We start from the raw sequence: 144,179 nt of genomic DNA, 5'->3' as shown, positions 1-144,179 counted from the left end.
ACAGAGAAGGCTGGAGTCAAGGGTATGTGTAGAGCCTTGAGAGCCTCCAGGAGCTGCTGCCGGTGAAGAATGGTCACTCCCTTCTCCGAGATGTGTCCATCAAAAAGCCTGGACAGTGAATTCAGAAGCTGATGGTGTCCTCTGACATGAAGATCAATAACAGAGTCAAAGACTGGCAGGTATACCAACCCCAGTTCCTTCCCTCCAGTTCCTTCATAGTGTGTAATAGTGGCCCAAGTTGCCCACTCGTAAGTGGCAATGACATATATTGACTCCTAGGATATGATAAATATTAAAAAAAGATAAGCTATCCAAATCATGAAAAATCACAGCTTTTGGGACTTGGGGTCTCCCATCCTTTTGCCCATTTCTACCACAATGAATTGTGGTCTGAAGAGCTGTGCTGGCTTATCTGCCATCCCAGAGTCTGCACATTCCTCAGTCTGAGCTTGAGGGACTTAGCGACACTCCACCAATATAGGTCTGGAGGAAAAAGGGAATGAATGTGGAATTAAAGATCACCACTGTAGGAACATTAATTGTATACTCATTAAGAGTTAAATTCAATATTCAGAAAAAAAAATCCAAGCCCGAATCTTGGCTGTCCCTTTCTTACTGGCTTGAACTGTGTGAAGTTGTTATTTGGGTAGGTCCAAAAATAGTTGAATAGTTGGCAAGATCATATGGTTCCGCCTCACAGCTTTGAGGATTTAGCTCAATCATCTGACTTTAGGTCCAGGGCTTTTGTGTGCTTAATAGAAATTGTGGTGCCACCTCTTCAGGTGGCCATGGAAACCTGGAATACAATGGGTGCCTCCTGCTTGATCCTGAGCCTTCACAGTGATCCTTGGGTGCTGGCTTGACTCTGGAGAAGGAGTTTCCTTCCAAGGGGCAGAATGCGTAGGAGGAACTAGACCAGCTCGCATGCTGATACCAGGCTTGGGCTGAAGTTTAAAATAAAATATCTGCAGAGATACCTCCCTAGTGACAGCCTCTGGCATATTGTTCTTTTGTGCCCCTTCTGAGGCACTGGAGTTGAAGATTGGCTTGGCTTTTCCTTCCTCTTCTCTGATCTAGATGTACATTGAGAAGCCCTGGGTTCTGAACGTCAGAAGGAAGGTACACGTGAGTGAGCATGTGTCCCCAAAGGGACTCTCTCCGTGGTCACATCTGCTTGTGTACCCCACCTGCGCTGCATACAGAGCTGAACCACATGAATGCTCACTGTGGGGACTCACTGAGGGGTTCTGTGTGTTTGTAAAGTGGCATGCACATGTGACCTGTGTATGCCATGTGGATGGTGTTGGTGTGGGGTCTGAAGTGTGTGTGGTGTCTGTAGAGTGTGTGTGTATGTATGTGTGTGTGTGGTCTGTCTGTGTTATGTGGGTGGTTTGGTATGTACACACATATTATATCTTGCTTTGTAGTCAGACAGTTAGCTAGCTCCTAGGAACTTGCTGTCAGCTAGCCTTTGTCCTGTGCTGCCGGCAGAGAAGACTGTCAAGTGGGCGGGTGTTAACAGCTGCTGTTAGATCCAGTCCTGGAACCTGGCGTCTGCTGCTCCTAAGCACTGTCATCTTTTACAGACCAGCCCCTGCTGCCGCCTCTGGGGCATTTTGTACCTTCACAGAGCCATTCTGTCAGGACCTTTGTCCTGTATCCTGCTCCCAGGATTGGTATTGTGTAGAATCCTGCTTACTGGGTCAGCGTGCAGTGTCCAACATGTTCCACAACAGCCCTCAGCTCATCAAGCCATTTCACAAACCATAGGCGACATTATTAAAACTCCTTACCAGCAGGTGTGGGCTCCCTCTTGCCTCTTCCTTGGATACAATTCTCGAATTGGGTTGAATTTACTCAATTGCCCATTTTTCTTCCTCTGTGTGCAGGAAATGTTTGTTCATCTGATGGGTGATTTTACTTGTCCTGAAATTATTTACCCTGGTGTTAGAACATTCTAGAGTTTAATGAACAGTTAGTTGAGTGTTTCTTTTATTTTCCCACATTTTACGACAATACTCAAACCCACTTCATGCAGTGTTTGACAAATGTACAAGTCAGTTATTATCCAAAGTGCTTTAATTATAGAGGCAGTTACCTGTTGCCTCGTGGTCTGGGCAGGCAGGGGGGCCTGCTTGCTTCTCCCCACCTTCTTCTCTCCGCTTTTCTGTTCCTCACTCTTTTGTTTCCTTCCCCCCACCCCCGAGACTGCCTATCTGCCGTGTCTTGATTTGTTTGTTTGTTTGGTGGTGTTTTTCTGGGTGGAGACTGTGCAGCTGTAGTTCCCCTGCTTGACACCTGAGAGAAAATAACTGTTTGAGCTCTTAGCTGGGCTGAATGGTCTGCAGTGTGCAAGGCTGGTCACTGACCCTCCCTGGTCATAGGCTCCATTCAGCACTTGGATAGCTTGGTTACTGGATGGAGTTCTTCCTGTCCCAGAATTTAGTAAGCAGCAATGTGGGGTAAGAATCTAGCTCCTAGGATGAGGCACACACCTTATTCCTTCTTCCTTATGGTGAGAAGCTGAGGGGAAGGGCCCTGCTACATGGGGCCAGGTTTGGGCCATACTGATTCTCTTGTGATCAGGACCAGGATTCCTGTCCTGGAACAGGGACAGTCTGGAGAGCCAGGTCAACATCCAGAACAGTCTTTCCTGAGTAGGAAAACTCAGGGAAGTCAGGAGAGCCTACCAACACTCACCTAAGACAAGAACAGCCCATGTGGAGACAGAGCTGGCAGTCAGAATGACCCAGTGCTGGCTGAGGAAGAAGTGTGTGGGGCGGAAGGGTCTAGTGAGGGTGGAGGTGAGGGATCTGGGAGAGGACCCCTGTGCTGACAAGATGGCCCAGAAGGTGTCCTCTCTTGTCTTTTATGGACAGAGCTCTGCAAGTCCATCCTCCTATAAGCTCTGTACCTCCTTCAGTCCCTACTCTTCTGGCCCACCCCAGGAGTTCATATAGTAAAAGCCAAAGGTAACTTCTCTCCAGATCTGCCATCCTCAGCCTTGAAAGGTTCTGGGTAAGAATGAGTTGGTGCAAAGGGCTCTTCTATAAAGCCCTATATTAAATGTCAAAATGTTAACTCCATTCCAGTGGTGTAGACCACAACTTGCTTGAATGTCCACCTCCTCCATCTCCCACCTGGCAGGGCTCTGGGGGTGGCACATACCTGGGTGTGAGCTGAGGAACACATGGGTACTGCAAGCCACTCTTGACGGTGGTCTGGCTACTCAGGAGGCAGCTCTGGCTGCAGCCTTGGGAGGCACTGGGAAGTACAAAGCCCACAGCTTAGAGAACCAAAAGGGGAGCTTGCCAGTCTGTCTGGCTCAGTGAGAGGGCGTGGTCGGAACCTGACAACAGCTCCATCTGGGTCTGGGTAGAGTATCCTTACTGGTACTGGTAGCATCTCACAATCAACCCTTACTTGAAAACTCCTTGTCCAGCATTAGAAAGAGATGGGTAATGACCAGCTGAGCTGAGCCTTGTCAGGCCAGTGTCTCCCACTTCCAGGCTAAGAAGCTATCCTGCCTGCCCTCCTAGAGTGCAGCGTATGGGTCTCTACTGATCCTCAGCTTTCTTGCCTGGAATATGAAGGCTACCACTATAATGTTCTCATCTCAGCGGGCCATCACACCTGACACCTTTCCACAATGTCCACTACAGCTTGTGTCAACTGAACCTCTTCTCTGTCAATGAGCAACGGGCGATGAGGAGGTCAAGGTGATAGGCAGAGAGAAGAGCTCACCTACATGAGATCAAACCCAAAGCACTCAGCCACTCAAGACCGTCTGGAAGCTTATTGAAGCCCTCACTCTGGGTGGCCTCCAGCTGTCCCTGAGACTGCTTGGCAAGAGATTCCATCCCCTGCCAAGCTCTCACAAAAATGCAATCTACTCCTTGGGGCTGCAGGTAGTTGGAAATCCCCTGGACTGCCACCAAAAGCATCCACTCCATTGCTGATTGGCTGCTCAGCTGAGAAGTGCTGGAGTGTCCAGCTGGGGACTCATTGCTGGACTCTCTGGGAGCAAGCCAAGGGACTCAGGCATACAGATTGGAGTTGACCAGCCTTAGAATGCTTAGCAGGTTTCTTCCTCCACATCTTGCTGGTCTGCTAAGTCACTGAGCCAGCCCTCGGAGAGGTGTATTCCATGTGGCTACCACTGGGCTTCACTGATGCCCTGTGAAGGGCTGTTACTCTGTCCTCATCGCCCTATTTAACTCTGCTCACCCCTTCCTCCCTACCACAAGACCAACATTTCTGTTGGTCCTTCACATGCCCTCAACACAAATCCCCTGCCCCTGCATACAACACTGACTCAATATGGAGAGGCAAAATCAAAGCATAAAACCTGGATGCAAGCATGCCTTCTACATTGCTGGGTAGAAAACAGTTCCCAGGCTCCGGACAAGATATGTGCAAGGTGCAGGGTGATTCTGCTGTGTCAGGCAGCTCAATGTCCATTAATGTACAGTCCCATCACTGAAACTACAAACAGGCAGCAAGGGCTCCATTCTTGGAGACGGAGATGGGGGAGCATGGTCACTTGTCCCAGGTATCCTGAGTGGCAGGTGCCAGTGCAAGAGGGGACTTTTTGAAATTAATCATAGAATTAGCAGTAGGCTACTTCTGCCATAATGACAAAGGCAAGCCACTCATCCGAGCAGTAATTAGGGCTGGCTGTTCTGCTACTCGCTAATAATATCTTATTCTTATAAATATAACTGGAAAGTAGGAGCGCCCTATGAGAGCCAAGCACACTCCGAAGTGACTGGGGCCTCCCAGGACTCCCCCAGGAAGTTGCAAGACGCAAATCCAAGCATCCCAGTGGCCAATGCAGAAATACACGGTGTGGATGTAACTGTAGGATTATTCTGAGCTGCTTCCTTGCATGTCACCGGCAGTCATGCCAGCCTATTGGCTGGCACGGGCTCCCCCATGGCAGATGGTAGGTGGCTGTCCCCGAACATTAACTCAGCGCATTCACCCTCATAAAGCACACTAGATCTTCAAAAATGTGCTTTACCAAATCATTTTTGAGATGCCTTTTTGGATTCTGAAAACTCCATACATCCCGGATTGGTTGTTTGCCAAGAACTATGCCAATGGGATACGCTGTCTGTTAGCGACAGCTCATCATATTCTGAGAGGAATGTCAGAAGAGCAGGTTTTTTTTTTTTTTTGAAGGGAACTATGTTGTGAATTAATTCCCAGCACCAGCCTAATGCTAATGAGGGTTTCTTCTCCCTTTATTGGGGTTGAAACCTGGATCTTTTGTTTTTAACCTTGACCTCAGCAGGTCTCTGCTCCTTCAAAGTCCCTATGTTATCATCTGTAGGCAGGAGGGCACCATCTGCCCTGAAGGGCTGTTGAATGATTGGATGGGATTACAGATGGGCAGGGCCTGATGCCCTGGGCACCCTCACAAGTGTGAGGTTCACAAGTACAAGAGCCAAAGCATCCTTCTGAGCTTTCAGAGGCTTCTCTGAGACGACAAGGGCAGGCTCAGATGCTGGCTCACTGCCAGTGTTCTTGTCCTGAAGTAGCTCATTTCCATAGAAGGAGGCAGAACCTCGTGTAGAATAGAGGGCTGCAGGCATTATGTTTAATTTAAGCCTGGGAGGAGGCAATTGAACCATGTAACTTAAATCATCCTGCGATGCCACCCAGCCCCATGCATGGGAACTGCCTCATGGAGGGAAGATGACTGTTGTTGTCGTGGTAACTATATCTTCCAGGTGTTGGGACGTGTATAATCTCAGTATGTCCCCCAGATCTCTGCATGGGGGTTTTCCCATGTAGCACATGTCACTATCGATGCCATAATAAAAAAATGGCTGTCACTTGGAGCTGAGGAACTGACAGAAGATAGTGCTACTCCACGGGTGAGGCTCAGGATCCCCTTCAGCAGGTGCTTTACAACCAAGGGTTACCCCAATACCTCTAGAATTAGAAGAAGTAATCCCATCTCCAACTGTTCCCGGCTGGCTTTCTTTCTGCTCGAAAGCTGTGTCCATAGTCAGAGCATAGGCATAAGACCCTAATATGTGGCTTGTGCCTGTTACCTTGTTCTTTCCAAAGCATCACCAACCAGATCAATTGAGCAACCATGATCTAGACACAAAACACCTAGGTTTCTCATTAAGGAATATTGAGGTCATGAACCTTACCCATGACCCATTGCCACCCAATGTTCAGGAAAACAAAAGCTGGACAGGATCTCCCAGTCCCCAGTCCAAGGCTTTGACTTTCAGGAGCCCTTTGGTCCCTGCGATTCTAGGAGATGCCAGAGGGGGCAGCACTTGGAGGATGGACAGATTTACATTTGGAGCTGCTCCCCACTGATGTGGAAATCACTCTATGTCCCAACTAAAGATTCAAAATAAGAGCTCCCTTCAACTATTTCCAGACAGAAAAGATAATTTTAAGGCTTTGTGATAGGACCACAAAGTAGTCAGCCCCTGATGTACAAAAATACACCCCCAAATTCAAAGTCTTCAGAATTATTTGTTCACATCTTTCTGTGATTAACCCATTGGGATTGCAGTCAGCAAGGAGGAGGTAGTTCTCTGAGGCTTGGCTACCAAATGCATGTCACAGTATCTGCAGACATTTGTTAGCCCGATTCAGGTAACTGGAGACTTGTGGTTGGAGGACAGATGTCCTATGCAACCGTTTTCATCCTGGGGCTGGCTGATGTCTGCTGAAGTGTCTATGATCTTATGAGAGCTGGGTCAGGATCCACACATTGTTTCTGCTTTAGATATTGGCCAAAACATGTCCTAACCTGGCCCCAAGTTCAGAGATACAGACAAGGATAGAAGGGTTAGTTTTCTGGGCTCCCAAATATCAGCTGAAAAGAAAACTCAGTTTTTCATGCTGAGCTCAGGAACCTTGCTTAAAAGTCTACCCAAACCAGTTCTTTCCCCCAAACAGGTCTTGGTACCTAAACTAGGGAACCTCTGAACACCAAAGACAAACTGAGCTACACTTAATATTGAAGGAAGTACCCCAGCTCAGCCTCGCTCCCCGGCACATTCTTTAACTTGCCCAGAGTTTATTCATTTCTTGCTCTTTAGATTCAAACACCACTTCAACGCCAATTTAATCTAATCTCTATATTTAAATCTGAAAGCTCCTGCCAGCTGAATTGCATGTTTTTTTGCAGAATTAAGCTTAAAACCAAGGAGTGGTGGTGGGGGCAGGGTGGAGGAGTGTCTCCAGGGCAACAGCATACAACATCTCAAAGGCAACTCAGCTGGGCTCCAGCTTGACTTTAGAATAGAGGGTATTGATGGCACTGGGAGAACCCTAGTCACCAACAGACACCCATCTGGGTTACTCCATGTTTAATGTCATCATGTTTTAAAGACTCCCATGTACTGTAAGAGAAAAGTGCCAGTGGTAGGTGCTATGGGTAATTATCTCCTCCAGGTCAGATCAGACTCTGAACAGGACTGCATGGGACAAGGGTACTGTGAAGACGCCCCTCCCATAAGACTTATATTTTAAAGGATTTGATGTAGAGTCCCGGACAGAACTGGAAGCCCAGTAGGGATGCTCGCTGCCAGTCAGGACCCTTCTTAACACCTGTCTGCCTTGACCATGCATCATCTCCTTGCATTATGGTTGTAATGCATCCTGCCAATGCATCTTTGATTCCAGTGTCCCTTTCCTTAGACATGTTTGTTTTTGCCCCAAAGAGTTCACCTGGCCAGCCAAGTGGTCTCTTGGGTCGGAAGCATGCACAAGTGTAGAACACAGTCTTGGTTGCTGGGTTCTCAGATCTGACCCAGAACTGGGTGAGGAGCCAATGTGCCTTATTAAGTCTTCTCTTCAACTGGGGAAACTCTGGGTCCTGGCTGGCCTGAGGACTGAGGGCTTCTCCCAGGATGTCCCTTGAATATTTGCCACAGGAGCATGGGGCTTCTCTACTGGGTGGGGCAAGTATCTTTACCTTCATTCCCCAAAATACAATTGTCTGGGAAGTTCAAGGTCCCAAGTACTTGTCAAGGCATTTTTAACTTGTCTTCACACATCTGGTTCAAGTGCAACCCCTTATATACAGCACGGGTCTGCGGTGCTTTAGCTAGTTGGAGAAAGACTCCTGAATTTTGATAGAGTTCCTATCTTTCTGATTCCAACTGCAAAGTTGTTCCTGCTGGGAGGAATTGGGGAAGGCCAAAGCCTCACTGGTCAGAGGTGCTGTCTCTCTTTAGGTTAGAGGGGATCTGGGGCAAGAGAGAAGCCACTGAAATAAGCACCTACTTTGACAGATGCGTGTCATGTCCTTGGGGGCATTTGTCTCTGGGATCCCAGCTATCAGCTACTGTCTGAAGGCAAAGAAGAGAAACACTAGAGAGATCAGGCCTGTGTCACACAAACACTGTACAGGGCCAGGAGGAAACAGCTCTCCATTTTATTATCCCAATGGCAACAGCATGCATCTACGCACCTCTGGCAAGATACTAAAGCTTTGCAGGCAGACTGGAAATCCTGCAGGTCTGTGCAGTTCAATCCCTGGCAAAGCTTGTTTGTAAATTCACCTTGATTGTTTACTTGGAATGTCTTGCCTTCAGCAAATTGGCCTGCAAAGACTGTCAATGGGAAGCATTGATGGTGGTGCAAAGCATGATGGGAGTGCAAAGCATCAGAGCCAAATCAAATCCCAGCACCCTCTGATCCTTGTTCTGTGTGTTACGATGGTGGTGATACAGGCTGGCAGAAGTTGGTGGGTTGTCCCTGGGTGAACAGCAGGGGTACCCTGCTATGATAGTTTCACAGCTCCCCAGTCACAGGTCTAGCAACTGAATACGCATGTGTAGAGCGTGTTGGGATGCTTCCCATGGGATCTTCTCCAACAGATGCTGGCTCTTCCTAAGCTCTACTAACTTGACATAATAACCATCTGTGTTCAGTCAAGCTACCCCTGCTACTGCCACAGACCAGAGGGCCACACCATTGTATCATAAAAAAAAAAAAAAAACAGATGCCCTGGACAACTCTGGGAGGTGGGAACTACTCAATAAGATTATGTAGCTGTATCTATATCTGCATCTATATATTTATCATCTCTCTCTTTCTCTATCTCTCTATTATCCTTATCATCTCTATCTCTACTCTATCCATATCTCTATCTTTATGTCTATCTCTGTACCATCTGTATTTATATCTAGATATCTAGTTATAGTTAGATGATAGATGTAGGTATATATAGACATTAATACATATAGATATATAGATAGATGTAGATATAGATATTTATGTATGTGTGTATATATATATGTACACATATTTACATATCTACCTCCTATTTATTTTGCTATTTTTAAAACTGAATATGACCTTGTATACACTCATCTACTGTCATATAGGATTTATTCTTCTCTTGGTCTTCCCAGGATGGACTCACCACATTCCTCTGAGTGAGACGGTCCCTTGGGAACTGTGTTGGGGCACCATATCTCAGGATATGACCAGATGCTCTTTCAGTTCCTGGCCCAAGCTAAGTGAGTCCTGACTTGATCCATGAGTCTGATGGTTCTGAGACTTGTCCCTGGTTCATCATGTGATTTGCACTGGAGACTTTAAGGTAGAATTAAATTACATCAACTCACAGCACCATGGCTATTGAACAATATTACTTTGAGGCAGTGCTCGGAAATCACAAGGCACCAGCTGAGAGTGTCAACCTATTTCCCAAAGGGACAAAAGTTGACAAATGCCAAAATGTAATTATTATATGAAACACCCACCTAGGTTGTTCTTTTTCTAGTTAATTCATCTCATAGACATGTGTGCATGCATAGGTATGTGATTGTATACATGTGTACATGTGTGAATCTGTACATGAGTGATAAAATGTGTGTACACACATGGGAGTATGTGCATATGTGTGTGTGTGTGGATATGTGTGCATGTTAATATGTGTGAATATGTGAGTATGTACACATGTGTGACTGTCAAGATATGCATGGATGTGAGTATGGGTGTGTAAGTGCTCATGTATGTGCCCACATATGTGTGATCAGGATCCCATTGGAACAGAAGGCTCCTGGGACCTTCAGTAATCCTCTCCTTTGTATAACCCTTCCTGGGTAAGGGCCTTCCACTTAGTGCTACAGACTGAGAAGGAGCTCCCCTGATATGGCAGGTTCCTGGGGAGGTGCCCTGGGCTGGCTGTGCAAACAGGACTTCTCCTCCACATCACTGAGTGTACTCCAGTGCAGGGTATCATTCATGGAGTAAGAGTGAGGAGTGAAGTGAGGCCAGGGCTGACACCACTGGAGACTTCTACTCAAGGAAAAAGGAAGAAATGGAAGAAAGAAGGAGGGAATGGAGGGAAGAAGGAAAGAACTAAGAGATGAAAGAAAGGAAGAACAAAGGTAGAATAGAAGGGATGAGGAAGAAGGCTAGGAAAAGAGGAAAGAGAAAATAGAAGGTAGGAAGGAGGTAATGGAGGAAGGGAGGAAGGAGACCAGAAGGAGAGGCGAAGGAAGATGAATAGTTGGCTCGTCAAGTTTGGAAATCCCTGCACATAGGTGGTACTTCTGGCCACAGAAACTGAGCTCAGTGGTTCAGGGTGAATATGTCTGGTTTCTTGTTCTACATCTTGGGAATCAATCAACCACAGGTCCAAATAATTCAACAGAGTGTCCTTCTGTGCTAAGCATGAGAAGACTTTGTTTTCTCCCCCTTGTTATCTCCAGAACAATGCAGGTCCTGCTAACAGGGCAGTGATATCACACAGGGTAGATGAAGATTCTATGAGAACACTGTTTCTTTCATTGTCAAGATAACAGCATCTTTGGATCTTGGTATCTGATGTGTCGTGGAACAGGATGGATTGGAATGTTCCTGGATACCATGGGGATATGAGGATTCAACTGTAAGATGGAGATGAGGAGAGACCTGAGCCTTGGGCTATTTTCTGAGCTGGGAATGACTAGGTGAGGCATGGAAGGAGAAAGGAATGGTGAAGAAGAATGGACCATGTAAGGAGAGAGGAAAGTGTTATGGGCAGTGATTCACTGGGTATTGGCTGTGACAGGAAACCAGGAGCAGCCTAGGAGGAGCCAACCTGTTACTCTCTGTGTAGTCTGAAGAACTGCCCAGATCTCTTTCTGGAGACCCTAGGGCACAGGCTCAGCCTCTCTCCGTCTCTTCAGTGCTAAGATGGCAACCAAGCAAGCTGCCAAGAGTGGGTGGAGCTGGAAGCCTTTGTCAGAATCAGGGACATGGTTAGAGGCCGACAGTTTGGAGAGGGATCCTGTGAATTCTGCAGGTGTCCACTGAAAGGGCTGGAGGCAGGGAGAGCCCCATTCCACCCCCTCCTCCATCTTATTCACTCTTCTTGGGCTGGAAATGTTCCTGACTAGGAGAGCATGAAATGGTGAAGGTGCTGACTACATAGAGATCATGGTGACACAGCCCACACTCCATCACGCCACTGCCCTGGGTCTTCCAAGACCTCTTTATTGGGGTTAGACACCTGCACTAAGTGTGATAAAGGAGTTTTCTCAGGCTGAGTCAAAGGCTGGCTCCATCCATTGAACCCACCCACCACATGCATGTAAGGCTCCTCCCAGAACTTCCTTCAGCTGCAGAAGGACACAGAGTTTCTTACCCCTCTATGGCTGCTTCCATAGCTATAGGCACAGAAGCTTCCCTTTGTGGGCTTCATGCCTTTGGGGGATCACTTGCTTTCATCTAATCAGTAAGGATGGATGGAGACAAGATAAGGAAGAGTGGTAGGAAGTGGGACCTTTTTCCCATCAAAAGAGAAGGCTGCAGACCCTGGGGGAGGGGCCACAGACAGTTCAGCTCTTCCCTGCCAGGGGAGGGCAAGCGAAGGAAGCCACCGTGGAATTGAGAATTTTTGCTTTAGGCATTTTTCTCTCTCTGAAAACTATTCTAAGAAGCAGGACTGTGCCGAGTGACTTCCAAGTCTAAATCCAGAGAGGAATTTGCAAACGCAAACTGAAATCCATTTGCTTAAGTCGGAAGGAAGCTTCAGAGTCACGCTTGTTCCGATGGTTTTACTCCATTTGAGACTCTGCAGACAGAGGCACAGTTCCTGGAGAAGCTCATGTTGTGGAAGGAAAGCCAAAGTCTCAGGAAATCCCAGTCCTGCCTCTTGCCCAGAAGGTTTACCTCAAGCCCTGCCTGAAACACTAGCTGCTTCCTGGGAAAGTGCTCCCCCCACCAACCCCCGGGATGGGCTTCCTACTTTCCGTATGCTGGGTGTAAAGAAATGACAGTCACTGAACTCCAGAACACGACGACAGGATTTCACAGCTTGGCTCCCTCATATGCCCAACCTTGTGTGGCATATTGGTCCTGAATGAGAAATGGGCTCAGAGAATTAAAAGATTCTGCCTGAGAAACGCTGAGCCTGCATCGCAAGCATGAGGTCTGTATGTATTGTTTCTCTATTCTACTGTGTGACTTCCCTGTGAGGAAACTGAAGTTAAAAGAAAGGAAGAAGAGAAGGAGGAAGGAAGAAGGTGGAGATGGGAGTGGAGAGGAGGAGGAAGTAGGAGGAGTAAAAGGAAGAGAAGGAAAAGGAAGAGGAGGAGGAGAGGAGGAGGTCACAGTCCACAACTGAGGGAAGTCATAGCAGAATCTCAAGGCAGGAACCTTGAGCAGAAACCACAGAAGTCTGCTTACTGGGTTGCTCTTTGGCTCATGCTTAGCTAAGTTTCTTAAGAGTCCAGGGCCACAAGCCCTGGGATGATGATGCCTTCCACGTCAACGTCAGCCAAGACAGTCTCTCACAGACATGGCCACAGGTCAAACTAGTAAAGACAACACTTCAACTGAAGCTTCTCTCAGATGACACTAGGCTAGGCTGTGTCAAAAACTGAGAGTTAAAAATAACCAGGGTGTCTCCAACATCGTACAGATAGGCCTGTGGGGCTAGATCCACACCATCTCTCTGGGTCTCAGCATGAGGTAAGTCTTGCCTTTTTAGAAGCTGGCCCATCTGGAATACAGCCTTCAGGGAGTCACCTCCAGGAGAAGCTTAGAGAATGCTATGAAAATAGATGGAACTGGAAGATATCCAGCAAGATGACCCAAGTTTAGGAAGCATCCCGTGTTGTTTCTAACATGCAGAACCTTGAATTCTAATTTGTATGTTTGTGTGGGGTGCGTGTGTGTTGGTCAGGAACCCAGAAAGCAGCCAGTGAAGGAGAGCAAAAGGAGGTTGGAAGGGAGGGGAGAAGGATAGCAGAATATGTGCTACGTACAGCTATGTAAGTGAGGAAAGGGGACCCCTGCGTTAGACCAGACTGAATGGGGAGGGGAAGAAGAGAGAGTGGGGGAATACCACAAAGGGAGCCTGCTACTGCTACTTTGAAACTCAATTAACAATGAATAAATAAATATAAATAAATATAAATAAATGAATAAAAAATAAAATTATTAGCCAGGAAAATAAATAAAAGCTATGTCTCCTTCTGCCAGAAGCAATCTCATCTGTCAGGGTAACTCACAGCAGGGACTGGGAAGTCTTTCTTCCTTGGCCTGGTGAGGAAGGAAGGTGTGCACACTGGTGGGAGCCGGTTGTGCTAACCAGGCTGACTGACGAGATGTCACACAAATCCTACTCAGAGTCACTGGGTTCTAGAATCCCCTACTGGACAGACACCAGGATCACCTGGGAGCTCCAGATGTCATGCAGAGCTCAGCAGTGTGAGCCATAGGTCCAGAGACCTTGGGTCCAGAAGAGACTTCTCTCCACAGAAAGGCTTTGGCAAACATTCACTGTTACCCAAGACCACGGCTTCCTCGCTCCCAGAGTTGACACGGAACAGGACTGTAATAACAAAAACATGAGCTGTAATGACCATTCTGGGAAGAAACTGTCAGCGATATTTTGTAAGGTTTGCATGTGTTCTTCTCCAGCGTAGAAATGTAAACACCCTGCAGGGAAATTTCTTCCTCGTTTTTTTTTAAATAGAAAAATAAAAACATTTCTCTTATTATTCTTCACCTGAAAATGTCATGCTAAACTTATGAGCAGTCTCCAGGCTTTCTGCCATCTGGGGAGTAGAATTTGCCCCACACAGAGCCTTGGGGAGTGGGTCTTGTTTACTTTGAATTGCTGAACTATTTAATGAAATTGTGTCTGCACTTGGTGAGTCCCTCCAACTCCAGCATAGGTGTGAACTGGCCCTGGCTCCCGTGGTCTTTATGGCCCCCGGCTCCCATGTGTAATTACCTAGCCACTGCTGAGATGGAGTGGAGACACAAAGGTCACATTAGTTGTGAAGGTGTGAAGTCCGCAGACAAATCTTGCCCAAGCTCCTGCACCATCGGGAATAAAATGATTTCTTTCTCTTGGTTGATTACAACAGTGTCCAGGTCTCATGGAGGATTCTGGGGCTTCACAATGACCTGAAGTTCCCAGAAAGCAGGTAGACCATTACCCAAGATGGCTCAGTGCCAGTTTAAATGGCAGGAGCCAGGAGCAGAGCACCCTTGAAAGTTGAAGTTCCTGGAAAGGCTTGATCTAGCATTGTAGGGGAGTAACAGGACAGAGAAAAAGAAGGAAGGTGATTGGAGAATGGGTGGAGAGAAGAAGGCTTATGGGACATATGGGGAGGGGGGGACTGGGAAAGGGTAAATCATTTGGAATGTAAACAAAGAATATAAAAAATTATATATATATAAAGTTAAAGTTTCTCCTGGTGTGGCCTCCCTCACAAGACCACTTGTTTTCTGGGGCTTTCCTCCATCTCTCCTTGTATTCTCTCTGGGGAACCTTTGTAAAAGTAATTTTTATTCTCGTCTAATAATAGCTCAGATACTTACTGCCTGTCGGATAGCCTAGGCCTAGACTTGGGAGCTTCTAGACTCCATACAGTCTTATCTAGGCCTTGGATGTTTTCAGCCTCTGAGACTTACTGCTGAGCAAGCTCACTCCTTCCTAGTTCTTTCTGATCTCTGGCTGGCTGGTCAAACCTGCTGTTCCGGCTCAACCACCTTTACAAGCTGACTAATTCACTCTGGCTTCTATGGGCTTCTCCTGAATTACTCTGCTTGGCCTCGTACTAACTTTGGCAATAGGTTCTAATCTTCTGTCTCTTTCTCATTCTCTGGCTCCTTCAGTCTTCTGTGTCTAGCTTGTTCTCTCTCTGCAACCTGTCTCTGTACAACCGCCCCTCTCTTCACTCTACACTGCTTCCTCAAGTGGTTTCCCTTTCCTCTCTCTTCTCACAAGAGTTGGGCGTATCCTGTTCTGGCCATTCTTTCTCTGATTTGTCACTTTGTCTGCCACTCAATTAGACATCAGTTTCAAATATGGGTGCTTCCTTCTACAAAGTAACCTTACCATCATTGTTTGGGATTCAAGGTGTATGTTAAGGGCTGAGCCACAATACACCTAGAAACAGGTCTCTCAGTAAATAGCACAATCTGTTTTCACAGTGTGATCCAATGTGCTGTAACAAACCTTCTCTACTGAGTTCTCATCACTAGATCACAACTGAGGCAAAGATGGAAACTTGCTAGTTTATATGGAAGAAGAGAAATGTGGGGGTGGGGAGGGGTGGGGAACACACACTAAGTAGGAGAAACAGTGTAAAGATCATCGCTGGGAAACTGCGTGGTCTGAGACAGGTCAGGAGACTGAAAGTCAGAAGCACACAGGATGGTATATTAAAAAAAAAAAATCAACACAATGGAGCTGGTGAGATGGCTTGGTAGCCAAAGGCAACTGAGCCCCAGCTTGAAGATCTGAGTTTGCGCCCCAGGTTCCACATAGTGGAAGGAAGGAATTGACTGCTGCAAGTTTTCCTCTGATTTCTCCATGTGTGAAGGGGCATGAGTGCTTAAGCTTGTGTACACGCATGCACACATACACACACTTTCATGTGTACATACAGATAAATGTGCAAAAGAATAATTTTTAAAAAAAGAAGGCTGAAGAGATGGCTCAGCAATTAAGAGTACACACTAGTTTTGCAGAGAACCAAAGTTTGATCTCCAGCACCAACATGGAGTGATTTACAACCACTTGTAAGTCCAGCTTCAAAGAGTCTGATGTCCTCTTCTGTGCTCTTCAGATAACTGCACACATGTAACACACACACACACACATACATGCACGTGCGCACACACACACACACATACACACACACACCAATGGAGAGAAATAGTGCAAAGACTGGCCCCAGGCAACTATGGGGTCTCAGGCAAGTCTGAAGTTCAGAATGAGGCCAAGGGGAACACTCTACAGTGGAAACTGAGCTTCTGGGCACTCGTGATTGGATATGCGCACTCAGAGAGGCCAGATGAGGTAAGCTGTAATGAGCTTTGATTTTTGTCTCCTACATATTTCTGGCTATATGATCTTTGCTGCTCAAGAGTACAGTTTTGGAAATGTAGGATGCAGCTGTCCCTACTGTGATGCTCACAGCCACATGATGGTACCAGTTCATGGCAACTGCTGATTGTCTACCACGTGGACTCTCAGAGACTCCACATCCAAGATGCCTGACATCTTTGCTATGATTGGTCCAGTATCTGAATGTAGCCTATGGCCTCTTTACACAGTCTCCAAGTCACCTTCAGGTAACGTAGACTATCCAACACAGGGGCCTAGAAAGATGGCTCAGCAGTTAAGAATGCTTACTGCCCTTTCAGAATATCCTGGTTTAGTTTCCAGCACCCACATGGTGATTCACAACTTTAGTTCCAGGGGATCCAATACATTCTTCTCTCATGAAAGATCTTGCATACATGTGATATGCATATAATTACACAGGTACACACATACACAAAAATTATAGAAAAGCATACTTTCAACCAGAGATTGGTTAAATGTTTAAATAGGAAGACTAGAGTCAGAGAGGTCTATTGCACATAATCAGGAAAACAGCCAGGTCTCCATAACTGTTGACCAGTGTAAGGCTTCTCTTGGAGTTCAGGATGAGCTAAGAGTCCTATGCACTTGGGTTCTACTTTGTCTTCATGGTATCTACGTGCCTTGTGTTCTGAAAATCAACAGATGTGGTGGGTAACACTGGTTTTCAATGCTGGTCCTGTAGAATGGTCCTCCAGGACCCTCGGGAAGATGCCATTTGCATCCTCGTCATGCTGATCGATCCCTGGGCATCAACTGGCCTGACATAGGAGAAAAACAAGGAGCTGGTCTCAGGGCTGAAGGGCTAACACTTGGGTGATAGAGATTAACTGACCTGCAGAGGCCTTAGGGGTAATTGGGGACTACATTCATCTAGATGGCCCAGCGGCCAGTGGAGATTTCTCCTCTTAAAATCCTTCTCCATTGATTCTCACAGAGAGTGAAGTTTTTACAAATAATAAGGTTCCTGCCATGGAGAGGTCATCTGTTGTTCAGTGCTGCTCCCAGGGGGAGGGTCTGATTTTCTGCAACCTTAGAATCTAGCCACATCTCTGTCCCCAGGAGGAGCCTTTTTCCCAATACAAATGGACTACACTCAAATGCTCTGGGCTGACTGGGTTATGAGTCCCCATTAAGCTGCTGTACACATCGGTCAGTGAGGCTGAGAATATAGAACATAAAGGAGTAAGGCCCAGCATGGAGGGAGCCTGGCCCGGTAGGAGGGTTCTTACTTGCTCTCTGAGTTGCGGCCATGTCCTAAGAAACATGACAATGTGTGACCCACCCTTTCATGCTTTCAGCTTCTCCTCTTGCACATGGATCCTCTCACCCTTGACCTCACCCTCCATCCAACACCAAGGGCACTTTACAGCCAGCTTCCCTTACCTGTCAGAGAAGAAATGGCTGTCACCTTAGCTGTTCTACCTGGGGCATACGAGGTAGCATTATGTCTGCTATGGTGAGGCATAGCAGATAACTTTAACCTTCTGGGGTCACCACCAGCTTGATGGGTATTAATGGCAACTTCTGATGGCAGATCCTGAAGTCTACATCAAAGGTAACTGAGTCCATACTCCGTGTTTCTGCCCTTTGGGCTTGCCGGTGATCGATTGTGTTCTCCAATGTTCTCTTCTAGGGGCACCTGTGGGTTGACTCTGCTGGGCGCTATGTCCATCAGTGGGGTGAGGCATCCAAACAGTAAGACCTGGTGTGCATGCTGACCATGGACTGAGGGAGGATCTCCTGTCCAATGGAGAGTTGTTTTCCTAAGCAAATACTTGTGTCCTGTACAGAGGAAAACACTGCTAAGCTCTCCTCTCTTGCAAAGCGCTGCACTACCAACCAGCTCCCCAGACTGACCTGTGGAGGTCAAATGTTCTGGAGAAGGGTGCACATGATTCAGCTGTCCAGTGGCTTTAGGTCTTGGGGGTCTCCGCTGCTTGGCTGTCCACTTAGCCCAAGGAGTCTCTGAGCAGAGCATCCAGATTCCAAGCAGGACAGGAAGGAAGATGCTGCCTGCCTTCGTAGGAACTCTCAATTATGAACTATTATTGCAGAAACATAAGCTCAGCCCCTCTGAGCATATATCCCACAATGCATGAAAAGCTACTGCTCTTTATCAGGCAGCCCTGCAGGGTCTGCTTCTGCGATTAGATAAGGATCTTTTGTAATAGTTCCTGTCAGTCTTTGTTCTACAAGAGGATTGTGTGGCTGCTTCTCCCCCCTCAAACCACTCTCCCTCGGTTCTTCCCGAGGTCCGCTCCCTGGGTACAGCACCAGGCCAGGCACCTCTCCCTTGCACAGTGTGGGAGTTGAGTGTTTTCAATTAATGCGATGCAGAAGTATGACTTATTTACCCTCAAGGCCCTCGTCTAGATTCCAGACGGGCACCACTGCACATGTCTCTGCAGTTGCTGAACTGCAAATATGGCCCAAGGGCCGAAAGAATATTCCAGTTCCAAGAACCGATTGGAGCTGACCAGCCATAGGATTTGGGCAAGGCAGAAAAAGAAGAAAGCCAAGTTTCAAGTGTTGTGATGTAGGGACTAGGGGACAGAGACACCCCTCTCCCTGCACAGGAGAAATGTGAGGGGAAGAAACCACGGATGGTGTGTGTTTCCTGAGAGCTTTTGGTAGGTACACCAGGTTTCTAGACTCTTTTGGGGTCCTCACACTGAGACTAGCACAATGCCTTCCTTCCCAGCATGACCAGAACCACTGGGTATGGAAAGACTTTGACACATTCAGGCTTCGTCCTTTAGGCCCCGCTGTTGTTGAATATTCCCACCATCTTTCTCACCCCTCTCCCATTAGGTAAGGCTTTGCCATTGCTGTTCCTAATGAAGGAAGCAGAACCCTATAGGAAACGCTATCAGCGGTCCCGAGTAACATTCAAAAGAGAAAGTGGGACACCAGGTCGAAACAGCCAGACCCTTGGAACAGGCCTATGGAAACCCTGCCGGCCTGGCTAGAGTCCAGCGATCCACGCTGGGCCGTGCTCCACAGCACCAACAGCAAAAATGCAGAGGTCCCTTGGGAAGCCCATTTCGCACTGCGGGCACGGAAGAGCTGAGCGGGAGAAGAGAGGAACACTTCGCCATTACCCAGGGGCAGCCTAGGAAAGAAAAGTTCCGGGCAGCAGCCTGTGTACGCCACAACTGCCGTCCTAAGAGGAAAGAGGTGCTGACAGAAGTCTGGAAGACACGCCACCAGGCAGAGCTGTACTCCGCACACACCCCGTGCTCGCCCAGAGTTCTGGGTGTCGGAATCAGGCCTTCACACTTCGAGCTAAGTGCATCAGTGACTCCCTAGGCCTGCGATCTGCTCCGTTATGGACCTGAAACTGCATACCCACGGGTCTTGCCTTGGGTTGAAGGGGCAAGAATTTGACAGTGACAGATCAAACTAGCACATAGTCCACAGGGCTGACAGCCATCCATGCCCACGTCCCAGAGGGGCACATCCACTGTGTAAACACTGACCAGGTAAAGCGAGTCCTTACCACGCTCGCTGGAATTTCCTTGTCCTACCAGAATGGTTGTCCTACCAGAATGCATTTACTCCATCCACTAACAGCCCCATGGACTCTGGACAATGTCTGCCTTCTGACATTTTATCTGTCTGGTAAATATAAACCGGACATTTTAATTTGTATTCCCCAGTGAACAATGGATTTTACCATCACTGTAAGTGTGTATTACTATTCATACTTCCTGTTTTCTACCTGTGTTTTCAGATGCCTGTTCCATATCTCATTGATTGGCTTGCCAGTTTCTGGTCATTTAGAGGCACTTTTGCCCCTTGCACTTCTTTCTAGGACAGGTTAGCTTACAAATTTTATAGCTTCTCTTCTTCCTTTAATGGAATCCTTTTATAACAAAGGGTTTTTCTCCTGAAGTGTTTTATGGCTACTACTGTCCTGTCTTTAAGCAGTCTGAGGGTTTCCACAATGTTTTATTTTAAAATACAGCATACTTGCTGCTCTTCCAGAAGAACCAACACCAGTACCTAGCATCTATAGCCACACCAGGCAGCTCACAGATGTATCTCTAGTTTCGGGGGATCTGTCGCCCTCTGCTGGCCGCCACAGGTACTGCATGCACATACACTCCCACAGACACACGCAGACATAAAAATGAAAATATTTAAAATAAAATAAAAACTATGCCTCTTTTTGTTCTTCAGCAAGCTAAAAAAAGGCTGTTTTCTGAATCATGAAGCAGGGTTTGGTCCTCCTATCTGTTGCATTGTCCATGGCTAAGCAATTATCCTGATCCACACAGTGATGGCTAGCTTCCTTGAGGGCCTGTCTCTCCTGAGCTAGGTTTTACCCCACTCCTGTATTTTGCTGTTCTCTCTGTTCTGTTCCATCCACCCTTTTCCTATCTTCATGACAGTATCAAAACCTGTTTGACATTGTCTTCAGGAACCTGATGACCCTCTTCCTTATTATCAATGTCAGACTCAATGGCACCCATTCCCAGAGCCGGGATCTCCAATGACTGAGCTCCTTGCTTTGAAATCATGGAAGCCGAAGTTGCTTTTGCCATCAATGTGCACTTCTGAAGGAGCCCTGCTTTGCAGCAACAATTTCTGAGTCTCTCTACACATGCACTTAGATTTCCTCCTAGCTTTGTAAATACCTTTAAAGGATAGATTTTGAGTATTGCTTATTTATAGAGAAAGAACTAGGCATGCTTTTATGTTTATTGTGCTAATATCCAGTGCCTTTCTAAGTGCATACTAATTTTAATAATGGCTTCTAAAGTGTTCCATGGACTGTTTAGACAACAGCAGCATATCTCCCAATAATGACAACACTTTTTCCAATGTTCTTAAGATTTTCACCTTATTCTACCAGACTGTCTAAACATAGTACATAAAAACTATGGCTTCCTCCTCATGACTATAAAGAAAATGTTTACAGCAACCTCATAGGCTTCAGGTAGATTCCCAAACTGAGTTTTACCCCTCTCTCCCATGAACCCACAGCTCTTCACTCTGCTATTAGTGGTTGGGGTTGAGTATCTGTACACTGACTTTTCTAGACTTCCTTGATAGCTGGCTTCAAATTAGGTTCTGATCCTGGGGAAATATGGAGGAGAGACAGAAGGCACATGGAGTCGGGTCAGACTGCCTTCCCTATCCATCTCTGTCCAGAATCCCACCAGCTGCACAGAAAAGCTGGACGCAGACCTCAGAGGCATTTTCAGAACTTCCAGTCCAGCTAGACTGCTCCCAGAGTTGCAGGCATCAGTTGACATCAGATACATGGCTGCTACATGCAGGGAGATCCCATTCCTTAGAGTGTACATGTACCTGTGTATACATGCGAGTAGCGTGTACATGTTTCTGTGTTTGCATGGGAGTATACATGTTCCTGGGTATATATGGAAGTGTACATGTTCCTGTGTATACATGGAAGTGTATATGTTCCTGTGTATATATGGAAGTGTGCATGTTCCTGTGTATATATGGAAGTGTGCATGTTCCTGTGTATATATGGGGGTGTACATGTTCTTGTGTATATATGGGAATGTATATGTTCCTGTGTATACATGGAAGTGTACATGTACCTGTGTATATATGGGAGTGTACATGTTCTTGTGTACATATGGGAGTGTATATGTACTGTGTATACATGGGAGTGTACATATTCCTGTGCATATATGGGAGTGTACATGTTCCTGTGTATACATGGGAGTGTACATGTTCCTGTGTATATATGGGAGTGTTCATTTTCCCGTACATATATGGGAGTGTACATGTTCCTCTGTATACATGGAAGTGTACATGTACCTGTGTATATATGGGGGTGTACATGTTCTTGTGTACATATGGGAGTGTATATGTACCTCTGTATACATGGGAGTGTACATGTTCTTGTGTATATATGGGAGTGTATATGTTCCTTTGTATATATGGGAGTGTACATGTTCTTGTGTATATATGGGAGTGTATATGTTCCTGTGTATACATTGAAGTATACACATGCACCTGTGTATATATGGTGGTGTACATGTTCCTGTGTATACACGACTATGGATACATGGATGTGTATAAGTGTGTATGCATGTGTCTGAGGTTCTCATAACCTCACCCTTTCCCCTTTGCACCTCCAGGTCTGATTTAATCTCTGCTCCCTTAATATTCAGCCTATTTCAACCCTAGTTGGCTTAACGACTATTGGCTTTCTAATTAAATTATGTATTGGGTAGGTGTGTCTGCATGTGGACTGCCACTCACGTGGAAGGAATCAGTTTCCTCCTTCCATCATGTGGGTCTTGGGGATTGAACTCAGATCACCAGCCTGGGCAGCAGATGTCTTTAGCTGCTGGGACATATCCCTCCCACCTTTATTGACTTGTACTAGGCATGCACTATTTCATTTAAAAGAAAATAAAAGCATTGCCTTGTACTTGCCTGCTACTGATATGCCTTGCAAAGTTTCCACTTCCCACCTGCACTGCAACCGACAGAACAATGGTTCAGATTTCTGTTGGAGTGTTGGGAATGTGGTTCAATGGAAGATCACTTGCCTACCAACTGCCAAACATCAGGTTTGATCCCCCAAAAGTTGCCTTTCGATGTCACATTTGTTGGGGAGTGATATCAGACTGTTTCAATTTAGATGAATTTGTGTATGCAGGTTTGCGGTTTTTCTACTATGTCTTGATGTGGTAAATTGTATTAACATTTAAAATGTCAGCAGTTATTGCCTTCAAGTGTATGTGGTCTCAGAAAGTAGGGGAAGAGATTGACGATAAGGGGAGGGGGAAGAAGGGTGGAGATGATGGAAGGAGAGGAGAAAGGCAGGGCAGGGAAGGGGGCGGGCTAACATTGTCAGGGATCTCTCTCCTTTATATGCATGCATGTGGTTTGTCTTGCATCTCTGTCTGTGTGTGTCATTTCTGGGTCGCATATCATCACAACACTAGTCTTGTCAGGTGACCTGGAGGGAACTGAGGGTTTCTTTTTCCACAAGGTCATAGGCATCTTTTCTTTGGAAAGTTGCAAGTTTATCTCCTTAAAAGCCCAGACCTTTCCTTAGTCTGCCTGTGACAGTGGGTTACACTTTACTCATATACTTGCCGGTGATCTGAAGAGAAGAAGCAGATAGGAACCATGCTCCCAACATCCAGCAGAGAAGCCAGCTCAAGATCCTGCTGAGGGCTCCGACTCCATTGTGTCCAGAACCACGGCCCTACAGGATGAACACTGTCACTGTTTCATTGCTTGCAGGGAGGCTTGCCTCTGTGAATATTGAGTGTGTTTGATGGTCAGATGCTTCCCTAGAGGTTAATGTGGGCTTGAGAAGCACATCACCATGGGGCTATCAGCTGGCTTGACTTTTCTCCATCTTGACTCTGTGTCTACTGACCTCTTACAACCCTATGAAGCAATGATAGAGTCCCTTCCTCCTGTCAGCTTTTACAAACCAGAGGCTCTTCCATAGGGTGCAGACAGTTGATGACTCTGTTCATAGTTTTCCTTAGCTGTTTGTTTAGTTGGGACCTGTCCCAGCTTCCTTTCAGCACATAATGGGCACCAGACCTATCTATCCATTCATCTATCTATCTATCATCTATCTATCCATCTGCCTACCCATTTATCTATCTATCTATCTATCTATCTATCTATCTATCTATCTATCTAGATGTAGATGTAGATACAGATATATAGATAGAGATAGAGATAGAGATAGAGATAGAGATAGAGATAGAGATAGAGATAGAGATAGATACCTATCTATCTAATCTTTTACTTCTCTAGCAGGAATCACATAAAACTGTTTCTAGCCTCAGGTGATTTGCTAAAGCAACAGAAGACAGAACACTTTAGCGACAGCTTTCAGTACTGTTTCTTCAATCCAGAACGGTCCCAGAAGCAGATGGATGTCATGATTATGCCCATCATCAGAAGTGTGAATGTCACCTTACCACCTCATGCCTGAAAGAATGCATCTCCTCCATATGTCTTACTTGGGTCCAACTCTGACCAATAACAGGGGTCAAGAATGGTCTTGTGGCTCCTTCTCCTGACCCCCAAATTGTCATTAGCCTCCAAAACCTGGGTCCCATGTTGATTAGTCATCTAGATCAGTGCCAACTCTCCTTCTGGAACATTCTTTGTTTACAGACTCTCTGTAGGGAAACATTAAAAATTACTCATCTTGTAACTCACCCCAAGTCAGGGTGGTGTGCAGGGAAGTCCCTGTAGCAAGCAACTGCTTCTCATCTTTACTTTGCTGATGCCCGGGCAGCACAGACTCAGAGAGTCTTATGAACTGCTCTGGTGTAACAGCTCAGTGACCTCCTGTGATAATGATGGGACCTTAGCCTGGCCTTCAACTTCTCTCTTCAGCTTCATCTTAGGATGATAATGGTAATGAACACTTTGGAAGAAGACTAGTAAAAGGGCTAATTGAGAAAATGCGTGCACCCAGATTTTCTTGGAAGGAGCAGTGGCAGAGTGGCTCAGGTGTCAGCGCTACCACTGAGCATCTACCTGCAACTCTCCCTCCCCATCCTAGACTAGGTCAACATTTCCACTGTGGACATGTGATCTTTACCCCTACTGTGCTGCTTCTCACCATTCTTCCTAGCCAGATTCAGCACTATATGTCTCTAAGAGCCTTCCCTTACAATAGGAAAGTGCATCACCAGATTCTTCTAGAAATACACACAGGTAAGGAAGGTCCTTGCGACCCTGCTGATAGTCATCGTGTTTCCAAGGGTCCATGTTGAACACCGTGACCAGTAGTCATCGCCTCAGTGTCTGCTAGTGCACCTGAAGATGAAGGTCATGTACTTAGAGGATATGCCTACCACCCCTGGCTCTCACTCTTCACCCACTTCCCTTAATCCCACCCCATGGGACCTTCTAGTTGAAATCCACTACCCAGTGCCGCTGTCCCCTCTGACTACCCATCTGACATCTGTCCACATAGGCATTCCAGAGAGCCTGGACTTCCACTCCCTTCCTACTCTTCAAAAAAGACCCAATGACCAAGTTCAAGTTCAATAAATCATGTGGACTCCTGTCAGGAAGGAAAACCCATCATCCTCTGCTGACTTTATTGAAAGTCTTTAGTGCGAGTTGTATTAATGTGGAACTTAGAGGAGATCAGAGGATGCTGGGTAGCAATGTTGAAGTAATAATTGCCTTAATTTATTTTTCAGGAACCAAAATTAGAGACAAATTTGTCCCCAGTCTCCTTTCTACAAGTGAAGTCTCCTCCGACCAGCTATATTTAATGCAGATAAAAACCTATTATAGCCACGGTCCTTCGAGGTTAACTCTCATGCTGGAAGCCCGTATTACTTTGATTTATATCTCCTTGAAATTTATTTGGAACCATAACTACCTTGTTTTTAAGGCTTATTTCCTCATATCAGTGTGTTCATATCACTCGATCAAAGCTCGGCAGGGTGCATGCAGGCTATGGGTGACCATGGCAGTAGCAGTGACATGAGTCCAGGGTTCCAGGGAGAGAAAGCATAGTGGGTGGCCCTGAGACCCCTTACTTGTGATGCACTTTCCTATTGTGAGGGAAGGCTGTTAGAGACATTTAGTGCTGAATCTGGCTAGGAAGAATGGCGAGAAGCAGCACAGTGGGGTAAAGATCACATGTCCACAGTGGAAATGTTGACCTAGTCTAGGTCCACCACCCTTACTTGTGGTGGCCGGCATACTCAGGGCTGCTGTGAGAACACAGCTGTAGATGGGAGTAGTAATGTGGACTTCTTTGAGGAAATGCTATTGGCAGTAGCCCAGGAAGATGAACATGAAGAGGCCTGTGAACGTTCCAGTGGACAAGACAACCAGGCAGAGGGGACGATATGAAAAGGGCACAGTGACACTGCACAATGTTAGATGCAGAGAGGTACTCTAAGCCAGACAATGGCATGAGACCCACACTCCAGCAGCAGCTGCTCAGACCCTTGTATAGAGCAATTCCTCGGCATGGGACATGTGCAACTTTGGCATTGGGTGTGGCCTTCACGCAGATACCCTCTAGTGGGGACCTGGACTGAGTTAGAGCCAAAGACTCTGCATTACCTTCAATCAGATGTGAGGAGCACCTGAGGCTAACCACCCAGAGGCTTCAGTTCCAAGTAGGGATGCAGAAGGTCTATAAACATCACATCCTATTTAAAAACATCTGTTTGTTAAATGTGTATGTTTATGAGACTGGGTTTATGTGCATGTGACATGTGCCTGCCCTGCCTGTGGAGGATAGAGGAGAAATCAGATCCCCTGGGAATGCAGTCACAAGTTACTGTGAGTCATCATAAGGGTGTTGGGAACAGAATTTGGGTCCTCCAGGAGAGCAGTAAGTACCTTGAACCCCATCTCTCCCACCGTATTCTTGTCTCCTTCCCTGTGTCTACTGATTTTGTGTCTACTGATCGTCTCCTCGAACTTCCAGGTGTAGAACGGGCTCATGGCTTACAGTATCAGTGGCCATGTGGCTGGAAGCAGGCATGGCAGAGGTAGGGATGAGCAGGGTGTCCTGTTGGAAGGACAGGGGTGCTAAGAGCCTCTGATTCTGGCTTCTCTGGGCCTAGCGTGAAGCACCCTCCCCAACGCTTCACTCAGAAGATCATCTGTCTTTGCTTTCTCTCCAGTTTAGTTACTAATCAATAGTGTGGAGACAGAGTGAGCCACTGGGGCCACTGTGTGAATGCCCCAAGAGCAAGTCACCCCGGACCACTCCTCCATCTCCATTTTCAGATTCTCAATGACACGATGCACAGAATCCCAGGAGATACTTCTTCCTATGATGTAGGTCACAATCTGGTCCAGACATGTCGGCCCCTAGGGCTCACATATTCTAAATCTTGTTGATATAAAGGATTGGGGCACACAAGCAACAAGGATGGGAACAACCCCATGGTCCTTGCTGTGAATCGCAGCTAACACTCATGGGATGGTCTACTTGGCTCTTTCTGATCTTACTTCATGCAGAGAAGCCATCACTAGAGCCTGGGAATGAGTCTCCCACCTACCCCAGCAAATAAACAATAAATAACAAAAGTTGGTTTTCAGATATAACTCAGCAGAAGAACACATGCTTATAGTGAGGCCTAGGGCTCTATCCTTAGCACTGTATGAGTAAAAGAGTGGAATAAAATATAAATGGCCCTTCAAAAAATTACACACATGTGTACACCACATATACATGGTATGATTTATATGTATCGAGGTCCCTGTTAGAGATGTGCTGAAATCCTCTGATAGGCATGACCCACACAGAGCTTTCTGAATCGGGGACAGCATCAAGGTCCTAAAAGAAGGTATTAGTCCTTTTTCTTTTCTTTTTAATTTTCAGTGCATTTCTTCCTAATATCAAGGATGATCGATGTAACAGTTCTGATTATGACAGGGTCTACATTTGACCTCCGTGCTGATGACTGCTGCTGTGCATTGGTGACACAGTCTGAGCAAAGCAACCAGGGAAGATAGTGTTCCCCTCAGGTACCCAGAGGAGCCACCCCTGCACTCACGTGGAACACTGCCATTACTAGAGTTGGACTTCATGGTGGTTTGACCCCTGCTCCCTCTTTAAATCTACCAGAAGAGCCCAGGTATTGATCAACACATGAAGCGGTGGAGCAGGGCCTTGAGCCAGCACTCAAGATCTGCCATGGTTTAACTCAAGGCCTTAGAGGCAGCTTAGCTACCCCTCTTGATTTATCCTTTGATTTTTTTTTCCCAGAGAAATTGCTCACAACATCGCTAATGCTTAAGAAAGCCACCGATGAGAAAGAAAAGTGTTTTAAAACACAGCAGTTTTATTTCCCACTAGATGAGAAAGAGTCGGGGGAGAAACCATTAATGTCCAGCTATTTTTACATGTGAGTAGATTTAAGATCCATCTCTTTCCGGACAGTATGTACCGTCTCAGAGTATTTAAGCCTCACAGGGATAACACAAGGCAGTGTCCTCAGGAACACTTCCAGTACTGCCAGACACATCAAGGCAGATTTTAGCTACTTCGCTCTGCTTTTCTTGTCAGCTAAAGGTAAGCATGGGGACTGGGCTTTTCAGGTATTGGGTTGGTGGGTAAGAATTCTTCTCTGCAGAATTCTCCTGAGCCCTGCCTCCTTCCTCTGGTCTAACGCATGTCTCCTTGTGTTAGTGCCACCTAGGCCTATGGTTCAAGTCAATGGAGAGGAAGGCAGCCTAGGACTTTCCAGAACTAGCAGTGAACTGAAAGATATACTAGAAAGAGGAAGGGAAGGGATGGTTGAGGACCCAGGAAGTAATGGAATGAAAACCGGGCAGAGAGGTGTAGAATGCCCATAGCAACATCTATGCTTCAATACAATGATGATGAAGTCCAGATCATGACACTCATGTCAGCATGGGAAACGATTCCTGTCCCATTGAACTGCACAAGAAACTGAAACACAGAGTATGAGTACGTAGTGAGCCCAGGGTCACGCTGACCCTAACTATGCAGAGTGGACCATGAGTGAAGGACCTGGCGGCTAGCTTCAGAACCTACACATCTTTCTGGAGCTGCCTGGTGGGAGGGAGCAGCGGGAGGACTGTGGAGTGCAGTCAAGGGGGACAGGCAAGCTCGGCCCAGCTGATGTGGCTCTACAGAGATTCTACCAGCTTCCAGATACAAAATCCAAACCTCCCTGGGATTTCCTCTTCCTGCTGGCCCTCCATTCCCAACTCTGCTCACCAATCCTCCTCTAAACCCAGACAGAGCTCTGGTACTAGGAGCCTTGTGACTACCAACGTCTCTCATGAAGACAATGTGAGCGAGTCCTCTGTAGAGCTGTCTTACAAGTATGCATTGCTGGGACTTAGACTGTGGCCGTAGGTTTCTCAGCCTCCTTAGCAATGAGTGGGCCATGCCAGGCAAAATGGGCTGATGAACTAAGGACAGAGTGGTACATGCTAGCTTTAAGCTGGACCCCAGAAAATTCTGCTGGGATCTCAGACTTCTTTCCCTAGGCAAGTGAAGAGAATGTAACTGGGATCCCCAATGTATCAGGGTCCTAGGTCACCAGAAGTGCCCTGGAGCTGTAAGTCTTACTATAGAGAGCTTTCTACACTACTACCATACAGGATCAAGGGTAAGATGATGGCATGCCTGCCTCCCCACATCGAGCACAGTTTCACCCATACGGATGATGCTAACATCATTCTCATCAGATGCCTTACAATTTAAATCCGAGTACTTTGTCTTTAATCAGAAAATGTAGTGCATTGTAATTAAGTGCTACAGTTTTGTGAAAGGTTGCATTTTGCTTTGAGACACTCTGCGAAAATTTGTTAATGTACTAGGGGAAAATAGTTATGATCCTACCTTTCAATAAACATCAGAATTAATCCCAGATATGCTAGCATTAATTAGCAAAATGAATGTTTAAAATAGCGCCTTTGCCCCAAGCCTTCCCCCATATCAGGCTTGGAATCTATTTCTGGTTTTTGCTCTGCTCCCTTGGTCTATGATCTCCACTAGAGGCTGCCTCAAGTAGTCTTGCTTATGGCAAAGTGATCATAATTTTTGAAATAATGGAAGGATAGACACTCCAAAATTGTTTCTTCTCAAAGTAGTATCAGCTATACAGATGACTTCTCTAGTTTGCTTTCTGTTGCTACAATGAGGCAGTCAGACCAAAATGTAGCTAATGAAACCTTCATGAAAATGAGCTCAGGAAGGAAAGTGTTTTGTTTTAGCTTAGGGTTCCAGGCCCCAGTCCATCATTCAGGGAAGTCAGAGCCGGAACTCAGGGTAAGAACCTTAAGACAGGACTGTTTGCTGTTCCACTGAACATTAACCGTAGCAGGAATAACAGAGGATGCTGCTGCTAAATGGCTAGATCACTGGCTTGCTCACTGACTTGATCACCAGCTCAAGATTAGCTAGTTTCCTTGTCTGGGGCCAGGACTGCCTATGGAATGGTGCTGCCCACAGTGGACTGGGCACTGTTATATCAATTGATAATCAAGTCACCCCCCACCCCAGGCCAATCTCATCTAGCCAAACCTCGAATTGTGACTTTTCTTCTCAAATGACTCTGGGCATGTTAAGTTGATGATCAAGGCTAACCAGGAAAAGGCCTTAACTCTGTATGAGTTTTTGTTCCAACCTGTCAATTTCACTTAACAAAGCTGAGATTCTGATTGAGATTGCTTTCAATATATAATCAATTGGGGAGATTTGTTGGCTCAACAATATCCACTAACTTTTTTGGTTGCTTAATCATGGCTGATTTTACTATAATTCAGTTTCATCAGAGGAGCACCATGTGATTTGAATCTGTTGAGATTTGAGTCATTTTCAGCTGCTGAGTTGGGAAGTACATTGAGAGCGAGTTCTGTGTGGTTAAGTTTGACTGTTTACTTCATTATATTAGTAAATGTCCTAGAAGACTGGACATGTTGATCAGTTGTAGAGTGCTTGCCCACTAGACACAAAAGACTGAATTTCATCCTTAGCACCCCAGAAAACTGATGTGATGGTTGTAACACACTTAGGATGTGAGGACAGGATGGTTAAAGTTCTTCTCATATATTTAGTAAGCTCAAGGTAACCTCAGATACATGCCACCATGGTTAAAAGTCAATCAATCAGTTAATCAAACAATCAAACAATCAGTATTATTAAGAGAGCACATGCATTTCCAGAGACCATTGGATGCCACCAATGCTAATTTACTGAGTGTATTCATCCTTTGATGGATGTTATGAATGCATATTGAGAGGTGGGGGACATGTTTCTTTATAGGAAGTAGACCAGTGATAGGCATATTCTTGAAGCTCTGTCTTGTCCTTCCTTTCCTGTATCACTTTCTGCATTTCTTCCCTCTGCTTCTTGGCCGCCATGATGTGAATCTCTCTCCTCTATTAGACACTCTCCACTGTGAACTAGACTCTTCAATTACGAGCGAAATAAATCTTTCTCCCCTTAGGTTGTTTCTGTCAAGAATGCTGTCATAGTGACACCAGAACAACGAACATCCGTTGCAGTTATTGGTGTGAGTTCTAGCAATGCCACTTAGGTCATAGTGGCTGATCCTGGCGTGAAGTCCAGAATGTCTTCATCTCCACTGAGTGTTTGTCCTTTGCCTTGTGTGTTTAGTAAGTGATGAAACAGGGGCCTTCTTCTTCCCAGCCATCATGAGGGTGTTACTTCACTGTCTTGCATCCTGTCAGATCTTGGCTGATTTTCACACACATTGCATGAAGCTCTATGTGTGCCCATCTTGATTTGGGGTTTTAGTTCTCCAAGTGTTCCTGGATTTTCCGTGTGAAATGGGTCTCTTCGCTTTGGGGATGGCCCACCCACTCTCTGGAGCACACAGGGTGAGCACAGCCTTGTTCTGTGCTGGCATGCAGCTTCAGCTTCTACCTCCTTGATTTCATCCTATCTGTGTTGCCCATGTGATGAAATGCTCCTCTCATAGGCAGCTAGTGGCAGTATCTTTGGTTTTGATCTCGTCTGGCAAGTGTTGATTTATATTAGTGCATTTGCTCCATTTATATTTGCTGTAGTTATGGATGTATTATATTTAGTTCTGCTATCTCTCTATTTTCTCTTTGGTTTCACTATAGATATTTCTCAAATCCCATTCTATGCTTTCATTGTCTTTCCAGTATTCCTGTTTCTTCTCTTCTTTTCTGAAGAGATTTCAGTAAGCATCCTTGGGTTATCACACCCACATTGAATGAACAACCTGCCTTTCACAGTCCTTGCCTGTCAGTTACGCTTAATTGTCGATTTGACAGCATTTGGAATTACCTTAGAGGCACACACATCTGGTCATGTCTATAAAGCAGTTTCCAGAGAGTTTTAACCTGAATGTGGGTGCCTTCACTCCCTGGGTTCAGGTCCTGGATGGCATAAAAAGGAAATTAAGGAGAAAATGAGCTGTGTACCAACATCCATCTCTCAGGTCCCTGACTGTGGATGCAGTGTGTTCAGTCATTATTGCTGTTGTTGCTACTAGATCATAAAGAAGGACTGTATCTACCCAAACTGAAAGCCAAAACCTCCTTCCTTCCTCAGTTACTTCAGTCAGGTCTATGGTTGAAGCAATGAGAGAAGTAGCCAGCTCACTAGGTGGCCCTGAGACTGCCTGGCTCACTCTGTATTCCTTTGTCCACATCCATGCTTGCTTCACATCATGTCACATTCACTTTAAGGATTTATAAAATGATAGAAAGATATTGTATTTTCACCACATACATGTTGAATATGGAAATCGTGCTGGCACTCTGTGTCACAAGGACACCTTGAGTCACAGTGTTTTCTCTTCCTGTCCAGTGTGATATCTGCCCTATAATGTTGGTTAATTTCACACTTATTAGCATAGGTCAAGAACTCAGTGTTCAAGGGTCTTCAGAGAGCTGTCTGCTTCACAGCTGACCTGGAGTTTATGGTTCCATTGATGGGGAAGTCCAGCCCAAGCTTTGCCATATCCCAGAAGCCCTGTCATATCACCCATTACTTCTATAGTATGAATAGCCTTTAGATAGCTGTATGCATAACACACAAATTTTAATTTCTATGTGCTTTTACATTTCTGCTTTTGAGAGGCATATGATCCAACTTGGATGATCTACTTCTATCTTAGAGAAAGATGTTATTTTTATTTTATGTGTGTAAGTGTTTTTCCTGTGTGCCTGTAAGTATATTGTGTGCACATGCATTGACTGAGGAAGCCAGAAGAGGCATCAATACCCTGAAACTAGAGTTCTGGATAGTTTAGATCTGCTACATGAGTGCTGAGAACTGAAGCCAGGTCCTTTCCAAGAGCAGAAAGTGATCTATCTTCACCTCTGACACATCTATCCAGCACCCTTCCCAGTGACACTTGTAATAGGTTTATTGAAATTCAAATCACAGTCGTATAGTTATCCATTGACTATGTACAGCCCAGTAGAGTTTAATCTTCACAACCCTGTAAATTAATTTCCCACATTCTAACCTAAAATCATTTTCCAAACAGTAATAAAGAAATCCTAAACCCGTTAACAGTCACCAATTTAGCTCTTAACATCCAGCCCCTGGCCACCACTCACCCATTTTTCTAATCCTGTAGGCTTTGTAGAGGGGCATTCCACACAAAGTAAAGCTTTGCTTTACTCACTCACCTCTGCAGCCCTAGGTCTGGAGAGCCAGAACCTCAGTGTGTGCTGAGTGTGTGCTCTCCTACTAATCACCATCCCCAGCCTGAGGGCCAAGCCTTTTCAATCTAGCTCCTGTTATCAGGTATCACTGCTCCAAGAGACAACCCTCCTGATGACAAGGGTTGAAAGAACGCCATGCAGATTTTATTTTGTGGGTGTACCACAGTACGTCCAGCACCATGCCAGCAAACCATTGAAACCAGCCCCCCCCCCCAGTACTGTCATGTGTCCCAGATGTCTAATCCATGAAGCTTGCAAACTGGGCTCACAATTTGATTGGAAAGAAATGAGTCCTTTCCAATGTGAAGGAATTGTGCAAAAGAAGAACAAAGGTGGAGCCTGAGAAGAGCTGTACAGTTTCAGTTCAGTTGTTTGTGATTTTTCTACACAGTTCCTTTTCCCCCTGTTTTAAATGGAAGTGAATTTTGAGGACTTAACTATGAAAAGAGAAGATTAAAGGTACATTAAGAAATAGCTTATTTACTTGTGTTAATTTAAAAATTCTGTTCATGGTTAAACAGCCCCCCTGAAGGATGAGCACAGCAGACAGAGTTCCTGAACTGGACGTGGTCAATTTGTTCTGCAGAATATTACTGGTGTGCTTCCATAGAGAAAATCAAGGCTGATAGTGTGCTGATGTGCTGGGAGTCTGGGTGCTGTGCCCTCCATCAAATCAGGTGTCACTAGGCAGAGACCATTTGATGCTCACCAACACTGTCTACAAAAGGAAATGACATCAATTAGTAGAGCTGCCGATATTTTTCTCCATTCAGAAGGAAGAGAGTTGCATTAATCATAAGTAAAAAAATCTCACGATTCTCAAAGAAGCTCCCTGGACACATCACCTATCTCTCCTATGAAGAGGAACAGGGCAGAAAAGAATGAGACATGTCCTATGTGTATGTGACAGGAGGTCGACCAGCTGTGGCCAACCACAGAGACCCTGTGCAGAGCTCTGGGCCCCCCTGTGGGCCAAAAGGAAGTGGTAGACCAGATGGACAGGCTAAGAAGTACTGAGTTGTCCTGGCTCCTGCTAGTAGGGTGAATCTTCTAGATCTTTGATCTTCTGGGGAGGAAAGGACCCCAGTCACCAGGGCCCTGCATCCTGCATCCTGCATCCTGCATCCTGCATCCTTTCCCACATCTTGACATCAGTTCCTACCCCATCAACATAGCAGGTAGATGGGCTTGCTTCTCTGTTCTTTCTCCCTGTACTTCCTTCCCTCCCTCCTTCCCTCTATTTCTCTTTCCCACCTCTCAGCCTTCCTCCTTTCCTCTCTCTCTCTTTTTTTCTCTCTTTGAAAATTAGCTCTGTTGTGATCATTGTCTGTTTGCTGGTGAAAAATTATTTGAAATTAACTTATAAATGTATCCGAGTGAATACATATAGTTTTAATTTTGTCCCAAGAAGCATCTTCTTCCCATTTTAATTTATTTTTGTGTGTCATGTGGCATGGGGTTTAGCTTTGTTTCCTTTTGTCTGAGCACTAAACCACTGTCTTCACAGTAGATTAAAGGAGCTCCCTGACTTTATATTAAATTCCCCAGTATATTGAGTTCTGGTTTTGAGCCTCTTCTAGTCAACTCATCTCTCTGTGAGTCTATTTTTAAACCATTTCAGATTTTAATAATGGCAATGGTTTTGTGGAAAGTGTCTGGAATATTGAGTGCTTTCTCATTTTTGTAATAAATAATTTTAGCAATTTTTGGACATTTGTCGTAACATATATCTTCATGACTATTCTTTCACAATTTTTTTTGGTAAAAGTTTACAGAGAAAAATCCATTTATTTCATTTTTCCTTTCAACACTTATTCAGCAATGTAGTTTTCTCTGGATTTCAGGCACTGCCAAGAAAAATCGAGATGAGGATGGAATATAAGGATAAGGAGTATAGGGATAAAGGAGTATAATCAGGATAAGTCCTGATTATAGGGACTTATCCTGTGGAAGAGGAACTAGTGGGTCAGAGGGTGAGATCTGAGGACCTTAAAAACTGATGCACCTGAGAGATGTGCAGAATAAAAATCATGGGTTTTCCATTCCTATGGGGTCCAATCTGTATGCCAGTCTAAAGGCACGTGGAATCAGAGCATTTCAGGTAGGGATGACAGATATCCACTGTCTACCCAACATCAACAGGATGTGGTTGGGTTCTTATTAGGTTGACTTGTTTGCTGAGGCAGCTGAAGAACAAATTGCTTGGAATTCCGATTGCCTGGAAACAACCTAAATATAGGATGCCAATTCTGCAGGCTGGGATTCTGACTCAAATATGTAGGGTCACTCTGCTTCTGGGACCTAAGGGGCAGCAACTGCTTCACCTTCTGGCCTTGGAGTGTCTATGAGAATCACCCCATTCTTCAGCATGTAGATGCACTGTTCTGGCCCTACCTTTGCATGGATTCTATCCTCCTTAGAGTTATTTTTGTTGTGATAAAAACACCATCACCAAAGCAACTTGGAAATGAAAAGTTTTTGTTTGCCTTATGCTTTCACAGTGCTGGCCATCACTGAAGGAAGTCGGGAAAGGACCTTGAGTTCCAGGGCAGGGGCCTGGAAACAGGAGCTGATACAGGGGAATGTAATGCTATTTACTGGATTTTTCTTCATGGTTTGCTGTAGAATGTGGGCAGAACTACCAGTCTAGAGTAATGCCATCCATAAAGGGCTACTCACCCCACATCAATCAATGCTCTACAAGTTTGTCTATAATCCAGTCTTATGAAGGCATTTTCTCAGTTGGGACTCCCTATCTGATGACTCAAGCTGGTGTCAAGTTGACATAAAACCAACCAGCACAGATACCTTTCCCACTTTCATGTCTGTCCTGTCACCCAATTTCACTTTTATATTTTTACTCTTTTTGAGACAGGATCTCATGCATTCCCACAATGGCCTTGGATGTACTATGTAGTTGAGGATGACTTTGAACTCCTGACTTTCTTGCCTTTGCCACCCAAGAGCTGGGATTATAGGCATGTCTTGCTATGCCTGGCTTATGTGATGCTATGGAAAGAACCCTGAAACTCATGCATCTAGGCAAGCTCTCTACCAACTGAATCATGTCATATCTCAGCTAAGCCAGTTTTAACTTTTTTTTAAAAGGTTGGGTGGGGGGGGTATTTTAAGATGGTATTTTAACTTGATTTCCTTTCTAAACAATTGTATTTCCAAATAAAGTTTCAATCTGTGAGTTGAGACTTTGACACAGTTCTGGTCGGGGAGAACCAAAATTGACCCTTTTATAGTAGTTAGGACCTGTGAACTCAGCTTTTTCAAGTCCAAAGCCTGCTGCAATAATCCAGAGTCAGGCAGTTTCTTTCCTAAAATCCTGAGGGTTGGCATAGGCCAAGACATGCTGGCCAGTGAGTCTGCAGAGTTTGCAATCCGAGGCTCCTGCTCTGCTCACCACAACTGTGCCCAGCACCACCTCAACCCACATCCACTTATTTATTAAAATCATCTTTCCTCCTACTTTCTTCGACTTTATCTTGTTCCTTTTCTAATTTTTCTGAGTAGGACATTCAGTTATTAATTTTATCATTTTTCCCTTGTCAAACGCAGTCACTCTGAGGGTATAAATTTTCTTCCAAGTACCACTTTAACCGCATCGCATGCGTTCTGATAAGTAGCGTTTTCATTACTTTTTCAGTTTCAAATATGTTCTCTTTGCCATCCGCATATCTCCGCTTGCCCACAAATCATTTAGAAATGAATTTTTATTGAATTGCAGTCAGAGAACATGATGTGTATGATATCGAATTTTTTTTTTAGTAGTCTTAAGACTTCATGGGGACTTGGAACATGGTCAAGGTTCAGGCCTGCTCGTCTCTTCCCTTGAGGAGGGGCTCTTTACCTAGTGGTAGAGCTGGTTTGTGATTCTACTTAGGGCACTCTGAGGAAGCTCCCTCCTGACAGATCTCCAGCCTTAGTCTATGTGGGGTTTGGCTGACTCCTGAAAAGTGTCTGAGGGCAAATTCTTTAGTTTTCAGGTCATAGGGCCTCTGTAAGGACAAGTCCATTCTTCATTGCCCTGGACAATGAACAAATAAACCAGCAACTATTGCTCTGTAACAGGAAACTTTGATTTTTAAAAAAGTGCTTCTTATTTTTATTCCTGCTCTGTGACATGAGAACTTCCACTCATCTTGGCTTGTCCATTTCTGAGTGACACATGAAAGACAATCCATCTCCATCTCCAACCCCCACCACACACACCCCACACCATCTCCTCCCTATTATGGATGTGAGTTTAGCTGATTTCAAATACCTGGGAGCCCTGATGTGATGTCTTAAATTGCCCAGTATTATGAAGTATGTGACAACTCAGTGTTGATGCCTGGTCCTGAGTCAGCCATCTGGTTGTTCTAAGCAGGCTCTCCTTCCTTCTGATGCTGCCCAGGTAGAGATGATTCCCCCTCCTCCACAAACTTTGAGATGTTCCATCCCAGAAATGTGTACATGCTTCCCAAAGAGTGGTTTGCACATGCCAGTAGAGATGAGCTTGCTTTATTCATTTATATTTAGGTGCATGTATGGTGTGTGTGTGTGTGTGTGTGTGTGTGTGTGTGTGTGTGTGTGTTGAGGTCAGAGGTCAACCTCAGCTGTTGTTTCTCAGGCATGTCTTTTTTGTGAAACAAGGTCTCTTATTGGTGTATAGCCTAGAGTTTGCCAATTTATATAGGATGGCTGACCAGTGACCCTTAGGGTCTCACCTATCTCTTCCTCCCCAGCACTGGGATCACAAATTTCAAGCTCAGCTTGTGTGTGAGTGTATGGGGTTTGGGGAAATGTGTGTGAGTACCTTCATACAGAAAGATCTATGTGGTAGCTTGAGATTGGAGATAGAGTATCTTCCTCAAGTTGATCTCCAAACTTGTCTACAAGGTTGGAGAACCCGCAGCACATCATTGCTTCTTCAGCCTCAAGCCATCGGGTCATACAACCTTCCCAAGAAACTTTGCTGAAGTCCTATGGAGTTGATGGTTATGTGCACTCTGGAGATCTACGGACAGCAAGGGGAAAGTGCATTTGCTTCAGTGTGCTCTAGGCATCCCAGAGCTGTGCTCCTCAGGAGGGGGCACGAGGAGAGTGATCTGTTTGCTTTTGGCCCAGGCAACCCTTACATTTGGTTTCCTAATTAGGTGAGAAAGGAAACTGTGCTGTGACTCTTTCTATTTGAACTCACAGGAGCCCTGGTGAGCCGGGAACTTTGATGTCTGGGATGAAATGCATTATAGAAAGTCAAACCTGAGGAGATGCTGTGATTCCTCAGCATGCTTGGTCTCCTACAGCCATGCACCTGGGGGGAATCACATTCTTCCTAGGTGTGACCCCTCAGCCCTGCCACTTCTGGGGTGCTGGGATGGTACTTGCTAGGTGAACTCTCTAGCCAGTGAGCTAACTCTCAGACATGGGGGTGGTGAAGAGGGCTATTCACACAGCCAGTTCCCTGTTCCTCAGTCTTTCCTGTGGTGACAGTGTCCCCTATGTTCTACTATTTGGCACTTACTGTTCTCTCACTCCCTCTGTCATATGCACGTGTGTGTGTGTGTGTGTGTGTGTGTACACACACATATATATACATATATGTGTGGTGGAGGTAGACATTTGGAGTCCCTTATTTATTGAGACATAATCTCTCAGCTCAATCCAGAATTCATAGACAGGTAGTTGCATGAGCCAGCTTACTCTGAAACTCCCATTTCTGCCTTCAAAGGCTAAAATTGTAGGCAGAACTGCCACACTCACCTGGCCTTAATGTGTGTCCTAGGAATTTGAACCCTGGTCCCTATGCTTTTGTGACAAGTGTGTGTGTACTGTATGTCCCCAGCCAATCTCTCTCTCTCTTGACATACCTTAATCAAAGGACAGGGGTAGTAGTAATATGTTCTCCCACAACCACCATTTAAGATTCCTGCACATGGAGAAATAGGTTCAGATGCTGCCCTTTGTATACCATCCTCTTCTACTTGGACAGGATGAATCCATGCACCGTCTCAGCCATGTGCTCACATCTGCAATCAGCCTGGCCCCACCAGTCTGCAACCTTTGCCTTATTAGGTTTGACCCTAGGAAGGAAGGGTCAGGAAGGAAGTGGATCAAACCATACCCGTGTCAACTGGTGACAGATCATCTATTCAAGCTCTACTAGCCATGTGTTTAGGGGCTATGCTGAAATCTGAAAGAAATCACCCACTTGGTGGGCCAGAGCTGACACGGCAGAGCCCTGCTTCCACATCTGGATCTTTGGACAGTTTTGTCTCTGTTTGAGAAGGCCACTTATCTAAGTTTGGGGTTCTCTCACAGGGAGGGAAGAGGCTTTAAGGAGTGGAGGAAACCTGAAGCAGGGATGGCATCCAGGGCATACTGGCTTTGCAGGTGATTTGCACTATCCATGTTCCCTACCCAGATATGTTCACCTGCAGGAAGAGTGAGAGAATTCTGGAGAGACTGGCCAGAGCAGCCACCATGCCTGGTAATGCTTGGAGCCCAGAGCTTAGGTTAGGAGCTGTGGCAGAGAAATGCTGCAAGACTACGAGCATCTTAGGAAAACTTGCAAGACCTACTGTAGATTACAGAACCCCCACACATATAAGGACTGCAAACCCACTCATCAGAGACAGAAGCACATCATATAAGCCATGACCCAAAGGTTCTTAGTGGCAACCTTCACAAGCACATAGAAAAATCTAGAAACAACAAACTCTTGTGGGCAATGGGATGTATAACTATGGTGCTGCCGTGAGCAGGCAGTGGTTTGCAGTGACACATGATGAGTAGTCACACAGATGATTCCTACACACAGCTCAACAGCTCCAAGTAAAGACAGGCTAAGACAATACAGCCTGGTGAAGACACCTGTACAAAGCCCCAACTAGAAAATGCAGAGTCAGAGTCGGGGACACTGTGTGAAGAAGGCCACCAGGTGTCCATAGGAGCATCCCAAATGATATGAGTATTATTGCCCACAGGTGATATCCATGTGTGAGCAGTGGGGCAGTGTGTGTGTAGAGGGTGTGTGTGGGGGGGGGTGGACTTGTGCTAACAGGCATCTGTGTAGATGCAACACACCAATCTAAAGTCACAACAAGATGAGTAGCATGTGGAGCTGGAGGGCAGGTACAGCGTCCAATGTAGGCAGTTTCCTGGGCTGCGTGTCTAGACTGATATCTGGGATTATACTAAAGCCTTGATGACCCACATGTGTGGAAAAGCCTAGTGAGGCTGGCCAGCTATGGCCATTATATTTGGAAATGGCAATAAGCCAGTGGCCTGGGAGTTCCCTCAAGGTTTCACAGAAGTCCAAGAGGCTCCATAGTCTGGTATAATAAATAGACCCCTCCCCTTCAGAATAAGACAGAGCCCCATGACTTTGGGAGACAGAGACTCTTCACTTTTGGAAGGCAGGGCCCCATGACCTTGGGAGGTAGGACTGATACCCAGGGTCACACCTCTACTGACTCCTGGCTTCCTCCTGGTACCAAAAGGAGGTCAGGGAAGAACCAAAAACAACTAGATGTTCCAATCATATGTCTTTTTATTTTATTTTTTATTTTTTTATTTTTTTGCAGACGCTTAATTTGCAAAGTGGCTGAACTTGGACCTGGGAGGAAGCTATCATTTGGGACTGAGTTATAGGGCGCAGCTGTGCATGGGGACAGTGTTACTGTCTTTCAATAAGTCACAGTGCTGGAGAGGGGGCCCTGCCAGTGACTGTGTGGAGGAGTCGGAAGTGAACGGGCACTTTTGGGAACACAGAGATTAATCATGACTCACATATCATAAAGGGCCAGGGAGGCCAGGCTCACAAATCAACCACAAAGACCAAACTGGGTGCTCAACTTTTAATTTAATCTCGTATTTATCTGGCTTTATAGCAGAACATGGTACTTTCTCATGGATATGGCTATTTCTGCCACTACATGGCAGCCTCGGGGATAATATGTTGGGGGATTGGAGTCAGGGTTTAGGGAGGCCCAGTGATGGAGTGTGGGCTGACGCTTGCCTGGCTCAGGTCTGCCCAGACTTCACCAGAAATCTAGAGAGGTCTGGGTTACTCCGCAGAAATGTATATCCTCCACAGTCAGCTGCAGATGGGTCAGCTGGGAACAGTGGTGATGTATACATCCTATCTGTGTTTTACCATATGGATTGCTGTCCTTGCATTTAATTTGATCTCTTGCTTTTAAAAGGGAAAGGCGTGGACAGGGTTTGTTGTATTTGTTTCTAGTGACAAAGCAGTCAATGATAATGATAAAATATTGCAAGAAGAGCATTGGGTTCAGAACTCTTCTACATCAGAACACAATGATGGCAGGGTCGAGTGGGGATCACATACAAGGGATGTGGTCCCGTGGACATGCAGGAGCATTGTGATAGATGCAAGTATCCTCTCCTGCTGCAATGCCAAGGTGTGTTGTGCACCTTGCAATGTAATGTCCATCTGTGTTTTAGACATAGGTTGCTCGTTGATTCAGATGGGGATGGACCACACTCTGCTGTGTGTCTTATGCACACTCTCTCCTTCCATGGCCAGAGTCATCATCCCAGACTTTATCTCCAGGAGCACTCCAGAAGGCCAGAGCTCTGATCTCTGGATATGATGGCCCGGCCTGCACTGGAACACCTCTCTGCAAAATAAGGACCTGACATAAGTGCCAGTTTCTTCTCTTGTCCTTCACTTGGGCTTTCTTTCTTTACTCATGCTATCGCTGACCTGTGGAATTCCTCATAATCCTTTGTTTTGTTTTCCCCCTCACAATCTTTTCTTATCTGTCCAAACCTACCTGAAACTTTCCCTGGCCCCAGTGGTCAGAGGTGCCTGTCTTTTCTCTCTCACTGGGTACAAGTGTTTACAGGTCACTCTTGGGTGGCAGCAGAGCTTCTAGCAAGCTGGAATGTGCTTTTCTAAGCAGCTCCTTCTAGCCTGCCCAGCTCTGTCTACAGCAGATGAGAACAGGAGTGTGGCTGAGTTCTGATTTCCTTTTGTAGCCCAAGACTTTCATTTCTTCAAAAGACTCTATGACTTCATGTGTTCCTCAGTGAGCCCACTATACTTTGTGCATGAAAGAGGGATGGGACAAGTGGTACAGCATGCTTACAAAGACAGCAAGGAACTTGGACCTGGGGTCAACAGAAATTGTAAAATAAAGGGTTGAGGGAAGGAAGTCATTCCTGGGAAGTCTGGGGATGCGAGGGAGGGTATGGGTTTCTAACCTAAAGTGAACCGAACTGAGCTTACATACCCATGAAAGGAAAGGCTCATTAAGAGAAAGGGAATGAGCAACAGACTCTGAAGTCGTGAGTGGAGTGAGAGGAACCAAGCGCATGAGGCAGCTAAGAAGGAAAGCACCAATTATGGAATCATTAACCATAGAGTTGAAGGAAAAAAATACTGATTAACAAATTGGAACAACTAGCACATGCAACTCTGATGACCATGCCACCCTCTGTGGCAGAGGGGACAGTTTGAGAAGGACTCAAGTTCCAAGTGTGCAGGGAATCATGAGGATTTCATCTCAAGTGGACACTTAAAACCGACTCCAGATATCCAGTGCCAGGATGAAGGGTGATCCTGTTGGATGGTGACTAGTTTGTAAAAATCTGACTCAGTCTAGATTCTGGGTAGAGATTGGGATTGTACTAAGCCATCATTTCTTCTCTGTCTGGTATATATTGTTCATCATTGGTATATCCATCTATTATCTATCTATCTCTGTCACCTACACACACACACACACACACACACACACACACACACACATTATGTATATATATATATATACAGATGGGTCAGCTGGGAACATACATATTGTGTGTGTGTGTGTGTGTAAACGTATATATCTTCATCTGTCTGTCTATCATTTATCTATCAATATATCACCTATCTATCACATATCAATTTATGATCTATCAATCTAACTACCTACCTATCCACCTACCTATCTACCATCTCTCATCTTTATCAGCTGTCAACTTGTCATCTATCTGCCATCTTTCTTTTATTATCAACCTTATTCTGCCATCTATCTATAACCCACATCTACCCATCTATTTATCTGTCTTTTTGTCTTTACAAATGTTCACCTACCCTTTTAGATCTCATCTGACTTCCACTGGCCTCACATTTTAAGGGAACAGTGACCTAGTTATATGTGACACTGACAGGCCTGCTATAAGACAACCAGTGACTCACAGTTGGCACAGGGGACAAGTAAAGAGTTCACAACTCTTAGAACACAGAAATCGTGACAGAGAAGGCCTTGAGAAGGTTACTCTGGGTGTATATACTTATATACTCAGAGGTAGCAGAAATCAGACAAACTGCATTCAGACCTAACTAAATTTTTATGAAAGAGCTCCACAGGGCTTTACTTGGAGAATCAAAGCAGAGAGGAGGCCAAGGGAACTTTCCTGGATTGGACCGTGACACCGGACCCCAGCTCACCACTCACCAACTGTAACTCCTCAGCCCAGCAGGCGAATCTACCCAGGCGCACTTTCTAAGTCCCTAAGCAGACTCATCAACAACATAGACTCTTCATGCTTGTGGAGATAGAAGAGAGAGGTTCCCAGGATACCCCAGTTAGTGCCAGGGAGGAGCAGGCAGTGGGCATGTTAATGAGCTGAAGGAAGGGAGGCGTCATGGGTGAAAGGAAGGTACCTCTAATAAAGCTTTCTTCCAGAGAGTCACTAGTTTAAGCTGTATACATATTTAGTGTTAAATGGTTCTGAAATGCATGGAAATGTTGGGTTATTGAGGGTTTTATGACAATTCCGTCGAGACGTAATTGGTATCCTATAAAATCACTCACTTAAAACCTACAACCCGGAGGTTTTAGTGGAGTCACAAAACACTGGCGCCATCAGGGCAACCCAATTCCGGATTATTCTCTTCACTTTGAAATAAATCCTTTTCCCACCATTTCTCCAGTTCCTCTAACTCCCAGCCCTGGTCACAATTCTACTTTCTGTGTATATGTCTCTCTAAACTCTGAGACTTTCCAGTGAATGGAATAAGACCACAGGTCATCCTTTGTGACTGACCTCTACAAGCAGAACCTTCTGGTTCTCACAAGTAGCTTCTCTCAGTCCAGTTCCTTCCAGTGGTGCAATAGGATTTCATGTCCTGGATAAACCACATTCCATTTATCTATATATCAGATAACCTTCTCATAGTGCTCATGTTTGGCTTCTGTGATTGACTCTGTCTATATGCTTTGGATGGGTGTGTATCTGTGGTCCTCTTGGCTTGGGAGATGCTGGACATTTGGTTTAATCCTCTGAGGAACAGTCAATGTGTCTTCCAAAGAGTGCTATTGACTTCTGTTTATTCTTCCCTATAGTGTGTAAAGCATCTAATTTCTCCACATTCACAAAAATTCTCCTTTCTGTCCTTCTGAGAGCAGCTATCTTGGTAGGGTTAGTCACTGAGATGGCTGGCTTGCATTTCTCTGAAGTTTAACTATGTCGTCTAATGTTTATTGTATCTGATAACTTTTTTGGAGAAGGTTTGTCAAACCTATGATAACAACTGTTTTTTGGAGGTCTGTCAAACCCACTGATCATTTTCAAATAGTTACTTTTAAAAACTGTCAGCATCCTACTTCTTCATGTCTTCATGTAATTCCAGCCTGTCCTCCGGCAGCTTGTACATCTCCTTCTCCAGTGGGCCTTTCTCTTCCTTAATGTTGCCCTCTGAAGCACAAAAGAGTAACATTTTTATTTCGATCGGGCTCAGTTTCTTTTTCTTTCCTTGCTTGCTCTTTGGAGTCCTGCTTAGAGAGCCACTGCCAAAGTGCAGACCACCGAGGCTCATTCCTGTAGCTTCCTCAAGGAATTCTATAGGTATCAGTCTTTCATTTCAATCTAAGACCCACAGGGTTATTCCTTATGGAGCCACGTCAGACTTCAGCTTCTTCCCTTTGCATAGATAGTACTAGAACAACTTTAGGAAAGCAGCCCCTTGGTATTCTTGCTGAAAATACTCAACTGTGTGTGCACTTTCTGTAGATATTTGTGACGAGCAGTAACTAAGTCTCTCTACAAAGTGGAATGCGTTGATGACTGTGATGACTTCTCCTGACTATTAACTCGACCAGATGTAGACTCACCCTGGAAACAAGGCTCTGGACATGTCTGTGTAAAATTTTGTAGATTGAGCCAACTGAGGTGGGGGACTCGCTGCAACTCTGGGCAGCGCCATTCATAGGCTGGAGCCTTAGACTGCATATAAGGGAGAATGTGAACTGAATGTTCTCATTCTTCTCTTGATGGTCTGTGGCTATGAATGCAACATGGCCAGCAGCCTCAAGCACCTCGTCATGATGGACTGTACTCTTAAACTGTGAGCTCAAAACAATCCTTCCACCTGGAAGTTGCTTTTGGCAGGTACTGTGTTATTGGTGGTTTGTTTTTCCCCAACAATAAGTTGAGTAAAACTCCAGCTGTCCATTTCTCCTCAGCTTCTGTTTGTGTTTGGTTTACACTGGTGGCTGGGTCTCCTGTTTGGGATCCCAGCATCCCACTACGTGTGTTGTCATGTAAATCCAGCCTTTGATAGCTTCACTCTTCATGTCAAGTTCTTTGGCTCCGGTGGATCCATTTCCTATTTATTTGGGTTTTTCTTTGTTATATTCTCTTGTCTTTCTGTGGCAGAAAATGTGGTTTTCAAGAAGGGCTTAGGGTGCCATTATCCCCGTATCTCCTTATAAAGGAAAATTCTCCTTCCTTTACAGATATTGCCCTAGGATGTTTGGGTGACTTTTCTCTCAACTGTGGCTATGGAAAAATATGAGACCAACCTCAGTTCCCCTCCCCCTACCTCCTTTGAAAACGCTCCTGGAACTTTCCTGGCTGCTGTATCTCCATGGAAGAAGGCATTTTCCCAGTGGGCTGGGATGCAGTTTTGATTTTCAGATTCAAATAATCCCTCACCCCAGGAAAGCCTCCTTCTATGCAGTTGAGCATTGTCTTGTTTGTTTCTTTGAAAACCTCAGTTAAGCTTTCTAGCTCCTTTGTCTTTAACCCCCATGATGGAACTCTCCTTCCTTTCACTGCCCTGGGCCCTCCCCATCCTTGAATTTTGCTGTTTCTAATGAAGCTTTTATTTCTGAAAGGCTGTATTTGTTTTCCATTGTTTTCTCTTGTTGTCTCACAAGGTGTCTTTGGGAGTTTTGTTTCACCGCTTGCATTTTTTAAAGGAGAAATGGGTCACCCTTGATGTCTTTGCTACATACCACTGTTTTCATTGTATTGGAGAATCTCCTTTATTCCTCTGAGGATGTTTTCCAGGGAGGCATGCCCTCCCTGTGTCTTTTACCTATCCCTTGCCTGTTTCCTTCCTCCACAGCGCACAGACTGTAATAGAAAAAGACATTTCCAGATGTCAGTGTCTCCTCTGGAAAGCACTAGAATGCTCTACAGTCCCAAGCTCTCCTTGCTAGATGCCACAGAGCCAGCCTTATATAGCACAGCCTGAGTCATAGAATCAGGTTACTGGGAAAGGTGAGGGGCCTTGGGCAGTAAGCAGAGGACACCCTTGCCTGCTGCAAGAACCCATTTTATCATCTGGTTTCCATGGCAACCACAGATTAAGTTCCATACACCTCATTTTTGTTTTTGCAAAATCATATTTTTCAAAGTTAGCTTTTAAAAACTGTTTCTACATTCCTCTCTTTTAAAATTAGCACATTAAGTAACAGATTTCTTGTGTGTGTGTGTGTGTGTGTGTGTGTGTGTGTACATGTACATGTGTGACTGCAGGTGCACATCCAGGTGTAGATGTAAGTGGAGCACAGAGCCGGTGTCTGCCTTCATCAATCCACACCTTGTTTTGTGAGACTGAGTCTCTAGCTTTTACCTAGGGGCCACAGTTCTGCTGGGCTGCCTAGACATCCAGCTCCAGGGACTGACCTGTACCTGTTTCTCTGACTCTGGGATCTCAAGCATGTGCTACCATACCAAAGCTTTCACATGCATGGGTTCTAGGAACCAAACTCAGGTCCCCACACTTTCATGCAAACACTCACTGGACTAAGCCATCTTCCCTGTACTCTAGCATTTGACACATACACACTCTTTTTTTTTTTTGAATTAGATATTTGCTTTATTTACATTTCAAATGTTATCCCCTTTCCTCAATGCCCCTCCAAAAACCCCCATCCCATCCTCCCTCCTCCTGCTTACCAACCTCCCCTCCCACTTTCCTGACCTGGCATTCCCCTACACTGGGGCATCGAGCCTTCACAGGACCACTGGCCTCTCCTTTCATCAATGTCTGAAAAGGTCATTCTCTGTTACATATGTAGCTGGTGCCATGGGTCCCTCCGTGTGTACTCTTTGGTTGGTGGTTTAGTCCCTGGGAGCTCTGGGGGTACTGATTGGTACATATTTTTGTTCCTCCTATGGGGCTGCAAACCTCTTCAGCTCCTTGGGTCCTTCCTCTAGCTCCTCCATTGGGGACCCTATGCTCAGCCCATTGGTTGGTTGTGAGCCATGGATATTTTGGTACACCTTCTAAGAAGGACCAAAGAATCCACACTTTGGTCTTCCTTTTTCTTGAGCTTCATGTGGTCTGTGAATTGTATCTTGGGTATTCCAAGCTTTTGGGCTAATATCCACTTACTATGCATACCATGTGTGTTCTTTTGTGATTGGGTTACCTCATTCAGGATGATATTTCTGAGATATAGCTGGGTCTACTCTTCACAGCTCAGTCTACCCAGTTAACCCATGTCCTCAGTGGACTACTGTTCTGGCATTCTTCTTGTCTTGAAGCATTTGTTAATGGAAATCTTTATCAACTCTAACTTTACTTAATTAACCCTTCTTCTATGATGACTTTTTTTTCTGCAGAACTTAGTTGTTTATAGAAACAGAAGTCTCATTCTGGCTTTTTTTTTTTCTGCCCCAGAGAATACTCTGGAAACACAGAATAGACACACAGGTCTTGAATGTCATGCTTCGAGCAAGTGAAAAGCTAATTTTAAAATTAAAGGAATGTATCCAGGGTCTCAGAAGTCTCATACCCTGAATGCATGGAAACTCATCTCCATACCTGTGTATGTGAGTGGCTGCTGCGAAGGGTGGATGGAAATCAGTCCCTTTCCAGGTAGAGTCTGGTCCCTGATGTGGGGCCTTGAGAAAGATCCCAGGAGTGAAAGTCATAGGAAAGTAGAACAGTGAGAAAATCCCCAGGGTGGAGTCCAAGAGACATAGCTGTTGCCTCATCTTCTAGGTGAGGTCTACATGAAGCGAGCAAAGGTCAGGGTCTCAGGAATATGCTCATGGCTGCATATGTAAACTCTGGCTGGCTGGCTGGAGTACAGGCCAAGGTGATCTGGCTCCTATAAATCCCCAAGGCATAAGGTAGCATGTCATTATTTCTTTTGGGGAAAAAAGGGAAAGGAATGAAGAGTCCATTCTGGTGTCAGGACAGGACAGTAGGATGACTATCAGCTGCTGAGCTGGAGGACAGCTACTAGCTATGAGTAACTTTCATGAAGGGGAAGGGGCAACTAACTGACCTTCACTCATGAATGTCAGCAGGGAAAGAAGGCAACTGGGGCTAGGGTCACCATCTCCACCCACCCAACTAGTCTATCAATGAGTGTCTGTTTCTCTGAATGGAAAGTCTGCTACTTTTTTGAAAGTGGTATCTCCTATTGAAATTATCTGGAAATACTAATTTGACAGAGATACATGAAATTGGAAAGATGATGGTATCTATTCATGTGGTAAGGATTCAGTCTAGAACAATGTGGATGTTAAGCTAATTCAAGGTAAGGTATGGCAGTTGTGCTGTGCCCAATTATGCCACAGCTGGTAAGAATGTAATGAGCAGGAACCTGGGACCTGGGGACACTGCAGTGATCAGTGTGGGCTCGATACATACAAGAATGAAAGGACTCACACACATTATCCAATACCTCCCTCCTGTTTAGTATGTGCTGACAAATTAGAATTTCTGGTTACCACCTTTGTAAACATCACCCTCTCACACCTAGAAATATCAGTTCCAGAACTACACTGCACTTGTCATGTGTGAAAACTTGTCTGCTGGATGCCTGGGTCACAGATGACCTGGTAGGAGCCATCGGGATTTGACAAGGCTTGTCCTAGAACCCATGCAGTACAAGCCAACCTGAGAATACACCAATTTCACTTTCTGGGCTCAAGATACTACACTCTCTGCAAGAGTTGCTGGTACTACAGAGAGAAGTCTCAAACCCACAGGAAGTTTGCAGGGGACAGAGCCACTGTGAGTAATCTGCCCCAGAGTTCTGCTTTCAGACCTTGCATCTGTCTTCATGTTTACGTGCTGGGTGTCATCCCTTGTCCCAGAGTCACCCATTTCCAGAGACATGGAATTCCCCAAGTGGTTGGTGGGACAAACCCAGCGAAGGGGTATCTGAGTGTCTGATAATGTTCTCTTAGAGTCAGAATTCTTGTGAATTGACTTAGTGTAAAAGGAAATAACAAGAGATTGTTTTAGACCAGTGGTTCTCATGTTTCCTAATGCTGCAACCCCTTAATACAGTTCCTCACCTTGTGGTGATCCCCAGCCATAAATTTGTTTTTGTTGCTACCTTCTAACTGTAATTTTGCTACTGTCATGAGTCCTGTAAATATCTGATATACAGGATATATAGGATATCTGATCTGTGACCCCTGTGAAAGGATCCTTTCAACCCCAAATGGGTCATGACATACAAGTTGAGAATCATTGTTCTAGACAATGTCATCATCCAACTGTCTTGACCTATCAGCTCCGAATAATAACATGGAGGGATTTTTTTATTATTTATGAATACTTAGCCTTATAGCTTAGGCCTTTTTTCAACTAGCTCATATAACTTAATGACTCTCTATACTAATATACTCTTGCCACATGGCCACATACCTCCCATTCAGCTCCCAGAGGTTTGACTTCCTCTGTATCTGGCTGGTTATTCTTCCTGCCTTGAATTATTTCCCAGAGTTCCTATTCTTGCCCAGTAGTCCTGCCTTTTCTTTCCTGCCTGGTTATAGTTCAAGGTTGTCTGCTCTTTATTAAATTCAAACAGAGACTGCCTTAGGCAGGTGAGAAAGGACAGAGACACACCTTCACACAGTACACAAAAAGATGACCCCAATACAATATTACTGCAGAAATCTTAGTCCACTCTATTGGTTCTTTCACATTAAAAAGAATTTAGAATTGGTCTCAGAAAGCAATTCAAGAGCAGTTTTATCAGAATTGAAGAGAAAAACAGGAAGTCAGGAAGCTGCAAATCTTAGATGTACCCCAAAAGATGAGGCTGGAGAGTCACATCTTTGAGAATGCAGGCTGGTTCAGTACTGTTCAGGAAGGTCCATTGTCTTGCAGAGAGGATAATTATTCCTCCCTTCTTCTCAGCACAACTTTGGGTGAATCAGTTGTCAGAAGGGATTCGGGTATTTTGGTCAGATGATTGACTGACCTGGTCAGGTGATTGGCTGACCTGGTCAGGTGATTGACTGACCTGGTCAGGTGATTGGCTGACCTGGTCAGGTGATTGACTGACCTGCTCAGGTGATCGACTGTCCTGGTCAGGTGATTGACTGGCCTAGTAAGGTGATTGACTGACCTGGTCAGGTGATTGACTGGCTTGCTCAGGTGATTGACTGACCTGGCAGGATCAGCTCTTAAAAGGAAACAGCAGCATGTAGTGGTCAAATCTTTGGAGCAGATAAAAAAAATGTCATGTTTTCACCCAGCATTGGAGGTAGACTCCTTAGCTTAGACCAGGAGGCAATCTTTCCCTCAAAGGGTCACAGCACAGTCCTATGCCCTTCCTCAGTTACCTCCAAGGCTATTTTAACAATTTAGTTTCAAATTCATGTATTTCTGGGATGGGAGAGTGAACATAAACTTCAGAGTTTAGCTCTGGGGGTAAAATGGTTTAGTTTGTGGATTTCTTAACACTATACACCAGTGGCTAAAAGAAACTAATATTTCTCAGTTCATCCCCGTATTTCTTTCAGTTGCTCAGAACCTTGGCAGACGTGGATGAAGCTTTGGATTCAGTGTGTGTGTGTGTGTGTGTGTGTGTGTGTGTGTGTGTGTGTGCACAAGTTCAAATACTATGTACATTATCACAGTGGAATGGCACAAAACAGAAACAAACTTGCTAGCTCCAGATCCAGGTACAATGGAGTGAATACACCTCTCCCTTCTTTGGGAGGCCAGTGTGTGAGAAGAATACATCAAGCAGCTATTTGGGAATCTAGAAATGAACACAGTAGGCAGACTGGAGTAGAGAGGTTGATGTAAGATCTACTGACAGACAATGGTAGCCATTGCTTGGTTTTCATCAGTCTGCACTCTATGCTACGTGGAATCAGGCTCCAGGAGAAGCTTGCCTGAGACAAATAAAAATGGCCCAAGAAAAACTCTTGACAGGCACAACGGTTGCCCACTGCTGTTCAGAGCATGGTAGACTTGCCTCATTTACCACTCAATCCTTTTTTGGGCCTCAAGTTCAAACCATTGAAATCTCCGAGAGGTAACTCAGTAGGTTCTGTGGGAGTCCACACAGACTTAAATTGTCACCATCTTTAATTGAGGGCAGCTGTAACCTTCCTTTCTCAGTGGAGGAGGGGCAGCTTCCTGACTATGGAAGATCACCGTGCTCTGGTCCCAGGTGTGTATTTCTCACACTTGTCTTCATGGATTTTCACAGAACTGCACGGCAGAGATGCAACAAGCCAGGAACAAAAGTGGAAATAGGACTAAGCTTGGGATGGTGACCTCAAAGAGCTGAAGAGCCCTGTGATTGATCACCCTGGGATTCACCCCAAAACTGTGATCTCTGGCCTTAGACAGTATACTAAGATTAAGAACTGATATACACAATGATCTGCAGAATGCTTCAATTATGGGGAGTCATCTCAAGAGCTAGGAATTTGACCCAAAGTCTTGTGCCTGCTTGGCAGGTGTTCTGCTGCTGAGCTCCAGTTCCAGCCTAGGAACTGATTCTAGAGCCACACTCAATGAGGAACTGTTTGGAACTGCAGGAGTAAGCTCAGATGGCCAACCCATTACAGTAACAAGCAACCCAATATTCTTTGAAGGGTTGAAGCAAGAGTCAGGCCGTCACAAAGAAATATGCAAGAACCTGATCTGATACACAAAGAACAAAGTTCACCAAGGATTGATAGCAATACAATATGAGAATGGTCATTTACATGAGAACAGCGACCAGTGACATGCAGGAAGCTCACATAGTAACAGGCAAGACAGTGAAGTGGCTGCTGTAAACATACCCCACCAAGCAAGGGCAAACAGTCTTGAAACAAGTGGGAAGATGAATGACCTGAGCAAGCAACTGTAAGACTTAAAAAAGAGCCACTGAAGAATTTTATGGCTTAAACTGTGGTCATCCAAATTTGACAGCTACCCCATAGGCTTAGAGGTAGAATAACCATGGCCTTGGAACTAGTAGTAGAAGCCACCCAATGTGAACAAAAGGACTGAAAATATTTCCTAAAGCTAAGAAGTATGTGAGCTCATGCATCTCAACAGCATGGCTGAAGTGTGAGAAAGAGCCCAAGCTTTCAGAGAAAGAGGACCAACATCAGCATCACCCAGAGCATCCCAGGGTCTTCCTTCAGACTTCTCACCAGTTCTGTATGCCTAGGTGCAGGAAGGCAACATCAAACTGCAGAAATAAGGAAAGAAAGAAAGAAAGAAAGAAAGAAAGAAAGAAAGAAAGAAAGAAAGAAAGAAAGAAAGAAAGAAAGAAAGAAAGAAAGAAAAGAATGAAAAAAGAAAAGAATGAAAAAAAGAAAAGAAAGAAAGAAAGAAAGAAAGAAAGAAAGAAAGAAAAGAAGAAAGAAAAGAAGAAAGAAAAGAACGAAAGAAGTAAGTTAGTTTCAGGACCTAAATTTAAATACAGTGAAGTAAAATACAATTATTCTATGATGATGGAAAGCTAGGACATCATTCTAGCAGATCTGGTCCAAAATAATACGTGGGGAGTTCCTTCAGACAGAAGAGAACTGAGAGAAGAAAGAGGAGTACACAGGTAAGTGATGCAGATGGAGTAAGTGGGTGTCCTATTGAGCAAAAAGAGGCTTGACAATGGGAAACAAAATGGCAGCACCACCCACTGGGCTCTCAGTGTAAGCATTGAGATAATGAGAAGATCACAATGCAAAGGGGACATACTAGAGGACCAGAGGGAGGGTTTTATTGCTGGTTTAGTAGCACACACATCAGACTTTACTATAAAATGGAGGACATAACTTGGGGATCCAAGGTCAACTCAACAGGAAGCTGTGGCACAGATAAAGATGTACCTGGCAGGAGTGAATGAGCTTCAGGAGAAGCTGAAGACTCAGACAGACTCACACCTTCAGCTGGAGGTGGCCACAGGTGGTCACACTCCTAGAATAGTTGGGAAACACAGTAAGCTAATGTTTGGGAGAACAGAAAAGCACAGCAGACAATGGAATGTTGTGAAACTCTGCAGAAGGCAGGGCACCAAGCAGTGTGGTGCGATGGTTCTCCAGGTGGTGAAGCAAAGCAAATTTAAACTAATCACCATGCCATACAATGTGTTTTGTCACCGTAACAGATCTAGTCTAGAAGAAAAAGGCCACAGAGCCACACAGAAGTCGTGGTCATAAGGACCAAGGGCAATCGGAAACACAGAGTGAGAATGGAAGCGAGGTGAAGTCTGTGGGGAGCTGCCACAGCCATGCTCAGAGTGAACATCCTAGCCTCAGAGTCCATGCTAGAAAAAAGGCAAGGGCTGAACTCTGTCATTACACTCTCACCAGCATTAACAGGGAAACCAGCAAATAGCACTCCAGCCAAGAAGAGGCAGTCACAAGGATGGGCAGAAAAGAATGCTACCCAAACCACAAAACCACAGATAAAACCAGCCGAGCAGCCTTTGTTATTTGAAAAGGATAATGAGGGCGGCGGCGGCGGCGGCGGCGGCGGTAGCAGTGGCTGCTCCAGCTGAAGGGCCATCAGCAGTGGAACCAAGGCGACACAGGGTCCAGTTAGGCCCTGCGCCCACGACCACTGACCTTCGCTGACCAGCCGGGCGGCAAGCAACTGCGGTTCTGCGGAGCCTTTCGCTGCACGGAAGCCACTTCAGAACTCGGCTGCCCGCCAGTCAGGAGAGACTCACCGCCATCTTGATCCCGGGCTCCAGAGATCCGTCAGACTGAGGTACACAAACATAATCCTAGGCCCAACACCGCAGGGGTCGGAGCCAGACGGGCGTTGGCCTGCACCCAGGCCCTGGGCTGTTCGAGTGGCCATCGGGGCGCCAACCCAGCCAGGAGTTTTTTTTTTTGCCCCGGCCGGTGCACGCGCCGCCATTTTGCCTACAGGAGCCAGAGTGCTCGGGAGGGCAGAGACTGCTAACAAGCGTAGCCTGAGGCTAACAAAACGGGGGTCTAGGCCCCAAAAGGCACAGGACTGACCCCAAGAACTGGGCGGCTTGGTGGGCCATCTGTGTGTCAACCAGCCCAGGAGGTTATTAGCACAACAGACTCTCCCGGTGCTTTCGCGGAGCGCGGACGCGCACGCCCGCCATCCGGGTCACCTGGCGGACCCAAATAACAGACATAGCCCTAGGGGAACTTTGCTCGGACCTTGGCCTCCCAGGCGTTTGCCTGGACTCAGGGCCCAGGCGACAAGGCTAACCTAGTGTGCGCCAGCCCGGTTGGGGAAATCGGCTGCCCAGCGGAGTGAGCGGAGCACAGGGGAGGTCACAGCAACATTCACCTTCGGAGCTCCCTGGGGGTGCACACGGGTTCCACCTGGTCCACAGACACAATCTGGGGCAAGGCCTCAGGCAGAAGCCCCCAGCTCAACTCTCTCCGCTTCAGATCAGCCTGGGTGGCCGCCACATCTCCAGGTCCCTCAAGAGGCTAGTGGGGGCTTCCGGGCGGCCAGCTGGGAGAAGTCGGTGTGCTCCAATAAATCCTGCGGGCCCCAGCGGGAGCCTTCAGGTGCCTGCTTCGGGATCTGAACAGCCTGGACAACAGCACCCTGTCTATAGGCAGTGCAGAGTGTAAGCTGTGCACCAGAGGCCAACGGGGAAGGGGCAGCTTGCACTGGTGAGTCCAGCACTGACAAGACCAAGTAACACCAGTGAGAGCTAGATGGCAAAAGGCAAACGCAGAAACGTCACTAACAGAAATCAAGGCAATATGGCAACATCTGAACCAAATTCTCCTCTACCAGCAAGTCCTGGATACCCCATCACACCAGTAAAACAAGATTTGGATTTAAAATCACTGGTCATGATGCTGGTACAGGAACACATGAAGGGCATTGAGGAGAAAATGGATCAAAAGTTAGAAGCCCTTGCAAGGGAAACACAAAAATCATTGAAAGAAATCCAGGAGAATACAAAAGCCAACAAGGAGGAAATGCAAAAAACACTTAAAGAAATACAGGAGAACTTTGCTCAACAGGCTGAGGTCATGAAAGACGAAACACAAAAATCTCTTAAAGAAATACAGGAGAAATTTGGTCAACAGGCTGAGCTCATGAAAGAGGAAACACAAAAATCTCTTAAAGAATTACAGGAAAACACAAACATGCAAGGGAAGGAGCTAAGCAAAACCATCCAGGATCTAAAATCAGAAGTAGAAACAACTAAGAAAACTCAAAGGGAGACAACTTTGGAGATAGAAAGCCTTGGGAAGAAATCAGGGGACAGAGATGCAAATATCAACAACAGAATACAAGAGATAGAAGAAAGAATCTCAGATGCTGAAGATTCCATAGAAACCATGGACTCAACAGTTAAAGAAAATGCAAAGTGCAAAAAGCTTGTAACCCAAAATATCCAGGAAATCCAGGACACAATGAGAAGACCAAACCTAAGGATTATAGGCATAGATGAGAGTGAAGATTTACAACTTAAAGGGCCAGCAAATATCTTCAATAAAATTATGGAAGAAAACTTCCCTAACCTAAAGAGAGAGATGCCCATGAATATACAAGAAGCCTACAGAACTCCAAACAGACTGGACCAGAACAGAAATACTTCCCGTCACATAATAATCAAAACACCAAATGTTCTAAACAAAGAAAGAATACTAAAGGCAGTAAGAGAAAAAGGCCAAGTAACATATAAAGGAAGACCTATCAGAATCACAGCAGACTTTTCACCTGAGACTATGAAGGCTAGAAGGTCCTGGGCAGATCTCATGCAGACTCTAAGAGAACACAAATGCCAACCAAAACTACTATATCCAGCAAAACTCTCAATCACCATAGATGGAGAAACTAAGATATTTCACGACAAAACCAAGTTCACCCAATATCTATCCACAAACCCAGCCCTAAAAAGGATAATAGGAGGACAACACCAATACAAGGAGGGAAACTCCACCCTGAAAAAAGCAAGATAGTAACCTTTCATCAAACCCAAAAGAAGTTAAGCAATCAAATTTAAAAAATAACGTCAAAAATGATAGGAAGTAACAATCACTATTCCTTAATATCTCTTAACATCAATGGACTCAATGCCCCAATAAAAAGACACAGACTAACTGACTGGATACGTAAACAGGACCCTACATTTTGCTGCTTACAGGAAACACACCTCAGGGTCAAAGACAAACACTACCTTAGAGTAAAAGGCTGGAAGACAATTTTACAAGCAAATGGTCTCAGGAAACAAGCTGGAGTAGCCATTTTAATATCAGATAAAATTGACTTTCAACCCAAAGTCATCAAAAGAGACTCTGAGGGACACTTCTTGCTGGTCAAAGGAAAAATACAAAAAGAAGAACTCTCAATCCTGAACATCTATGCTCCAAATGCAAGGGCACCCTCTTTCATAAAAGAAACTCTATTAAAACTCAAAGCACACATTACACCTAACACAATAATTGTGGGTGACTTCAACACTGCACTTTCCTCAATGGACCGATCAGGAAAACAGAAACTAAACAAGGACACAATGAAACTAATTGAAGCTTTGGACCAATTAGACTTAACTGATATATATAGAACATTCTATCCTAAAACAAAAGAATATACCTTTTTTTCAGCACCTCATGGTACCTTCTCCAAAATCGACCATATAATTGGTCACAAGACAGACCTCAACAAATATAAAAAGATAGAACTAATCCCATGCCTCCTATCTGATCACTATGGAATAAAAGTGGTCTTCAATAGCAACAGAAACAACAGAAAACCCACATACACGTGGAAATTGAACAATACTCTACTCAATGACACCTTGGTCAAGGAAGAAATAAAGAAAGAAATTAAAGACTTTTTAGAACACAATGAAAATGAAAACACAACATACCCAAATCTATGGGACACAATGAAAGCAGTGCTAAGAGGAAAACTCATAGCCCTGAGTGCCTCCAAAAAGAAAATGGAGAGAGCATACATTACCAACTTAATGACACACCTGAAAGCCCTAGAACAAAAAGAAGCTATTTCACCCAGGAGGAGTAGAAGGCAGGAAATCATCAAACTCAGGGCCGAAATCAATCAAGTAGAAACAAAGAGAACCATACAAAAAATCAACAAAACTAGGAGCTGGTTCTTTGAGAAAATCAACAAGATAGATAAACCCTTAGCCAGACTGACCAAAGGGCACAGAGAAAGTATCCAAATTAACAAACTTAGAAATGAAAAGGGAGACATAACAACGGAAACTGAGGAAATCCAAAAAATCATCAGATCCTACTACAAGAGCCTGTACTCAACACAACTGGAGAATCTGGAGGAAATGGACAATTTCCTTGACAGATACCAAATACCAAAATTAAATCAGGACCAACTAGACCATCTAAACAGTCCCATAAAGCCTAAAGAAATAGAAGGAGTCATAGAAAGTCTTCCAACCAAAAAAAGCACAGGACCAGATGGTTTCAGTGCAGAATTCTACCAGACCTTCAAAGAAGAGTTAACACCAATACTCTTCAAACTATTCCACAAAATAGAAACAGAAGGAACACTACCCAATTCCTTCTACGAAGCCACAATTACGCTGATACCAAAGCCACACAAAGATCCAACAAAGAAAGAGAACTTCAGACCAATTTCCCTTATGAACATCGATGCAAAAATACTCAACAAAATTCTTGCCAACCGAATCCAAGAACACATCAAAACGATCATCCACCATGATCAAGTAGGCTTTATCCCGGGAATGCAGGGTTGGTTCAATATACGGAAATCCATCAATACAATCCACTACATAAACAAACTCAAAGAACAAAACCACATGGTCATTTCATTGGATGCTGAAAAAGCATTTGACAAAATTCAGCATCCTTTCATGCTTAAAGTCTTGGAGAGAACAGGAATTCAAGGCCCATACCTAAACATAGTAAAAGCAATATACAGCAAACCGGTAGCCAGCATCAAACTAAACGGAGAGAAACTTGAAGCAATCCCACTGAAATCAGGGACCAGACAAGGCTGCCCCCTTTCTCCTTATCTTTTCAATATTGTACTTGAGGTACTAGCTCGGGCAATTCGACAACATAAGGAGGTCAAAGGGATACAAATTGGAAAGGAGGAAGTCAAACTATCATTATTTGCAGACGACATGATCGTCTACCTAAGTGACCCAAAGAACTCCACTAGAGAGCTCCTACAGCTGATAAACAACTTCAGCAAAGTGGCAGGTTACAAAATCAACTCAAGCAAATCAGTGGCCTTCCTATACTCAAAGGATAAACAGGCTGAGAAAGAAATTAGGGAAATGACCCCCTTCACAATAGCCACAAACAGTATAAAGTATCTTGGGGTGACTCTTACCAAACATGCGAAAGATCTGTATGGCAAGAACTTCAAGACTCTGAAGAAGGAAATGGAAGAAGACCTCAAAAAATGGGAAAACCTCCCATGCTCATGGATCGGTAGAATCAATATAGTTAAAATGGCCATTTTGCCTAAAGCACTATACAGATTCAATGCAATACCCATCAAAATCCCAACTCAATTCTTCACAGAGTTAGAAAGAGCAATTATCAAATTCATCTGGAACAACAAAAAACCCAGGATAGCTAAAACTATTCTCAGCAACAAAAGAAAATCTGGGGGAATCAGTATCCCTGACCTCAAGCAATACTACAGAGCAATAGTGTTAAAAACTGCATGGTATTGGTACAGTGACAGGCAGGAGGATCAATGGAACAGGATTGAAGATCCAGAAATGAACCCACACACCTATGGCCACTTGATCCTCGACAAAGAGGCTGAAAACATCCAATGGAAAAAAGATAGCCTTTTCAACAAATGGTGCTGGTTCAACTGGAGGTCAGCATGCAGAAGAATGCGAATTGATCCATCCTTGTCTCCTTGTACTAAGCTCAAATCCAAATGGATCAAGGACCTCCACATAAAGCCAGACACTCTGAAGCTAATAGAAAAGAAACTGGGGAAGACCCTTGAGGACATCGGTACAGGGAGAAAGTTTCTGAACAGAACACCAATAGCGTATGCTCTAAGAGCAAGAATTGACAAATGGGACCTCATAAGGTTACAGAGTTTCTGTAAGGCAAAGGACACCATCAAGAGGACAGATCGGCAACCAACAAATTGGGAAAAGATCTTCACCAATCCTACATCAGATAGAGGGCTAATATCCAATATATATAAAGAACTCAAGAAGTTAGACTCCAGAAAACCGAACAACCCTATTAAAAAATGGGGTACAGAGTTAAACAAAGAATTCTCACCTGAAGAACTTCGGATGGCGGAGAAGCATCTTAAAAAATGCTCCACTTCATTAGTCATTAGGGAAATGCAAATCAAAACAACCCTAAGATTTCATCTTACACCAGTCAGAATGGCTAAGATTAAAAATTCAGGAGACAGCAGGTGTTGGAGAGGGTGCGGAGAAAGAGGAACACTCCTCCACTGCTGGTGGGGTTGCAAATTGGTACAACCACTCTGGAAAGCAGTCTGGCGGTTCCTCCGAAAACTGGGCACCTCACTTCCAGAAGATCCTGCTATACCACTCCTGGGCATATACCCAGAGGATTCCCCACCATGTAATAAGGATACATGCTCTACTATGTTCATAGCAGCCCTATTTATAATTGCCAGATGCTGGAAAGAACCCAGGTATCCCTCAACAGAAGAGTGGATACAAAAAATGTGGTATATCTACACAATGGAGTACTATTCAGCCATTAGAAACAATGAATTCATGAAATTCTTAGGCAAATGGATGGAGCTAGAGAACATCATACTAAGTGAGGTAACCCAGACTCAAAAGGTGAATCATGGTATGCACTCACTAATAAGTGGTTATTAACCTAGAAAACTGGAATACCCAAAACATAATCCACACATCAAATGAGATACAAGAAGAAAGCAGGAGTGGTCCCTGGTTCTGGAAAGACTCAGTGAAACAGTATTTGGCAAAACCAGAACGGGGAATTGGGAAGGGGTGGGAGGGAGGACAGGGGAAGAGAAGGGGGCTTACGGGACTTTCGGGGAGTGGGGGGGGGCTAGAAAAGGGGAAATCATTTGAAATGTAAATAAATTATATCAAATAAAAAAAAAAAAAAAAAAAAAAAAAAAAAAAAAAAAGAAGGACCAGCGGATCCATAAAAAAAAAAAAAAAAAAAAAAAAAAAAGAAAAGGATAATGAAATTGATAACCCTAAACCTAGACAGGAAAATAAATAAGAAATGGGATATGAGGTATAAAATCTCGAAGGAAGCACAGCTAGCAGAGGGCTTTGCACACACACACATATACCATGCACACATACATATGCACATACAAACTTATATGCACACATATACATATGTATATACACTCGCACAAACATGTATGTACAAGCATGAATATTATACACACCCCATGCACACATACATATACACGCACATACAAACTTACATACACACATATAGACATCAATACACACATGCTTGAATATATATAAACATGCATATTACATATACATATACATACACTTATCTATACACATACCTACACACATGCCATGCACACATACATATGCTTATACATATGTATAGACAGATACACAAACATATATACAAACATGCATATAACACACATACTCATTCACACATACACACACACACACCAAACACAGACATATATACACAGAGGGCTCATAAACAAGCTAACCATCCCTGAAATGCTATAAACTTCCAAAACATGCTCATTTTGAAACAAAGAAGCTAGAGCCATTACTTCTCCAGCAACTTCGCTCTTAGCTAAGCTCTGTTGGAAAACAGGCATCTATGATAAAGTGATAACATGCAGCTTTTCAGCCCAAGAGCTTCTGGATGGATGTAGACTTTCCTAGTCAATGCAGACCTTTCCACTCCTATGTGAGGTTCAGCTGCATAGGAAATTCAAGAACTATGGGCAAAGGAGCTGTAAAGGAGAACAGGACCCCTGTGACTCAAAGCCCAAGGATTTGATACCTGAAGCCCTGTGATTATTTGAATGAAAATAGCACTCGGTAGGCTCATATATTTGAATGCTAGGCCCCCAGTTGGCAGAACTGTTTGGGAAGGATTAGGAGGTGTGTCCTAATTGGAGGCATGTCACTGGGGATCAGCTTTGAAATTTCAAAAGCCCATGCCATTTTCAATTAATTTTCTCTCTATCTGCCTTGTGATTTTTTTTCTCTAGATGTGAGCTCCCCGTTACTCTCCAGCACCATGCCTTCCTGCCTGCCTGCTGCCATGCTCGCTACCATGATGGTCATGGACTCTAACTCCATGGAACCATGGCCCTGATTTTCTTTAATGCATTGCCTTTGTCATGGCATTTTATCACAGCAATAAAGAAGTTACTAAAACACACCTCACATGAGCTACATCAGGCTAGGACTGCAACAGACAGATGTCTCATGGATAACCATAGCAACCAAAGACACAGAGGCTTTTTAGATCTTACCTGATCAGCCTCATTTCTGACCTTATTTGTATACCTATATCCAGCCGACCAGGATCCAAATTACACCCCATAAATTCAACCATTTCAGGGTTGTAAGAATGGAAGATAGGATAAGAATTCCATGGAGAATCAAAGTGACCACTACAGTCAGTCTTAGTGACTTCCTGCTTTCTCCTCTGCCAGGACATTCCCAGGAGACATATGCCCCAAAAGTTGCTCTCCTCTGAAGTCTCTGCTCCAGGCACATAACTCCAGGGAACAACCAAACAAGGATGCTCATTCCTACCATAGCTACCTGCAACTGCAGCCTCTGAGACATGCTGGAGACTAGAGACCTGCAGGCTTGTTCTACATGGGAAAGCTAGCACCCCAAAGTCCTCTGAGAGCTTTCAAGCTGTAACACTTAACAATCCCTTTCTTGTTCCTCAAAGCCTGCCAAGAGCATAGGGTTATAACACCTGCAACCTCTTGGCTAGACACTTGGAAGCCTGCTGATGGCAGAGCTGGGATACTATCCAGCTCTCTTGGTTGGCATCTTGTTGCTTCCAATGGCCTCAAGTTCTTTCTTTCCTGTTCAAATTGTTATTTCCATTTGGAAAATAAAGTTACTCTTGCTTCATCCATACACTCTATTTGTAGAAAGAGATCTGTACAAGATCTTCATTGAAAATAGGGAGTGGGCTCAGCCCACCTACCCATTCATCCACATGAAAGGGTATCAGTGGAGAAGATTCTCTGTAATAATGCATATGTATTTTAGGATTGGACTTGGAGGCTCTGGGAAGTTCCCACAGCTGTCACCTTCCACAGGTTCTCAATCCTCTCTGAAACGCTTGACAGAAAATGTGGGACCTTTTCTGGGAAATAGAAAAGAGAGTCTCATGGTCACTAAGATCTATGTTCCTGGGACATCTGAGCCTCCTGGTGTCAGTACAAAATGAGGCTGTCACTCCTTATAAACAGAGAGCCATCAGCATAGCAATATTTCACAGAGCAAACCAGACTCATCTGTGTGCATCTGTGCACATGTGTGTATTGAAATTAATTTAATATTGGTCCAGTTCATCTTAACATCTTTCCTTGTGCTTTTGTCATTGAGTCTAAAATGTCCTTATGAAGCACTACAGTACAGTAGTTTCCCCTCATGTATTTTTCTGAAAGTTTTGTACTAGAAAGCTCTACATTGAATAGGTCACAAAAGATGGTTTGTGTTGTGATCCTGCTCTGTAGAGGACACAAGGCTGTAATGTTCCAGTTCTTGCAGTGGTAATTTCATTCACACCAGTGGGAGCAGAAAACACAAAAATTGGCAGGAGGCCCCTGGAAGAGTTCTGCTGTGGGGCCTCCTCTGGTCCTGAAAGCACTCATCATCTTTATAAGATACTAAAGCAAGCCCATGGCCATACATGGACCCAGGCAGAGGCAGCTATGTTACTGAGAGCAGGGCCCTTGAGTGAGCCCACAGAAGAGCCACAAAAGAGATGCAGAGGGGCCAGGAAACACTCGATGGCCATTTTCAACTGCTGGGATTAAAATGGCATCGACCTGAGGCTGGGTGTCTGTAGACTAGATGGAGAAGATGAAGCCAAAGTCATATAACCCTGCAGAGTAGGACCTTCAGCAGCATCCTCTCCTGCTCTTCTTGTCAAAGTCTAGCGTATCACAGACAATAATTTGACAGAGGCTACTCCTAGCATGAGTGCAGCATCCCATAAATACCATGAAGACTGTGCAATTGATGTGACACTTCCCAAAGTCTGAGATTGGGGGACCATAATGGATGCATCGCCCCTTATTAGAAACCCTCCATGGCTCTTAAACATAAGTATCTGGTGGGTAATCACATCTTTGGTTTGTGAAACACTCATACACTGCAAGGTTTGGAGGCTGTCACTTGTATCTTACTCCAAAGAGAGGTGGAACAGCCCTGGGTACATGATTGTTTGAGTAAGAAAGTACGTAGGAATCACTTGGTATGCAATGAGGTAGAAGACTCCTAATACAAAAACTGAAACTCTGAAACATCCTCAAATCTGAGACATGGCACATATTCACCAGTAGATAATTCTACACCACAGAATCTCATTTGCACTTGAAATTATTTTTAAAAATAATACAAAATAATCACCTCACTATGAATGTGGGGGTGTATTTGAAATCCTTAAGTTTCCTTGCCAACAAGATCAGGTACATGCAAATTTCTCAGAATCTGATGCAAAGTCTAAAATATGAAATTCTTCTAGACCCAAGCATTAAGTGGGAGCAACACCAGATTCTGAAGCCTAGAATGGGAATGTAAATCTCTGAAAGTGCTTTGTCCACTGCCTGGAGGCTGGGAAGGTGGGTTTCTGGAGCTTGGAGGATTCTGCTCCCAAGAGGCAACATTGATGTCTGAGCCTAGAACGTCTCTCTACCCTTTACAGTGGAGACCTCCATCACTGGCCTCATACTGACTGCAATTACCATTATTGCAAACACATCCCCCTAATAATGAGGGGCCTTCCTGGAAACTACCCGCTCTGAGTTGTAGCCAAGGTCCATGAGGGTTTTAATTTGCAGACTTATAAATACATTAAAAGCCCCATGAGCTTCAATTAAAAGATGTTTACTTGTGTAAAATGAAAGGTGAGATGGGAGAGCAGGGCTCCTGGTTAGCAAGAACTTGAAAGAAGATAAGATGAGCAGGTCCAGCTGTGATCATAAGTGCAAGAGAGGCAGCTCACACCAGCTCAGCAACTCTTCAAAGCCAGAAAGGCAGATTTAATCCTTTTGTGAGTCAGAAGGTGGGGAAAGCACTCAGGTACAGTTCTAGTTTTATTCCTGTGGCTGTGATTAAACACCCTGACATCAGGCAACTTGGAAGGAGAAAAGGTTTAATGTAGCTTACCATTCTGGGTTATAGCCCATCATTGTGGTGGAAGTCAAGGCAGGGACATTTTACAGCTTGTCACACCACATCCAGAGTCACAATCGGAGAGAAATGCATACATGCTCACCTGCTTGTTTGTGTTTAGCTCAGTTTCCCCACTCATTCAGTACAGGACCTCCTGTATAGGGAATGGTGCTGCCCACAGTAGGCTGGGTATTGCCATATAAGTTAACTAAGACATCCCTCCCCAGACATAACCACAGGTAAACATGGGTAATGCCTCAATGAGACTCTATTCCCAGGTGCTTCTGGGTTGTGTTAAATTGACAAAACTATCACAGGTATCTATACCAACTTTCCACTTGAATCGTCACTTTCTTCCATTTGATAATCCAAATGTCTTGTAGTCTGTTTGGCCATGCCATGCCCAAGCACAGGTTCTAGCGACTGTAGGCAGAGATGGGTCTCTTTTTGGTGGGAAGGAGAACATTTTTCCCTCTTGCCTCCCTTCCCTACATATCATCTCCTTTTAGCTGGTTCAGTGTTTATGCTTAGCTGGATTGTTCCAAAATTCTGGGTTTTCCCTACTCTGCAGTCTGAACAAGGACAATGCAGAACTCAGAATGTGAGCCCAGGATCTGCCCTGAACTTTGTCTCAAGCCTCCACAGTGCTTCATCAGATCCTTAATAGTTATATACATCCCCAGCCTCATCTTAATGCACTTAAAACAGTGGTTCTCATCTTTCCTAATGCTGTGACCTCATAATATAGTCCCTCATGTTGTGGTGACCCCCCAAACATAAAACTATTTTCATTGCTACTTCATAGTGCTTATTTTGCTGTCTTAAGTAATAATATAAATATCTGATATGTGGCCCCTGTGAAAGGGTAGTTCAACTCCTAAATGGATTACAATCTACAGGCTGAGAATTGTCTTAAAAGGATGTATTTTCCTAAGAAACCCACCACCCTTCACTAGTAACATCGATGCTGCAGGCAGGATCTGTCTCCAGTTTGTTCTTTCTCCATTCTGTTATTTTTCCTAAGTTGTCACAAATGAGAGGCCATCATGCCAAATGCCTTCTTCTTGTCATAATATCAGCCTTGAGGTCAGGAGCCTCTCTGATCAAGTCTGACTTCATCTTAACTCAACTCAACTCAACGATATCACTAAAGATGTTGCCCAATAAGGTTGCATTCACAGTCTCTGTGCATATAGACTTGAGCATGCTATTTCATGGGAGACACAGCCTTACCCATTCCACTTTCTGAGGTGGTGAATCTTAATCCAAGTCGATCATCCAGATTGACAGCAGTATGAGAAGACTGGTCCAACTGACATCAAGGTGGGAGCTAGTGACCTGAGGAGCCAAGAAGGTCTTGAATGTAGGAAGGAGAAAATAGGACCTGTTTACACTGAATGAGTATTTTCAGATTTCGATTGCTGTGTTTAAAACACCTTAAAAGGTAACTTGGGGAGAAAATGATTATTTCATCTTACAACTCCCAGGTCACATTGTAACACTGAGGAAAGTCAAGGTGGGAACTTGAAATAGGAACCTAGAGGCAAGACCTGAGGCAGAAGCAATGGAGGAATGCTTGTTCCTCATGGCTTGTTCCTCAGGGCTTGTTCAGTTTGCTTTCTTATACAACTCAGCCCCACTTGCCCAGGGATGATACCATCCACAGTGAGTTGGACCATGCAGTATCAATCACTAATCAAAAAAAAAAAAAAAAAAAAGTTCCCAAAGTCTTATCTATCATGTGATCTGGATGGAGGCATTTTCTCAACTGAGGTTTTCTTCTCAGAAGACTCTGACTAAAAACAACTAGCACCGTTGTTTGGCCATGTCATAAGGATCAATTCCCTGGCTTGGAATGGCCTCCCTGCCCAGTGCTGACCAGACCTGTAGGAACAGTCTCCTGTGCCATATTCAGATTATCTAGAGACAATATTGAGTACAGAGGAATTTACAGCAAGGACCCACAGACAGATATGCTTGTCAGAGTCTGTGTGGCCAAGCCTCAAATACAGTGGGTTTTCCAAACCGAGATGGTAATGGCCACTTACAGCCACTGCTCATTACTGGCATCATGAGCCAGCTCACCCATAAGTCAAGCCATGATCCCCAGATGGGACCAGATGGCCCAATATGCATCTTTTATTTTAAAGCCTATAGATCCCATTAAAACCTGTAGATATAAAACCAGAGCATGAAGCCTAGTCTGGGCAAGCCCTAGTGTGTATGGAAAGTGGAGAGGTAAGACCTGACATGGGCTTCTGTCTCCCAGGAACTCATAGGGTCTGGTGAAGTTGTACATGGATCAAGAAACATGTCCACAGGACACAAGCAGATGTTTGGAGTTAGGGAGTATTCTGGGAAAATCACTGAAGAACTGCAGGTGAGGACAAAGTCAAGTTTGTATGATTGAACTCCATTGCAAAAGGATAGAAGTAACAGGGTGCCCAGAAGAGGCTTCTACAATGGCCAAGGTTCTGCAGGTCAGGTTGGGCATTAGGTGGAAGGAGGAGGAGCAGCTGAGGGGAGGGGTGCTTCCTAATGGCTTGCAGAGGATCTGGAGGTTGGCCCTGTGCTGGTTGTGGAGGAGGCCAGGCAGGCATGGCTGTAAGCCCTCTGCCTGCCTCTGTGTGTACTGGTTCAGCTTTTATCTCTCCATAAGCTCATCACAAGAAAGAGCTCTCGTAACTTCCCGCGCAGCTCTTTTCTTCTCTAAAGGCAGCGCAGGCTCATCCTGGCCAGAAATGATGATGGATAATAGATTCCGAGAGCTGCTTTAGACGTTGAGGAGTGAAGAAGTAGATGTCACAATCAGAAGCACACCGGCAATTCAGACCGGAAAATACACCCCAGGAGATTACTGTGGGAGGTACTTCAGACCCACGCAGCGCATCAAGAGTCTCTGTCTGGGAGTGCTAGCCTTGTTACCTCTAGCCTATCCCCACATGCTGACCATCAGCTGAACTCAAGCCCAGGGAAGAGGGCAGTGAGCTGAACTGCTCAGGAATTTTATCCTGTGGTTATTGTCTTCCTCAACCCAAGGAGCAATTCCATGAGCAGAAATTGTGGAGTACTTGGGATTGTCATTTGGGTGGCCTGGGGAGTGTAGAAGCATAAAGGAACAATGTGTGTGTGTGTGTGTGTGTGTGTGTGTGTGTGTGTATTTGTATCTGTGTGTGCTCATGTGTGTTTAAATGTACATATATGAACTCTTAAAATTATTTATTTATATACATTTCATGCAGTTATGTGTATACCTGGATGTAGATATATGTACTGTGTGGGCAGTGCCAGAAGAGGCCTTGGATTCCCTGGAATTGGAGTTTCAGATTGTTGTGAGCCACTATATGGGTGCTGGGAACTGAATTTGGCTTCTCTGAAAGAGCAGAAAGTGGTCTTTAACCATGAGCCATCACTCCAGGCCCCAAGCAACGGGTTTTTTTTGTTGTTGGTTTGTTGTTGTTGTTGTTGTTGTTGTTCTGTTTTGGTTTTGCTTTTTTTTGTAATAGAGAAGGAAACTGAGAGAACAGATTGTGTATTTTGTTTCTGAGGATGCTGACTGAGTAATACACACACCTATGGTTGAAGGGAGTCATTTGAGGATATTCCTTTTTAAAAAATCCATCTCTCAGACTCATAAACTCAGAGCCTCTGTGATGGACCAGTGTGGGAGTGGGGGTCAGATATTGACCCTATGGAGATTAGCACTGTCTTGTGTATGTGGGGCTCCCTGAATACCCAGTTTATCGACTCCAGGAAGCAACTGGCTTCCTATCCAGGGATGAGCCTTGTAACCTATCCCTTCTTCTCAGACCAGATCCACATGTGGCTCTGCTCAGTTGCCCATCAAATGCTGTTGCTCCATTTCTCCTGCTTGGGTCTTGAATCTCTCAGCCCTATCTGATTAAAGATACATGTTGACAGCTGTGTCTTGCCCCAATACCAGCCCTTCTCATATCAGTTTGTGGGAAGTGTGTGGGCTTCTTCCCCATTTGTGATGTTTTTGAACTCTTGGACAACAAGCTCGCTTCCCACCTTAACGCTGTGTCTGTCCTCTTATTTTTGTTAGGTTAGCTGTATCAGCAGGTCATGCACATTCCCTGTGAGGGAAGGGGAGGCTTGTGTCCATATGGAAATGGCCACAATGATGGAACATGTCTTCACCTCAGCTCTAGTGACTGGGAGGTGGTTGAGTCTACTGAAATGGAAATCATACCTATCCAACACAGTCACATGTCATGTATATCCCCACTATTTGGACACTCCACTCCAGGGGCTCTATCGCTGAAGCTGAAGTCTTTTCTGTTGGAGGGGACGCAGAGTCCAGCACAGCTGTTCCCTGTTCACTGTGTGATGCTGAGCAGTGATCAAATAGCCAGAGTCTCTTCAATGTGTGTGTGTGTGTGTGTGTGTGTGTGTGTGTGTGTGTGTGTGTGTGTGTGTTTCTTTCCTTGGGAATGTTTCTGGAAGGTTTGGTTTTAGTCTTGTTTGTAATGTATGTTTGGAAGATGGTAAGATTGTTACTGTTTTCCTGTTACAACAAAATAGCAAAATACCTGAAAAATAAAAGGACTTAGGCAAGCTTTGATTGAGGCTTATAGTTTGGGGGTAGAACTATAAGTCTCATCTTCAGTTTGGAATGATGGAGGGGGGGTGTCTTCTCCTTTTACGTCTTTCATTTAGTCTGGGACCATGATGCTTCACAATGAGGATGCTCTCTTCGGTTAATCAATCCTCTAAAGACATCCTCTCAAAGATACATCTGAAAGTGTGTCTTCTTGGTGATTTCAAGTCCAGGCAATTTAACAATGTAACTTGTGGTCCCTTTGCCAAGTGGACATACAGATACATTACCTCCAATCACAACATCCGGAAACACTGCATCCTCAAAGGCTCCTGGCTATCTCATAATACAAGAAAGTTTAGTTTATCTCTTGAGAGTCTCCATGATCTAATCAGTTGTATTATCATTCGGAAGTCCAAAATCTAAAGTTTCTTCTGAGACTCAAGGCGATCCTATAACTGTGTGACTCTGCCAAATCAAAAGATAAGTCACAATCTTCTATTCCAAAAGGGACAAGATGAGTCATGGAAAGGAGAGCCTGTGCTAAAGCAAGACCAAAGACCATGGCCCAGCCTGGATGTAATTCTCCTTTGAAATCTTCTTCTGATGAACAACTTAATTTAGCCTTACTCAAACATGCAGGATGTGGTAAGAAATCAGGCCACTCCTTCACAGAATGCAACATAAATGACTTCAAGCCCACAGTGTCAGGTCTATCCCTGTCTTACCTCATTCCCTTGATCTCTCATTGAATCTGGACCTAGCCTGCTGCTGGCCCCATGCCCTCCCCCAACACTGCGGTTTCAAGTGTATAGGAACACACATGGTGGCTTTTTCTGGGGGTTCTAGGTATTTGAATTAAGGTTAGGTCCTTCTGCTTGTATATCAAGTGACATTACCTACTGAGCCACACCCCTTATTCCCCCAGGCCATGGGGCCAACTTTTGGGATAAGTTGTTTTTCTTATACTTGGCAAAAGTAACTTAAAGAAAGGTTTATTCTAGGTTATAGTATGAAGGTACAGTTCATCATGGTGGGAAAGACGTGTCACAAGAGCAGCTCTGGCTAAATTGGCAGGAACATGAGTCAACTGATTGTATGCTCTCTACAGTGAGGAAGCAGGAAGGGATGAATGCTGGTAGTGAGCTGGTTTCTTCTTCTTCTTCTTCTTCTTCTTCTTCTTCTTCTTCTTCTTCTTCTTCTTCTTCTTCTTCTTCTTCTTCTTCTTCTTCTTTCCTTCTCCTTCTCCTTCTCCTTCTCCTTCTCCTTCTCCTTCTCCTTCTCCTTCTCCTTCTCCTTCTCCTTCTCCTTCTCCTTCTCCTTCTCCTTCTCCTTCTCCTTCTCCTTCTCCTTCTCCTCCTCCTCCTCCTCCTCCTCCTCCTCCTCCTCCTCCTCCTCCTCCTCCTCCTCCTCCTCCTCCTCCTCCTCCTCCTCCTCCTCTTCCTCCTCATTTTATTTAACTTGGAATCCTAGTCCATGGGTCAGTGTCACCCATATTCATGATCAGTTTGTCCTTCGTAGTTATGATTCCCTAGAAACATCTTCACAGACACACACAGAGATGTGTCTCCTAGAAGATTCCAAATCCAATCAAGTTGACATAGGGGAAGTGAACCTTGAAGTGTGTGTGTGTGTGTGTGTGTGTGTGTGTGTGCCCACACACGTGCTGGCTAAGTTAATATTTTTGGCTGAGGCAGAAGCTCAGTGGTAGAGTGAATGCTCAGCATGCAGGAGACACTGGGTTTGATACCCAGAGCTTCAAGTTCACATCCTCAAAACCTGTACAAATACTACCCACTCTCTGGTGGATGCCTCACTGCTCTGAACACCAGTCAAAATGCTGCTCCAGGCCACATTGTTGCCTCTATGTAAAAGAGGGGAAGCCTGACCTATCCTTGCCTCCCAGCAGTGCTTGGCCAGAGGAGCTGCTTGCTTTCCCACATCCCCTTTTGTGATTGCTCAAGGGCACCTGTTTCAGTGAGCAGTGGGTTTTGTTTTATCGTGACTGAGTAGAACTGGAAAACTGCTAGGTGAGAGGTCTCCATTTACTGTTTGCAGTTTGGAAACTGCCTCTTAACCTACTAGGATGTGTTCTCTCATGTCCCCAGGGAGGAGGACAATGGCCTTGCTTATGAATAGCAGTGTACCATCTTGTGCTAGATGGAGTTGGCTGAGCTTGCTGAGTCTGCAGGTGCTCTGGCCACTGGCTTTGTATTTAAATCTTTGCACAAACCCAGTGTGTGACCTTAGACAAGTCTGAAAGTCTCCAAACCTCAGAAATCTCCTGAAACGAGAGAAAAATGAGTATCTGTGCTTCACAGGGATGCCACGTACACCGTGAAGCTCTAACACACAGGATATGTCTCTGAAACCATGTGGAACCTTCATCAAGACAGATCACAGGTTCAAAGGGTTAAAAGAAGTGAACCACCATCCAAGTATCAAGCAGAGAGATGTCTCTGTTCACAAATGCCATTCTGATACAGGCCTAGATAGGTTATTTGGCATAGGGAAGGGGCACTCTGTAGAGAACCAGTCAAATCTGTGGAGGTAAGGGATGATGACTAAAATACCTGAAAGTCACAGTTGAGGAGGGTGGGAACTACTGGAGGAAACAGCCATGTGGAAGCAGAGGGGAAGCCCCTTGTCCCAGGACTAAGTAGTGGAAGACTTTCCCTAATAATGACACAGACCCACATAGTAGTCCTAGAATGAGAGGCTAGACACTCACTGAGTAGTTGGAGGAGTTATCACTGAAAGGACTGGACAATGTTGATGAATTGAAGTAAGGATACCTAAGTATGGAAAAAATAAAGAGAGTTCAGGCCACATCCAGAGAATGATAGCCTGCTGCCATCATTTCCAGAATCCTTGGTTGGGTCCAGCAAGTCCGCTATTCAGTGATGGGTATAGGATGGACTTAACAGAGCTCACATGCAACTACTTCTCACAAACCAACCCCAGTAGGTGCTGCCAGGTGGACACATGTCTGATTCCTTGGGTAGGAGGTAATTCTCAGAAGAAGGTTTCAGAGATGTGCAGTTCAGCAGAAAATCTGATGTGCTAGACTGGCAATGTGGCTCAGCAGGTAAAGATGTTTGATGCCAAGTCCAATGACTTGAGTTCAATCTCAGGAACTCACATGATAGGAGAAAACTGGCATTGGCAAATCATTCTCTGGCCTCCACTCATGTGCCCTGGAACATGAAAATATGCATACAAGTAAATAAACAAACAAATGAAGGAAGGAAGGAAGGAAGAAATGAACAAACAAATGTAAAAAGAAAATCAAATCTTTAAAAGCATTAGCAAGCAATTGTTTTGAAGGACCCAAAGAGTTTTCTAAGGAGAGTAGGATTCCCATGAAGCAAAAATCAGAGGTGAGTGCAAGCTGATCAGAGTAGAGACAAGCATCTGTAGATTTCTAGCAGCCCAATAGTAATGGTGGGCATTTGGCGCAGGACCCAATGGCATGCGGCTAGCATGTGGCTTGTGTATAGATGATGGAAACAAGATTTGGAGGAATGTGATTTTAGACTTTAAAGAGCCTTTGTCAGGCTGTGATGTGGGAGAGGGAGCTGGTTCAGTCTGCATGGCCACAGATATAACAGGGGCAGTGTTGACAGAGCCATGGGAATGCTTATTAGAGCTATCCAACTGTTGGGATGTGCAATTTGTTGCACATCCAAACTGTGTGTGCAATTTGTTGAGGAATAAATGCTGTGCCAAGCTGTGGATGGCACTAAATATAAGTAAATATATTCACCTGGTCTTTCAAACACATCCCCAGGGAAGATGACTTTGATCCTGGGTAGAATACAAAAGCTCCAAACACCAGATACTTGCCTCAGGTCTTCTGGAAGTGGCCAACTCAGAAATCTTGGTGATTTCCTCTGAAGTGTTGACCTGGTATCCAGGGCAATGTGTGGTCCCTTAAGGAGAACACCTGTACTAAGAAAGACTATGTCCAGAAGAGGTAGGATTAAATCCTCTGGGTCTCCACACTCCAACCCACTGGTCTAAGCAATCCCTAGATTTTAGACTCTCCTATGAGATCATACATTCCAGTACTCATAATTGTTGATGAGAATCATCAGATAAATTCTTACAATAGACTGAGTCAAACTTTGAAAACAGGATGTGCTGTGAACCAGAACTGCCCAGTCACTGGGATGGATAGAGTTAGCCTTTTGCAAATGGTAAAACTAGATCAACTCTAGTACTCTTGGGTTCTGAGCATGTGGAATAGATTTATTTTTAGGTGTTCATTGATGATGAAAATGATTTTTTCTTAGTCCCTAAATTGCAGTAGGCCCTAATTATCTGCAAGGAAGCATGGGAAGAATAGATGAGCTCTAGTCTGCTTGACAAAGATGTTCAATTTTGCCATCAGGCAAGAGACAATGGGACAATGACAGTGTTAAGGTGGGCCATTACCAAGGGAAGTAGTGGATGACATGAGGAATGAGAGAGCGCGTATGATATGAGAGGTGTATTTGCAGCTTGGAAGTAGAAGAGATGCCAACGCCCATTAAAAATGGTATTAGGGACAACTTCACTCTCCAATTCTTCTCACAAGTTCCAAGTTCCTGGATTCTTGGAAGAGCTCCTGAACATGTATCTAATTTGTTCTCTCTTTTCCTTTTGGCCTTCAAACTCTAAGAAATGACAGAGTAACCCCTCTACTTCATCCTCTTGCTTATCTAATTTACATGTGCATCAGAGATTAACACAAAGGATGCTGCCTTATCTCCTTTTCTTGTTCCAATTCCTATTTTACTCATACAAGCCCCTGCTTGGGTGCCATCTGAGCCTCAGATGCATTTCTTACTGCACCCAACAGAGGCCAGGCAATATCCACTGCTGCTCACTTACACTCTCTATCCTTGTGTGCTAGTGTCAAAGACTATAAAGCTTCTTATACATATTTTGACTGTGTTCAGAGCATCTCCATATTCATGGTATACTCCACTTATCAAGGAGGCATGCCACTCCATAATACATAGAAGAATACTAAAATTCTGGGATTCCTCACATAGACACTCCTAAAAAGATGGATTAGTCTCAGTTGTGTGTCTCACTATGTATAACAAGAACAATGGAACTACTGCTATGGCATAAAGACACACTAATATATACTATATGGGACAGGACAACTGTGTTAGAATTTCCCCTACAGATATTCCCCCCCCCCTTCATGTTGTTCAACCATGGTTGAATGGCTTGCAACGCATAGCCAAGACCATGCAGCCATTCCTCCCCAACTCATCCTCCTTTATGTTCCTATTTGATTACCAATTACACTGTGTGACACCATTTCTGGGGAGATGTGAACAAATGTCTACTCATCCCATATAAGGAACCAGTGACAAGGCAAATTAGCCAATTCCAACTTGGTGAAGAATGAAATCTATTAGGGTTGCTTACAGGAATATGGGCAAGAGGTTACCTACAGGAGTAAACATTACTTAAAGTCAACTGTATCACAAAAGCCTAGGTGATAACTCACAAAATGTGGAAACCTAGAGCCCATTAAACAGCCTTCATGCAGCTCAAGAGGAGTTTCTGTTCCTGGTGGCTCACTTGGTGTGAGCCCAGACAGCTCAGTTTATCTGTGCTTCTTCCGGGCAGCTGAGCTTGTCTGAGAGTTACTCTCATAGGACTTTTCTGTACTCTCAGAGAAGGTGGGATGATGTAGTGCATCTGGTCAGTTTCAGGGAGTTCCTGGAGCTATTTTTCATTATTTATTTCATGTATTAATAAATGAATAATAAGCACTCCTAAAAGGCAGAGTGTTTCAATCTTGCCAGAAACTCTACTATACAGAAGTTGAGTGAAATTGAGATCCAAAGTGTTCAGGAGGAAACTACAGATTTCTCAAGTAGAAATAAGTAGCTGAGGTGCAATGATGTCAAGGGGACATTTCAGAACTTTCCTTTGGATGTGCAGAGTTGAGTTCAAATGGGTCTTGGGGGAGACTCAATAACTATCAGGTGAATATGCAGAACTCAGACCAAGAAGAGTCTTGGGGGAGACTCTAGATTACTCATGCAAACCTAAGGTCCTCTGGGGCCCTGAAGCAATCACAGGGATAACATCCAGATAGATCTGAGGAGACTTTAGACTACTTGACCAAAATCTTGTTTCACTTTGTTCTACCCTAACCTCTGATTATCCTTTAGTCCATTTTGCTAGGATTGTGCTTTTTGTAAGACTGCCCACTTTCAAACTTCCCCCAAACCATACTGTGTTGCCATGGTTTCTCTCTTCCTCTGAATCTTGGGGTGATCTTGATGTCCTTCACAGTGTCCCACCTTAGGCTAACCAATTCTCCATTTTTAAAAATGAATATTTCTGAGTGTCACTGACTTTCTTGTTTTCTCATTCACATGAAGAAGAGAGTCCAGAAGTCAGAAGAACGTTGATTTGAATAGAAGTTGAAGAAAGGAACTAGGGTGAATACCTGCCTGGACACAATGTATACCACTAGCTCATTTGACCACGTGTTCCAGCATGTATCCCAGTTCCTGTCCTGAGATGTCACAGCACCCCAAAGAGGAGCAGCATCACTTCCTGAATCCCCAGAAGGGGCTCCATCCTCAGTCCCTGGAGTAAATCCCATTGTGAGCAGTCTCTTGGCAAAGGAGGGTATCTGCTCTCTGTGCTTCAACACCCTTTTACACATGCACCACTGTGGCTCTCTGTCAGGCTGTCAGTGGCTCAAGGCTGCTAGAGCTCCATGGTGACTCATGGACTTATGACATCATAAGGCACTCAACTTTCCCAGTGGCAGAGTGGATCCTCAAAAAGCATACTGACTCCAGTGTTTGTCAGTTCCCACTGCTGTGACCAGATACTCAAGATAACTGATAAGCATGAATTATTTATTTTGGTTTATGGTAGCGTAGGCTGTGATTGGTTAGCTCTGTTGTTTAGGTGCCTATAGCAAAGCAGACATGGAGAGTGCACAAGGAACCAATGTACTTTCCTTATGGAAGTTGGGAAAAAGACTAGAAGCAACTGGAGTCCCAGGATCTCCTCCAAGGACTTGACCCCAATGAATGCCTTCTTTTAAGTAAGTGCCACCTCTTAAAGGTTTCACCAATTCTAGATTGCATCACCCACTGGACTAAACCTTCCACCCCTGGGCCTTTGTAGGAGACTTAGTATCCAAAGATTCACAGTTTGGGCCTTAATGCTTCAAATGATTCTTGGGAGTAGCTTCATGTTGGATGCCCTCCCCCTTGGAACAAAAAAAAATCACACAGATCACAGAATAGTCTCAAGTCTTTGCTAGAGGTGTCATTCCTGGATCAACCACAAATAAACTCTGTGTGTACTCTGGTCTCCAGAACTGAGAGCTGGTGTGGAGGGCAGCTGTGTATGCTACAAAGAAGGATCTGTCTGGAGGGAAGTTTTTGTGTCTATTATCCACAACTGGGAATAACATGCAAGTCTCAGCCAGCATCCGAGTGAGTTTGAACCCATTCTGTTCTAGATACAACCTGCCATGGGCCCTCTCAGCATGACTGGGACTTACTATGGTGGCATCCTTTTGGGGTGCCCCCAAGGCACACATCCAAGGAACCCAGGCTTAGGTGGCAAAGTCATTTCATTGATGACTTGATTGTCTGCAGCTCAGTGGCGTCCTATCATATCAGACCAGCCTGGAGCTGTCTAAGGGTTTGGAATCCCTGTGGTAGCTGAGCCATCAGAAACTGAAAAGTTCTACTTTCTCTGTTTTAGGATGCTGATCTCTATCTGGGCACCCAACTCTCAGGGCCTTCGTTCCCAGCTGCCAGCCTTCCCCACAACAACTTGAAGCCTTGCTCTTTCTATTGTCCCACGGAAATGCATTGGCCACTGTTCTTTGATTGGATGTAGAACATCCACACTCCCAGCCAGTATCCTGCCTCAGCTTTTTCTAAGTCTAAACTACTCCAAAGCTGCAGACTGGTGATGCATAGACAGCAGGGAAGAGCTGGCCCATGTGTTAAGTCAGGTGACGGACATGTGAAACCTGAGGGGCTTCCCTCCTGCCCTGAGCTGACAATCTAAGAGATCTAGTTGCAGGAGCCAGGCTAAGCACCTTCTAGCTGCCACCCTCAGTGGCAGCAGCTCTCGGAGAGCATCCCACCAGCACATCCAGGAGCTGCAGCCGTGGAACCCTGATGTGCCCTATTTATTATTTATTCAACTTTGACACTACATTAAGCAACCTCCTGGGGGAAGTGCGATTGGATTCACATGAATTAAAACACATGCAGGGATGCAACCACAACAGGAACAATTTAATTTAAAATGATAGAGCATTGTCACCGGCTTCCAGAGGAAACAAACAAACATATCTCCAACAGAAAGAGAACTCGGGGACGCTTCAGACTCAGAGACTGCGGCGTCCTCTGCAGGCACCTGGCACAGTCAGGTTATCAAACTGGAACCAAATAGTTGGAGCTGAATCAATGGCCCAGATTCCCATGGTTCCTGGATTTATGGTCATTTGTGGAAATTGGCAGGCAGGGCTGTGGACATTCCGGTTCCAAGGCATACTCCCACCACAGTGTCCATTAGACTACCCCCTGCTCACAACAGTCCATGAAAACCTGTCCTTTTGGTATCAGGCCCTGTCCATCTTTAGGGTACCTCTCACAGATGGGACAGACATGTCCCAACCTCACAGGCTCTGAGTAAACTGTTTCTCCACTGATACACTAGCGTACCATCATCCCAGGCTGGTGGTTTACTTGCCTGGAGGCCTTATTGGATTCCATGTCTCCTCTGCTCTTCCTCAGGAGGAGTGGATGATCAGCTGCTAATCCCAGGACACCCATTATGGTCTGAGAATGTCCATGATTCTCTATGTTATACTGTCACTGTATCTGTGGATCCTCTGTGGGTGTCCTGCATCTTTTGTCCCTCACAGGCCTTTTGGCATGTATATGGGTCACCCATTCTTCAGCCAATATTCCTTCTTTGTCTCCAGCACACCAGAAAGGACAAGGGTCATTGCCCCAAGTCCAGGCTGTAACCCAAGCTTCCCTGAATGTCTGAGATTGATGACCAGACACTAGTAGATACTGAAAGGATTTACATTTTATGTTTCTGTCCAATACAGTAGCTGTGTCTATGGTCAGAAATGAAACATTATATTGGGAGTGAAGCAAAGCCAAGAGGCAGAGGTCAGAGTTCAGAGGCTTTCAAAACAGGTAGAGAAAACTAAAGATGCAGGCTGGTGCCCTGTTTGTGTTTGGATGGGAGCTGGCATATGGGCCAGATAAGGGTTGCTGGAGATACAGGGCTCATGTTCACAGGATCATGAAGCCCCAGCTTCTAGGGGGACATACAGCCTGCAGAAATCTGAAGTCAAAGGTTGAGAACGCAAACTCATTTAGTTAACAAACTGAAGCCCCTGTTTCTGTCCAAAGCCACATAAGGAATTCATGGGAGGAAAAAAAAAAGACAAGAAAAAAAATCACAGTTGTCAGTCATGGCCTGATGGAGACTGATATATGGGTCAGACATCTGTGCACAAAACAGAGGTAGCTCCTAAGCATCCAGGAAGGGAGGGGAGTGTGGGCCCCTTCTGTGGAGGCTGGCTATCAGCTGTAAATGATCCTTAAAGCTCAGGCAGGTCATGGGATCATCTGAGTCACTGAGGACTGACCCAGTACTAAAGCAATTATGTGGAGTGATGTTAATTGAAGCCTTGCAGAACCAGGAGAAACCCTTTAATGAAAAGGATATGAAGTATAGAACTCCAGAAATTCTGAGAAGCACACAGAAGACCAGGCAGGGCCAAGACCTGAGTGGCTCAGCAAGCCAAAACAGCAAGAGTCTGTCACTTACACGTACAGCCAGAAGAGAAGCTGGTGGATGTGGGGTGCTCCAAGAGGCATCCCCACAGGTATCTTATTACTTCTTCAGCACTCCCTCAGGGGCATGTTGTGCCCACTTGCCTGTGTGGTTTCTATGGTTGTCTACAAAGCTCATAGTTGTGTCTCATAGTTGTGTCTCTCTATAGCACATAGAGGCCAGAGTTGCAGTGGGGACAGCTGTCTGTTTGTGGGTATGCTGAACAAGCACTGTTGGCCTCCTATGGGATGTGCAGACCTCTGGGAATCCGTAGACGTCTTTGCTAATCAGTCATATGAATGCTGCTCAAGACCCTACTGAGAAGCTGAGCCATGGACCTCTGTACCCATGTACCCTGCATCATCTCTGTGGCCCTGCATCCCTGCAATCCCTACATGGGGAATGAAGGCTGATAAACAACCAAGTACCAACACCATTTGATGCATTGCATTAAGTCAGTTTGTCTCCAAAATAAGCTTATAGGGGAAATCAGCGGCAGATGTTTCTCCTATCCCATTTGAGACCCACTAGGTGGGTCAAGGATCTCACAGTTCTTGGCCAACTGATCAATAAAAGAAGGGAGACAGGAGAGGGGATAGGAGAAGAATAAATGGGCCAAATAATAGATGGAAGGATGGGTTAGTGGGCTAAGAGATGAAGGGATGCAGAATATATGAGTTGGTAAATGGTAGGTGGGTAGATGAGTGGATGGTGAGTGTGTAGACATGGGGAAGAATAATTAAGCCAATAGATGAATGAGGGTAGGGTGGAGGAGTGGGTGGATGTTTGCATAAATATTGGATGGACATGTGGAAGATGGATATTGAATGGGTTGATAAGTAGATTAGATGTGAATGATTAGATAAATGTTTGAATTGTGGATAATGGATGGGAGGGAGAAAGATGGATGAATAGGTGGGCAGATGGGTGGACAATGGTTGATGAGTGGTTGGGGTGAGTGGTTGGATGGGTGAGTGGTTGGATGAATGGAAGGAAGAAGTCAATACCGTGTGGGTGAGTGGAGGCAGTGGAGGAAGAGGCCTGTAGATGTGTAGACAGATGGACTAAAGGGTGGGTGGACAGTTGAATGGACAGGCATGGGGATAAATGTACTAGTGAAGCTGACTTCTGTAAGTATTGATGACAGGAAACCAGTTGAATGTAAATCAGCGTGGCCAGGCCACCCCATCTTACATATGAAGAGGCTTTGAAGGCACCACCAGCCTCACTTTTACAAGGAGACACATGATCATTCCTTCTCACTAACACTGACTCTTTTATACCAGTATGAATGTGAGAGCAGAGTGTAATGACAGCTGCCCACAGCAGCAGGACAAGGTTCACCTTTCCACACAGAGTCATCCATCCCAGATCCTCAAGGTGACCAAGACACGGTGATACACTGCCTGTTTCTGTAACCCCTATCAAGGGATAACGCCTTCCCAGTGAACAGCACATGCCAACAAATGGCCAGCTGAGAGACAGAACAAGCAAATGGACAAATTATGCCCTCTGCAAGCTGACTCAATCTCTCTGCAAAATGGCTTCTCTGCACCTCTGAGTGCTGCACTGCTGACCTGACAGTCACTGTCCAATGCCCTGAGGAGTCTGCAGACCATAGATAAGCAGTGGATGATAAGGGAGCTCAGCTCCAAACTGATTTCCATCAGTCCCTAAAAAATTGGCCAGAGCTACCTGGAAGCATCCTCTCCTTGGTCATTTGAAGAAGGACAGTCCTCTGAGTACTGGAGGGTGGGAGTCGGGACAGCACAGTTCCCAGGCTCCTAAAGAGGACCTAGACCAGCAGCTGTAATCCAGAGCAGAGCACTGCCTGTCCTCAGACTTAAGCTCTGCATCCCCGTGAGTGCTGCCCCCTTCGTGTGTTCTGTCCCTTCTCCCTGCCTCTGTTGCTGTTTCCTTGAGTAAGTACCTTTCTCAGCAACTCAATGGACTAATGCCACAACTCAGCAAACAGACCAGAGGCATAAATCCTCAACATTGTAAACAATACAAATCATTTGACCTGGTGGAGCTTTTGCTTGTACGTGTGTGTGTGTGTGTGTGTGTGTGTGTGTGTGTGTGTGTGTGTGTCTGTCTGTCTGTCTGTCTGCCTGTCTATGTCTATCTGTGTGTGTGTGTCTGAATAGTAATGTGGAATTTCAAGCACTTACATAGACCTGTAAGTGCTCCTGTGTATGAACATACAATATTTATTTACTTCTAATACAGTGGCCAGCGAAATACTATATTGGAGTGGATTTCTACATAATAGTCAAGAGGGAGTAGAGACTGGGTTTCCATACCTAGAAGACTGAGTTAGACTCATTCCCTCAGTTATTAACAGCTGGCCAAGACACCCTAACCCAACCTGCATCATCAGTCCATGATCTTCTTTGGAACAACAATGTGTCCTAGAATCTTCAAGACCTCAGCAGTCTCTGCCACCAAGTGGCATTAGATGTCCTTAGTGACAAGAAATGCTGGCCTCTGAACCCTTAAACACATACATACTAATGGGTGTTTGCTGGGACAGGGATTCTCAGGATTCTGTGTGGATGAATAATGCATGCCCAGTGCCTGAGGCTGACAAACAATAAGGCACAGTGTGTTTGGGGAGAAGATGACACAAACCCATAAATAACAGCATCCCAACAGCGGGCAGACATTGCCATTTTCTCTGTGGCATGATGCCGAGCCTGCCCACCTTCCCTTGAGGATGCTGGGTGTTCTGCACTGGTGCTTGTCCCTCTGGCTGGCCAGCCTCCCCTGACTACCATTCTCTGATTCAAATGGGGAAAGTGTGATAAGCCTCCTCTCCTAGTTTTCCCTCCCCATCTTCTCTCTTACACAGGAAACTGAGGGTTCAAGACTCACTCTCATCCCTTAAGGACTGGGGCATGTTGTTTGCACTCTCAAGGGCTATGAGGACAGGAAGATTGACAAGAAACTTGTCTGGATGACAAGGGTTCTTTCAAGGCTCCCCCTTGCTTGCGCATGGTGTCCCAGATTGAATATTGCAAAGAATGAAGATAGACATACTCACACCACAGCCAGCCATGTTTCTCCGAGAATTAGCTGTTGACCACATCACTAGGGCACTAACACTGCTGAACTTCACAGCTCTGAGTGGTCCATGTGGAGTTGAATGCCGGAAAGCATCCCTGAGCATGGATGGGAGCCAGGTGCTGCTCTCGCAGGGCCGGAGATTTCCAGGATGAACCATGGTTCATTGAGGCCTGGGAAGGGGCGATGGACATCCCCCATCTTTGAAACAAGGATAAGAAGCTGTGGTGTTGAAGTTCTGAGGCTCAGCCTAGAGGCTTATAACTCTGACTGAGGAAGTATAGAGAACTTATTAAATAGTACTCAATAAATTTAGATCCTGTCAGGATCATTTTATTTTAAAACATAGGATTAATAGGAAGAAAATGATGAAAGTTATGCCTGGGAGGAGTGCTGGAAACCCACTGGTTTTTAGTGTTTTCAGAAGCAGCCAGGTGAGTCTGCACCATGAGAGCTCCGCGGGGGCCTCTTCGCTCTGACAGCTTCCTCCAACCCAGGCTCCCGAGACCCGGTGGCATAAATAAACTTCCAGGGAGAATAAATCTTTGGAAGTGACGGGGACAAGAACATTTTCAGTTTCACAAGCTCACAAGTGCTGTTTGCGTTGAGGATGGGACAACTAACTTGGCATGCTATAAACTGTCCATAATGACACTCTTGCAAAGCATGCCAAGGTTCACAAAATAATGGTGTGCACCAATGTGGGTCACAAGCCGTGATCCATGCTTACCAAATACAGACACAGCTGAGAATTGAGAATGTGCCTGTGTGTATATGTATAACTTGAAGGCATTGTGGGCGGGGGTGGAGGGTTGAACCTGTGGGTGCATATCTGTATGTGAGCAGGAATGTGTGTGTACATGTATGAAAGTTTGCATATGTGAATGTGGGTGTAAACATGTGAATGTGCACATGTATGAGTGTGAATGAATGAATATGTGTGTGTGCATGTGTATGTGTGCATGCATGTGCATATGTTCCTGTGTATGTATGGGCACCCATTTATGTGCATGTGTGACTTTAGGTTTGCATGCATGAATGTATGCACATATAAGTATGGGTACACACATGTACGTGTGGGTATGTGCATACATGTGTGTGCCTCTATGATTGAATGCATGCATATGCATTTATAGCTGTGGGTATATGGGTATGTGTATGCATGTATGAGTGTATGTATGTAAGTACATGTATAACTGTGGGTTTGTGAATGTACGTGTGTGTTTGTGTGAGAGATGGTATCTCATTTTCACACCTGTCATCTCTTGACTCCTTCTCCGTCTGGGGTTTTATATGACTTGTGCAGTAAGCAAACCTATAAGGTTGAGCATGTGGAATTTGGAGGGTAAGAACACATGCCGAACACTGATAGCCTTTGGTTTATCATTTTGACAGTTCTGAATTCCCACAGTGCTCATCTGCCCTGTCCTACAGAGGTGTTTATTCTGTTCTGCTGGACAGAATGGAAAATCTGAGAAATCCTCTTGTGCAGTATACTGCTGTGCTTTGCATAGGCCCTGGGGCTACCGAGAGCTGCCTTAACGGCTGAATCTGGCTGCCCCTCACACGGCAGTTGCTAGTAACAAAATATGATTTGGGAACAGAGAACTTTGAACCCTTCAGAGAGCTTTGTTTTTCCTCACCACCTCAGCTACACCAGGCGACTTACCAACTAAGAGGGTTGGAAGAAACACTGGTTTCTTTGCAGGACTTGAATGGTCAAAATAAACATTCAATGCACACTCTGCCACTAGCTTACGGTATATGGTGGGTAGGGTATTTGTGTGTGTGTGTGTCTGCCTGTGTGCATATGAATGTATGTGTGTGCTCCTGTGTACTGCCACAGAAAATCTCAGATGTCATTCCTTCAGAGCTGTTCACTTTGCCTGTTGAGATAGGATCTCTCGCCTCCATCTAGGGCTTACCAATATGGCAAGATTGTCTGGCTAGGGAGTCTCCAGGGGTCACTCATTTCCACTTGCTCTGCAATCAGATTGCAAGTGGTTACCACCACTATACCAGGCTTTCTCATACAGGGACCAATCAAGTCCTCATGCTTGTACAGTGAGCACTGCATGACTGAGCCATTTCCTGGGCCCCATCATCACGGCAAACCTTTTAAGGAGGTAGAGAAAAACTGGTTTTCTGAGGTGACATTGTATGACCAGGGTATATGTCTATGGCACAGACTGGCACTGTGGGATGGAAACTGGGGCGTAGGGGAGCAAACTAGGATAGAAAAATGATCATGTGCTCCTGGAATGTGAAGACATAATATGATCAGGGAGGATAAATATCTCATGAGAACAGACATCCCCAGATCAGCCAAATTGTCTCAGAGAAGTACTTAAACATGACAGGTGGACACTCCCAGGGAAAGGGAGACAAAAGCAGAATCATTGCTCCCCTAAATATATAACCTTTTCCCCAACCACAGTCAGTCCCACACACGCCCCACAGCTGAGTTCAGAGACACATCACCCAGCTATTACAATGTAGCTTAACTACCATTTTTCATATGGACTCTCAAGCATTGACACACAACCTTCCTGTCAGTCTACAGCTCACTCAGAAATCATCCAAGAGACCAACACAGCCTGCTGCTTGAGGATTGACACGGGAGTGAGTACAAGACTGTTAAGACAGTCTAGGGACATGGGCGTCGCCTCAGCCACTCCCCCAAGGTCAGAGAGGCCTGTGTTGCAACAGAATTGAGATATAGGCTCTCCCGCGCAGTCTAAACACTGATCGTTTCTCTCTTCTCCCCTCAAAAGGCTGAGATAGATCCCAGTTGAAATATTGGAGAGAATGGGCCACACACTTGTAAATCTTGTCATCACCATTCATTCACTAAAATATTTATTAAACAGTCCTCGCATTGTGGGCATTAGTCTAGGTGTCACAAATACATTAGCAGAGCCTCCAGGAAGAGCCTGAGACATTGACATTCTGGTTGGGTGGCAGGCAGAATATTCAGTGTATCTGGGGTGGCACCTGCTGCAGATGAAATTCATACATCATGCCCAGCTTTGTGGAGGAGCCAAGGTCGAGGCTGGATCGCTGTTTTAAACAGAGCCATTAGGTGTGGACTACAGATGAGGCGAAATTGAGGCAGGAGCTGGAGGGAATGAGGAAGCCACAATTGCCAGCCTTCTGGTCAGAGTCGTTGGGTTTGACAGTCAGCCCCTTTTACATCCTCGGTACCACTCATCAAATTTTATCCCTCAGTTGAAGACTGAAAAAAAAAACTTTTCATAAAGTTTCCAAGAACTTTCCCTGTGATGGGAAGACACAGTAGCTTTTCGACTTTGAAAGTGCTGAGAGGTGACAGTCCCTCCCGGCTGTAAGCATAAAGTCATGGTTTATGGTGAGCCCATCTCAGGCAATCAAATAAACAGGCCACAGAGCCAGGACACAGGCAAAACTTCACACGCATAACTGGACTGCAAAGGAAACCAACAAGGTCTGATGGGAAAAAAAATCAAGGTGTGAGCAAGCAGGTTATTGGGGTTACTTGTGATCATGGCTAAATTACTTAAAGATCACCACTAAGTCTCAGGTTCTTTCTCAGTGTGACAGACTAGGATGTCACCTGCTGAGTGTTCAGAGAAGCTGGGAGGCACCAAGAAGTTATGACTGGATCTTGTGCACGCCTGGGAACTGGACCCTTAAGAGTGATGGGGGAAGGGACAGGGGCAAGGGCAGGGGCAGGGGCAGGGGAAGGAGACTTTGAGTTGGAAAAATGATACCACTGTGCTTGTATGGTACTAGCATGGGAAGTGACAGGGAAATTGTGGCCCAGGACTAGAAGCGTTTATGGCTTATGTACTTTACAGTTGCTTGTCCATTTTCATTGCCAAGTTAACCGACCCTAAAGTCACCTGGGAAGTGGGAACCTCAGTTGAGGAATTGCCCAGATCAGATCAGCCTGTCAATGTGTAAGAGATGGTCTTCCTTGGTGATTGATGTGGGAAAGCTCATCCCACTGTGGGCAGTACCATTCCTAAGCATAAGGGCCTGGGATATACAAGAACATGTCTCTACAGTTTCTGCTGGGAGGTTCTTGCTATCAGTTTTTTGCCTGACTTTTATTTCTTAGCCTGCCAGACTATGTCCTGGAAATGTGAAAAGACAAACCCTTTCTTCTTCTTAAGTTGCTTTGAGTCATGGTATATTTTACAGCATCAGAAAGCAGAGTGGTAAATGCACCTCACCTGAAAAATCTCCTAGTGTATAAGCAGGCTGCAATACATTTTGCATGTGTGTGTGTAAATCTCCCAGTATAGAAGCAGATTGTAATACATTTTGCGTGCGTGCTTGTGTGTGTGTGTGTGTGTGTGTGTGTGTGTGTGTGAGTGAGTGAGTGTGTGTGTATGTGTGTGTGTGTGCGTGTAGGCCATGATTGACTGTTAATATTCACATGGAGACTAGAGTATCTTCAATCACTCTCTACCTTATGTTTTGAGGCAGGGAGCCTGAACCTGGAGTTCACTGTTTTGGATAGATTAGATGACCAGTGAGCTCTTGGAATCTATCTGTCTTGATGACTCCCTTCCCCAGGATGGTGATTATAAGCTTGTGCCACCACCATGCCATGCCCAGTTTATACATGGGTTCTGGAAATCCAGGATTTACTCATCTCATGTGTATACAGTAAGAATGGTACCCTCTGAGCCATCTCCTCAGTCCCTGAAGTCACTTTCAAACAAACCTCCAAATGTGTCATATGTGTGCCCATGTGTATGTGCGCGTGCGCGTGTGTGTGTGTATGTGCGTGTGTGTGTGTGTGTGTGTGTGTGTGTGTGTGTGTGTAGTAAGAGAGTACTGAGGCTGACTCAGAACCACTTCATTGGCCAAGGACTTCAAGGCCAGAGCTGTGGCAGGGGAGTGACGGCAGAGGGATCTGAACCTGGACTTTTCCATTAAATGCCATCCTACCATGGAGAAAAGGACCAGGAAAGAAAGTATTCTCCACTGTATTAGGGTTCTCCAGTTCAGTGTTTTCTCAACCTTCCCAGTGCTGTGACCCTTTAAAACAGTTCGTCGTTTTATGGTGACTGCCCCAACCCTATTATTTTCATTGCTATTCCATAACTGTAATTTTGACAGTTATGAATCATAATGTAAATATCTGATAGGCACGATATCTGATATGCCATCCCTGTGAAAGGGTCACTCAACCCCCAAAGGGTTGTTCTAGAACCACTGCTCTAGAGGAATATAACTGATCTAATGAATGAATATACATTAAAGGGGAATTCAGAGAGTGGCTGCCCTTTCACATCCCCAAGCATACCATGTTACACACCACTCCCCCCAAATAAATAAGTAAACAAATGGAACAATGAGGTTGATCTGCCTACAAACTAAAGTAAGGACTTGCCTGCTTTTCTTTCCCTAACTCATCCTCACAAGCAGGCTCCATCTTTTCAGTTCTGGGATTTCAGTTCAGTAGAAACCAGGAAAATAACTTTGCAGTAATAAAAGTCATTACTTAACTGTCTATTGCTTCAAATAATGCTGAACCACAGCAATAAATAATTGTGTATAATAAAGAAGTCAATTTTACTCCACAGAGGAAGGGAGAAGACTGTTGAATGGGTCAGGCATATTTTACACCTCCACAGCAAACACCAGTTACTTTTAACTTTCAGTGAATAGGGTATAGTGTAAATTGCCTGAACAGGGGATGGGGAGAGTGGAAGAGAAAGCTCACCAGACTGCATGACCCAAGAAGAGCTGTGGAAATAGGCAAGACGAAGGTGACACGAGGTAGCAAGGGAAAGCTTGCATCTCTGTGTGATGTCATAGGGACAAGGCATGGAGGAAAGGGAGGAGGGAGGAAAGAGTGGGGGGAGAAGGGAAGAGCAAAAAAAGAGCAATACTGAACATAATGCAAAGAACTTTTAAGAATTAATTAAACTCATGAATCACTGTACAGAGCTTAACAGATCCAAGGAGGAGAAACAGAAATAAATACAGAGAGCAAAACTGAAGAGTCACAAAATCAAAGAAAAGGAGACAGTTGTAAGGACAGCCCTGTGGTCTGAAAGAATGGGGCGTCAGACCAGTGTCCTCAGCAGTGAGCACAGACTTAGGCTCTGCCCTTAGAGAGCTAGCCAAAGCCAACATCAGCTGTATAGCAAATCCTGTACATGTGGTCAGACTCGACAGATCTCACTCATGAAGGCTTCTGCATATTTGTATTTATATGTACACACACAGTCACACTCAAAAGCACAAACACACACATACATATGTACACAGACACACAGATTCAGATTCATATGCACACATACACACACATATACACAGATACACATACACACAGACATACAGATGCAGATTCATATGCACACAAACACACATACATAGATACACAGATACAGATACACATGTATGCAGTTACACACACAACCATGCACACACACACATGCACACAGTCATACATGTATACATTCACAGACACATAAGTGCACAGAAAACTGATATATACATATACACATGTATAAACACACACACACATTTTAGAGAAACAGAAAATGCCCTGAGAGAACATGGTCACCACATCAAAAGCCTACAGAGACTATTGATTTTATAAAACAGTGAGAGATATCTGGTTTCTGGAGCTAACAGATCTGCAGTGCTGTTGTTAATTAGTCATGAAAATTGATTGTAAGGAGTCATGTTGGGAATAAAGGTCCAATTCCCAAGCCATAGCTGTTCTAGACTTGACAGATGGGCCCTGGCTGGGCTTGGGTCACTGCTGGGCATTGGATTTCTAAGGAATACACCGACCCTGACTCAAGGGCCCATATCAGCACAGTGGTGAGCTATCCCTTCACAAATGCTGCCATAGCACCATGCTCAGGCTAAGGCACTCCTGGTTCCCCCGGACAAAACCAGCAGCGTTAGCTTGTCTTAGGTGCTTTTTCATTGCCATGACGAAACACCATGAGCAAGGCAACTTATGAGGGAGCACATTTAGTTTGGAGCACACGGTTGCAGAGGATTCATATCCATTGTGGTGGGAAGCACGACAGTGCAGTAAGGCACGGCACTGGAGCAGCTGCTGACAGCTCACATCCTGACCCCCAAGTAGGAATCAGGCAAAGCTAACTGGAAATGGCACAGGTTTTTAAGATACCCAAGCCTGCCCCCTACTGACACACCTCCTCCAACAAGGCTACGGCTATTAATCTTTCCCCTAACAGTTCAATCAACTGGGGGCCAAGTGTTCAAATATATGAGCCTCTGGGGGCCATTTTCATTCTAAACCACTACGATCCCTGAAAATCACTGGGGACTAGTCTTTTTGGCCGTCATTGTACCTTGGCATAGCTCTCTGAAGACAGAGCATCCTCCAAGGAGCATGCCTCCCTGGCTCTCCTCCCTAGGTGCACCTCTACAGTGGGGTAGCTCTCTTCAAAGCCAATTTCCTGTACCCTTTATCTAGGGTCTGTAGCGATTGCTTCTGGCCTCCCAGAATGGAATGTTACAGCTTCCATTCCCAACCATGGAAATGGTTTCTAGCTCAGCTCTCTTCCCAACCCAGAACATCTGTGCCCTCATACTGTCGCAAAAGTTCACAGAGACATTGGTGTCATCGTGCTTGTGAACAAAGAGACACATCCAAACACATGATGTACAATCGTGTGTTCTCTATTATGATCCTCTCTTCTACCCCATATCATATATGGGTCTCTTGTCTTACAGATCTGTGGTTCCCAGAAACCCTACCTCATGTCCACTGTACAGCTCTGAACTCCTTAGAAGAACAGAGAACTTTCAGAGTATATATATATATATAATAAAACCATCTGGAATATCTTTTAGGATACAGGCTGGGCATCCCAAAATCACTGTCAAAATACACTGGAGAGCCTAAGAACTTGGCAGCTGTTCATTCAGCTTTCTGGCTGACTGTCTCAGCAGTACCAGTCCTGCGTTGTAGGCTGGAGGGCTCCTGGAGCTCTCTTGGTCTTCAGTACACATTAGATGGCTGAAGATGCTGTCTGATAGCAACAAAGAATGATGGTAGCCATAGAACTGTCGATCCAGTCACCAGCGGGAAGCGAGATCAGTAGGAAATGAAGTCTGCTGTTTCTGTAAACCTCTTTTTATCTGGGTCATCCCTTGGAAGGTGCCTCCCACTCTAAAGAAGGTTCTTCTCCCCTCTTTAATCCTTGATTACAGGTATCGCTGTTGTCATTATCACTATGGGTGCCCAGCAGAACTAGGGCAGAGTGGGCACCACAATCTGACTCTTCCAGTTTTGGAGCTGTGCAACTTCTTTTCTTCTTTATAGAAGCCTGAGTCGGCTCCGAGAGATGACTCTGCAGCTAAAGGTCCTTGCTGTTCTTCCAAAGGCCCTAGGTTTCAGTTTCTAGCACCTATGTCATAAAGGTGCTCAGAACCTTCTAGAACTCCAGCTCCTAAGGTTCTGACGCCCTGTTCTGGCCTCTGAGGGTGGCCACACACCCACGTATGTGTGCCATATGCAAACACATGCACACAGATAAAGGTTAAAATTAGACATTTAAAAAGTAGTCTGTGTCTGACCTTTCAGTCCCATGAAATGAAGCTAAGTAATACAGTGTCCTCACCAAGAGACACAGAGTCTCTGCCTCTTTCTTTATTCCTCTCTCCCTCTTTATAGGGAGCGAAGACCATGAAAGACCCTAATAGAAATAAAAATGAGAGGGTTTAATCTTTAATTCAAAGTGTGTGCATGTTAGTATGTGCATGTTAGTGTGTGCATGTTAGCGTGTGCATGATGCATGTTAGTGTGTACATGCATATGTGTGCATGGTGGAGGGTGTGGGCAATGGGAGAATAATCACCAGACAATGGCCCCACTCCAGTCTTTATCTAGAACTCTGAGTCTGCAGAACTGCGAGGACAAAAGCTTCATTTTCCCAAAGCACCCTAGTGTGTGGCACTAGATCACAGTATAATGATCAAGCCAGCACCCTATACTGTTCCTACAGGTCACATTCCTCTCCACGTGACAATAGCAACCATAGTTGAGCCCTGTGTTCTGTTAGCACTGTAGTAGCTTCCCAATGCAAAGCACAGAGAACCAAGTGGCTCCAGTAATCAGATGGCAACCACAGGTTCCCATAGCCAGACAGCTGCTGGGCGAGGTTCTGCGGATGCCGGGATGAGATTATTAGTCCACGGACTCAGTGGCTGCCAGGCCTCTCCCTCTGTCTCCCTCCTTCTTGCTATTCTTTGTGCTTCTTGCTAGCTTTGTCATCTAAGATTAATATTTATCTGGATAATTATTTTCAAATAAGATAAAAACCAATATTTCAAGCATAAGCCTTCTGACTCTGGCAGGAAACTCTGTATATTTCCAAAATCATCCATCAAACCCACTCTGGCTTGAGACATGCATCCTCAGAGATCCCAGTGAGCATCCTCCAGGAGCTCCTTCCTATACTGAGCGTGGGCTTTATACTGAGTATGGCTTCACACCCACCTCTTGTACCAGGTCCTAGAGAAGTCCTGGGAGTCACTGGCTGTGGAGAACCTGGCTGGGGTCATCCTCAGTCACATACATGTGTTAGAGGGAGAGTGAAGCACACAGGTTTCAACCTGAAGATGTCTTCCGTCTTCAGCTCTTGGATACTCCCATACCTCTACAGAGTGCATCTGATTTCCAACCACCCACGCTCAAAGCTGCAAGCCTTTGCTTGGCATCCAAATGGCTCTCATAGTCAGGCAGCTGATTGCAGAGACTCCGGTGCTAATATGGCACCGGCCCTTTTCATCACAGCCTGTGTGTCCCTGAACTGTCTGCCTGGTGGGCCATGCATTGCTAAATGATTAAAGTATAGTGTCCATCTTACAGAGAATTAGAAAATGTACATTCTAAGATTTATTTATTTATTTTTTGTTTTAAACATACTTTGTTCTTTATTAGGACATCAGGAGAAGACAAGCTGACCCTCTAGGGAGGTGTTTGAAGCCCCAGTTCTGCGATGGTTTTCAAGTTCACATTTGGGCTGCTTTACTCTTGTTTAATGATGCCCTGCAGCCCCAGGCTCTGCAGGTGGCTGCCATGGCCCCATTGGAACGGAGGCACCTGCTTTCTCTTTAAAGTGTCATCTTCAGGCCCCTTTCCACTTAGGAGGAATCAATTAGTGTGAACAGTGATAATTGAGACCCAACAGCTCCAGTTAGCTAAACCCTGATCACAGGGGCTTAGCAGAGCTTGAGGGCAAGAGATGGAGGGGTGCTAGCAGAGGGACAAGAGCTAGAGGTCATTGCAGGGGACTGGAAGGACAGCAGTTCTAGCTGAGCACCAGCATCTATCACTAATAACTGTGTCTTTCCAAATGGGTGTTAGTCTGAAATGGAAGCAGCAGAGAGAGTCCAGGAGGTATCACAGGGGACTATCCTTTACCTCTGAACTCTTAGCTATTGATTATTTCTAAGAGTAGGGGTCTTCGGAACTGGGTCTGTTATCTGAGAATGTAGACTTCTACCCAGAAGTTTCCAGCAGTGTGTCTGAGGGGAGGCTGTCTCATACCTGCAGTCTCAGCATGTCAGCCTGAGGCAGGGGGATGGTAGCCTGGAACTACTTAGTAAAACCCTACCCCCAAACTCCACCACTGCATGGGCAGCCCTCTACCCTACCATCTAACTCTTCCCTACTCCCTGCTTCTCTTCTGCAATGCTCTCAGAGGGAATGACGTAAATGTCTTGTTTAGGCTAGTATCCACAACCATCACTTGTCACTGAGACTCTGCATCTTAGGCAGTCTCTGCATTTCTTGCCATTCTTTGTAGGGAGAAGAGCCTCTGATTAGCTCTGGGAGATGCTTTCCTCTATGGGAGGAAGGAAGGGTGTTCAAAAGATAGCTTTCTGCTCTGTCACTTTAGTTCAGCATCAATTATACGTTTCCCACCTGACATTTGACACAGCTATCTCAGTTATTAACTCAGTAACTGTAGTCACTGGCACTGGGTGCACACAAGAATATCAATAATAAGTTAAGCAGGTAAGAGAGGTAGAAAGGGTCCCATCCTTTACCTCTGAACTGTTAGCTGTTAATAGTTTCTGGGAGTAGGGGGCAATCTCTTTGATTATATACCCATCAGGCTCCAACAGATCACTCCAAACTCATGGTCCTTCAGATAACCCTAGTCAATCTCAGTGGATCTTGAAACACAAAGTGTAGCCATGAATGTGAGAGAAAGATTTGTGAAGATAGTGGGGGGGGGGCACCGCAGAGGTCAGATGTGGTAGGGGGTGGGAGATGAGAGTAGTTGCTGTACATGTATACATGTGAGAGGTTGCCTAAAAACAAATATAGTTAGTTTTAAAAAAAATCAAAAAGAAAAGCTATTGCTCAATCCCTTCCCAGGAGATACCTTTGTGGGTCACTGGGTTCCAAGTCCTCTTCTGTCCCACATCTATCTATCCCAAGGCTAACAGAAGCTCCTGCTCTCAGTCCTCATTTTCAGATTCCCTTTGTCAGGGTGATGCCTTCATGGGTGGTGGATTCTTGGGTTTAGAGCAGGCACCTGGTCTCATGGCATAGATTCTAGAAGCAGGGGCCCTGGAGATGGGTCTCTGTGGGCGATTTTTCTAGTGCTTCTCTACCCCACACAGGTTCTGACTCTGGCAAACTGTTGCTATGACTAAAGGCTCTATGTTTTCTTGTTTCTACTTCCTATTCTAACCAGAGACACAAACCAAAGTATTCAAGTGTTCAGTAACACTAATTTAAAAGGCTTTCCTGCCATAAGACATCATGAAGTGTTAGTGAGGGCCACACCTTCCATTACCGTCCCTAGTTAGACCCTTTCCTGACTCCTGTCATCACCCAGATGACAACCATCACCCACTTGTGTTTTGAAAGTCAGATGGGAACCTACTTGAACCCCAGGTATTTCATGTCCTGTACAGGGATTTTTCACAAGTCCATTAGCACAGTCTGAACGCAGATAGATGCCACTGGTCCTTCTGAATATGCACAATGGTGGCCACAGCACCAGGGTCAGTTGTGCCATTTGAGGATGCTCAGTAATGCCTGCTCTGACATTATACCATACCTCTGCCCCAGGAGACCCAGCACCATGGGTAAACTTAGATGTGGTGCAAGGAAATCATGTGAGGAACCTCTACAGTGGTGTTGGGAGGCAGAATGTGGCCCAACACCCCAAAGCATCTGTCTTAGTCAGGGTTTCTATTCCTGCCCAAGCATCATGACCAAGAAGCAAGTTGGGGATGAAAGGGTTTATTCAGCTTACACTTCCACACAGTTATTCATCACCAAAGGAAGTCAGGACTGTAACTCAAGCAGGTCAGGAAGCAGGAGCTGATGCAGAGGCCATGGGGTGGGGTGGGTAGAATGTTACTTACTGGCTTGCTCCCCCTGGCTTGCTCAGCTTGCTCTCTTATAGAACCCAAGAATACCAGCCCAGAGATGGCACCACCCACAAGGGGCCCTCCCACCTTGGTCACTAATTGAGAAAATGTCCTACAGCTGGATCTCATGGAGGCACTTCCGCAACTGAAGCTCCTTTCTCTGTGATAACTCCAGCCTGTGTTGACATACAAAACCAGCCAGTACAGCATCTAAAAGAGCCTGCTGGCAATTGCTAATGCCCTCACTTCACAAGGTAGAGGCTAAAACCCCTGGGTCTGCCCTGTACCTTGTACCACATAACTTCATGAGAGTCCCGCTGTAGCCAAGCATGCATTTTGTGTTTCTGTTATGGAGTAAGTCCTCGATCCAACTCTGTCCAAATTCCTTCAACTCAAAGCCTGGTTAGACCTGTTCTTCCTGCCCCAAGCAGCATGATACACAGTCCCCACCCCAATCCCAGTGCACCTGTCAGTGACAAAGCTTGGCTAAGATAGATTGAATTCATCTAAAATTTAAGACGTCTTAGCAGGGAGGGAGGTTGACCTTTCAATCATTGACAGCTGCCTGGGTGATTTTCAATCCAGAGGACCGTCACCTGGTGCAATGACATTGCTGCCTGGATGCTTTGCCACAAGCTGCCTCTGGCTTCTTGAATGCCATCCCTCCTGCCTTTCAAGGGCATCTAATGCACAAGGTCTTCTGGAATCCTGCTACCGGGTGAACTTAGTAGGGGAAGTTTCTAACTGATCTACTCCCAGGAAGATACTCACTCTTTAGTTAGAAACCAGTGGCTTCTATTGTCCTGTGAGAAAAGAAGGAAAACTGGGAAAGAACTCTGAGTTAGCACCTTTCCAGATGGAGCCTTTGGCGACATCACACTGAATAATACAGGAGATCTAATTAATGCTGTTAATCTTGAGAGACACTTAGCATCTTCCCGCTAAGGCTGCCATGGGCTCTGATGGTCCAAGGTCTGAATTCAGCTCTGCACACTGGCTATTTGACCCGCACACAGTTACTTAACTATCCCATTCCAGTATCCCCTTCTGGTTCTTACAGGCCTGAGATGAGACCAAAAAAACGTACAAGACTGACTTCGAGCTCACTGTCGCCACCCAAACAGCAGACCAGTGCTCTCCATACAGCCCTTTCTGAGTCCAGCTGGGAGAAACCACACAGATGGATAGAGAAACCGCTCTTTCAGGTTCCTTCACCTTGCTTACAGGATTATAAGGAAGGATATGGTTTCCTGGCTCTTGTGTGCTAGCTGCACCAAATCTTTTGCATCCTTCTGTGCACTGGAGAGTTAAAAGGGGCATGGCCTGAGTCTTTTAATCCTCCCACAGTATGAAACTTGCATTCTCTGACTGCATCTGACAATAGAACCAGCCTGGTTGTCTGTCTCCAGAACACTGGCAGCCCCAGTAAGGGATCTCTCTATATTATCCTCACCAACATCAGGATGCACTGGCAACCTTTCCTAACAACTCTATCCCTAGCCTCAATTCAGCCCACAGAGTGGGCCTGTACCGCTGCCACTCATGCCATTCAGCCAATCACTGCTCTGATAGATCTCTGCACATGCTCAGAATAACAGTCTATGTAGCCATCATGGGCTGTACCACCACAACATGGCGACTCCAGTATCAGGATGCTAGGTAGGGTACCCAGGACCTGCTCATCTTACTGGTCACAGCCAGGGCTTTCTAGGAGCACAGATCTGGAAATGTGCACTACACTGAAGGACTCATCAGATGCTGAGGAGTGTTTATGGGGAAAGTGGTGATGAACCCATAAGAGAGGTCAAGGTTACCTCTTTACTAGGCTGCGGGGGAGATGGGCCTCACAGGCAGGCTGCAAGGAAGGGCAGATCTCTCAAGGCCAGAGTATGAAGTCTCTGGAAGAACTTCCCTCCTTCCCATGAAGGAGAATTATTTTCAGAGGACCCAGCCTCTTCATCATAGCCCCCAAAGTATTAAACCTTCAGGTGGTAGAACCACAACCACCCAGCCCCATGCTCTGTTTAGTTCCTCAGGAGGCATCTTCATCGCAGAGATGTCCCTGCTTATACTTATTCCTACTGAGAATGCCCTAGTAAGCCCTGACTGTATCTCAGACATGCTGATGTTGGCTGGCTAGGTAGATGGATTGAGCTTTGGGATGACCTTTTGAAACTACCTAAAGACAGTCATTGCAAAGAACTTGGAAGATCCTCCCAGGGTAACCTGGTGGTCTAGGACATAGGGCTTCTAAGGAGAAAATGGAAGCAAAAGCATCCATAGACACTTCTGTGTGACACCACATTTTTGCTGTTTCCTGGCATAGTGCCTTCAATGTTTGTTTGCCCTTCCTTGCTAAGCTTGGGTGTATGTCCTGTCTTACCTCAGATAAATAAAATGCCCACCCTTGTCGGGGCTTAGCGTGGCCACAGTTGAGGCCATGGTGACCCCATCTAGGCTACTAGAGCCCCTCCTTGAACAATCTGAATCAACTAGGCTCTGAAGTTCTTGGTTTCATAGAAGATCCCCAAGACACTGTCCATTCTGACATCCACCATCTGTCATTCCTCCCCTTTTTCCTACCTCAAGTAATCTGGAAATGCCCTCTGGGTCTTCTGAGGTTTTCCTGCTGCTCAGTGCCCCCTAGAAACTCTCAGCTGTTCTCATATTAGCCAGTTTATGAACATCCTTTGAAGTAGGCTGCACCCCATCTCAGGGTGTAGTGGTGAACTTTGAACTTCTTATTAGCATGCTACCCCGATATGTAACCCACCAGAATGCAGACCCACCTCCTCCCCACTCTCTGTGGCTTGATTCTGGGAAGAAAGGATGCTTGGGTGACCTCATGACCCCTTTTGTCTTAGAAAGGGAGCTGCTTCATTGCCTATATCATAGAAAGACTCCATTTTAGTGACACATCATTCCACTGTCCCTTTCTATTTTCTCTGCCCTTGACATAGAACCCTAGTCCAATATCCTTGCCATCTCTGGATGCATGAAGGATGATACCTCAGAACCCTTGAGACCTTGGGTGAGGAGACAGTGTGGTACATACTCTGGGGAGCAAGGAGCTTCCCTGAACTCAGACCAGGCACATTGACCACAGGTAAAGGACTCAGTCCCTATAAAAGGTCATGGTCAAGACAGAATGTCCCATGTGTTGGCAGCCACCATGAGCGGTGCTGAGCTGTGCTGAAGGTCAAGCTGTTCTATCCCTAAGATGGCTTCTTTGTCACCCATTCTGAGAACAATAGCAGCTCCTTGGTGCTGGGCCAAAAGTTTGTGGGTTTTGTTGTTTTGCTTTTCAAATTCAAGTTTAAAGGAGGGGAGGTTTGATTTTGTGTGTGTGTGTGTGTGTGTGTGTGTGTGTGTGTGTGTCTGTTTATGCTGACTTTTTATTTAATTCTTTCTCCTGGGATCATAAAGTAAAATTATTCAAATTTACATTCCAGGAGATAAAAGAAACCCAACATCTTTCATCCACTTTATGCATTTTTGCTAATTTTTTTTTTAAGCATTTTGTACTGGCATCCTGAAGGGTGCAATTTCATGAGTCAGGAGAATAAATAACAGATAAAAATAAATGTAGCTCTCAGCAAAGGTGAGTGTGCATTCCCCCAGGGACTGGAGAGAAACACATGGGAGAGGTATCATACCTCAGGATAGAGTGAGCATAGGATAGACAGTGCCTTCAGCCAAGTACCACTGAGGCATTGGCAGCAAGGGTGTCTGGTACCCATTAAGGTAAATTTCATACTGTAGGTGCAGTGCCCCCTTCAAGGAAAAAAAAAGCCCATCTTGCAAAGCTTGCCTGGAGGCAGGATGAAGCTCTGGGCTTCTGATAAAAGAGCCTGGTTTTTGCAACTAGGAGCTCTACGGCTTGCTGATGAAGGCAAAGATGAAGGTGACCGTGGAATGAAGATGACTCAGGTTATCTAACCTGTCTCCACATGCTCACTGTTCTCATCCTGGACATCAGCTGACAATGTAAGTGGTTTACATGTGTCTTCTAATTCCATCTCCTTTGCCTCAAGCTTTATTGAGTTATGGTTGATAAAATTATATACACTTATAATGTACTGTGTGATGTTGTGATATATGGATGTGCTGTGGAATGGCTATCACCATTAAGACACTTAGCATAGCTATCAGCTCACAAATCTCTCTGGCTTGCTAGAATACTTGCAATCTGCTTGCCTGGCAAGTTTCAAGTATAGAATGCAGTGTTGTCAATGGCACTGGCTACGACCTGTGTTAGACCTCAGGACTTGCCATTTCCCAGAGCAGGTACCACACCCTTTAATCTGTGGTTACCCATCTTCAGATTAGCTCCTCTATGAATTGGAAAAGATCACTAATCATTGCTTGTCATGTCACTGGGAGATTCAAGGAGACCTGCACACAAGGGTTACCTGTAGAAGTGAATCCTTACCAAACAGCAGAGTCACCACCATCATATTAAGGATCTATTGATCATAAAGATCACTGGAGAGCTGCCACATGAATGTTTTTATGTGCTGAGCATGAGTGACCTGAATTTCAGCAGATGTATAGAACATGGATGGCATTTATGGAAAGAGGGGAATCACCAGGATAATGCTAGGAATGGCCCAGGTATACTGAAAACACCTCTTTAATTTACCAAAGTCCAGAACATTCACAAGCAACACTAGGACGAGCATCCTTCCTTCTAGATTTTTCTATAAGTCAGGGTTCATTTAAGACAAGCATCCAATCCAAGATGTGGATCCCAGGAGAGCTCTAGCTCTGAAGACCCTGAGAAAAGTTGTTTGTGACACCTGGACTCTATACTATGTTCCTGTCTGGAGGCACCTTGAACTTGTCTGAGGGCATCCACTCATTTCACTGTGACCTGTGACCACCCATAAGGGTGGGTGCCATCCTCAACCACAGACCTTGTCCAGTCGCATCTTTCTCTGGAAGAAGCTAATAATATTAGTGGTCAAATCCATGGCTTCCCAGGCCTTTGGTCAGGGGTCGGTGGTGTCAAGAGCAGGGTTTAATCCTCTGAGCTGATTTGCTCACTTCCTATAGCACAGCAGATTAGCACCATGTCCGTCTCAGTGTCCCATTTTCCTTCAGAAATAAGCCAAATCCCCTGCTTCTATGCACAAGGCTATGGGGGGTGTGGCCTGGCCTCCTAGCTGCAGATGGAGGCGCCCAGCCAACCCTGTCTGGGATCCCTCACTGCTGATTATGCCCATGGCCCTGAGTACAAAGGAGAGCGGGTTGTATTGTTCTTCCTCCTTGCTGAACCCCCCCACTCTCAAGCTCCTTCGAGGCAAGAGTGTGGGGCTTGTGGGCATCCAGCCTTAGAAATGGGGCACCTACAGTGACAGGCAGAGATGTCAGCCGAGGCAAGCGGACCGGGCCACTCTGTCCTCATGTGAGTCTATTGTCGACACAGAAATGTGGTTGCTTGGGCTCCACTCGTGGCATTTTGTCTCAGCAGCCTTAGGTAAGACAGGGAGAAGGTCATCGTTTGCCTTTTCATCTCTGTCATGCGGTTCTGATAGCCTGGGACCTTACCGGACAGGAAGTGACATTTGTAAATTTAAATTTTTAATTTCCTTCCTTCCCTCTCATCGTACTGCATCCTGCCTCTCCACTGGTGGTGCCTGGACTTCCACCACACTGCTCAAGGGAGGCAGAACAAAGTCGCCCTGTGTCTTCACACAGCCTGTGCTTTCCTTCTAAAGTCCAGAAGGGAAAACGGAGACGTCCGGGACAAAAGCTGTGTCACAGGTTCCTGGCCAACTCTCTGGATGTTCGGGGATCACCTTTTACCACTAGGAGTCAGGAACAGGGGTCCTCGGTCTATACTTGTCTTCAGGGCATCCACGGCCTGGCAGGAAGGGAAGGTGGGGCCCTGGATGAGCTGAACCCTGCATGACTGGGCTGGAAGGGAGACAGCCTTCCTCTGGAGTTTTAAGTTCAGTGTCTTAAAAGATGAAGGCCTTCTCCAAGGTGATCATTAATAAAACAGCTCTCTGAGACGATTCTTGCTTGTTCGTTCTGGTTTATTTGACGGTAGATATAAATGCATATACTTTATTCGGGGTGAACCAGGGTTTAAATACCCTTTGCAGGGAGGAAGTCTTAGGAAGAGAAGCTCATTGGTTGAGGGTTCCGCATATCTAGATGCATCATTAGCACAAAGAATTCTGGGTATTTATGATACATGACCCAATACCCATGGTCCTCAGTGGGGTGTCAGGGTTATGTATTCCAGTGCAGGCAGAGTCAGGGAGGGAAGGACTTCATTCCTGCTCTTCTCAATTCTGAGGTTCTGAGGGGTTTGAGCTCATTCATTCTTACCATTTCTTATGCCTGTCTGGTAACAAGGTCCCACATGCCCTACCCTTCCTCCCTCAAATACCTCCCATAATGCTTTGTCCCTTCTCAAAATCAAGGGCCTTCTTTTCTTTAGTTTCTATTGTTAAATATATAGATATGTATATATGTATACATGCACATATGTATATATAAGTAAATATATTCAGATAGATAGATAGATAGATAGATAGATAGATAGATAGGGATATATACACACTCGTATGTGTAAATGTGTTGGTTGTCTATATGATTTCAGGGCTAACCACTTGATACTCAATAATCAGTTGAGGGGTTCACCCTGGTGAGCCCATCTCCCCATCTTTTCCTTCCTTGGTTGCATTTAATTCTTTGTCTTGGGGTAGGACCCCCGTAAGATTTTACCCTTCTGGGTTAGCGTGTCTTTTGGCGTTCTTGTTCAGGTCTTGTTTAGGCAGCCATCTTGTTGACTTATTAGGGGCGACGCTTCCCTGTCATTCCTTGGAGACACAGTCTCACTGCTTGTTTTCTGGTCTTCTTTCTCTTAGAATCTCCCCACCTCCCTTTTAATAGGCCTTGTTTGAACTCTAGTTTTAGGTTGATGAATTCAGTGTGATGTCACATTGCGCAGATTTCTAGTTTGAAAATGGAGCCATCTTGTCTTTATGCATATGACTACTCGAAACCACTTACTGGGGATGTGTATCAGAGATGGAGCTGCAGATTACCCAACTCAGGACTCAGAAACCAGCCTAGATTGTAGATTCCAGGGGATTCTGGAAGATATAGGAGCAGGCAGCTGGGTTGGGGGGGGGGGGGCTCTCTGGGCCAACTGGGGGCATCTGCATGGGTGTCGGGGGTGATCAAGGTTCTGCAGGGTTCATAAGTCCCTACAGGCCCCTCATCAGGACCAGCCCACGCCTGCCAGTGCCATGCTGCCTCTGTGGGAACAGGATAAAAATAGACTTTACCAAATATGGCAATACTAGTGCCTTACCTCAGAGCTCAGTCCCAGGGGGAGGGCTGCCTGCATTGTCTGTGAGTGACAGGTGAAAGACCCTGCCAAAGGGTACCGAACTTACCCATCCCACCACAGAACAGACCAGTGTGGCTATCTAGAAAAGTCTGGGGATCTACTATTTCAGGGAAATGAGCAGCGAGACCCAGTGGTCAGCGGAGACTGGGGAGTTCTTTATGGTTCCATGAGATCCTTGGCGTCTTTCAGGGCTTGTGACTGACCATACATGGTCCCTTCCCAGTGTCTCTCCCTCACCATTTTCCTGTCCTTCCCTGAAGAGACGCATTCAGTGAAGGTTCTTAGCTTCCAAAGCCTAACATCAGTTCCCTGCTATGACCTGGGTTTGCCTGGAGCGAGGCCATTTTTTTTTCTTTTATGTTCAGGTCCAGCTAAAACTTCTGGTGGTCAACAATGGCAGGCTAGGAGATAGACAGGACTAGGGCTCATGTGTTCACCTTCCTCTTGCCAGGGCTAATTGATTCCTCCTCCATGTAACCAGCAGTAGCAGGGAACTACCCATCGCTAGTCTGGTGTGCGAGGGATGGGCCCAGCCTTAAGGCCCTCATCCACCACATCTGGCAGGCATGAGGGAACTCTGGAGCACATGCAGTGTTTTAAATCATGCCAGCTCATCCTTTAACAGACAAGGAAGAGTAATAAAGTGCCAAGGCCCTTGCTGACTGCAGAATGTGGGGACCCTCCCCAACAGGGCCCTTGGGTACTCACTCCTCATAGCTCTGTGCTATTGCCAACCTACCAGACAGCCCACATCTGTGCACCAGTATTCCTCCACACCAAAAGAAAGTCAGGCCAGTAGGACCTGACAGTGTAAATGCTCAAGAATCTGTGCTGGTGTCCTCAAGACTCATACAAGTCCCCCACACCCCACTATCCTCCTCTCTCTGACTCAGTGGCACTGATATCCCTATGGAATGCACACTGTCATAGGGCTGCCAGCCAAATGCAGATGAAGTGTGTCTCCAGCACACTGGAGAGCAAGTGCGGTGTTGCTCCTGGCACTAGGTCCCTGCATGAGAAAGCTACATCATAAGCACCCTAAAGTCAGCCAAAGCAGGTTAACATCCAGGCTCTGATGTTTTCAAGCAGTGCGACCCTGGGAAACACACAAACCCTGTGATAATGAGTCCTGCTTTGTAAAATGAAAGCCATGTCCACTTATCTAGTGTGGAGGATTGAATTAATAATAGCTGCTTCTGAGTGATCTAACATTCCCAAGGCTGCTCCACAGACAGAAGGTTTTCTTTTTTTTTTTTTTTTCCCAACTCTGTACTTGGAAGCAGGTGCAAATGACAGTGTCTCAACACCATGGCTAAAACAAAGTGAAGATTTCATTAGCACCATTTGCAGAGAAATACAAATTACTGACTGGTTTCATGGCCTCGAGATAGTAAAGCCAAGATCGCTGTTTTTCTGCATCTTTCTCTTATGGTTGACAAATGATTGCTGTAGCTTCAGGTATAGCACACACATCCTCAGTATGAAGACAGAAAAAGAAAAATAGGGAAGGTACTAGACTCATATCAAGAACTCTCTCCAGAGCCCTAGAAAGTATACATGGCTATCTCACGGGGCAGAGTAAAGCCACTTACTTAGGCAAGGTGGCAGAGTACAATTCTTGGTAGACATGGTATTGTCTCTAAAACAAACATCAATGTTCTTTTACCTAAAAGGAAGGGAAGGATGGACAATGGGTCTCCGCTACTACTGATGTCTGTTACAGAGGTTTTAGGTGTGATGGGTATCTGTAGGCTAGCAAATGTGGATCTTTAAGAGTGTATATGCTACGGTGATTTGGGGTAAGAGCAAAAAAGAAGCATCTTAGGTCCAAATGGTCTGAATTGTCAATGGGCTGAAACCAGCACGATCCCAAAATATGGCAACATAGTATTGTATAACTCAACTCTTTCCTTGGTCTCTGTGTGGTCCAGGCTAGCCTCGGTTGGACTCCTAGACTCAAATGATTCTCCCACCTCAGCCTTTCAAGAATCCAATGCAGAAAGTGTTTCCCACATTCAGTTACAGAAGTTTCTGAAAAGATTACACTATTCTGTCTCATAGGTATGTGTATTTAGAGAACCCTCTAAATGAGCACATTTGTCAACCAGGGTTCAGCCAGCAGCCTTTCTGTGAATAGCTCTCGTGAGGAGAAAGTATGGAGGGCCAGCTGGAATTCTAATTATGAATGTAGATGCTGGGTGGATATTTAAAGGGTGCCTACAAGATGAGGCACCAGTCAATGAGAATGTCCTCTGCCCAGCAGAGTCTTCTGCCCTTCCAGTCCCTGAAGATTAAGTGAAATTAAGGTTTCTCTAGGTGTAGAACTCTCTACTGTCCTAACCTCTGGCTGGGACAGTAAAACAGACCCCCCCTTCATCCTTTCCTAGCCTTGAGAACAGGGAAAACCAAGCCTATGCCATTGGGAAACTCACCTGAGAAGAAGCTGGGTCTACTCTGTATGACTAAATGACAAAATAACAAATGTCCCTCTGTCACTGCAGTATCTGAAGGGTCTCTGTCACCAGCTCTGTACTGGTGTCCTTGCATACCTGCCAGGCTGTAGAAAGTCATAGCAATGAGCAAAGAAGACCTGAAGAGTGGGTCCTGTTGAGTAGATCACGGGGGACAGACAGATGACACATAAGCCCCCCAACCCATGGACAAAATCAAAGCCATGGTGCCATGGACAGCAGAGGTTTTTTGTTTGTTTTGGGTTTTTGATTTTTTGTTTGTTTGTTTGTTTGTTTTTGTTTGTTTGTTTTTGGGTTTTTTTGAGACAGGGTTTCTCTGTATAGTCCTGGCTGTCCTGGAACTCACTCTGTAGACCAGGCTGGCCTCAAACTCAGAAATCCGCCTGCTTCTGCCTCCCAAGTCCTGGGATTACAGGTGTGTGCCACCACTGCCCAGCTGACAACATTTTTAATGAAGACAAAGTGACAGGAATCCAGAAGTGACTTTGTTTGGCATAGGCAACCGGTGTGTCCTAGAAGCCTGGGGTTGGATTGAGATCGACAGATAAGTAACCATAGATAAATGGAGATCGAGGAAGAACATTCTAGAAATTGAGACATCCTAAGTGGCAGAAGGGAGCTCATGGAACCTAGAGTCCTAGAGGAGGGATTTAGTATCATTCCTCACATTATAGGGACAGTCCTTGAGGTGGGGGAGAAGGTGAGTAGGTATGATTCTGGCTAGTCATATATCCCACAATTATTCTGCCTTCCATATAGTCATGGAAAGAGATCCAGGTACTCTTCCCAAGGACCCCAAGGATGCTTGTTTATCTAGTGAGAGCATGGACTCCATACTATGGTTAGGTTCTGTTAAGGAATTGACAAGGTAGCCCCTGCCTTTACTGCTGCTCACTGATGATCTTATGAGAACAAAGTAACTCAAGGGTCCCAAGGAACCCTGGGTAGACCTGGAGCCAGTACCTTTTCTTCCAGGTAGAGACACACAGTCCCCACTAAGCCTTGACAGACCCAGGCTGTGTCATAACCACAAACAGCACTGCCTCTGCTCTCTGCACGTGGCCCTGCTGTCATTTCTGCTCATCTCATCTTACTTTGAGCATAAGGCAGGCAGGAAGAATTCTCTGCTCAACCTTGGCTTTTCTCTCTGGTTCGGGAGGTGAATGTGAACTTTCCAGGTTGGTGGGCATCGACATGTCCCTGCACTTGCAAAGATAAGGCCTCACCCCAGCTGGAAAGAGGGAACTGGGCTCTGAGGAAGAGGAGGCTATCTCTGACCTGTCCTGTATAGCATAGCCAGGCCAGGAGGAGCAGCACCTCTCCTGTGTATGAAAACATGCAGGGACTGCCAACAGCTGCCATGTTTGGCCAGCGCCTCTGCCAGCAAGTATCCAGAGCCTTAGCGATTCCTCTGGGGCTTCCAGGCACAGCTGGGAAGCCAGGTGCACTGTAGAGCAGGCCCTACATCTCCCTGTTTGGAAGACTCCATGACAAGACACAGCTGCTGCCACTCTGGGGGCATGGGCCAGTGGCTCTGCCAGGGCTTAAATAAGCTTCGTTTGACACAGCTCTCCTGGCTGCTCTGGTGCTCAGTGTGTGGACAGATTCCAGGTAAGCACTGAGTTGAGCCAGCCCTCACATGGGGGGACAGCCGAATTCCCAGAAAAGGTTTTGCTGACATTTGTGACAGTCATTCCACAGAGTGCTGGCCACCTTGAAGGATTAGAGTTAGACACGAAGCAGGAGAACTCTTCCATTGGCCCATGGTTCTCAGTAGCAGCGAGAAAGCCTGCGCAAAGCATTTGTGCGAATTCTGTTGGAGACAAGTCACCAATTTAGGGTCTACCAGGAACCCAAATCCCAGACGGTGAGGGATGGAATATGAAAGTCTGCCAACTTGGGCAAACTCATTGCTCAGTGAGCTGGAGAGACACACTCCCCAAATCCTGAATGTGTTTTATAGGTGGCTACTGATGTTTAGTGGGGAGGGTGGCTGTCCCCAGATATATACCTGCTTAGCAGTCATGCACCAAGAGAAGTTGAGCGCCTACCCTAGCTTCCCTAGGTGCCAGTAGAGTCATAGTACATGACTCCCAGAATGTCCTTATTGAGTTTTTGAGGACAGTTGAACATACCCAGGTAGATGCCCTGACCTTCCCAGGGCTTCACGCTGGCTTAACAGTGCATCTGACTCTGTGATGCACAAGCTCTGAGGAAGCCTGGCTTTGCTCTGCTGCAGATGTTCACCTCACATGGTAGACACAAAGCCCAGGGGCCTTCCTTGAATTTCCAGGCCTTCCTCGTTGCCTGATTCAGGTTAGAAATATATAGAAGATCCAGACTAGAATAATAATAGACAGTCCGTTGCAGTTTGAAGCCTCTGCTCATGACATGGTCAATGGCTCAGTGTAGGTCAAGGCTCTAGAGTTCCACAGTGCTTCCATCACCAGGGACTAGTTCTGGAGTCAGGAAGGTGGGAGCTACAGAGAGGGCAGAGCAACCTGACTTTTTTCAAAAGTTTGTATGTATGTGTAGTGTATGTGTGTTTATAATATATATGGTATATATAGTATATGAGTATATGTATGTGTAGAGACCACAGGGTGACATTAGATATCTTTCCTTACCTGTTTTCCTATGCAGGATTTTAAAGTTGTGTGTGTATGTGTGTGTGTGTGTGTGTGTGTGTATGTATGTATGTACACATGTGAATGCAAGTGGAAGTTACACATAGTTTTAAGCTCCCTAACATGGATGCAGAACACAGACCTTGAGTCCTCTGGAAGAGCAGTAATCAATCATGACCACTGAGCCACGCTTCCATCCCCTCTACCTAATGTTTTAAGGTGGTATCTCACCGAACCTGACACTGATTGAGTCCTTCAGGCTGTTGGGCTAATGGGGTGCAGAGACTTGCAGTGGTTTAGGTGTGTGCTACCAAGCCTGCTTTTTACATGGATGCAGGGGATCTGAATTCAAATCCTTATGATTCATAGCAGGCACTTGGTCCATTGAACCATCTTCCCAGCACAAGGGATCATTGACTGTGGGAGGAGATGGCAAACACCTTGAACCCTTGCAGAGTGGAGCTGTGTATAGCAGATAAAGGAGGACCATACTGACCAGCATGAGTTTAATCTGTATCACTTGATAGGGCAGCCCGCAGGCCACTCAGGAGGGAACATCTTGTTCTTCCCTCACATCTGCTCTATCGCCAACACACAGAGCACCACCATTACTTGCTGGTGAACACTGGGTTGAGTCACCACCCTCGCTGTTGTAAATGATGCCAGCATGTACATGAGCAAGTAAGTCTGCACTAAAGGCTCCATGGAGGTGGGATGAGGGGCAGGTAAGTAGGCAGCAGACTGTGGTCAAATGTATAATGTCACAGCCAGACACAGCTAGAGAGGACAGGCAATTTCTGGTGTTCTACCGAGAACAGTAGGCTGACAGTTGTCAATAACACTGTATCTGGAGAGATGGCTCAGTTGGTGGAATACTAGTTTTGCATGCACAAAGCCCTGGGTTCCATTCCCACCTTAGCATAAACCACATGTGCTGTTAGACAAAAAGCTTGAAATTCCAAGGTCAGCTTCGGAATTACACAGCAAACGTGAGGCCAGCCTGGGAGACACAGACTCTGCCTTTATAAAAGAAATACTGTATTAGTTGCATTCATTGATTTCTGTTTGCTGTGCTAAAAACATCATGACCAAAAGTAACTTATGGAAGAAAGAGGTTTTTTTTGGCTTATGGTTCCAGTGGGATAGAGTCCATCATTGTGGGAGGCGTGGCAGTAAGCAGCTGGAACAGGAGGCAGTGAATGCATATCTATAAGCACAAAGGTGAACAGGCAAACTGGAGGTGAGGTGGGATAGGTAATGCCAAAGCCCACCCATGATGTTCTTTTCCCCCTAAGGTTATAGCTTCCAATGCTCCCTGAACAGGTAGAAGCTAAGGGTTCAAATGCCAGAGCCTGCGAGAGACAGTTATCGTTCAAACCACATCCAAACGTCTACAAGGTTAGCCAAAGTTATCTATGGTTTCATCCCAAATCAATGAGCACTGTTTGAAGTGACACATATGCTAACACATATGCTAACGTAGTGTCAGGTCAGTCATTATGCAGAGTATATGGACATACTACATGGTATCTTATAAAGTTTAGCTTTTGTGAATCAAATCTAAAACTTAGACAAGAATGAAGCTCTCCCTCCTGTCCCAGCCCTAGCATGGGAATTCCTGTCCCGGGCAAAGCACGTAACCTCATGGCAGTTCCCAGGGGCCCCTGCATATGGTGGTCTGTGCACATGACAGGAACCCCATCATCATGTGTGTTCTTTCCACTTCTACCCAGATGGTAGTGTGGCCGCCCATCCTGAACTTCCTCTCACAGTTCAAACTTACTATGGACTTCTATTTCAGGAAGCACGGGGCTCTTTTTAAAAGAGTTAACAATTTCATGATATCGTTGCATGGGTTTTATTTCTGCGACTGTCCGCTCTCCCTGTTCATGGACATTCCCTTTCCTGACTCCTGCTGCCTGGAGCTGGGCTGCCGCGAACATTGCCAGGCACACAATACTGAGAACAAGTGGGACCCTTTCCAGAAGCTGAATTGCTGCGTCAATGGTTAGATATATTAATAAGCTTGAAAATATTGCCAAGTGTCATTCAGAGTAAGTTCAAAATTTTACATTCTCCTCTGTCATTTTTAAGAGGGAGGACTTACCTAACCCTCTGCCAACTTCCTAAGAGGCCAAGGATGTGGGCATTTTTTTCCTGTTTGTTTGTTTGTTTGTCCTTAGCAATCAGATTACCAGGTCTTTATCAGAGGACTGAATTAGCTTCCATTTGTGGAAGTGACATTGTAATCCCCTTCTGGGTGAAACTGTAAGAGACAATGCCTGGTGTCTCATTTGTAAGACAAAAGTGAGTTGAAATCCAGCCACAAACAGAAAACATATCTCTGCTAGCCCAGCAACCTGAAGCAGAACTAAAACTTGAGAAAATTATTAAGAGTCAAGCTTGCCTAAGGATACACAGTCATGACAGACCCGAGTGTCTGCTAAGCTTTAAAATAAACGGGATGTGGTACGTAGAGATGAACCGGCCCACTGTCTTTGCTGAGAAATAGACAAACATAAGTAACTGGCAGATGACACAGAAGATTATCCTGCCTGATCACGCAGCTCTGAGGAAAGAAAACCTGGGACTTGAGTTCAGGGTTATGAATGCAGCGTTCTCTGCCCTCAGTGGGGCGACCGCCTCTTGTCCAAGGAACCACCTGATCTTGTGAGATTACAGAATAAACTCCCAGATGTTCTCTGCTCTGAGTCTCCTCTGCTCATGAGTATGAAACAGCAGTCTTCATTGTTCCTCACAAAATCTTTATTCAACTTCTTATATGCTCTTCTGTTGAATTAATATTTTTAATGACTTGGTACCGCTACTTAAATTTTAAGAAAGTAAGACTTTTTTTTCTTTCTTAATAACAAATATTCCACCTCTGCCTATTTATAGTCACACACAGGCATACATTTTAAAGGCTTATTTTGTTTTGCTCTACTGGCTTTTAGGTTATGCATTTTTACCATGCTGTTTACAATTTTAATAGAATTATTTCTTTTCCTATAATTTGTGGTTTTAATGGTAGTCTTAAAACAGTCTTTAACACCCTAGAATTTTCTTTTTTAAAAAAAATCTATTTTCTTTTATGATTTCTTCTATTACATCTATTCCCAGGGGAGAGGGACTGGATATGGGGATTCTTGGGGTGTCTGACTTTGGGGGGGGTGACACTAGACTCCTGTAAGAGCCCATGGGATGAGGAGGAGAGCTGGGAGAGCATCTGACAGGTGGCTTCCAGCAATTTGAGGCACTTCTTAGCTCTGAGTGGAGTTCCAGATGGCAGGTGGAGCACCTTTTGTTCAGCTAGAGGCAAAGGGGATGACGGCTCCTGACTCCGGAAATCCTGGCTGGGGGGAGGTTCCTCCTGGGATGTGCCTCAGGATTCCAGCCCTGTGTTGGCTACACTTGGGCAGAACAGCCTGCAAAGGAGATGGGTGAGGGGTGGGGTGGGGAGGCTGGGAGGTGGGGTGGGATTTGGAACTGACACCATACACACAACATAAAACACCACTGCGGCACGACTCCCGTGTTTCTTTTCCAGGTCCTTTTTTTTTTTTCATCTTTCCCAGTCCTTTCAGACATCTGTGGATGTGAGGAGTGAGGCTCTATGCTCAACTTCTCTAACACTGAGACCCTTTAATACAGTTCCTCATGCTGTAGTGACCTCCCCCCCACCCACAACCTGTGTAAATATTTCACTGCTACTTCCAAACTATAATTTTGTTACTGGTACGTATGTAAATATCTGATATGCAAGTCCCAAGGGGGGAGGGGTCAAATCCCACAGAGTGAGAACCACTGTTCTAAGGCCAATTGCGACTACTTAGCTGCTACACTGTTTCCATACAGGTCCTCACTGCACATCTTAGCTTTGTGCGAAACATCACCCTTGTCCCATAGTGAACATCTGTGCATATTTGTCTAGCTTGCCTTTTACCCGCTTGATCTATTTTCCAACCTGCATTGTTTGCATGTAACAGGATGTTAGACTCTCTCTCTCTCTCATACACATGAGTAAGTCTTGAAAATTCTTTCTTCACATGCTTTTCTCTGTGAGTGTCCATGTGTGTAGATGAATGGTTATGTGCATGGAGGTTAGTGCTCAACCACCTTCCTCCTCAGACTCCACACACCGTGTTTTTTGAGACCGGGTTTCTCCCTGGCACCTGAGTCAATTGAGTGAGGCAGCCGGACCAGCAACCCCAGGGATCTTGCCTGTCTCCACTTTGCTGTCAGTGGGATGAAAAGCATGCATCACTATGGTAAGCTCTTTCAAGTGGGTACTGACTATCCAACTCAGGTACTTTACCAGCTGAGCCATCGCTCATGCCTCCCCCCACAATGCTCCATTTTGGATCTTTCATGGCTAGGCAAGGTGGCTTGCATGCACAGCTCACCTTGAGAGCTTCGCATGCACAGTCAATGAGCAAAGTTTCCTGAGTCAATGGGGATAGCCCTACCATGACCATCCTCAGTCCAGCTTCTCAGAGAAACAGCCTTGGGCAAGCGTGTGCAGACTTGCTCCTAGTCATTTATTGACTGCCTCTTTCTGTAAAAAAAAAAAATGATTTTGCATGACAGCTTTTGTCTCATTTTACATTCTTAGACTTCCACCAGATGTTCCTAGCTGAATTTATTCGTACCCACTTTCACTGTCTTCTGCACCAAATAGAATGTTTTATTTCATTTTATCTCTCTATCTTTTATAAATACGTTTTTGACTCCTGCAATATGAAATGTTCTAAATGCTTATAATTAGCATTTGGGTATGTGCTTCCCTTTGGAGAAAGAAAAATTGAGAGAATCAATTCTTAAACTCTTCTTTGTGGCCTACACCAAAATATCACTCACTGAACCTTTTTTCCGTGGATCTTTGGGATTTCTTTACCACGTTACTACACTGGTGTGCAACTGTGAGCAGCAGGCCAGCTCAGCCTTCCTTTGGTTTTGTAGTTTAAACAAAAGGCAGAAGTTCTTCTGTAGTCTTTTGTCATTTGGCCCTGTAAATGTCAAGGGTGTGTCCCTGGGTTTGCCCCAGCTGTGCCTGCGTCCCCGACCCCTACCATGGTGTGAGATGGACCCTTTCTTCACAGTGTGTGACCCATCCTGCCTCATGTCTGGGTCGTTTGAAAGTTGATGAGCTCTCAATAGCACTGATGGGAACATCCTGTGTGTGCTTCCTGCTGAGTCCGTGTAAATTTTTGGTTTTCAATTTTTGTCGTTGCTGTTGTTGGAGGATTATAATTATAGAAGTGCTCAGCTCGGTCATAGGTTATGAGTATATTTAGCTTTTGCAGTGTGAAGGCAAATTATTTTTCACTACCATAGTGTTGAGTAAGCGATACCTAAGCTGTTCAATTGTCTCATGTTTGTCTACATATGTTAGATTATTTTAAAAAGCTATGCCAATACGTTTGACTTGAAATGGGACTTCTGTTTGTAACTCCTCTGTGTGACATCACTAACCAGGCATCCTTTCTATGCCTGAACCCTATGCCTTTCAACTTGCCCTGCTACAAAAGGCTCAGCTATCAATTTGGACTGTTGGGTTGTTTTAAAAATTGTCTTTGCTTCAGATGGGTTCTACATTTCAGGGCTGTCAGTCACATGAATCATAAATATATTTCATAGTTGGCATTTGGCATATTTATGTTGATCTTTACTGAAAAGAAGTTTTTAAAAGTCTTTTTACAATGGTGTATTCATTTATTTATTCATTTATTTATTTATTTGTGTGTGTGTGTGTGTGTGTGTGTGTTTGTGTGTGTGTGTTCTGGGGCTGGTGCACAAGGCATTGGAGGATAGCTTGCAGGAATTTGCTCACTCTGTCCACCATATAGGTTTCTGGGATTCAAACAGATCACCGGGATTTTAGACAAGGGACTTCTACCCAGGCCATCTCACTGCTTCCTAAGCTCTTCTCTTCTTACCCTTTGCTCTTATTTATTTAAAAGCCCCTTTCCAAGCAGCCCCTGACATCATCTTCTGCAAGGTGAAAATTTGTCATCTCTGGTCCAGTGCTTCAGTACCCTGTGTTCTTGGAATCGGATAGGGATCTAAGGCTGCACTCTTCACCTCTTTTCATGATGTCCCCACAGTGTGTCCTTTACTCATTTGAATGAAGATCTACTTGGGAACATGTCATGGTTGAGTGTGGAAAGGGCAGCAATGCTGAATGGCATGAGGGCATAATGCAGCTGTAGCCCAAGCATGGGGTGGTCTGCCAGCCATCTGTGGGGTCTATCAGCCATCCATGAGCTCAATCAGTCAATTGTGGTGTCTACGAGTTGGCTCTACCAGGTATCTGTGGAGTCTACCAATTATCTGTGGGGTCTAAAAACTGTCTATTGGTTCTACCAGTCATCCGTGGGCTCTACCAGTCATCTGTGGGCTCTACCAGTCATCTGTGAGGTATATCTAACATCTATAGAGTCTATCAGCCATCTTTGAGGCCTATCCATTATCTGTGATGTCTATTAGTAATCTCTGGGGTCTACCAGTCATCTGTAGAGTCTATCTGTGAGCTGTAGAGTCTATCAGCTATCTGCAATGTTTGTCAGAGCATCTCATCGATGCTTCTGGCACAGACTTCTTCCTAATCATTCTATAGGCGATATAGTATAATGGCTACCTACACAGCCACTACAGGACCCTAGGCAGTATGAGTAATATAAAGAAACTGTATATCATGCAGATTTATGCTGGGGAATTCTGTGTAAACACTGTATCTGAAGACATGGGTGTCTATGTATGTGTCAGGGTATCCCACAGCCACTGGGAAATAAGGAGTGGTTATTTCATATTAGCTCTAAATGGAGATGTAATGTTTCAAGTCTTTAAAATCTATTAAGTGAGATGCTAAAGCATTTGGCATGCAAGCATGAGGATCTGAGTTCAGATCCCAACATCCATATACAAATCCCAGGCATGATTATACACATCTGTAACTGCAGTGCTAGGGGTTTGAAGATGGTGAGATAGGAGGGTCTCTAGAGACTTCAGCTAATTAATCTAGTCAATAAACGAGTTCTGGGATCAAGGAAAACACTATCTCAAAAAAACAAAGAGGAGAACTATTGAGGAAGATAACCAATGTAGTTTTCTGGCTTCTATAAGCATGCACACACATGTTTACTCAATTATGAACATGCTCGGTACACACACACACACACACACACACAATATCTATTAAGGAACTTCAAAATTGACTGGGTATGGTGACATAGGACTTTAATCTAAATACTCAGGAGGTAGGAGATGATGGATCCCTGAGATTAAGGCCTGGTCTACTGAGAGAGTTCCAGGATAGCCAGGGCTACACAGAGTAACCCCATCTCAAAAAAAAATATCTAGAAACAAAACCAACAACAACAAAAGGAACTTCAAAGCTCAATCATAAGTGTGAAGTGTCAAAATGATGAGCATATTAAAAAGACATCAACTGCATCTGGGCAGATGGTTCAGTAGTTAGAGTGCTGCTGCTTTTGCTAAGAACCTATCTTCCATTCCTAGTACCCAGTTTAGGTGGCTCACAAACACCTGTATGTAACTCCCCACAGGTCGATTTAACACCCTCTTTTGGCCTTCATGGCTACTGTACACATGCGGCAAGCATAACACACACACACACACACACACACACACACACACAAATAAAACTGAATAAAAAATTAAAATCAAAAATGTTAAACATGAAAAGCACTCATTGAAATATATGGTTGTTGTTGTTTTAATGGAGAAGCTAAGTACATACTGATATGCTCTAAGTTGTCAGGATTAAAAATGGATAAGATGATAGAAGTGAAATAAGAAAATAAACACTAACTATAATGAAATTAACTGAGCAATGTATCCACTTCCTTAAAATGCAATCTTGAAAGCCAGCGCCTATCATTGGTTTTATGGTTAATTTCTGAATCCATCTCCTTCTGCCCATAACCCCCTCCTGTTGGGAAACTCAGACTGAGGGTGATATTGAAGAGATAAGAGTCACTTGCTCCTTGTCACTAGTTGTAATTTTTTTCTCTTCTTTTCTTTGGCTCCTTTCCATTCAGAGCATCTCAGACCTGACTTCAGAAGCCACTGTGGAAAAGAATTGTTTCCAAGGATGCAGGGTCTTCCAAAGTCTATTTTTGGAGCTATTTTTCTTTAGATTGAAACATTCCCTTGTGAGATGCTCAGGAGACTCAAAAAGAAACTGCAAGAGGGGTTGGGGTGGGAGGGAGAGTTGCTACAATTGGGAAAGCACTTGTTGAGTAAGCATGAGGACCTGAGTTCGGATCCCAACACCTGTATAAAAACTGGGTGTCGTGGTGCATGCCTGGAATACCAGCGCTGGAGAGACAGAGACAGAAGAACCCTTCCAGCTTGCTAACCAGACAGTCTTGCCCCATCACTGAGCTCTAGGCTCTGTAAGAGACATTGTTTCAATAACCAAGATGGAGAGCCAAGCCCAGAATTGAGTTCTGGCTTCTGTGCGAATGATACACACAAATGCAGACACTATCATACATATACCACAATCAAAACTATATACATTAATAAGAAAAGGTAATAAGGAACTAACAAGACTCCTCAATGCTATACAAGCAGTAGGCAGTTGCTGGAGTGGAAGACTCTTCAATAGAGCTGCCTGTAGTTTTCTTTGGTCCTCATCCAAGTTGGGGGTAGGCTTTGGGATATTGCTTCCTGTGTCATTCATATTCCTGTGTGTAACCCCTATAAATGCATTGGTTCACTGAGATAGAGTTGGTGGATTTAGTCTTAGGTCTGCCGTGGATGTCCTACCTGGTTCGAAGAGACATCTGTCTCTCTAGGAAAAACCAAGGAGTGTGCCTTGACACCTCAGAGCTTGCTCAGCATAGCCCACAGTACTGCTCTTTTTCTACTGTTAAAGCCTTTGATCCTTCCCTTGGTGTCCTACAGTAGGACTAGAAGGCTGGGCAGTGTTGGCCCTGTTACCTCCAGAAGGGAATACAGACTGATAATGGCCTGTGGTGATAAGCCTTCTCCAGCTGCAGCTGGACTCTGGTGTAGTCACATCCTCGGTACACGCCATTCCAGGTGTTAGGAGAAACTTTGCCTATCAGATGGGTAGAGAATGTACCTCGTACTTGTCTTTAATTGCTCCACCTGTATACTGAGACCATCATCTCTTCCTGAACCTATGAATAAACAAGAGAGCAGGTAAGCCACTGAACTGGAGCACTTCGGTTTCCAGAAAAGTTTCTGGGGAGAACAAACTGCTGTTCTACCTCTGAGAATAGAGGGTGGCACCTTGACAGGAAAGCAAATGGATTGTAGATGATGACAAAATGGAGATCTTTGACCAGACGGAGGCTTTTAGGATTAATGTGGAACTAGATGCCCTTGCCTGAGGTAAGAGGTAGTTGGCCCTTAAGATGGAGAACAGAAGTAGTGGGATTTCCTGGTCAACAGAAACTTGCCTTACAAGATTCCTGCAGACTACTGAGTGTCGGCTTCTGTTTAACCAGCCAGAGTCCATCTATTTAGGACCTTGTCACCACCATTTGAGGGGCCTGGTTTGGATCTAGCATACAGACACCACATGTCTCATCTTGTACACAAAATCCATGTCTGTATTTCCTCATCACTTGGTTGGATTATTTTGCTTCACAGGACTTCTGTACACATTAATAACATGAATAATTATTTTTTTATTTTCTATTCCCAGAACTTCTCCCAATTTATGGCACCATTTATTGTCTTACTTCTTACTTTCCTCAAAGTTTATATTGGGTTTATAATGTAGTTACATTTTTTTCAATTTAAAATTTGCTAGAAATTATTCACTTTAAATTTTTGTTAATGTGCCATGCAGTTTGCAATAATAAATAAATAAATAAATAAATAAATAAATAAATAAATAAATAGTTACTTACTTCTCAGTTTCAAAAATAGCTCTAATTCTCCCAGAAGAAAGTTAAGTAACTATGATTTAGCTCATTGGTAGAGTCCTTGCAAGGTTTCTTACTGGATTCTATGCATGACATCAACTAAAAAAAGGCATTTATAGATTAATTGCATTATTAATTGTGTCCTTAAGTAGTAGGCTTTGAGCTGTTTTCCCATGTGGTATGAAATGAGATTCACTACTCCTCCAGACAATCTTATCCTCTCCCTCAGACAGTCCTGCCTCCTCCCTCAGGTCTGTTGTTACTCCGACCTTAGACCATGGCTTCACTCCTGTCATAGGTTCAATTCTTGGCTGTCTATTTTGCCTCCCTGACCAATTTATTACTCCTCTCAGATGCTTGACATGGGTTGTCAACTTGACAGGATCTAGACTCACCTAAGATACAAACCTCTGGACTTAATTAAGTGGAGAAACTGAATTTGGAAAGATCCCTCGTGGTGAGGAGCACTGGTTCCAAAGGCCCCAGGTTAGGTCCTCAGCTCCCATAGGCCAGTACAAAACTGCTTGTAACTCCAGTCCTAGGGGAGCCAACACACTCTTCTGGCCTCTAAATGCTCTATGCATATGTAATGCACAGACGAACATGCAGGCACACAGTCCTACACATATAATAAGGGTAAAATGGTTATTTAAAAATGGAGAACTCAAGCTAAGCACTGGCATTCAACTCTCTGTTTCCTAAGTGTAGATGCCACGTGACCAGTTCCCCTCAGCTCCTGCTACCTTCCTTCCCCGCCATGACAGGCTTTATTCTCAAACTGTCAGCCAAAATAAACCTTCCTTCTTCAAGTCGCTTCTATCTGATACTTTTTGTCACAGCAGCAGGAACAGAAGTTCCCCCTAGCAGTGAGAACAGGGTTATGCCCCTCACCCTTCCCAAACCGCTCAAACTTTCTGTAAAACCATAAAATGCTACAAGCTTATTTTGCACTGAAGTTTCTTTGGAATGGTCCTGGGTTTCCCAACAGCTTTGCTTTTTTTTTTTCTGAGTGAAGTTTGAAATCATCTGGAAGTTCTATAAATATCTTTTTCAGGAATTTCAGGAAAATGGCTTAGCTCTACACATCCCATCCCATCAGCAAATGATGGCACCTTCACATGACAATCTTCCTCTCCATGGAAATTCATTCTTAAGAAGACTGTCAGGAGGAGCTTCAGACTTGAAAACAAACAAGCAAGCAAGCAAACAAAAATCCCGATGAAACTGGCACCCATTTTGCCTCTTGCTACAATAATGAATAAAGATGAAATGCTTCACCATGACTTCAAGGCTACAGGTCTGGATTTCCTTCGTTTTTTTCTAATGTCCTGGTTAAAGACTGTTGCCTCTAATAATTCTTTTGCAGATCAAATTGATCATTATGAGAGCGATGGTTTACCCTCGATCAGAGTGGTAATTTTGTGGCTGCTTTGCAAGACTGTCTATATTTCTGCCATCTGTTTGTCTTTGTGGTGGTTAGGATTCCCAAGATAATATTGAACACAGAGGGGAGAGCTACTATACTCATCTTTTACAAGGAGAGAGATGCTTTCCCCCCTCCCTTCCTCCCTCCCTCCCTCCCTTCCCTCCTCTCACCTTTCTCTCCCTCCTTCTTTCCCTTCCCTCTCTCTTCCTCTCTCTCCTTTCTTTTTTTTTAAATTTTTTATTCGATATAATTTATTTACATTTCAAATGATTTCCCCTTTTCTAGCCCCCCCACTCCCCGAAAGTCCCGTAAGCCCCCTTCTCTTCCCCTGTCCTCCCTCCCACCCCTTCCCAGTTCCCCGTTCTGGTTTTGCCGAATACTGTTTCACTGAGTCTTTCCAGAACCAGGGACCACTCCTTCTTTCTTCTTGTATCTCATTTGATGTGTGGATTATGTTTTGGGTATTCCAGTTTTCTAGGTTAATAACCACTTATTAGTGAGTGCATACCATGATTCACCTTTTGAGTCTGGGTTACCTCACTTAGTATGATGTTCTCTAGCTCCACCCATTTGCCTAAGAATTTCATGAATTCATTGTTTCTAATGGCTGAATAGTACTCCATTGTGTAGATATACCACATTTTTTGCATCCACTCTTCTGTTGAGGGATACCTGGGTTCTTTCCAGCATCTGGCAATTATAAATAGGGCTGCTATGAACATAGTAGAGCATGTATCCTTATTAAATGGTGGGGAATCCTCTGGGTATATGCCCAGGAGTGGTATAGCAGGATCTTCTGGAAGTGAGGTGCCCAGTTTTCGGAGGAACCGCCAGGCAGGAGGATCAATGGAACAGGATTGAAGATCCAGAAATGAACCCACACACCTATGGCCACTTGATCCTCGACAAAGAGGCTGAAAACATCCAATGGAAAAAAGATAGCCTTTTCAACAAATGGTGCTGGTTCAACTGGAGGTCAGCATGCAGAAGAATGCGAATTGATTCATCCTTGTCTCCTTGTACTAAGCTCAAATCCAAATGGATCAAGGACCTCCACATAAAGCCAGACACTCTGAAGCTAATAGAAAAGAAACTGGGGAAGACCCTTGAGGACATTGGTACAGGGAGAAAGTTTCTGAACAGAACACCAATAGCGTATGCTCTAAGAGCAAGAATTGACAAATGGGACCTCATAAGGTTACAGAGTTTCTGTAAGGCAAAGGACACCATCAAGAGGACAGATCGGCAACCAACAAATTGGGAAAAGATCTTCACCAATCCTACATCAGATAGAGGGCTAATATCCAATATATATAAAGAACTCAAGAAGTTAGACTCCAGAAAACCGAACAACCCTATTAAAAAATGGGGTACAGAGTTAAACAAAGAATTCTCACCTGAAGAACTTCGGATGGCGGAGAAGCATCTTAAAAAATGCTCAACTTCATTAGTCATTAGGGAAATGCAAATCAAAACAACCCTAAGATTTCATCTTACACCAGTCAAAATGGCTAAGATTAAAAATTCAGGAGACAGCAGGTGTTGGAGAGGGTGTGGAGAAAGAGGAACACTCCTCCACTGCTGGTGGGGTTGCAAATTGGTACAACCACTCTCTCTCCTTTTCTCTATCCCTTCTCTTCATCTCTCCCTTCTGTCTTTTTTTTGTCTCTTTTGTTTCCCTCCCTTCCTTCCTTTCTTCTCTCCATTCCTGTATTTCAAGTCCTGAGTTTTGCACAAACTGACACACTAGACAGATGTCTGACTTGGCTACACCCCCACCTTCCTTCCATAGTTACTTCATATTTACTTTTCTGAGATACAGTTTCATTGTGTAGCCCAGGCTGACCTTGAACTTCAGATCGTCCTATCATGCTAAGATCAGAGGCTGCACAAACACACCCGGATAAAGACTATTTCCACTTTGTAATAACATGTTTTAGTATTCCTGGGCTTTTTATTTTGTTTTATTTTATTGAGACAGTGTCTTATGCAGGTTAGACTGTCCTTAAACTTTCTACATAACAGAGGCTAGCTTCGAACTCCTTATCTTCCTGTTACTACCTCCCAAGTTGAGAAGCCATCTAAGTCCATCTACCTCCCTCCTGTGCGTCCTCCGAAACTTCATGTCTCTTGTTTTATTTGCTACTGACTCCGTATTTAGTTTATGTATTTACAGGACAACACCATGATCTCACTTCCCCATGATTTTCATTTGACCAAGCACTATTGATGACACTACACTACCTATTTGCTTGTGTATACCACGAAGGCAAACTATTTGCTAGTAAAGATTTTGGGGAAAAGCCAGAGGTAGAAACAAATGCATAGTGACTGTGACTGCATGCATCAGATAAATCCATATAAAATATTAACATGACTGGGGGAAGGATGTAAGAAGTCCCAAGCCTAACTGAAGAGCTATTGATAATTAATGGCTGCTGAGGGGGTGGATGTAAGTTGATTTCAGTCAGCCTGTGGCCCTGAAAGGCTACCCATACTCTAGTAGATGACCCAACACCCATACAAATACAGGCAGCACCAAGTGGGAATGGTGTGTTTAAAAAGAGTTTGGGGGGAGGTGGCAGGCATATGGGAGGAAGAAATGGGGGGGTAGATTTGATCAGAACATATTATACATAAAACTAGAGCTATAAATCATTGGCTAACAGCACTCGCTATTTCTGCCCAGATACCCAGGCCTGGTTCTCAGCAACCACATGGTAGCTCATGACTATCTGTAACTTGAGTGCCAGAGGATCCAACACCCTCTTTTGACCTCTGTGGGCAGCAGGAATTTACATGTACATAGTCATACATGTAGGCAACATACTTATACACTAAAGATTTTAAAACAAATATTTTAAAGGCATTATGGGTGCATGAAAATCTCAAACTATATAAAATGCTAATACCATCATACCAATTAGCTGAGAACAGCCTTGTGAACATTCTAGACTGTGTGCTCTGTCCATTGGTCTTTTGGTGCATGATTCCACTTCTACCTTATTCAATGGCCACAGTTTTGTCTGAGGACATTATATACTGTGATCAAAGCGCATGACTGTGCTCTTTCCCTCCAAATCCCCATGTCTGTTGTTTTCTCTCTGCGCTGCTGTATGAACTTCAGACATAACCACATCTACCCATGAACAATCATTCTTCTGTAAGCTTGGTTGAGACTGCATTCAGTCCCTTGACTGATGAAGGCTGATTGGCCATTTTCACATCATGGAATTTTTCTAAGAGTAAACTTGGCAGTGTTTCTCTACTTAGATAGAATTGACATTTTTCTTAAGAATTATGGCTGATATAGAGACGGTGCTTCTTAAACTGCTGTGGAGAACTGTGTATTTCTTGTTGTTCATATTTGGTTTTGATTTTTAATCTGCTTATACAGTAGAATTGAAACGTGGGGATGTCAAAACTTGCTGTAAAAGTTTCCATACACCTGCACTAAACGTTTTATCTTGTCATAAACTGGTAAGAAATGTCTTCTACATATGTGTTGATGTCTATGTCTTTGAGCACTTTTGATTAGACAAATATCTATGCTTTTGAGTCTGTTCAATGCTACTGTAAAATACATCATTTTATAGTTAATAACAATGTATTGATTCTCTTTGTGTATTGCACATTCATGGTGGAGAGTGCTGTGTTTTCTATGGCGTTTCCTACAGTATGAAATGGACTTTGCCATTCCTAACCATGCCTCCATTCTTTCAACCTACTTACACTCCTAAATAATATTTCACATCCATGTTCCTGCCACATAAACCGAATGATTTCATGTATTCATATAAAATGCACTATCCACAGATGAGAGAAAGCATGTGATATTTGTCTTTCTGCTTTTGATTTATTTCCCCAAGTGTAATCTCCCAGTTATTTCAACTTCCCTTCAAACAATGTGTTCTTGCTCTTCTTTGTGGCTGAATAAAACTGAATAATGTATATTTAGCACATATTCTTTACCCATTCCTTTGCTGATATACATCCAGGTCGATTTTATGGAAATGTGTATGCAGATTTCACAAAAATAAAACTAAAAATAGATCCATCACACAGTACAGCTACAAGACTCCTGCATATATAACATCTAAGTCCACAATTCACAGAGGTATTCTCACACACTTGTGTGCACTGCTAAACAGCTAAACGAGAACATTCAAAAACCATATTTTGTACTTCTTTGCTTATGAATTGCAAAAATATATTGAATTTTATTATTCATTCTTTATCCAGCATCTTTAAAGTATTTACTTATGATCCTAATAGTTGATCTTTTGAATTTCCAGATTTTGATAGATTTTTATCTCTCTTTGCTGCCAGGCTACAATGGCTGTGACCTTGCAACCTCACTACCTAGAGGTGAGAGAAACTTTTAGCTCAACTAGAATTGTAGGAAGGAGCCTCAGGCTGCTGTTCATTAATGTTCTGCTGGTCAGTCCCTCTCCTTCTATCCTGAGGTTTACGAGATATATATATATAGATATAGATATAGATATATTGGTTTTCCTTTTATCTTACCTCATCTGTTCCTGGGAACCACTATGAAACCTTCTCCAGTCTTGGTTCAGATAACTAGGTGTGTTTTCTTGGTCAAAATCATGCAGTGAACATATTCCGCACAGCACCTGTTTGCCAGGTGACATCATGGCCATCTCCTAGCAGGCTAATGCTGACGCTGTAGAACATCTGCCCTTGGGATTCCATGGCCTAGATCCAGTACTATAAATAATAGAAATTGTTGCTCATTACAATCATCTTCACTTCATTGGTACGATTGTCTTGTTCAATATTTCCTGTTAATATGTTTGACCATGTCCAACAATCATATTTTATTCACATTGGCCCACTATCTTTTTATTTGCTTATTTTTTAAATTAATATATTCATCACTTCCCAATAAGATGCAGACGAGCAAGCCCTCAAATCTAATATTGAGACTGCTCACAATCCATATTATGTTAATAATATTGAGCCTTTAATTCTGTGTTATTGTGGATATATTTTTTCTTTGGCTTGGCCTGGGATTTCTCCAATCCTTCTGAAGAAGAGCATAAATTCCCAACATAGTCAATTAGCCTCATTTAAAAGCCTCCTTCCACATCTCCTTCTCTTATTTAAACATTTTAAATAAAACTATTTTTCATCATGATTCTTTGTGCGACATCACTTCTGAGCCCTTGTATTTCAAGAACATTTTTCATACCCTCAGATTTGAGCAGCTTTGGATTTAAATATATGTGTTCTAAATTTGAAGCGATTTCCTCCAGCTTTTGAAAATACTACCTTATTGTCTTATATATTATGATACAACTAAAGTATGAAAAAAATGAAGAAGAAAAATTAAGCCTTCTAAAGAGAAAAACTATGGAGAAACAGTACAACATGCCTCACCCAGGCCTCCTCTCCTCTGTAGATGGATGTAGCGATAAACCCAACCCAGGGTTGTCCTCTGTAGCAGTGTGCAGTGAAGACTCCTCTAGATCTCTCTAAAGGCTCGGGGTGTACACATGAGGCCACCTGTCCCCAGCACACTACCATTGCCACCTTTTGCTCTGAATCTTCATGCGACTTCCCCCTGTTGGGTTTATGCCTCTTTGGGGGATGGCTAGGAAAATGTTTCACTTCACAACTATAAAATTTTACAACCTACTCACCGTACAAATATTGATTCTCTATAATAAAGTGTTAGGCTTTCCCAAATGGTATATGAGACAAGGGACAAAAAGTCCACCTCTCCACACCTGCTGCAGCCTTATGGTTGTAGCTGACCCCTGGCTTCCAGATGGGTCTGTGTGCAGATATAAATAGGTCAATCCTGAGGATCTGCCCTGACAGGAGACCAGAACACAAGCTGGTTCAGCACTAGACCAACCAGCTGAGGTCACTAATAGCTAAACACTTGGAATTTGGAGCTTACAGCAGGTGACAAACATCCAATGCGTATGTGAGTCTAACAATGTGTTTATACCTCATCCATATATGTCACTTGCCAATCAAAGACAAAAGTATCAAATGGCAGAAGAGAGGCAGAACTCCATTTATTCACTCATTCTGGACCCAAATCAGGTATCTTCTGTTTGCGAGGCTCTGCTCTAGACTCAGAATAAACAGGGGCTGAGTTAGATGTGGTCCCTGCATTCATGGTAGACTTCTGCGTTCTCACTTGGCTCATCTCCATATCCAAAACCCTTCACATAGAATATCTTTTCTGTGGTAATCTCCATGGTGCGATTAGGGTACCCACCACTAAGCAAATGCTGAGAGTGCTAGTTTCAATAAACCCAAAGACTTAAGCATGCTTCAGTGTTAGTCAGTCAGAACCTTGCCTCAGGTTCCAATCTGAGTGGAGCATCCTTGGTGCCAGATTTATGTCTAACTGTTGGGAGGGGCACAGAGGATGATTTTCTGGGACTTGAGATGCTTGGACTCTGTTACAGAAAGTACCACCTCTGACACATTGGGAATAAATCCATTGAGGCAGAACTGTCAGCAAAACCATCATCTGCCATGGGTGTGCTTTGTGTCACCTTTCAGTATTATGAGTGTCTGCTGGGAGTTTCTCCACAGGGCGTGGTTGAGTGGGCAATGGGTCAACTAGTTCCCCACACATCAGTCCCCTTCCTGCAATCACAGACCCTCCCTGAGAAGCCATGTCATGAATTCTAATCCTAGAGACAAGAGGACACATGGGAAAATGGATGGCCAAGGCCAGGACCTGCTCCTGACTGCTAGACTCTGAGCCATGAGCACTAGCCACCTGCTCCCCATGTCCAGGGAGGCACAAAGACCAAAAACGTTTGTAGCTGGTGAGGCCAAGGCCAGGAATGGTTTTGGATGATGCCAAAATTCAGAAAGGCCAAGTATACCGGAGGGCCCTTTAGTGCCTGGTGGTAGGCTTACTGTCCTCCCTTCCCTCTCTACTTCCTCTTCCTCCTCTTCCTTCTTCTTCTTCTTTCTCATCTTCATTTCTCCTTTTTCTTTTTCTTCTTTTTCCTCCTCCTCTTCCTCATCCTTTCCTCTTCTGTTTCCTCTTTTTCTTCCTCTTCCTGCTCTTCTTTTTCCTCCCCCTCTTCTTACCCTCCTTCTTTCTCCTCTTCCTCTTCCTCCTCATCTTCCTCTTCCCTCTTTTTCTTCCTCTTCCTCCTCTTTTTCTTCCTCTTCCTGCTCTTCTTTCTTCCCCCTCTTCTTCCCCTCTTTCTTACTCCTCTTCCTCTTCCTCCTCATCTTCCTCTCCCCTCTTTTTCTTCCTCTTCCTCCTCTTTTTTCCTCCTCCCCTCCCTCCTCCTCTTCTCCCTCTTTCCTTCCTCTTTTCTTCTTTCTCTTCCTCTGCTTTTTACTCTTCCTCCTCTTTTTCCTCTCTCCTTCCTCATTCTCCCTCTCTTCTTCTTCCATCATCACTTCCTCACTTTTCCTTCCTCCTTCTTTTCTCCCTTCTTTCCTTCCTTCCACACCCTTCCCTCTGCTCCCTCCCTACCACCTCCTTTCCTTTCTTGTTTCTTCCCTCTTCCTCTTCCCTCTTGTCTTCCTCCCTTATTTTCTATTCCCGCCATCACCTCATCTCTCCATTTCTTTTTTTATACCTCCCTCTCTCATATCTTCACCCCTCCCTCCTTTCTTTTTTCCATCTATTCCTTTCCTCCTTCTCACACCCCTCCCTCTCTTCCTCTTCTTCCCTCCTTTCTCTCTCCATCCCTCTCTTTCTTCCTGTATTACTATTTCCCCATGGACTTATGTGTCATACTGGAATCTAACATACTGTCATTTGTCTCAGTCAGTCTATAGAACTGAAGTGTACAGGCTGAAATGGAGAAACTAGAGTGACCCAGGCTGTGGTATTTGCAAGCTCAGAAGGAGGGAGGCCATCCTCACAGTAGCACTGGTTTTATATAAGTGTGTCAGACACTGCTGTTACTTGTAGAATTATCATCCTACTGCTGGAGAAGGACTTCAGACAGACATCTGCCACCCTTGAAAAGCTTCTGGACAGCACAGAAGGAGTGAAATATATCTTTAACACCCAAGTGAAAAGTAGCACCACCAGCCTTCAGCAGCCTCTGTGCTGGGTTCAAGTCTGATCCCTGCATAAGGGTCAGGACCCTCCATCCAGGGAAGTCCACTTTCAAACTCTGAACCTGAGCTTTGTCAACAAAATCCCACGTGGAGAATTGAGACAGTGAGATGGAGTGACGCCTGAGCCCTAGCTCTGTCCTGCTTTTTAGCTGACTGAGTGCATGAAAGCAAGGTAGAAATGCATTCTTAATCTATATAATCAGCCCTCCCTGGCTGCAATGAAGATTCACAGTTCATCACAGTTCCCAGCTAAACAGGACGACCTTTGATTTTATGATCCCCTGGTTGAGAATCGGGTTAAGAGAGAAACTACAGGATGTGCTCAGAGCTATCTGTGTTATTAGCATATAATTCTCCTTGGCGATTATTCTCTATCTTTGGTCATAAATTATCAAATATTTTCACCTGGTTGCATTTATGAAGTACCTACATGGTTCCCAGAAGCTGTTTGAGAGCTGAGGATGAGGGAGAGGCTGGCTGGACTCTGGCTACAGCACAGCCATTGAAGATGTCATGTAAGTCGAAGGATCTGCACTGAAGGGACAGAGGGAGGCCATAATCGGGGTGTGAGAAGTTTCAGGAACATATGGGAGGCAGCACAGTGCTTCAGACAGGGTAGCACCTCATTCTGCCCTTGGGTACAAGGAGGAAGGACAGACAGGCAGGACAGCTCAGGAGGGGCTTTGGCACTCTGATTGTAGAACAGATACAAATATGTGTCCAGCATCCACACAGGCCAAGAAGCAACAAGTCAGAGCCAGAAAGGGGGCTTACATCATGGAGTAGAAATGAATGGATGCTACTGGATTGGAGAACTGAAAAACGCTTGAAGAGAGCTGACTGTTTCCCGGGTGTCTTATGAGCAGCTGTTTGAGAAGATAGGAGGCATGGTGGGGCATCCTAGACAGAGATCTCCATCTCAAGTGCACAAAAATAGCCATGGCTTTTCATTGGAAGTCTGTGGATGAAGGAAGGACTGGTCACACAACTAGGTGTAGAGGTCTCAGACTTTGTGGGGACCCGGATTCATCTGGTGGGGGAGGAGCTCAGGTGGAGCCTTTGGAGGAAGGCAGGAACAGGAGCAGGGCAAGATGGGCAGTGAGAGGCACAGCTTCCGGGGTGACAAGAAGGAGAGATGAGTGAGAAACTGGCACTTAAGATGGAGGTCCTGAGGATTTAAAGTGTGGGGCATGGCACAGGGAAGGTCAGCGGACTTCTGTAAATGCTGAAACCAGGCTTTGGGACAGATGTTCACTCCGCCAGGAGTCAAAAGAAAGAGGCGAGATACCTGTTAAGGAGGGAGCCAGTGCTGGAGGAGGTCAGGAGCACAGAGCCAAATCTACGGGGCTGCAAAGTAAGCTGATTCTTGACAACATTTTTTTTTTTAATTCAAATGTCAGTGGGTTAGTATGGGACATATGCAGGGAGCAACAGTGTCTCTCATTGACCTGCAGCTTCTTAACAAGGCTGAGATTTCCTTCGGTGTCTTTCTATGCATCTGCCTGCTTGGCTGTGTGTCTCTGGGGGTGTCAGCACCCATGCTCTGGTGGACATTTGACAACTCTGGTCCAGCCTCATGGTGGGGCTCCTCAATCTACTGAGAGGCAGCCAATAAACGATGCTGTAGACTTGTTTTTTCTCAGAGCTGTGAAACAGTTAGTTCTTCCCAAGCCTTCCAGTGTTCTCCACACTCCATGTTAGGTAGGAATTTAAAAGATGCTTCATTTTAGGTGAGTTTCCCATACTGCCCTGTGCTGTCATCCACAGGGCTGTCAGGCAGGAGGATGCACAGAAGAATTTTCCCTCAGGGTTCATTTGGAACACAGATACAGAATCTTAAACAGCAGAAAGACTTAAGTTGGAAGGAATATTATGTCCCCAGAGTGGAAAGACAGGGCCTCCAGCACTGACAACCTCTAATTGTACAAACAATGGGAACCTATTGATGCCCACCTGGCATGGTGGGCAGGAAAAAAAAAAGAGGCACCTGCATGTTTATAGATGAAGCCTCTGAGGGGGACAAAAACCCCAACCAAACAAACAAGAAACCTCTGCAGATAAGGAGGAAAATTACAGGGATGTGTGCAGCTGGCTGAACCTGAAGTGACAGGCACCTTTTGGAGAGTGACAGTCACTGCAGTGGTACCTGTTGGAGCTGTACTGGTGAATGATGAGAGATCATCAACCAGGACAAGTCAGCAGCTGAGATGAGGGGCCGAAAGAACATCTGTGAAATGCACGTTCTCCATCTACCCTGTGGTAGATTGTCTATCGGAGACGTTGGCTGCAGGCAGTGGAGTGCGAGGAGCCAATCACCAACCACAAAGCTTGGCAAGCGAGGTCCTGCCTAGGAACAGAGAATGACAGGGCCCCAGAGACACAGGCCACATGCGTGACTGCCAGGCAATGTGCTCTGAAATCAGAAGGCATCCTGTCCCTGAGCATCTACTGAAGTAGGTCACATTCAAGGGGGTGAGGGACATGTAGGTGGAGGCTGTGATGTGACTCTGAATGTCTCCCAGCACATCTGTCTTAGAAAGGATTTCCATTGCTGTGAAGAGACACCATGACCAAGGCAACTCTTATCATGGAATTGGGGCTGGCTTACAGGTTCTGAGGTCCATCCATTGTCATCATGGCAGCATCCAGGTAGGCATGGTGCTGGAGGAGCTAAGAGTTCTAGATCTTGTTCCAAAGGCCAACAGAAGACTGTCTCCCATGTGGCCAGGAGAAGGGTCCTAAAGATTACCCCCATAGTGACACACTTCGTCCAACAAGGCCACACCTACCACAGGGCCACATCTCTCAACAGTACCACTTCCTTGGACAGGCATATTAAATCTACCACAACATTTGACAGCTAAGGAACAGTTACATCAGTGGCTGAGTCCCACTGGAAAGTCCCACCAACTTTCCAGAGAACCTACACTATCCATGCATGAGACCTGGCTGTGAAGGAGACAAACATCCACAAACCTTTGGGGGAAGAACAGACAGAATGCCAGGCAGCCATAGGTAAATGTATGAGAGGGGATAGACAGGCTTCAGTGCACTGGGTGCTGTCTGCTGTGGAGAACGCATTTCCCCTAGGAAGGTGATTCTAGAACAAGCTTCAGATAAGTCGCAGAGACTCTAGCTGCCTTTTGGGTAGGAAGAAGGGAAACTAAATGGATATACTACAGGGTAGTACAGTGTAGACAAAGAGGTTTCTGGGAGAAGAGAAAGGCCAGATCCTATGGTAGCATTGTGAGAAGTAATGACCTTAGCTTTTAGTTTGTGTAAGATTTGGCACTGAGGAAGTCTATGATAAAGATAAAGTTTGGCAACAGACGTAGAGAACAGTGGTCTGGTTTTCATCAGCATAAAACACCTGAGGCTGTGCAATGTTGAAGAAAACTGGCTCATTTTGACTCATAGTGCTCAGAGTCTAAGCAAGAGGGAGTATCCTTAAGGCAGCTTTCTTGTGGTAAAGTCCCCGCCAACCCAGAGAAGGAAAGACCACCCATGCATGTCTTTTGATCTCTCTCCTCACTAAAGTTCACTCATGGGGTGCACTTCCAGAGATCTTGCCTAAGTTTCTAAATTCAAACATGCCCACTTCTAGACATGGTGTTGGGGTATACCCTGAGGCCTCCTGCATGCCACCGTTGAGCTAATTAACAGCCAGCCATGTCAATTTCTCTTACTGTATCAGTATCTCACAAACTCCTCTAGGCCGGGCTTGTATGCTCTGTAGCCAGAGCAGGCCTTCAACTATCCTCAGGAATAGCTGGAATCACAGGCCTGTGCCACCAGGACCAATGCACGCTTGCTTTCTCTATTTTATACACACACACACACACACACACACACACACACACACAAGTGCACTCACAGAGAAAGAGAGAGAGAGAGAGAGAGAGAGAGAGAGAGAGAGAGAGAGAGAGAGAGAGAACACCTGGGACTGGCATGAACTTTAGAAATCTCAAAGTTTACCCCCTTAACACACTTCCTCCAGCAAAGCCACACCCAGAAAAGTCACACCCACTTCCAAGGCCACATCCCTTAATCCTTCTAACCTGGTAACCAAGCATTTAAATATATGAGCCCATGGGGCCATTCTTATTCAAACCATCACACTGATACACTGAGAATGTGTACTAACAAACTAAAGGTGGGGGAGGGGCAGATAGGTTGAAAAAGGAGGCAGTGATCATTGGCAAAACCAAACTAAACCAAACCAAAACACACATTCTGGCCTGCAGGACCCTGTACCTCACACAGAACACATGAGTGATACTCTTTGCAAGTCTACTCTATCCCTGGCAAGAAGCAAGTCATTTTGTGGCCCATTGCCATGTTCAAACACCCTGTGCACTGTCCTCTGACAGCAGAACCCAGTCCTCTATCTACAGGGTCTTGGTCATCATTGGCCCTGGCCCCTAACCCTGCTGCCCCTGCCAGGTCACACACTGACATTTCCAGCCATGGCCTGCAATCTCTTACCTTCTCGTGTGCCTACCTCTAGTTACCTTTTTCTCTGCCACAAGCCCCTTGTCACTTCATGTTGCCCCTTTTGATACTACCGAGGCCTGTGCCCTGTTGGCCTTTTTATATGACTACGTCATAAGGGGAGCGGGGTCTGTCTTTCCCTCTCCCCACTGTGGCTACCACTCTGTACTCTGCCAGATAAGCTGTCTGCAATTTCACACACTCCTGAGGTAGGTGGTGAGGCAGCCTGGGAGCTGACACTCCCTCTACTCTCTGAGGTCAGATGCCTCCCTGTGGGCTCTGAAGATGTCCTCTGCCACTGGCCAGTGACCACCCCATTTGGCCCTGGGAGTGCTCAGTGCCTGAATTCCACTCAGTGGTATGAAAACGGGCATAGGAGCTCAGCAGCTCACAAGGAACTGGGTTTAGAGATACTAAGAACTGAATCACACATCCCAGTCCTGTGTCAGGAAATAGCAGCTTTTAAAAACACACAGAAACAGACCCCCACAAGGGACAAAGACAGGGAGCACAGAAGACCTGCCCAGCAAGAACCACCGATGAATGCAAAGATATGGCCTTTGGCATGCTCAGCCTGGCTAAGGAGCTACTGGAGCTGGGGGGGGGGGAGGGGGTGTCAGAAAAATAAAGGCTTATTGCTCCATTGTATTACTGTATCTGGTCTTCAGTACAGGGCATTTGGTTAACCACATGGCCCAGCTCTGCCAAGGGAAAGGACCTTTAGGATTGTCCCAGCACACACATGGGAAGTTCCCCATGGGGGCAGGAGTGGGGAACAGGACAAGCACAAAGCAAGGTCAGTGTGGCTGGCCCAGGGCTGTGGGGAGGGCGCATCTTCATCAGACAAATTCACTGAGGCTATGAGTCTTTCAATGCAGGCTTCAGAGGAAGCCTTATGAAGTCCCCTCTCTGTCACCACAGGCAGATGGTGGCTTGTGGGTGGAAGCTGTTGCTGGCAGGCAGGACAGAACAGCCTGAGTGGCAGGGAGGGGCTCATTGATTCATGGATCTATATCAAGGTGGAGGGAGGTCTTGAGTGGAGTGCACCTGTCCTCACCCTGTCCCTGTCCAGTGAGTCTATCAATGGCTTGGATAAAGACCTAACAGGGCCGCTTGTCAAATTTGCAGATCAAAGCTCAGGGGGTGGCTAATGTGGTGGAAGAAATACTCTGAGTACAGAAAGCCTCTTGACAAGCCAAAACAATGGGCTGCCGAGCTAGACAGGATTCAGCTGGGTTGAAAGCAAGGGTCTCCTCCATCACTCGCTGCTTAGAGAAACCAGCGCACCTCAAGAGTACCAGTCACCGGGTCTCTGAGGGCTCTGCTGCCTCTTCTTCCAGCCTGGGGTCATTTTATAGAGTGACCCCATCATCCCTGGGAGGCTAGCCTGATAACAGGGACTGGCCTTAGAAAGGGGCCTGGGCTTCATCATCTGAGGGATTACAGCCCCAGTCAATAACACGCATCTTCCCGTGGATGCTGACTGTGGAGGAATCAGACAGCAGAACAAGCAAGCGTGTGTGCATGCCGATGCTAGGGAGGGGGAGCCGAGCGGGGAGGCCGCAGGCTGCTGGCCAGTTGAGAGCTGTTCTCCCATTGGACAGCCGTCTCAAGAAGAGATTCTTCCTTAGCTTGGTCAGACAGCTTGAGAGCCCCAGGTGAATGTGACAGGAAACTGGCTTTTGGCTAAATTTAAGCACAGTTTTTGTTGTTGTTGTTGTTGTTGTTGTTTTGCTTTGTTTTCGTTTGTTTTCTTTTTCTGACAAGAGCTGCCAAGTGAGACCTGCACTGTCTCCTGGGCCGTACATTCTGATGCTGGCAGAAATGGGCATGGCCCGAGAGCCATCTGTCCAGGACCCCAAGGGATTCCTCAGTGGCAGATGGAGCCACAGCAAAGCTGCTATCCAAGCCTCAGCTCCACAGATGGGAAGGCTGAGGCCTGAGGGGACAGGAAGTACCTGAGAATAGCTAACAGAGCAGCCAAACCTGGTGGGATCCCAGGGTCTGAGTCTTTGAGATTAAGGTTTTTGGTCTACTCTCCTGGAAGCACCAACGGGGCATGCACAAGAGGTACAACAAGGGTGTGTGCTTATTCTGGGCTTGGGAAAGAGAAACTGAGAGACGCAAGTACTCCCCACGAGCTGAGATTCAAGCAAGCACAGCAAAATCAGCTGGTGTTGGGGAATCCCATTCTCTGGGGAGACATAAACACACACACACACACACACACACCGAGCCATCAATGGTAAATGAAGTACAACTCCACCAAAGTCCAGCTTTAGGAGGTGATTTTATCAGGTTTATTTACAGAGCCTGGGTGAGGAGTTATTTACAGTGGCTGAGAACTCCACAGCAACCCCACCACTACAGCGTGGGTGAGGATTTTCTCACAGCCGTATGGTGTGGAGTTCACCTTCAGTTAATCTTCCACACTCCAGATAAGTCCTCCAGAGCCCACCAGGCCGTGTGAAATTAGGTCAAAACCGAATGCAGCTAGCTAGCTGGGAGGTTCAGGAGAAAGCAGTTGGAATCTGAGATTAGGTCAGAGGACCCTGTTCGCCGCCTCCTTCTGTGAGGGAATGCCAACGGTCAACAGAGCAGATCTTGGGGTTGTCTTACAAGCGGCCTCAGCTGCTGTGATGAGGGTGAAGGGTGTTATACTTGGAGGATGGTTCTCTACAATAGGTAGAAACCCAAACGCTGTCTCCCTGGGTCAGGCGTATCCTTGGGATGAACAAAGCTTGGATACCTGGCTACTACGTCATACTTAAGTGAATGGTACATGGGAAATAGGTCAGTGCCTCTCAGTGGGAATGTCTTCTGTTAGATGGCACAGTGAGCAGCAGCTGGGGCCTTCCAGGGTTCATGGCAACCCAGCCTGAGAGAGTCAGATGTTCAGAACACCCAGAGCTCCTTTGATAAACGCCACACTTTGATGTGTGATTCTTTCAGTTTATGAAAGTGGGCAGGATGGCCGTTCCTCGTGAATCAACCTGTGACATTGTTCATGTGTGGCATCCCACATGAATGGTGACAGATTGCTGGGTCTGCAACCCTTCACATCCAAAACAAATCAAGTGGAGACAAAATACTTCTGAACAGAAATTCTCAAGGAAAAGAAAAAAGCCACGCCCATGCTGAAAAGCCTACAAGGTCAGTTGACTTATCAGGACCTGGTGGTTCTGAAGAGTTGGAATGGTACAAATCACCGTGGGTCATCCTCAGTCCCCTTGACAGTCAGTTGTTGCCCGCGTCTGGGTCTGACCTAGTAAGAAAGTTAATACCCTTGTAGCTTTCACATGAAACCTGTGCGCCATTTTAACAGCTTTCAGCAACCTGAGAGCTACAGGTGTTCTGGGGCAGCATCTTACAGGTGTATTCAACCTTCCACAACCAAATCTCCTACTTGTAAAAGTGCGTAATTTACTTTTGAAAAAATAAAATATTATGTTTGTGATTCCATGTTGGACAGCATGTAGGTTATCTTGGACTACGTGTGTCACTGTGGTACTGAAGTTGGACAGGCCTCGCAGGAGAGATTTTTCTTCTCTGTAAACTCCCACTTAGTGTTTCCACTGATGTGTTTGCCAAGACCCATGATATGTGGCTGTCTTTTTTTTTTCCGTCACTTTAAAACCTTCACGAAACAGTTTCTGCATCAGAGCACATTATCCCGAACATTGCATCTGTGTTCCCAGGGCCTAGCCACTCACTCATATATTTGGCTCAAGAACACATCTTATCCTATTGCATTTGAGGCAGGAGCTGTATAGTATCAGCATGGTGGTCCTTTGCTGTGCTAAAGCAGTGTACCCTGCTGGCCTAAACATGTGTGTTCCTTGGGTCTCGGGTTTTTTTATATATACACATATACATATATACATATATACATATGTACATATATACATATATATGTATATATATATATTTGTGTTTATATTTATATATAACAAGCAACAATGGTAGTAACAATTAAAAACATATGCAGAGAATGTGGGAACTCACACCTGCCCCTTTACACATTCAAGGAAGTAATTGTTGCCACCTCAGTATGGGTCCCTCCCTCTCTTCGCATATTAACACCCTTGCTTTTATTTCTTAAGGAGGTGAGATCAGCAGGAAAGCCTGGTGTGACTGTGGGCTGACAGGGAGAGAAGGGTGCTGGCTCCTATTTAGAGACGCTCCCTAAGGTCCTATGATTCTGTTTAGAAATGGTCCTTAAGGACTTACTCTGTTTTCTGACTCCAGATGCAGGATGACCAGCAGCCTCAAGCTCCTTTCTGCACGTCCTGGCCATGGTGGGCTGTCCCTCAAACTGGAAACCTAAATAAACTCTTTCTCTCTTAAAAAAACAGAACCAAGCAACAACAACAAAACAAAACAAAACAAACAAACAAACAAAAACAAAGACAAAAACCACTGAGGATTTCAAACACATGAGGCTACATGTACGCAGGTGCTTCTTTCTCCAGGACACACTTGGCTCCGTTAGGAACACCACAGAGGCTCTTTTTCCCTAAGCTTGGGCACATCTGGCCTAGAGTCTTAAGGTCAAAAGGAGCGCAGAGATCTGCAAGACCTAGGAGATTAGCACTGGCAAGGCCCAGGCAGGCGTGTATGGCCAACAGTGATCCGCCTACACTCAGTGAAGCTGACAGCAGGAAGAGGATGTCCTGAACAGACTTACATGGCTCATCAGTGTCCACCTTTGTCCCTGTGTGTAGGTCAGGCTGAGGTCTCAGGTCCCCTGTTCCCAGGCTATAGCCAGGTCAGCAAGGGGATGGCTGCTTGGCCTGATGGCCGCTTACAGAGCTCTCCACTCTCCATGCATGCCCCAGTGGCTTTGGGGAGGGAATGCTGGGGTGCTCCACACTGCTTCTACACACAAAAAGGAGCGAAAGAAAATTCATGCTGGCTACAGGCAGCTACCCTGAAGCAGTGAGCAGGCATGGGAGACGCAGACAGAGAGCAGACCTGTGGTCTCCATCTTGGGAAGTTTCTGGGCCAGAATACATGGCTGCTCACTGTGGGACAAAGTCTGTATTCTCCCAGATGAGCCTCTACTAAGAATGTGCTTTCTGCCCTGAAAAGCCACCTGTACAGAGTCCCAGACCTTCCCTCAACCCTGACCGCAGAACATAAGAGGAAAGGTCCACAGAGCCAGAAGAAACGTCCAACCCTGTCTCTGTCATGGCCCCTCTGCAGCCACCACACCATCCAGCCATAGATCCTGTAGACAGAGACCTGCAATAGGTTCTAAGAGCTGCCAGCCTTTCAGGAGGCCAAGGAAAGGAATCTCTGAGACAGAGGTTCCACCTCGGTTGGAACAGCCTGGGGCTTGTGTTCCTGCTTAGACACATATGCTTTCACAGGAAGGAATGAAGGAAGGAAGGAAGGAAGGAAGGAAGGAAGGAAGGAAGGAAGGGAGGAAGGGAGGGAGGGAAGAAGGAAGGAAGGGAGGGAAGAAGGAAGGAAGGAAGGGAGGGAAGAAGGAAGGAAGGGAGGGAGGGAGGGAGGAAGGGGGAGGGAGGGAAGGAGGAAGGGAGTGAGAGAAAGAAGGAAGGAAGGGAGGGAGGGAGGGAGGGAGGGAAGGAGGGAGAGAAAGAAGGAAGGAAGGAAGGAAGGAAGGAAGGGGAGGGAGGGAAGGAGGAAGGGAGTGAGAGAAAGAAGGAAGGAAGGAAGGGAGGGAGGGAGGGAGGGAAGGAGGGAGGGAAGTGTCCTCATAACTCATAACTGGTCGGGTGCCTTATCTGCTTCACAGCAGTAGAACCCAGGCCTTTAAGTGTGTTGCTACAAAAGCACGCATGCTCCATGGAGGCAGGCCTGCCCGTCACAGACTGGTGCCTCTCAGTACCGAGTGTTCCTGATGCCAGTGAAAGGACCATGCGTCGTGGAGAAGAGAAGGCCCCTTCCTCCGTCCTGCTCTAGCATCCTGCTCCTCTACATCCCGTATCCCAGCCTGTAGACTTAGCAAAACCTGAACTCACTCTGAGAAACAGAAAATGCCACTGGTCACTTTAATTAAACAGAAAGGAGGCCTGTGCCCTTGCTCTCAGCTGGACAAGTAGGCCCTGCATGTTCTTGGTATGCTGGGGGAATACTGGGGGTCAGGGGTCCCCTGATCCTCTCCACTTAGGCTAAGTCCTTCTGTAAGACTAAGGGACAGACACATGGAACATGGACTCTATGTCCTGATGCACTTTGTTCAGACATTCAGTCATTCATTACTCAGCCATCACACGAGGCTGCAGGCCACCATGGTCAGTCCTTTCAGAGGTTGGCTTGCTCAGTGTTTTACCCACATTCAATTTATAGAATGCCCCAGAGAAAGTTTCCCTGCTGTGTAAAAGATATAGGCTTTGGTGTCCCAGATCCAAGTCCCCTGCTCTGTTGTTTGCTAGACACGTGACCCTCAGCAGCTGATTCAGCACACGGAGCCAAAGTGTCTCTCTGTGCTTGTTTTGTCTGGGTCAAGGACGATGACATTCAGGTTTGCTACTTGGAGTTTGTCTCTGGAGTGTCACTCAATGTGTGATGGGCTCTTGTTTTCCTTTTGAAATGCTTTATGAGTGTATTGTTGGTGTCTTGGCCATTTGATGCTAGGATATCACAATTTGAATGGTTATTCATTTTTAATGCTCTTAACCATATTTCTGCCAGGCATGCACAGGCCTTTAATTCCAGTTCTGGGGAGACAAAGGCAGGTAGATCTCTTGAGAGTTGGAGGCCAGGCTGGTCTACATAATGAATTTCAGGCCAGCCAGGGTTACATAGTGAGATTTTATCTTAATTGTCAGCCTTTGAGGGAGCACTCCAAAGACTGTATCCAGTTCCTCGGGGTTGAGGGCACTTCTCTGTTCAGCCTGCTAGTAGGATATGAACTTCAGTTGTGCTGGGAAGTTTTGCCCTGCTGCTGTGGTCAACCCAATCATCTTGTGACTTATTCTATCCCTCCCTCACTCAAAATGTGTGTCTTGTGGCACAGGGTTCCTGGATCCCAGGCTCAGTGCTGAACGCTGAATGTGATTTTATTATACCGACTCCTTGAATACCTGAGCCAGACTATTTCTACATCAAGAACTCTTTTGTCAACTAGTGAGTGGCCCTGAGGTGTATTTCACCGACGGAAGCAAAGCCAAGTTTGATTCTCCTTTTCCCCATTCATCATTTAGAGATGAATGATTGCCTTGGTGACAGTGGGTGGGGGATTGCTTCATCTTGCTTTAGCTTGTCCTTAGGAAGTGACAAATGTCTCTCAATTCATTCTAGTCATCTTTTTTGATGCCCAATTTGTCTCCTGGACCCACGTCTAAACAGTGACTGTGGGTGGCTTCTTCACTCTGCAATTTTGCAACATCATTGGCTTGCCTTGCATGCCCTCAACATAGGACTTAGGAATTTTTCTACAAGAGGCCATGGTTATTTTGGGTGAGACTGTTTAGAGACCAGAATCTAGGGTCTAGAGTACTCAACACATCAGTGTGCCAATACTTCTGGGCATCTTTATAAGAGTAATGTGGAAATTCAGATTTGTGTTATAAACTTATTTTAGTTCATTTATGTATTCTGTATGTGTATGTATGTGAATGTGGGGTACATGTACCTGTGAGTATCAGAAGACAGCTTTAGGGGGTCACCTTGGTCACAAAGGTCCACTTTGGCAAAACAGAGCCTCTCCTGTATGCCCCACTAGATACTGCAGTCTAGTTGGCCCATAACTTTCCAGGTAACTCTCCTCTCTTCACCTCCTGTCTCCCCACTAGAATGCTAGAGTTATGGGTGGATATAAAGACATAGAGTTATAGATTATACCACTTCTTTCTTTTCACATGGCTTCTGAGGATCAAAATCAGGTTTCTAGACTTATATAGCAAGCTCACTGAGCCATCTTGCTGACCCAGATATGTTTTTTTTTTTTAAATCAGAAGCAAAAATCACCAATTTATGCTAAAATATCCCTCTCAGATGCGCGACTGCTGCGTGCTTCCAGTTTTGTTGCCTGTACACTTGTATTTTGCTTCCTTTATGATGGAAACCCTGGCTCCAATGATGTCAATGTAATCACAGCATGTTTTGTCACACAAATGTACATGGACTCACTTGGAAATATCTGCATTACTTACAATCAGGGAGTCTCTGAATACAGTGAGTGTACTTAGGAGATGCTCCTCGGGGAGGTGATGTTAGGATATTGAATTTAAAGTCAATTATAAGAGCCCTTAGTTCTCTGTGTGCTCAGGCCTCCAGCTTCAAATATGGTTTGTTTGGGGTTGTTTTAAATTTTTCATGCTTTTATTTTCTTTTGGATTCAATCTTTAAGAATTATTTAAACTTTATACACTTTTCAAATCAAATCTGTGAAATAAGACCCATTCGGAGATCTTCCCCTTCCCCTAGCTCCACCCTTGGCTCTCCCAAAGGTGACTATTTAAATTCATTTCTGATTTACTGTTTCATTTGTTTGCCTCCTCTTTTCCATTTTGACAGGGGGAAAATTATTTCGTAGCATCAACCTGTTCTTTGTGGTTTCTCTCTGATTTGATTATCTATGCCAGCAATAAATACCAATTAGAGACAGCAGAAACTCCCTGGGTCTTTCTGTACTCCGTGCACCCCTAATCTGTTCTTATGTCCAAAAGAAAACATCCAGCCAAGCTTCAGGTCTTCCATCAATCCAGCCTTTTGCTTAATAACAGTGTCTCATTACAGGAAGACTCCTAGATCTTTCTGCTTATAGGTGGCATATATCCTAACAGGGCACCGTGGAGACAAGGAGCATAGAGGGGCACCCCAATATCAGACCAGTCTGTAGGCAGAGACAGATAATCCCTCCCAGATTCCCACAACACATAAGAGGAAATGTTCCTTGCTTGATACTGTCACATGTGAACAGGTCACCTTGTTATTGAGAAGGACCCTCAGCTTCTTCTTCCCAGTGGTGTGTCAGAAGTACTTTGGTCCTCACCTTCTGGTATCCTGGTTTCCAAGTCAAGGCATGGCCCTCTTGTCTTCCCATTTTTCTTCTCAGTTCCATTGCTGACTCTCAGAGAAGCCCAGCTGGGATGTCCTTGACCTGTGTGGATCTTGAGTATGCAGTGAAACATCCTATCCTTGGTCTGAAGGAGATGCTCTTGTTTGTGGTCACCAAGAACAGAGGTCATAAACCCTGGTGTCTGTTGAAAATGATCTTGATTTAGTTCAGTACCCCATTTTTAATTGGGTTATTTGGCTTATGCATATCTAATTTCTTGAGTTATTTATGTATTTTGGATATTAGTTCTCTGAGAGATGTAGGGCTGGCGAAGATCTTTTCCCATTCTGTAGCCTGCTGTTTTGTATTATTGATGGTGTCCTTTGCCTTATAGAAGCTTTCTTATAGAACCTAGAGTCACCAGCCCAGGGATGATACTACCAACAGTCACCAATTAAAAAAGTGCCCTACAGTCTTGACTACAGATAGATCTTATGGAAGCATTTCTTTTTCAACTGAGGCTCCTTCCTCCCTGGTGACTTTAGCTTGTGTCAACTTGATGTAAAATTTGCTAGTACCATAGTCGTACATTTTATTTGTCAATTGTACATACCTTAGTAAATATGGAGAAGGGGTACAAGACAGGAATAATGGGACAAATAAAACAAACAAAACAGACAACAACACCAACAAATATGCAGAACTAATTTCAGAAGCCCCGAAAGAGTGACTTCACTAGGACACTATGGCTTCTGGGTCAATTATTCTCGAATGTTCTGTTCCTAGTGACATTTTCAATATCATGTATTATTGAGGACCATGATAGCCAATTCTAACTGCATATCTAAGACTTCTAAGAGTCACCTAAGGCATTAGGGAGGCATACCTTCTGGCCTTTCAGGGGTCGGGGGTGGGTCCAGAGAGAATCTGCTAAGGGGAGGAGACATGCCTTGAATGTGAGCAGGACAATGCTGTGGGCTGGGGTCCTTGGCTGAAAATAGGAAAGCTGAAACCCAGCTGAGCACCATAACTCCCTCTTTTCTGCTGCCTGATCCATCAAGATTTGAGCAAGCAGCCACCCATTCCCTCCACCACCCAGTTTACCCTGCCTCCCTCACCACCATGGAGGACTATGTCACTGAAGCTTCCCTTAAATTGCTTGTCAGGCATCGATTCAGAGTGGGGCCAACCTCAGGTCACACAGGTTATGTCTATTGGTGTCTTACCATATGGCAAATTAACACTAGGACATTTGCTTATTTATTAACTCGAAGTTGCAACCATCCCTTTACATGTAAACATAACGTTTTTTAATGAAAATTAAATATATATATATATATATATTTTTTTTTTTAGAAAAAAAGCATACGCTGGCTGGAAGCATGGCGTTCTTTCACATTTCTGCCCATCTCCTCCATGACTGCCTTAATAGGAGACAGATGGGTCTTCAATTCCCTCTTCTGCATCCTAACTGTTGCAATATGTTGTTTTGCTTGAATTCTACAAAAATGGTTTGGTTATACACAGATCATATGTAGGGTAGAAAAATGGAAGAACATTTTTAAAATGCTTTGGAATCCTACGGGATCTCTTCTCTTAAAGATTTATTTTATTTTAAAATTACGCATGCTGACTTATTTGTGTGGGGGTGAGAGCATGTGAGTTCAGTACCTATGGCGGCCAGAAGAGGGCGTTGGATCGTCTGGAACTGCAGGCACAGACAGTTGTAAGCATCCTGACACAGGTGCTAGGAACCAAATTTGTGCCTTCTACAAAAGCAGCCAGTACATGTTCTCCTCTTAACTGCCAAACCATGTCTCCAGCCCAGGGTCTCCGAAGTCCTAAAGCTTGCCTTATGTAACCAAGTTTTGCTTATAATTATGGCCTGTTGTTTTTCTAAAAATGGCTGGTTCATTGTTATATTTTTAGGAAAGTAATCTGCCACATTTCTTTCTTAATTGCTATAGTTCCTATTACAGGACTGCCATGGATCAGATCTAGAATGCTCCCCAGTGGCATCTCAATTGGAGGCTGGGTTCCCAGCCAATGGTGTTATGGTGCTTTTGAGAGACTAAGAGACAGGACCTAGAGAATGGCCCCTGGGGCACTTGGCTGTGCCCTAAAGAGAGGGAGAGGGAGAGAGGGAAAGGGAGGGAGGGAGGGAAGGAGGAAAGGAGGGAGGGAGGGAGGGAAAGGGAGGGAAGGAGGGAGGGAGGGAAAGGGAAGGAAGGAGGGAGGGAGGAGAGAGAGAGAGAGAGAGAGAGAGAGAGAGAGAGAGAGAGAGAGAGTCTTTGTGCACAACATCTCTGTTTCCCTGTCCTGGTTTTCCACTGACAGATCTTAGGTTACTTCCGGATCTTGGATATTTTCACTTTGCCTGTAAGTCCTGCCCCACATTTTCTCACTGCAGGGTAGCATGCTTCATGCTTTGGCTTCACTACTTCCTCCGAGCCACAGCTTTCTCCCTGCTCTCACCTACATCTGAGCTCCCCTGGGCTGAGATCTAGACTCTGGCAGCCTCGGGGACTCCACTGTGTGGACAGAGGAGACATCAGTGGTCCCTGTGGAAGCAGTGGGGCTGATCCCAAACTGGCTGCGTGATACAGAGCTAAAGCTGGGGTCTGTTGAGGGGGGGTGTGAGGGTCCTCAGTGGCTGCCTTGGAGGATTGTCTCAGGGAACTTGGGCTTGGTCTTGTAGAGGTGACTGAAGCTGAGACAATCATAAGCCAGACATGGAGGGCAGCCAGTGTCCACAATGGGACTAGGGTTCACAGTAGCATGGCCAGGCTTCCTGGAGCTGGCACAGTGGAGAAGCCATTGGGCATTTCCACCTAGCCTTGGCCTCTTTTCATTTGAATCCAGTGTAGGCAGCTTTAGTTCCTGCAGTGAGGTTACAACTCAGACTCAGGTCTCCTGCTCCTAACTGCGCACTGTTGTCACCATGGCTTGTTCAAGCCTCCACATGGGGGCAAAGACAGAATGATCAGTAACATGGATGTCAAAGACATTGAATATTGGGACCTACAGGGGGGGGGTGACCTTACGGTTGATGATTTACCTGATCTGTCAGGATCTTGGGGGTGCAGTGACTAGAGAGGGTGGCAGCACTCCTGGACTTTGAGCCCATGGCCACACCCAGGAGGACATACCTTTCTGCCTTCTAGAATCTCAGTTGTTCCTTCCTGAGTGAACAGGTACTAAGGCTATCCTGGGCCAACAGGTCACCGGCATCCTGCATCTCAGTACAGAATACTTAGTCTAACAGATGGCAGACACCTGTTAGAACATCCCTTCCATGAAGAATTGTTTTTTTTTTAAAAAAAAATATTTTTTTCAGATACATTTTAAAATCGATTCTGCGAAATGTTTATTGCAAGCCTTGGTATTTAATCCTGGCACCACCAGTTTCCATGTGGACAGTCAACAACGTGAGCGAGATGTTTTATTTTGTATTCCCCCCCCCACATGTATTTATTGATGCATTCTCTTTGAAAAATTGAGATCCATTTGGTCGAGGGCCAAATAGCAACTTAGCCGAAGCGGAACGTGCTTTTAGCGTCGCCGAGTGTCCAGCGACACAACTTGAACTCAATTAAGCTGCTTCCAGGCCACCTCTCCATTTGTG

This window comes from Apodemus sylvaticus, chromosome 17, assembly GCF_947179515.1.
Source record: "Apodemus sylvaticus chromosome 17, mApoSyl1.1, whole genome shotgun sequence".
NCBI classification, from domain to species: domain Eukaryota; kingdom Metazoa; phylum Chordata; class Mammalia; order Rodentia; family Muridae; genus Apodemus; species Apodemus sylvaticus.
Note: the sequence above shows the minus strand (reverse complement) of the source record.